At 32.8% G+C, this 101395-nt stretch overlaps 6 protein-coding genes and 1 long non-coding RNA gene across 10 annotated transcripts; 6 read left to right on the forward strand and 1 right to left on the reverse strand.

Annotated features, from left to right (window-relative positions):
* Positions 1-5264: 5264 nt before the first annotated feature.
* On the forward strand, positions 5265-9584 carry LOC126773694 (uncharacterized). Of its 2 annotated transcripts, none has more exons than XM_050494773.1 (7): positions 5265-5484; positions 6150-6294; positions 6730-6834; positions 7152-7259; positions 7459-7607; positions 8080-8257; positions 8616-9584. In XM_050494773.1, the coding sequence occupies exons 1-7, from the start codon at positions 5398-5400 to the stop codon at positions 8792-8794; spliced, it is 951 nt and encodes a 316-aa protein (XP_050350730.1). In that variant the 5' UTR covers positions 5265-5397; the 3' UTR covers positions 8795-9584. The 2 variants fall into 2 exon arrangements, with proteins under 2 accessions (XP_050350730.1, XP_050350731.1); XM_050494774.1 differs by having other exon boundaries at positions 5267-5484; positions 6153-6294.
* A 2087-nt stretch (positions 9585-11671) lies between these two features.
* On the reverse strand, positions 11672-34799 carry LOC126773684 (arf-GAP with coiled-coil, ANK repeat and PH domain-containing protein 2). Of its 2 annotated transcripts, XM_050494757.1 has the most exons (20): positions 34616-34799; positions 34399-34515; positions 33977-34150; positions 33287-33371; positions 32638-32781; positions 28350-28445; positions 26894-27153; positions 26279-26395; positions 25179-25349; positions 24717-24823; positions 20274-20362; positions 20096-20190; positions 19629-19772; positions 19085-19155; positions 18830-18961; positions 18434-18591; positions 17912-18025; positions 17557-17663; positions 16777-16925; positions 11672-16060 (listed from the first exon to the last, which is right to left on the reverse strand). In XM_050494757.1, the coding sequence occupies exons 1-20, from the start codon at positions 34666-34668 to the stop codon at positions 16038-16040; spliced, it is 2406 nt and encodes an 801-aa protein (XP_050350714.1). In that variant the 5' UTR covers positions 34669-34799; the 3' UTR covers positions 11672-16037. The 2 variants fall into 2 exon arrangements, with proteins under 2 accessions (XP_050350714.1, XP_050350716.1); XM_050494759.1 differs by lacking the exons at positions 32638-32781; positions 33287-33371; positions 33977-34150; positions 34399-34515; positions 34616-34799 and adding an exon at positions 28920-29147.
* On the forward strand, positions 20510-23852 carry LOC126773701 (uncharacterized). Its single transcript, XR_007669761.1, has 2 exons — positions 20510-20925; positions 23317-23852. It is a non-coding gene; the product is annotated as an uncharacterized LOC126773701 (long non-coding RNA).
* LOC126773687 (piggyBac transposable element-derived protein 4-like) lies at positions 21169-23852 on the forward strand. The gene is made up of 2 exons (XM_050494763.1): positions 21169-21295; positions 21685-23852. Exons 1-2 carry the CDS (start codon positions 21206-21208, stop codon positions 23227-23229), a joined length of 1635 nt encoding a protein of 544 aa, XP_050350720.1. The 5' UTR covers positions 21169-21205; the 3' UTR covers positions 23230-23852.
* Positions 34800-35293: 494 nt separating the features above from the next.
* Positions 35294-37304, forward strand: LOC126773692 (transmembrane protein 19). Its single transcript, XM_050494770.1, has 5 exons — positions 35294-35760; positions 35834-36082; positions 36160-36309; positions 36443-36763; positions 37005-37304. Exons 1-5 carry the CDS (start codon positions 35592-35594, stop codon positions 37151-37153), a joined length of 1038 nt encoding a protein of 345 aa, XP_050350727.1. The 5' UTR covers positions 35294-35591; the 3' UTR covers positions 37154-37304.
* A 1939-nt stretch (positions 37305-39243) lies between these two features.
* On the forward strand, positions 39244-51551 carry LOC126773689 (sialin). Of its 2 annotated transcripts, none has more exons than XM_050494765.1 (12): positions 39244-39508; positions 39919-40118; positions 40469-40549; positions 41224-41467; positions 41874-42088; positions 43949-44110; positions 44854-44986; positions 45551-45664; positions 46935-47065; positions 47416-47514; positions 47799-49219; positions 49260-51551. In XM_050494765.1, exons 1-11 carry the CDS (start codon positions 39415-39417, stop codon positions 47871-47873), a joined length of 1548 nt encoding a protein of 515 aa, XP_050350722.1. In that variant the 5' UTR covers positions 39244-39414; the 3' UTR covers positions 47874-49219; positions 49260-51551. The 2 variants fall into 2 exon arrangements, with proteins under 2 accessions (XP_050350722.1, XP_050350724.1); XM_050494767.1 differs by having other exon boundaries at positions 49293-51551.
* A 7628-nt stretch (positions 51552-59179) lies between these two features.
* On the forward strand, positions 59180-69423 carry LOC126773978 (protein hairy). Its single transcript, XM_050495248.1, has 4 exons — positions 59180-59379; positions 67232-67327; positions 67604-67901; positions 68120-69423. The coding sequence occupies exons 1-4, from the start codon at positions 59281-59283 to the stop codon at positions 68398-68400; spliced, it is 774 nt and encodes a 257-aa protein (XP_050351205.1). The 5' UTR covers positions 59180-59280; the 3' UTR covers positions 68401-69423.
* Positions 69424-101395: the final 31972 nt, after the last annotated feature.

Here is a 101395-nt window from a genome sequence, read left to right on the forward strand (position 1 = left end):
CATTTTGTGGTGTGCGGTCTCTCTGTGTAAAAATACATTCGAATGCCAACCAGATCGATGAACAATCTACAGTATCAGAACGACTATATATATATAAGTAAGAAACAAAAGATGATGGTTCTTGAAGAATGTGAAAAGCAATTAAAAGAAAGTATGGTTGCAGCACATTTTGAAGAAATTGCAAATTGAGGCAAAGGGTAATAAAGATTTATTATATATTTATGATATATTAAGATTTATAAAATTATTCGTAAATATGTAAATTCACAATTTCAGTACTAGTGGAGCTAAATGAAATATTGTCTTAAAAGTTCTTACTGGTAAAAATATTAGGGCTCTTCATATGCGAGTAACACTATATAGGTAACAGAAAAAAGACCTATGATAACACTAAAGATAAATAAAAATGTACTTACAAGGAAGTTTTCACATTTCGAAATTCAGATAAGCAAAAGTCTTTATTTGATGAAAAAACTAAACTCTCCTAATATCAACAAATCCTGGGCAAATTAGAGGAATATGCCTTAACAAAACCTTGTTCCATCATTGATAAATGTTGGATGTTTTATTTTCTTCACAAAAACGCGAATAACCAACGACTCAACTAATTAAATGATTCAAAATTAATTTTGAAACACGTAAAGACAACAACTGTTCAAGAGAAACGGTGATAGATACTGAGGCGTGACGTCATTCGCTCTGATTGTTGTTTCAAATAAAATGGCCGATTGCAAAATTTTATATTTTTATTTTACTAAAAATCTTATTGATCCTAATGTGTATATTAAAATTGGATCATTTTTTAGAATCCTTTTAAAATAGTTTCTTCTCTAAAATCATTTATTTTTTAATTCTTTAATACTGTCATCATGCCATATATTTAAGTAATTTATTTTAAGTCACAGACTGAGATGAGATTGATAGAGATTTGAGAATGTATTGACAATATGTTTTATGTTTGTTTAATATATAATTTAACTTTTGATCACTGTGCCAAAAGTTTTACTTGTAAGGAAAAAAATATTGTTTCCTCAACAAATATCGTATTATTTTAAAGATAATGTGGCATGTATTGTTCTATTTGATTTAGATTTAACGACACAAAATCCATTGCTTTTTTTACAGTCATATTTAATATGAAAACATTTCATAATAATAAAAAATATATATTAACGCCTTTAATAAATGATAAAAAATTGAAGCTAATTGACTGGGTTACTATTGGCATATATAATAGCTATAAAAGTAGAAATTAAATAGATTTTAAATAATATGAAATAGTGAAATTATATCATGACCGTTTTATAGCATCATAAAACTTTCGAAGAAAGTTTTTAAAACAGAATGCTTTTACACTAATTTTTTATAGTAGCTACTGACATGATATTTTATATAGATATAATTAAATATTCGAGTAAAACTATTATCGAGGGTCTATATCAACGCAATAGAACAACACAATAGTGTTTGTTTTATTTCAATCGGTTCATAAATAATAAAGTTATGTCAGTTTAAACAATCTTCACCTATGATTTTTGGTTCAAGCCCGGGCAAGCACTGAATTTTCATTTGCTTAATTTGTGATTATAATTCATCTCGTGCTATACGACGAAGAAAAACATCGCGAGGAAACATGCATGAGTCTAATTTCACTGAAATGTACACTGCCACATGTGTATTCCACTAACCCGTATTGGAGAAGCGTGGTGGAATAAAATCCAAAACCTTCTCAAAAAGGGAGAGGAGGCCTTAGCCCAGCAGTGGGACATTCACAGGCGGTTATTAAAAATCATGTCAAATATTTATTAAATATGATAAAAATACTATAAAATGACTGTTCAGTTGAATTTGCTGAAATTTTAGCTACTTAAAATGATAGTTTGTAAAATTATGATGATTGAAAGTTTATAGGAACAAAACAAAGTAAAAAAAAAATACAGTTTCAGAGATTTAGAATCTTCCAATGTAAGTTGAGCTCATATCAATCATATTAAATAGGGTTTAGCTTATGTTGGTATACGTCGGTTAACGCGTCCACGCGTAGATATATCTTTTAAGGTTGACTCACTAACCTTTTGTATGGTAATCAAAATTCTAAAATAATGCATTATTTGCAAAGTAGTTTTAGTAGTTAAGTTTTTATAATGTAATTCAAATAAAATTCAATTAAAGCCGCAACGCGAGACTTCGTCAGCACCTAAAACACCGCTGTGGATCTGTTTTATACCCATTTGTAAGTTATATCCTGTTATACCTTTCTTTAATTTCATTCTGTAAAATGAGCTGTCTGGTCTATTTATAATCTTGGAGCTCGCGTCTCCCTTCGGGTTGTTTTTAACGTGGTGGGCTTACTTAGAATTTGTGTCACAATATGCTTACAACGATATTCACATATGTTATTGTGGTCTTTTTGACTGAAAGAGACGCTCAATGTATGAACATACGAAATAAACGTAGCCTTAGAACTCCGAGTCAATAAATCCTTTCTTGGGCAAGGTATTCGTTTCCATAATACGATTATGTAGGTTAATTTGGACTTTGGGAAGTCCAAATTGTTATTCAATAAACACCTTACACTTGCTTATTGATTGTCAAAATTTTTCCACGCATCGAAATAAGCACCTCAGATCTAAGAAGAACTCAGTGGTTTTTATCCATTACATTTCATTTTTATTATTTATTTTCTAGGATTATGTTGTAAAGGCGTTACTAACTCAGAATGATAGAAGTTACAGGTCTATGCTCGTTCTTAATGTAACCAGTATGTACGTACATCACAATTTCTGCAAAAATCTTTTATGCTTTTGCGTACATACATAAAATTATCAAATATATATTGAGAAGTGCCAGTCTATAATATTTTATCTAGATGAATATTTTGGACCCATGTAATAAATTGCACGGATAGGACTCTTCTGCCTCTCCTCTTCACTATCTTATTCTTAAATATTAATATGAGGGTAACACTGTAGCTTCATAGCTGTTTCTAAAACATCTATTACTATCCCATTTAAACAATACATTCTATTTTTTCATCTTACGTTAAAAGTTCTGAATTTAAAACATTTGTAGTACAATACTTGTTACTGTTTAACAGTACCTAAGTTATTAAAACTAAACCAATGTACCTATATATTGGTTCAGAGAAAGTATTGTTCACATTCACGATTTTTTCCAATTGCTTGTGTGCGTCACTCACCGTCGCTTGACTTTGAATAACATGTTCAACCTTCAAAGTTGTTATTTTTTTAGCGCATACTATATTATGACGAGAAAAATGCTTTTTTGCATTCAGATAACGGTATGATGAACCTAAATCTCCCATGCTTTACGCTAAATATATTTTCAAATAAACAAAATATCGGTCTGGTGGGCAGCTTTCAGTTTAACTACAAAGACAACATCTATCTACTTTTTTTGATAGTATTTTTATAAGAAAGAAATCGAATTTATAAAAAAAATATTGTTAATTATGTAATGATATTGAATAAAATAAGTTAAAAATCAATATAAGTAAACATTTGTACTAAAGATGTTCATTAATATACAAAGAAACATACATTAAACATTAAAAGAAACAAAAAATGTGAATAAATCTAGGAAACTCGATCATCCATTTATAATAACAGGTAAAAATATAAATTTTTAAATATATATATATTTTTTTGTTATTGTCTATTTTATGGTCTTTATATTATTGTACATACTTTATTTTAATAAATATTTGTTTGTGTAAATATTTACTATAAATGTGAAGGTCAACTTGTACAAATCGTTTATAAACATCGTATAAATAGTAAATAAGTACATAGCAACATGTTTCTAAAAGTGGGTAGTTACAAATTTCTGATAAAAAGAATATATTTTTCGTAATTTATCTTTGTAAAAACATGAAAGGTGTGTACATATGATAGTATAACAACTATGGAGCGTAAAAAATTATAAAGTACGTTTTTTTTATTTATTTAAAGAACTTTCAGTGATCAAATTATTGATGTTGGTACAACAGGCGAACTTAATGCCGGGAGGCATTCTCTACCAGTCAATTAAAGAAATACACGAAGGCGGTACTGCGATTAAACAATAATATTCAAATAAAATAAATTACACACATATAACATAAGCTAAATACTATGAGAAATATGAGGATATGGTAATTAAATAACAAATAAACAATTAAAAAACGTAACTTAGGATCCTCGCGGACGATATCTTGAAGTACGTAACCGTAACCGTACCGTAACAGCCTGTGAATGTCCCACTGCTGGGCTAAAGGCCTCCTCTCCTCTTTTTGAGGAGAAGGTAATACTATGAGAAATATGAGGATATGGTAAAATTAAATAACAAATAAACAATTAAAAAACGTAACTTAGGATCCTCGCGGACGATATCTTGAAGTACGTAAGCTTTGATTATATTATTATACTTTCTATATCGCTTAAATGTTGTGGAGGGAACAACTTTTTTTTTTTTTAATAAAGAATTATATCAACAGTTGTATTATACTAAGATTAAAATATTACAAAAACGTTGTTATATACTTTAAAAAAAAAAAAAAAAAAATTAAGTTTTCTTGATTATAATTAATAGATAATTATAATTGTAACTATTAAAGTCATTGTAACACTTGTTTTCTTAAATTTTAATTTAGATATATGTTATATTCAAAATAGCTATATGTTTTTATTTCAATTTATATGTACCTAGCCTTAAAAAAAAAGAATAAACAACAGTAGTTTTTGGTGCGTAATATCAATGTAGGGTTACTCTTGTAGCATAAAACTATAACAATAATTTTATATGAATTTAATTTAAATATTAGTTATAGCGCATATAAAAAGAAGAAACTTGAAGTCTATTTTAAGTGTACGATTTTTTTATATTAAAAAAAAACGTACCTTTAAAATTTTACCCCCATTTCATTAACGGAAATTTTACTTCCAAGAAAATGTAAGTGTTATGTTGCATCATATAAAAATTCTTTTTTTGTATTCTTAATTCTCAGACATATTTTTTAATTGAATAACTCTACAAAAATTTGACTGATCTGATTACGTATATTATTTAGTTAAATATATTTATATTAGTAAGTTATCCTTTATATAATAATTTAAACATTAATACTCATATAGTTTAAGAAAGAGGGTTTGGTAATGCGCATTCAGTTAATATTTTTAACTTTGAGGGTAGTTTGATATTATAAGCATTCAAAGTCCTTGATGCCGCATCATTATTTAGTGTATAGATATATTTATATACTGTTGCAAGTTTTGTATATATATTGTGCATCGTGCCCTAGATTGTTCTTTTGAATTCGAGAAGCGGTAGACATTGCACGTTGAAAGAACATTATTTATTAAATAATAACTACAATTTGTAATTCGATTTTATTGTGTTATGGATTCTTTGCAATTTAATTATAATATGGATGAAGGTAAACCTATATTCACAACTGCTAGTGATAATCAAGCGACCACAACAACGGTAAGCATTTTCCATTTACTTTGAATTGATAAAAAAATTGTGCTAGCTTATTACTGGATACCTTCAGGTTGAATGAATATCGTTAATTTATTTATGTCCTATGATTCCTATGATTTTTATAAATGAAAAAGATTCAAATTATAATGTGGTTTGTTGCATTACATGTATATCTTAATTATTTTTATTTCTCGTAATTAGAGTATTATTTATTATCCATAGAGTTATACCTACATTTATTATATAATAAGGAACATTGAAAAAAAAATTTTTTTCAATATTGCTCATCGACATTTTTATCTGGGCACTTTTTGCAAGGAGTCTGTTACTTTTACTTCTTGATGCATATATGCTATCTGAGTATATACGGTTATATATATGAAGGATATTTAAATATATTTCTTTTTATTGTATTAGAACACGTCAATTATGTTATAAATTCACGTACGAAGTTGCGGGCCGTAGAAGCTTTTGAATTATAAACTTCGTCGTTCTTTATATATCTATAATCGTTTTACATATAAATTTTTACTACCAAATATAACAAATATTTATATCGCCGATGGTATGACCCGTCTGCGTCAACGAGGCACATTGTTATTCTATCACAAGACATGAATATCTAATTATAATATTCCGTAATTTGAAATTTAAAAAAAAATGAAAAGCAGGAGAGCTTCGCACCATCGGACAACAGGAGCAGCATTTGTCAAGATAGCGGATTTTCTCCGCTGGCTGCACCTTTTCAAAGCCGCGTAGGCAACGAACTGTTATCAATGATGACTCAGCAGGAGCCCAGAGCGGCTGACACGGGTAAGCTTTCAATTTTAATTTTCACCTGAGGCTTAGGCGGAAATCAGGATAACTTATAACCATACCTACTTTAATATGTTCAATTATTGTCAATGTTAAACGATTTTTTTTTATTTTAATAGTCTTTAATTGCTGGTCACTTGAAATGGAAGTCGCGATCTATTCACAAAAATATTTCAGAATGTGTAATAAATAGTATTTAAAAATAAATGCAGAATATGTAAAAATAATAATTGTAATTTACACTTGTACTTAAGCACAGATCCTGTGCAGGAACTGTCTTATGATCCCTGAAATTTAGAAAAAATAATTTTGCTGCTGGCTTCCGCGATTTAAAGCACAAACTTCTAAATATTTAATGGACAACATAGTGATTAATCTAGCAACAGGCAGAACTATTATTACTATTATATTATATATTTTTTATATTTCTAGCGCCGTCAGCCGCTGAAATAGACGATGTACTGATGAATCTTCGATTGAACGGCTCAGATTTATTGTTTGATGATGTCGATCATAATCCTCAAAATTATTATATTGGTAAGTTTAGGTATTTTAATGCTTACTCAACAATAAGTAAAGTAAGATAAATTATTGAAATGTTTACTCCAGCTTATTGTAAATGTAGAACCTTAATAAAACCATAAATATGAATTCAAAAGGGAAAAAAATGTGTACATATAACATAAGCCGTGATTGTTTTCACAAAGAGATATTGGCGCAGCTCCAACCATTTTTCAGTTATTTGATTTTCTATTTTATAAAATACTTTCTGAGCAGAGATATATTGCCTTCAACAAAATTTATGTCCGTCGTGGCTATGAATCATTTTCAGGAGTTTTATTTTCTGTTGGCAGGAGGTAGGACTGATCCGGTAGTGTCTCATCCCAATATGTGGTCAGAAGGATCTGGTCCGACGGCAAGAAACGGTGAAATGGTCGATACTTTCGACTTCTTGATTAAAAGTAATTTTCGTTTAATAGTAATATTTGTATTAATTATATTATAAATAATATTTTAATTTGTCAAGGTTTGTCTTTAATTCGCACAAATTACATTCTTTTGTTTCACTAAGAAAAAATTCGGCCAACTATTCCACATAACATATAAACATTGTCCATGTTTTAGACAATTCTGTCCAATTATCCTCTGATTTTTTTACAGGTTTGTCTTCAGCTAACAACTACGTATCTATGTTAACGCGCGAGCAATTGTCTGTGCTGCGTTCGATCCGCCCAAGTCTACTTTACGAGTTCTTGCAGGAGGTGGCCAAAGTGCGCAGCGATAAAAGGATGCGGAGAGCTCTTCCAAATGTACGTTTGTCATAGCTACTTTTTAAACTATTGTTTGTATGTAGACGGGCCGTTGGCGTGGTTGGTAGATACTTGCCTTTCACACCGAAAGTTGTGGGTTCGATTCCCACCCAGGACAGACATTTGTGTACATGAACATGTCTGTTTGTCCTGAGTCTGGGTATAATTATTTATATAAGTATGTATTTACAAAATAAAAGTAGTATATGTAGTATATCAGTCTGTCTGATTTCCATCGTACAAGCTCAGTTTAGTTTGGGATCAGATGGCAACGTGTGAATAATGTCCCAGGATATTATTGTTATTATATTCTGCATATCATTTTCACATCCGTGAATACAGGATCCATCGACTCTACTGTAATCTAATCATATTCTCGAAATATGTTTTTTGATATTGGTTCTTTTACATTTTGTACGACTCGCATTCTGAGCAATGGAAGTTATAAATATTATATTTTTTTATTATGTAGGAGTGCGCCTTCTGCAAAAACAACGGTGAGAATGAAGAGAGCTACTCGTCGCACGCGCTGAAGGACTGGCGCGGGCGCGTGCTGTGCCCGGTGCTGCGTGCATTCCGCTGTCCGCGCTGCGGCGCCACGGGCGACCGCGCCCACACCATTAAGTACTGTCCGGAGAACTCGGAGTCAGGTGCGCTCAAAAAAATTATTCTTTACAATATAAAGCCCGTACGGTTCAGTGGCTGGTGCCTACTGACTAATAGACAATATTCTCTTAATTTGTAGCAGTTGGCTGTGAATTTTGCCTTTCGGTCCACTTCTAAAGAATATCTTCACGGTACGCAGTAATTCTTCCACATATGCATCCCCATACTTGCAGTGGAGTGTAAATATACGCTCTAAAAGTCTAAGCCTATTATGTCAATTTGAGAATCAGATATTATAATGAGTTTATTAAATTTACTTCTGAATATTCCTACTAAGAATATTCGTTTACTATAGGTATAGCTTCTACTTAGCTTTGTAAGTTTTTTTTTAAATATTAACAGGTCTCGAGCGATCAGGCAGCCTGCTCTCGCGCCGTCGTATGGCGTCGTCAGGTTCACTCGTGATTGGTGCGGGCACGCGCGTGTCTGGCTGCGGCGCGCCCGCAACACCCGCACCCTCGCCATCGCCCGCTACTTCGCTCAATCATTCCTCATTATGGTCAAGCTTCGGCATGAACTAAATTTATTAAGGCAATTTAACGCTATACAAGATATTTTCACTTAGTCTCGTTTATCCTTATATTAATAAGACGCATCTATATAAGTATATTTTTGAGAACAATAGATATTCATTAATTTGAAAATCTATGATTAGAAAGTAATCTGAAATGTTTAAGTTTACTCAATGCTACATAGTAGTTGGTGTATTTCAATAAAATGTTTTAAATGTGTTATTTTGGGATACTCCAGTCTTATATTATAATCTTTCGTATGTTGAACGTCTGAGTCGTCTTCCAATTTGAGCAAATTAATGTTCATTTTACTACGTTTTTCAAGTAGAATAGTGAACAGGTGAAGCTTAGCGTTGATCACTACTGATTCTAATAATAGTATGCTGGCCATACTTTGTTTGTAATAGTCAATAAAATCAACAGGTAGATGACTCGACAGTCGACAGTTTTGTTAATTTTTCATTGGGTTATAGATTGCTTATCTTCATTCTTTTGTTTTAATTATTTAATATATAACATCATTTCATTATAAACAATTAAAATTCAATCATTGCAATCCTAAATTTTCAATGAATTTATTGTTAATGTTGATGAATAAATTATAAATCTATTAATTCATGAAAAAATGCTTATTTACCATCTTACTGTTTTAGATTTGGCAAATTGACCAAAGTACCTAATACAATTTTTTATCGACATAGTTTTACCAATGAAAAATGTTCTTTCACGTCTTTGTCTTTTCGGTGTGGGTTAATAATAATATATTTTTGGGTTTTTAAAATAAAATTTAGTGTATCGATTTCTTTGTTTTATTTATCTATATTGGTAATGCCTATAAGAACGATTAAACTTATTCTGCTCTTCTCTATTCATGTCTACATACATTGAACGTAGCATATGGTAGATTCATTAAATTACCAACATCTAGCAAACGTATGCGTTAGCGTATTGGCACATAACGACAAAACATTCTCGCTGTGAATATCTGCCGGCGTGTTTGAGGTGTCTAGCGATGTCTGCACGGCTTGTATGAATGCGTCACGTACATCGGCAATATAAATAACGATAAATTAATCGAATTAATTCGAGATTACCTTGCGATGTAAACAATGTATTATAAGGCTTACAACATATAGTTTGGTAATACTAAGGAACAGCGATCTAATGTGGATGTTGAATAATATAAATGTTAGTGTTTGATATGTATACTCAAAACTTTCGTGTAATTCTTATATGCAGTAAAAGCATCTCTTTACGACATTAAGTAAAAATCGATCGTGATTTTTATTTTCTAGTGATAAAGCAGTACCACGCCGCTCCGAAGTTGTGCTAAAACGATTGAAGCGAAATATTGAAAAAAAACAATTTGATCAATTAAAAAAAGAATGTTTATTTAACAAAAATGTAAATTAATTATTATACTATTTAGTTACATTTTGATTTGAAAAAAAGGGCTATGGTAGTGCTGAAATTGCGTGCTCCATAAAACAGGCGCACTTCAGAGGCGCGTGCCTCGGCGCTTGCTACTGTAGTCAAGTTATTCATAATGTTTGGTGACAACATTATTGATTAATGTTCTTACTGTACGAACAATTTATCGAAGAATAAATAAATGATGAAAGTATATTTCATCCACACTGAATGCGCGGTGACTAGGGCCTATGGCGGGCGCGAGTGCGAGGGCGCGCGGTGGCAACAGTGACAAGCTGCTATAGCGATTAGACATATTTCAAGTGGTGTAAACCATGCACGAGGGTTGACATTTTTATGATAGTCCGATCTTGTCCTATTAGATATCCGATCGGATAGCAAGTATATATAAAACTTACATACACTTCTAGGTTCATATTGTTCTTTTATTTCGCTCAATAATTTTCTTGTTATGTGCGATTAGTGTGGTGTGGATGATTGCTTTGCTTTTAGCTGGTTTAGATTGAGTCGCACTTATAAACACCTTACTTCATTTTACATAAAGAAAAGGTTAGCAAAAGCGCAAACGCCGGGCGACAAGACCGACCTAGTTTTATACCACCGCCAACCGCGCATTAGCTCGCTTGTTGACTAGACCCGTAGTGTGGCCATATCGCGTGGATAGGAAAATTTTTGATTTGAAAAAAAAAATTAAAAAAAAAAAAACATTTGAAAACTACGCCCATTAGTCGCTATGCCCGCCTAACAGTGATGCCAAGTCCTACAGAAAATTCCCCCTAGGACCAACTTCAAATTCCCCTTAATATCGATTAAGAACCCCTAAATTTTTATTTTTGTTGTACACTTGGTTTGAGAGGTAATTTCAAATACAAATTAAAAATACATTCAAGTAGTATAAAATAGCTATTGTATTTATGCGGGCGCATTTTACACATTTACATACATTAATTAATGACCTAATAATATTATTGATGGTAGCAATCAATTTAAACGATTTTTATATTTCATTCAGTCACCAGAAATCGAAGCCTGGGCCTCCTACGTGTTCAAGCACGATGACCGTTGAGCTGATTATTTCAATCTCAATATATTATAGTTTTTTTGATATTTCATTTATAGCCACGCTCGGAGTTTATATTTGGTTTAGTTTGTTGGTTGCGTTCGAGGCTTAATTTTAATTGTATAGTCGTACGTTTTTTAAGGAAAAAAAATCTTGAATAATGAATCCCCAAAAAATCCCTCTAAATAAATGTACCCCCTAAAAAAACCCCTGGACATCTTAATTCCTCCCAATTTGGAGGGGAAAACCCCCAAGGCATCACTGCCGCCTAAGTCACTGGGGACGCAAACGGCTGTTGCATATGTTACTTCGCGTCCGTCGTCGCAACATCCGTCAATGTGGAATTGGACACTCAATGAAGTTTAGGATTTTATTTAAAAAATTAAAGGCACCGACAAGTTTAAATAGTTTATTAAAATACAACTAAGTAATAATGTTTAATACATCAACAGCGTAACGGAGTATTCAATATTTTGCGATAGACAAGATTTTTATACACAACAAATATAAAGTTTACACACCCTAATATTCTACTTAAGTTTTAACTCTTAAATTTCGAAAGGTATCTCAAATGTACCCGACTTTCGAAAAAAAAATATGATCTAAACTTGTAATATTTTAAAAGTTAGCTTAGCTTAGTTAACCTTTTTTGAGGCCTTATAAAATGATCAGTGGCGAAGAAGTGTTATACCAAACATACTCAATAGGATTTCGTTATTTCCACGTCTCTCCTTAGCTCGCTTGGCTTCAGACTAATTTCTTCTCTTCTTTTTTAATGGACAAAATGCTTACAGCTTGTTTTTGCAAACAATATTTAATTATTGGTACTGATTTTGTTGTACACAATTTCTGAACTAATTTGACTGGACTCAAAGTATTTCTCATATGGTATTAAAAAGGACAGCAAGTAAGTAAACCTATAACATGAGTTTCTTTGAGAGGTTTCGCGCATAAAATGCGATTTCGGCGCAGTATGCACCAAATCGTATAAGAGAGGAGTAGTAGCAGTAAAGAAAGAAGTAGACAAAAGCGGCAACATTGAGATACGACTTTCGAATGTTACCAGTCTATAATATTCCAGTACCTTTTAAATTCCGACAATGGCACTTTAATTCTCAATTCATTTCAAATATCGACCTTGAATGTCAATATACTTTTAATAATAAGGTAAATATATTGACTAATTGTTTCATTTGTAATTTGAGTATAGTTTTTTTAAATGTTACCATTAATATTAATATATTAAGGTCAGGTAATATATCAAACACAGTTCGCAACATTTATGTTGTTTGTATTGTGTCAAGTTATATAATCCTAGAACTTTCTTGACCTGTCCATCAAATTGTACGATTAGAAGCAAATATTTATCAATGCATTTATAATTACTTTCACGTAATAGAAATGTTACAAGTTAAAAATACATCAGGAACCAAAGTTAAATATTTTATTGTTATTTTATTATACTAGATTTCCTAATTTGCATTACAAAAAATTAATTACATTTAATTCAGCTATTAGTTGACTTTTAGAAACCGACCATAAAACCAAATATAGTGAAATTATTCATCGTTTAGTTGTATAGTTTAGGAGTTACTACCGAGTTACTCTAGTATAACGGTTATTTCTCGCAGAAGATACATTCCGAACCGACAATAGCTTCCTTTTAAATTGCTCTTATAGAATGACCACTCAAATTTGTTTGCAAGAGCCTACTTAAATTAAATATATATCTACGAAATCATTGACATATTTTTAATGTATCAATGAAAATAATAATATTTTCAATATATCAAATAATTTATAAGCCAATTGTTTACGTATCAAACTAGAACGTTAATTTATTGTTATATTTTAAAAGTTAAAACGTCTAACGTTTGTATCCAAAATCCTATAATAATCATATAATAAGGAGCAACTTTTGTAATGCCCGTTAACGTTAATGTGTTTAACAAGAACAAGATAACATACAATTTAATATTTAGTAGTATCACGTAGCACGGAAACGCTCAGGGTCGTCATATGATTGTTCATGTACGGGTTGAGCCATTCACAATGGAACAGCATGTTATCATAATGAAAACATTTTCTGATGGTAAATGAGCAGATTTGGAGATTTTGGGGGTAAGAAAACCCTATAGGATAATTTGAAGAAGTATTTACATTACAATTGACATTGTGTGGTGTGTGTGAATTACCGCTACCGTAATTTATTACATAGAAAAACTTGTTACAATGGAGAAAATATTGGTCAATGGCCAAAAAGACCAAAGAGAAAAGTGATTTGTCGTAACTGGGATTTGCACGATGATTCATTTGGGTGTATAAGGAAATGCCGTACGTATCCTAAAAAAACCAGGTCATCTACGGAACTATGACTCAGAGATAAAAAGAGTAATTTCAGAACATGAGGTGCATGTTAAATTTATGGATAACTTCCCATCAGAATAACGAAATATGATATAGTGGAAGACACTTGAGTGTCATTATATTTCATTTCTCAGGTGAAATACACTGCGATTATGTAATTAGTTTCATCGATATATTTGTACGTTATTATGCACTCTAATATCTGTTTTCTTTATTTAAAATGTATATACATACATTTTACATAACTATTAGTTAAATCGCGGCTAGACTTATCACGCATTAGAAATAATATAAGTTGCATCAACATCACATGAAAATAATTTTCGATATTCAAGCAAAAACAGCTGTTTTAAAAATACATATTTTCGTTATATATAATAAAAACTTATGATATAACATTTAATACGAACGTATTACAATAATTCATAATAACAAAATTTCTAACATCACATAATATGTTATGGTTAACATCTAAATAGTAAATTCATCGAAAGGACCCTTTAATTATTATTCGATTTATTACTTTTTTTTGAGTACCGGTTAACGATTAGTTTATGTCAGTGACTACGTTTTTTTTTTAAAAAAAAAAAAGATATATACTTGATTGATGGTGAATGGATAAAAATTTCATTCAAGTCATTCAATGAAATGAATCTTTAAAAAAAAACCTTTTAATTGTTGGCGAACCGATAAAGATTTTCGTTCATCCAATTGATCCAACCGTACATTCATTTAAAAAAAAAACTAGAATATACTTATAATGCCCTACAGATGATTTATTATAAAACTGATATAAAACTAAGCGTAAACCGATACGGTTTTTGATTAATAAATGATGAAGAAATAAAATAGATGTTTCAAAAATACAAAATGGCATATTTTTTTTTACAATTGGCAAGTGTAGTATTGTGGCGAATGCTTTTATTTACAACAATTTAAAAAAATAAATTAAAAATAACTCGCTACTATAAAATGAGATTCAATATTTTACTTCTTTTTCGTTGTTAATTAAATTGGAATGGATTAAGGATCGACTAACGGAAGTAAACAGGAATGTTTAAACACAATTTGAATGAAATTGAGGAAAGAGGAACGCGATTTTTAAGCATATAAAAAAATCTTATAATCAAGGAGGTTCTAATAATTTTTGTAAATAAAAAAAATTAATTGCGAATCTTGGAATGCATTAAAACATTGATGAAGAAAAAAAACTTAGATATCTACAATAAGTACAGTCTCATTATAAGTAAATGTAATGGAAAAATATTAACAAAATCATGACAAACTGTCCGATAAAATGGATCCGCTAACAACAATTATTGTTTCGTATAATCACGAACACTTAATGCGATTTATTGTACTTTCATAACACTTCAAAGAGATTTTCACACGACAATTATATTATACCAATCATTATATATGTATGTATATATTGATTATTTGTTTATTATAATAATGAAAAGATTTATAAATGGCGGCTTTTCTCATGTTACCCCTTACTTTTTTAAAGAAAATTTGTAATACACATTGCAATATGATTAATTCATTTTATTTACATACAAAATCTGATTTAACAACTCCAAAGAAAGCACAAATTTATGTCAAAAATATTATTAGTAAGTAATTTTTTTTTGCTATCCGTACTGTATATGTACTTTCCGCTATTTTTAAAATCTTTTCTTTATTGGCAAGCGGTATATTTAATGGTTTAGTGTAACTGTCCCCTGCCCTTGAAGCATTCTTACAACGCTAAGATTGTATTCATATATAAACAAATCTTTGGTTTAATATATAAAAAGCACATCACATAACCACTTATATGGCATTAAATATAACTATTATTATTGTTATTTATATTTTTTCCGGAAGATATGGTGAATAAGTCTTTACATTAGGAATTTGGCAGCTATATTTTCTTCATGATATTTTTAAGCCTCGATTTCTTTAAGAGATCACTGTCATTATTTAATACCAAAAAAAATAAATTTAATATATACTTAAAGTATATTAATGAGAATTTTTTATCAAATACAATCCGTTATATAATATATTTCAAAAAATACTAAAGTAATTCGTTATTATCGTTTTCATTCATACTTTAATATACACAAATATTGATAAACATATGCCAAATTTCATAGTATAAGCAATATTGTGTCACATTACATTAAAATCGGTATGATTTTGATATTGTTACGATTTATAAGAATAATCGACTTACTGCAATGTAATTACACCACCTGTTATTTATGTATATAAAGAATTGGCTTGTTTTTGTTTAAAATTTAAAAAATAAGCCATTCGGATTGTTACAATCGTTCAAGGTGTAGTGCATCAAAGACTTCATTCAGTTCGCCACCACAGATGGAGTCGTCGTAGCTTCTTCTCTATTCGTCATTCACAATTCACTTGTTCACCTGAAATAATGACAAAATTATGTAAATTAATTGGTTTTATTCTTTTTATTTATATTTGTAAAGCAAATGAGTACATAGATCCTGATTGCCCATACACATTTGAATTGAAGTATAAGCAGTTTGTTTTTTGTTTTGTCAATATACCGCAAACCATGCAACCATGTTTGTCCATAGTCTCTGTGATCACTTTTTTACCCTTCAAACTACAACACAGCAGTAATTAATGTAAAGTATTGATGTTAGATAATAAAACAAACAACATGACATTGGTTATTAGGCAACAAAACAAACAACATTATATTGGTTGGTAGGCTGGATATACGTCGTACATGTGATACGACTGAACCTAAAGGGTCGAAAGGGTTGCCAGGAGTCGACATTCACATCGCTATGCCTGCCATATACATATGTATTATACAACTTTGTATATGTTGTATTTTTAGCAAGTAAAGCATATGCCTGGACTCTCTCCAGTCGTGTCGGAAATGCCGTCCCATTGGATTATGAGTGCACTTGTGTTTACACACACACTTTGGCACTATAATATATCTCCGAAAATTGGCTGGTGTCTCTTGAGCCGCCTTAGGCGAAAATGGCAGACACAACAATTAAACAACAATCAAAAGTCATATGTAACTCAAGGAACATAGATTAAATACACAAAGCCATAATATTTATTCGAGAACTCCGTACAAAGTAGATGAATATCGGCATACCGTCGTTATTATTGTGCTTAGCGCGCACGAGCCGCTCGGGGTGCGAGTGCGCGAGCTGCGTGTAGTCGCGGAACACCTCGTTGTACGTGTCGTCGTTGGACGACATCTCACTTTCCCGCATCTCTTCATTCAGTTTTGTCAATCTTAAACTGTTGTAATTTATTTTGTTAAACATAATTTGACGTAGATATCTTTCATATAATATATATTTTATTATTATTATGGTAATATTACAATGCGTACCGAGCGAAACTCTTCCATTGAGTAACTTATAATATATCTTGTAGGTACTGATGTATGGAGAATCATTATTTTTATATAAATAATGTTATTTATTACGACAAGGATTAAAAATGAAGTGTCATATCCATTAGAAAGTACCACATACTGTGATGCGCAAGTTGCATGTCTATCTACTAAACTACATAAATAAACTTTAATTTTAGTTCCGACTCCGATAACATCTAAATTAAAGATGAAAGTTGTTCATATATATTTACTCCTACCATTTGAATCGGCTATGAATAGTTTGATGGGTGTGCAAATAACTTTGAAGAATATGAATTTTAAAACTATAAAAAAAGTTAGCTCGGATTACGTAAAGTTTTTGGTAAATAAGTCTAACATATACACTGCTTTAACACTAACACTAACAGCCTGATAATGTCCCACTGCTGGGCTAAGGCCTCCTCTCCCTTTAAAAATGTAATCAAAAAAATAAGCAGGTTACAAAATGTAATCTGTTTCCATTAGTGGTTAGAGTGCGAGCAGCGCACGTACAGCGTGACGATGTCGGCGTTGGCGTGCGACACGGCGATGTCGAGCGGCGTGCGCCCCGCGCCGTCCGCCAGCGACTGGTCGGCGCGGTACCGCAGCAGCAGGCACACCTGTACACCACAATCGATTGTTTGTACCGTATTCAATTGAAACGGAAATTATATAAAAGCTTGTCCTTATATCAGTATATATAGCTCAGTACAAAATCACGATTTTATATTACTGACAGTAATTAATTTATTATAGTATTATTATATTAAACACTTATTATTAAATCTTATTTATTTAAACAAATTTTAAATCGACATTATTGCAATGAAATATATATTGTAATAATATAAGTACAGTAAGAATATACCTGTCCAGTATGACCGGCTTCGGTTGCGAGATGTAAAGGAGTCATGCCGTCTTCGTCTTGTGCATTAAGTTTGCTCCCATTGAGGAGTAGAAACGAGCAAGCCATCACAGAACCCTGTAATATGAAATATATCAATAGAATCATATTAATGAAATGCTTTGAATCACACAAAACCACGTAATTTAGGGTAAACGTAATTGAAAATATATATTTAATAACATTTGACTGTTTTATATATGTAAAGGTACAGCAGTAGGTGCAAGGTACAATTATATGAGTGTTATTGATAGTGTGATTTTATTTATTTATTGCATAAAATACGCTGTTATATTAATAGTAAATACAAATATAACAGTTACGCTAAACATAAGTCATTTATACAAACACCAACTAAAAACATTAAATAGGTGCCGAATGTAGATTACATTCGGCACCTATTTAATGTGCAACGTCATCAAACATATATGAAATGATGGCGATAGTAAGAGCTTTTCGGACGCATTGGTGTAGTGTTGTACTCACGCTGAGCACGGCGGCGTGCAGCGGCGTGCGCAGGCGCGCGTGCGCGTGCGCGGGGTCGGCGCCGGCCGCCAGCGCCGCGCGCATCACGCACACGTTGTGCGCCCGCGCCGCGCGCGACAGCACCGCGTCCGCCGACAGCGCCGACATGTCCTCCGCGCCTGCACTCAACGGTTACTTTGTGTTCCCATTTAAACGGTACGTCGGTGTTTTACGGGTACGAGGGGCGACGGATCTTAGATCCGATGGACGGAAGCGCATTATGTATGTTCTTATAGTACCGGTGTCTATGGCCAGAGGTGACCGCTCACCGTCTGGGGGGTCCGACCGGATTCTTCCAGAAGTAAGGTTACATGATGGAATCCTCGTGAGGGTCGGTGGGTCGGGTCCGACACATACCGATGTCGTCGTCCTCGCCCTCCGTGGAGTCGTGGTCGGAGGGCAGTGCGAGGTCCAGCGCGCGCTCGGCAGCCAGCTCCGTGCCGATGAGCAGCACGGGGCTGCCGTCGGACTTGCTCGAGCTCTCCGACACTGCAATAAAAATCTTCGTTATTAGATTGAAGTTGTTCTATTTATTTATGTAATATAAGATTATTTTATTAAGCACCATCATATCATCCTACTATCGTCCTACTTAGTAGATGGCATACTTACCACTGGTATTGCTGTTGGCATCACTTTTCTCGTCTTGTATAGTTTCGGGCACGACAGGCGGAGCGCGTACTCTATAAATTAATAATTTCAATTTTAAATACACACATTTATATTATTAGTCACTAATATAAATCGTTCAACTCACATTATTACGATTTTAGACATTGTTTACAATGACAGTGTTTACAATGATCTTTCGCAATAAAAGAAATACTAAGGAATGCATTAAAAGAAATTCTGACTAATGTCCATCCATTATTTGACAATGTATGTATGAATATACGGAAAGGTACTTTATATTCTTTAACAAATGAAACTCTCTTACTGATAGCTTTTTACCATGAGCTGTACTTTGGTTTTAATATTACTTCAATACTTTACTGGCCTAGACTCTAGATAACAATAAAATTATGTTTATCCAAAATACTAACATTTAATTATTAAAAAAATGTGGATAATATAACGTTATAATTAACTTGGAACTAAAAGCGTAATACACGGCTCATATATTGTTACTTTTCATATAAATTATAGTTAAACGCACCTCCGCCTCGCTCTCCGCACGGACCACCGCCTGCCATTTCGCAAAGGTGATTCTTGTATGGAGTCTGACATCGTCGTGTTCACTATATTTTTCACGAATTCAAGTTTCACATATTTTGCTCGAATCCATGCTTCCCGGACGGAACTGTAAACAAAACAGGTTTCATGAATGTTATACACGCAAACAAACAGACAAGCACGTCCGCACGCGTTTACTCACGCGCTGCCCACGCGCGCACACGTGTAAACCCTATTCCAATCGAATAAGTCAATTCAAGGTCAAAGTTGTTTCATTATCTTTCCTCCTCCTCTTGCAGTAGACTAACAAATATAAAATGCTGTTTTCAAAGTAGTAAAATGTAAATTAAAGATTTTAAGTACCACAAATATGCAACCCTAATTAAATTCAAATATTGGAACAGTCGAAAAATTAAATAAACAAAAGTTTTTAAATCAACTTATACTCACGTCTCGCAGTCTGGGGTGGCTCTAGTGATAGTGGTCCCTTCTGTATTGGCTTCATATATTAAATTAACAATGTTGTTGCCTAGCTCTGCCATAACCTATAAAAAAAACTTTGATATATTTTTTCATCGATATTTATAATATTAATTGTAGATATATTGTAATCAAATTGTCAACAGACCTTAATAATATCTGGTTCCCAATCGTCTAGAGTGAGTGATCTTACTTTACTAACGTGCACACCGAGTGAACGATGGATGCCTGAACATTCTAGAATAAAAACATTACATTTTAAAACAAAAACAGTCGAAAAGTTTATATTTTCTTTTATGTAACCATAATATTTAAATAAAACGTAGAATTGTAATGAATAGTCGGAATTTTAAAATGACCGTTCTATGAAATACTAAATGTATAGCTATTAACCCTTTAACCGCCTAGGTCGAATTAATCCGACAAATATTTTCGGGCCCATTTCGCCTGAGTCGTATATTTACGACCAAAATAACACTGATCGTTTTATCAGCTTTTTTATTTAATTACGCTGTATTCTATCAAAAATATGTTTACATTAGGTAAATAGTTAACTAAGTAATCGTTTACAGTTTAATACACTTTAGCCTCTTAATTAGAAGTCTTAAAAATAATGTCCAAAGTTAGAAGAATTACTAACATTATTTTTAGAAAATTGTATTGATGTGCAACGCCCATGACGACAAAATCCGACGTGAGGGACGAGACATATGCCAAGATTTACCGATACAAAAATAAAAATAAATGAAAATATTTCTCGTTATACTAACTAATTAACTTTAAATACAAATACAGCAATTGTTAATAAAACATTTTTTTACAAATATTTGTAAGTATTTCATTTAATTCCTATAGAATTAAGCAAATTTTCTTGTGAAACGTCAGTGACTGAATTGATGGTACCCGTCCCTAGCCTACATGTTCCGAAAAATACTTCGTTAGTACGCCCAGCGCCACGGTCGGATAAAGACGACCGCTTCTTACGTCATTAAGGAGTGCCGACTTCTGGAATTTTCTACCAGTGTTGTGCTTGTGGTTTTACGTTCATATGTCGATAAATGTACATGTCAGAAATTTATCATGACGACTACTGAAGAGTTAATACGAATTCTAGAAGGCGATGAAAATGAAGAATTTTTATCAGACGAAGAGTTTGACATTGATGAGGAGGTAATTATTTTTTTTATTACATACCTAGTTATATTTTAATTTATTGTGTAATATGTGATGGTTATGTCTGAATGGAAATTTTAAACTTAATTAGAGTGAGTGAGATGGCGACAGCGCGCCGTGCGATGAGAATGCGCGCGCGGCTACTCTGGAACGTTGAATCTGATTGGTTGAAGCGCGAGTCGCGTGAGTGCTCGCTGACTCGCCTGTAGATACGTACATATGTTAATTTGGTGCATGACGCCACGCTGCCACGCACCGCACTGAGTCGCACTGCTACTTTTGCTTTTATAGGCTATTCAAATTTCCTACCTTGGCAACCGATGTTTCGTGTGAGTTTTCCACTCACACAATTTATTGCTCTACAATTTATTTTTGTATTCTTTCAGATTCAAGATAACAATGTCACAACCACTAATTGGACAACGCAAATTGCTACCCCAATGTTAGAAGAATTCGACGACTTTGTTTGTGGACTGTCGCCTGCTGTCAAATTAGATGGTACCTCCACGGAATTAGATTTCTTCGAACATTTTTGTAGCAAAGGCTTGTTACAGAAAATAGCAAATTGTACGAATAAATATCATCAACACTTCGTAAGACATACTGATCTCAGAATATATTCAAGACTGCAACAATGGCACGACGTTTCTATTGAGGACCTTTACATTTTCCTTGCAGTAACAATGCTTTTCACTAGAAACAAAAGAATAACAATTGAAGAACACTGGTCTACAGAACCATTATTACATAGTATGGTGTTCCATAATACTATGTTTCGAAATAGATATTGCTCAATTTTAGGAATGCTATCTTTTTATGAGGCACCTGCAGGGATGAGTAGTGTACCGAGATTACATAAAATAAAAATGATGATTGACCACGCTCGTGAAACTTTCAAAACAACATTTATCCCGGGTAAAAAAATGTGTATTGATGAAAGTATTGTGCCTTTTAAAGGTCGCCTAAGTATAAAACAATATTTACCTAAAAAACGCAATAGATTTGGCATTAAGCTATTTGTTTTATGTGATGTCAAATCCGGTTATATCGTGGATTTTATAGTGTACTGTGGATCGGAAACAGAAGTAGAGATTGTACCAAATTTAGGGTTAACTGGATCAGTTGTGACTGAACTTTTAAAAGACTACTATTTTTGCAACCGAGAGTTGTATGCAGATAACTGGTATTCCAGTCCCCAGCTTTTTATATATTTAAAAGAAAGGGCGACTTATGCATGTGGTACCGTAAGATCAAGTAGAAAAGGGATGCCAAAATTCCAAAAACTGAAACGTGGACAAATAGCCGCTTACTCGTCTCCTCCCCTCTTAGCCTTAAAATGGCAAGATAAGAAACCGATCCTAATGTTGTCTACAATACACGATGACAAAATAATACCATCAGGCAATGTAGATTACTCAACTGGGCTACCCAAAATGAAACCACAGTGTGTAGTAGACTACACAAAAAATATGGGGTCGGTTGACCTATCTGATATGATGACTAGCACATTGGGTTGTATAAGAAAATCAAAAAAATGGCATAAAAAGCTTGGGTTTCACATATTTGACATGTTTTTACTTAATGCTTTCTACTTGCATAAACTGATAAAAAATAAACAAAATTATAGTTTAGCTGATTTCCAATTAAACGTTATCAGGCAAATAATAGAAAAATACAAACAATGTTCTTTAACTCAACAGTCAACACCGCGCGGCGTCCTTGACTCTAACCGTTTTTTACATAATAGTGTCTTAGAGCATTTTCCTGTTAGAATACTAACCGGCAAAAGTCAGCGATGTAAAATGTGCGCAGCAAAAAGAAAACGGTCTGAGACTCGTTTTATGTGCCAAAAATGCAAAGTTTATCTATGCATAGATCCATGTGCTGTTGAGTACCACAATAATTGTGGTACGATACCGATTGTTTTGTAGAATTATTCTACATTTAGAATTATTCGACTGATTATTATTAATGAAAAATCTTACCTCTGATTGTAAGACTGATTTTATTGAAATAAGTGTTATTAAAATTGTGATATTTTACATTACGTTACATTTAAGTCTATAGGTAAACTGATAATGACATGTCCAAGAGTGAAATTTTTATTTTTATGTTTATTGTTCATTAGTGTGATATAAATTGTGATTGTGATAAATATCGTTACCATTTAAGTCTATATGTAAACTGATAATGTCCAAGAGTAACTTTTTTTATTTTTATTTTTGTTGTTAATTGTTTAGTAGGCAGTGCGCGTTTCTTTAAGTACTCGTATTCGATCGTGTCAACGTTTACGTAGATTTGTGGAACATTTGTAGTTCCCGTTATTGTCACCAGGCGTTACTTAAGTTTCAGTACAAATCGAAGTTAACGTAGACACGATCGACTACGTATAAAAACTCGCACTAAAACTTAGGAGTAGGTATAAATCAATACACATAAGAACTCATTACCTGTACCTACTTACTTTTGAGAAATCAATCGTTTTTCTTCTCTGGACTGATTTTATTTTGAATAGCCTAAGTACGAATTAATAAATCGTTCAAATTTTCAAACACTTTTTGTTTTCCTGGTTTACGAAAAATGCCGAATGATTTCGTAAGGTAAGTAATACTCAAGTAGGTATCTATATCTCCACCAAGCTAAGTCGGGCGGTTAAAAGGTTAAAACGAAATATCGACATCTAAAAGTTAAGTATTGCACATCCCTCTTTTTTGTAGGTATTTATTTTTCGATTCACTGTGCCGGGCGCTGGGGGCACGCCAACAGATATGAAGTCGGGCGGTTAAAGGGTTAATAGTGTGTATATTATGTAATATTATATAATAAATAATCCGTAAATGTCCCACTCCTGGCTAAACGCCAATGCTTCTTAAAGAAGGTTTATAGTATATTTTACTACTCCACGTGTATATGTTATATATACATATACATAAAATATTATATTATCCAAGAAATGCAACCGTCTCGAACCAATTCAGCAATAGTTATGTCACGACTTATTTCTTTACGGCTGAGCGTGAAAATGCATGAAAATTCTGTGTTGCTTGTCCGGGTTTGAACTCGCAATTCGGTTAAATATGACAAATTCTAACCACGAGGTCTTTTAGGACATGTAAAATGAATCATATTGAAACAAGTCAAGGAAGCATAACATCAAGGGACATAACATCTTAGTTCCCAAGGTTGGTGGCGCATTGGTGATGTAAGCGATGGTTAACGTTTCTTACAATACCAATGTCTATGGGCGTTGGTGACCACTTACCATCAGGTGGCCCATATGCTCGTTCGCCTTCCTATTCTTTAAAAAAAGCACTCATCCTTCCCTGCTGTATCAACTCAATTATTTTGAATTGAATTAATTTTGAGCAACTAAGATAAGTATATAATAAAAATTCTATAATATATATATATTACAAACCTATACATAAAGTTATTCCGAGATTAATACTGGCCCAGCGCGGGTTGGGACTGCCGCAGTCGCAACAGTAATTATTACCAGGTATACTAAGCAATTGTTCCCATATCCTGAAAAAAAAAAACAAGAAATTTATACATGAAATAAACAGCGACAATTGAATACTATATGGCAAAAAAGACAACAGAAAATATAAGCCTTTAAGAAATGGTTCATTACCACGGCTGTTTAAAAAATCAACCTGAATGTAATTGTAACTTTTAATAGGGCACAAACATACTATCAAGCTTCTTGTTATTATCTGTTCCAATTAATCAATACTACTATATATTTTAATTTAATTTTAAGCACAATAAAAAACGAAAATAATATTAAATTTCCATATTATGATAGTTTTTAGATAACAGACTAGGGCTGACGTTTGTGTTGCCGTTTAGACAAATTCTGCTAGGTAGTTTTCTGGACCTGATCTTCTTCATGGCGGGCGTGGTGGTGCGGTGGTCTGGTACCAGCACCATCTGCGAGTCGGGGTTGTCGCGGCTCTGCCCCTGCTGGATGGCGGAGCGGATGCCGTTCTGCAGCGCCGAGATCCATGACGTGAGCATCTCCTCCGAGTCCGCTTGGAGCATGTGGCTTCTGCAATGGTCACGTTACTTGAATGGGTTTCGACCACACTTCGACACTTTCGTTCCCGACCCTGTCTGCTTTGGCATACAGATATTGTCGTAGCGACTACCGACGCCAACTTAAATATATAAGTAAAACTTTAAAAGTGTTTACAAAAGAACGTTCATGTTTTATAACTGCTATTTAATTTTGAGAAAAGTTCAATTTGTTTGAACGCGAAGCCCCGAAGTTTTAGAAATCCAATTAAAAAAATATTATAAAAACATAGTATAGGCTACATTACGCCACGCTACGAGCCCACAGAGACGGAGTACTTTCCTGTAAGAAGAAACTCGAAACTGACCGCAGAAAACGGTCGTGTAATGTCAGAAAGTGATATGCGACATTGACCGTAACTATCATAAAATTTTAAAAATACGCAAAACAAAATAGTACATCACCATAAGTCAAAATTTCACGTGTGAGTAGTGAAGTTTACTGATGGTAGGCCTTTGTGCAAGCTCGTCTGGGTAGGTACACCCACTCATCAGATATTCTACCGCGAAACATCAGTTCTTGATATTGTTGTGTTCCAGTTTGAAGGGTGAGTGAGCCAGTGTAATTACAGGCACAAGGGACATAAAATCTTAGTTCCCCAGGTTGGTGGCGCATTGGCTATGTAAGCGATGGTTGACATTTCTTAGAATGCCAATGTGTAAGGGCGTTGGTGACCACTTACCATCAGGTGGCCCATATGCTCATCCGCCTTCCTATTCTATAAAAAAAAAGTGAGTTCTTACAGAATATTACTGCTGTAACGTTTAATGCGGGCGAAACCGAACCGAGCTGCATTTAATAGTTTTAGAAACATGATATTAAGTCATATTTAGTCTAGATAAAAGCTATAATAGACACGACATTTGTGTTTCATTATAATCTAAAATCAATAATAGGTTTACTTGGAAGGCGACAGAACTTCGAAACAGAACCGTCTCTCGCCGTCGAGCACCGGCTTCACCGTACAAAGTCTCAGGTCCTCCTCCATCACCGTCACGTTAAGTTCGCCCGACCGTTTCCTGAATAAAAACGATCACATTTGTATATTTCAAAGCGGGACACAGATTTTGGAAATATTTCTTCTATATTCTTTTATGTTTTCAACAATTAATGAATGATCGTCATAATACTACAACCAAATCTAATAAAATAAACCCATAGATTTGAAAAGAATTAGAGAAAGATAATCAGTATCAAAGTTGACACTTTTTTTAAGTAGAGACATTTTAAACACGACGTCTTTTCGCAAATTTCAAGTGGAAGAATTTAACGTGAAAATTGCCGAACTTATTCTTCAAACCTTCCTGTAATTATTTTAGTTTCAGTGTATTCTTTACAGATCCATTTCAATTAACTTGACTACATATTTAAATAATTTAATATATTTTTTAAATAATTGCAATTACACGAAAACAAATACGCGCATATTATGATAATTTCGAAGACCCTGACAGTCGTTCACGTCCCACTTAACCAGCCTTCAGGCTCTAGCGTGACGACCGACTGTAGGCACTCACCTGTATACGAGGCGATTATCGTACAAATAAAACCATCGTCGATTCCACGTTTTGAACGCATTCGAAGTCCTCTTAAACAGATAACCCTGCATCCTTGGTAAGTTTTTCAAAGATGGCGTACTTAAAAGTCCATCCTTGCTATCCCGTTCAGTGGGAACTGATTTACAACTCGGCAATACTGTGTCTTTGCTATTAACTATTGTGTGTCGATTTTCCATCTCCTTGTCTAGTATTTTCGTATCGTTACGCATTGTTGCAACCTGCAATGCGTCAATTAGTCAATGGTTGGCATAAAATTGCTTGAATTCAATTGATTAATACTTTCTTGATCATTCCATGATATGATGTTTAGGATTAGTAATTAATAATAAACAAATATGTGTCTTATTTTAATTGGACTCATTTGTCTTGTATTGGACGTAATTATTACACTTATCATGCAACGGTATAGCTCAGTGAGTTTTCGTGTTTGTACTCAATATAATACTTTTACAAAAACATTTTTACCGCCCGTTATACATATCTCATCCTTCACGGAATTCGTTATTCATATTTTAGATAATTTTTTGTTGTTTTATAAGCAGTAAATGTATCGAAATAATTATAATAAACTTTAAAACCAAATTGTTTTTGAGATAAGAATAATTTTTTAATAAAAAATACAAATAGTGTATATTATGTTATTAATTATTCTAATTATTTTTATTTCCAGTTTTGAAATATAATAAATAATATAATTAAAACAATGTATTCTCATGTTAAAACTAAATTAAACAATTATCTAACACTTGTATGACGCCATTGTAATGACTACTTCCCTTGCTCGTCACGCACTGACACGCTATATATGTCCATCAGGACCTTATTGCGTGACTTTTTATAATCCACAAGCGTATTTAAAACTTTAATTATAATATTAAGTAATATATTACTTTAACTTTCACTCATGACTTTATTATTACCGCATTTTATACATTTTCGAGTATATACGAATAGGCAAAGTTTTATAAAATATATAACAAAACCGCAATTATAAAACCTATATTTATTTACTTTTAATGAAGCGGTTACAAAAAATAATAAAACAATATTCGCTTAGATGCCATAAACACAACCCACTTCTCATTTAAAAACATTTATATCCGGTTTTCGTCATTGCAATCGAAAAGAGGCATGTTTAGTTGTTAAGAATATAAATCAAGTTTTATACAGTTAATGCGAGCATATTTCTCTATTCGTGGAACTAACTAACCTTTCGGGAATTATACCTATTATGGATTTAATACATTATTTAAAGTTAACCCGCGATTATACCATTCATATAATTTTAATCGATTAATCATCTATTGATATATAATCTTCGAAATATATATAGCTCGATAGTTTAAAAATAATATTTTTTTTAACAATAATAGATTACACAAACAATAATAAAAATACGATATCAATGTCTTACCTCGTCAGCTGTTAGCTTAAGAAAAGGTTCCAAGTCTTCAGAGAGATCAGCACCTTGGTGGTGGTAGGTGCAACACGCTTGCAAATACGACAGGAACTGAAATACATAAAGATTATCGACAACATTCATCGATATGTGTAGCTAATGTAATCACTCTTTATCGATATTAAAGTCGTAAGACGTATTTTTAGTTATGATCCATTAGTTGGTAGAAACGAAACGTTTTATTTATAGGTAAAGTACTAATTTATTCATAATTAATAAATATATTAAAACCTTATTCTTTCAAAAAATATATAAATATATTCAATATCCAATGACTTCAAAATTAATAAAAATATATTTATGAAAACTTCGTATATCTCTTACACTGTGTTAGGAAACGATAAACTTATATGAGAAAAATAGTCGTTAATATTTCATTCTGAAAGGAAAATTATACATAAGGCTATTAAGAAGAAATTGATTTGATAGTGTTTCTTGCGTCTCTTTGAGTAGTTTATTTATTAATGCTTTGATATTACGTACAAAAGTTATGTATAAAAAATATTCAACCGATGACGCACTTACTATTATTTCGGATCGCACATCACAAGCTTAGATTCGACGTTTAAACGCAACAAAAAAAAACACAAATAATTACTTATATTCACTGTAATAATGTATATACTTATTTATTTATCAAAACAAATTAATCCACGTGAAATAAACATTAGAACAAACTATCGCCACAAGACGCCGTAATCTGATTGCTCGGTACATTAGTCACTTGGGCACAACCTTGCAAGTTGCGATCGACGAAATCTATTAAGCAGTGATTCGTGTGAGGACTATCAGTGACTAATTGAAGATTACTCGATAAGGTATCTTTAATCGAGTTCATAGACAATATTTTATTTTGAAGTACACTTGTTCTAACAGAAATAAAAAAAAGTAATGAAAAACGAATGGTGTTTTGATATGTATTTTTTTCTATGCTCTAAAGAATAAGAGCTCTAAAATTCAGTTCATGACCCAATGGTAACCTGCATGTGTCGGATAAGCATATGTCAAAGTATTGTATCCAATATCCGCCAACCCACATTGAAGCAGCGTAGTGGATACGTTCCACATCTTCCCTTTAAAAGGAGAGAAGGCCTTAGTCCAATGGTGAGATTGAATTGGTGAGGTTTACAGGCTGTTACTTTAGTGGTGATGGTGCCAATTGATGGTACGTTATTCATGAGTTATTCTTTTATCTTATTCGTGTTGCGGCTTGATAGTTGAGCATGCTAGTATATTAGCAGGCTGAGGGGACTAAACATCTTATTTCCCATTGTTGGTGGCGTACTGACAATAAAAATATAAGTTCACTTTCAGTGTTAACATTTACGGTTGATGGCGGCCACTTACCATGGCGGTGGCGAATTTACTAATTTTATCCGTGAAACGAGGTAGGGTCGTTTTATTTTAAATTCTAGTGTAATTAATGGCACCTATGTAACACTAACGTCTTAACTACTAAACCGATGATCATGAAATTTTGCATACACGTACAAAAAATGATATAGAGTACCTAACAAGCGGGGGAATAAGCGGGCGGAAACTAGTTTTAACATAAAACATTAAACATTATAAATGTAAATATTATTATTTATACACACACAATACAAGTTGTATGAACATAGAACTATTAGTATTTTTTGTAATAATTTATCCGTGTCATAATTAACCAGATAAAGTACCAGCAATTTTATAATTCTTACAGTGTTTCTATTGTTAGTTTAATCGTGACAAAAACGTGGTAACCGTATTCTTAACTATATGATTTTCTAAAACGTCATATTAATTTAGTTATTACTTAATAAGACGTAAGAAAAAAAGATTTGTCCGATTATTCTAGTAAAGTACGTCCGTGAATTCCTCGTGGTCTAAAGCAAGGATTTGCTAAGTTTTAAGCCCAAAGTGGTAACAATAATTGAAAAAAAAAAAAAACGATTTCGTAACTTTCCCATAAACTTTATGTGCAAGAAGTAAGACATATTTAATTACTATGCTGCATATGATAGTATTATAACATAAATTAAAATTCTTAACCTCATTGCTTTATATTTACTAGTTCTTTATATAATATTTATATATTATATAATATATATAAAGTCTGTATATATATAAAGTCTGCTGTAGAAAAGTCTAATTTTTTTGTATTTAGATTAAATATTTTTTGTTTTATAACAAATTGTTTAAAAATTACCATCATTAAAATAAATACGTAAGACACGAGCCAAAATAACCATCTCAAAAGTATAACGTATTTTTTGTAGTAGGTGATTAATAATCTCATATAAAAGGAAGTTATAATTTACTTAAGTAAAAAAACTGTTGACGTCTTAATGTATTAATAAAATTTCCCTTTTTCTACGACGTGTGCCTTATCGTGTACGCTTATATTCCGTATGCTGTGCACTGCTTTGTGTACAAACTTTATTTTGTTTACTGGTGGTAAGGCTTTGTGCAAGCTCGTCTGGGTAGGTACCATCACTCATCAGATATTCTACTGCAAAACAGCAATACTTGATATTGTTGTGTTCCGGTTTGAAGGGTGAGTGAGCCAGTGTAATTACAGGCACAAGGGACATAAAATCTTAGTTCCCAAGGTTGGTGGCGCATTGGCTATAAGCGATGGTTGACATTTCTTACAATGCCAATGTCTAAGGGCGTTTGGTGACCACTTACCATCAGGTGGCACATATGCTCGTCCACTTTCCTATTCTATAAAAAAAAAACAGACTATTTACTATCGTAATTGCTTTAAAGATATATGTGTCTCGAATATCTTTCGAATTTAATTATAATGTTGCAATAATTCTTAAAGAGTAACTTAGTTATTAGATGTAACAGCCTTGTGAATTCTTTGTTCGTTTTTTGTTCTTTTCATGAGTATTTAGAATTATGATTACCAAGATCTATGTTGATTGCGAAGTCGCCTAAGGACCAATTCCACTAATCTATAATGCTTGACTTGCAGTTGCCAACCGCAACTGGATTACCGTGTTAATAGACTAGGAAAACGTTTAAACGGCAACGATTACGTTTCGATTCGATTACGATAACGTGACGATATCCTTCAATATTTGACTTAATAGTTATTACTTGTTTAATCCATTCGAAAAGAACAAAAATATATAATGAAAACATTACCGAGCAAATAACTTAAATAAGAAACAATTTTGAATTTAAAACAAATGTGTTAAAAAATAATAATAATCGATACGACCGTAGTTATTTACCAAGTGAGATAGTCGAGTAGCCAATTACATTCATTGTTGTGCCACTGAGTCACGCGTTTCCGTCTAAATTATACAGACTTTGATTTACGTAACATGCACCTGTATCATATATTTATAATTTATATCTTTTATTTACCGAGTATAGTATTAAATAGAATAAATAAACCATTTGTAACCGGATGATCCACTTTTAAAATAAAAATTCGCATAAAATAAATCATTTCATGTGCGCAAAGGATATATGAGTGTATTTTATCGCATATACTGTAAATAACAAACTGTATGCTATAATATATATAACTGTATCGATATTAAAAACGAATATTTCATATAGTTTAATATTTATATTAATTTAATATAAAACCTTTATTAAATTTATATATTAAATGGTTCAAGTTACGTTAATACGTTATTAGCGCTAATGTTAATCGTGTTAGTTTATTCGATTATACAAGTTAAAAACAGTCGTAGTTTAATTCGCAAGACATCGTTTGTTAACTATTACAAATTAATTAAACAGGTTTTTTCATAGATACCGTATGTACGGTAAAACTGTGATGAACATTGTTTTTAAAGTCATTTCTTGTAGAATTAGTATTGATATTTTAAAAAAAATCACAACTATTACAACAACAGATGTTAGTTTTGTATGTATTTAAAATAATGAATATTTTTTAATGGTATAAAATGTAAGAATATACGTCATTGTATTTATTCGTGCGGCATATATGTATAGTAATATTTATAATACATTAAGTCCACGTTTCTCATTTTTATTTAAAGTTATAGCACGAAAAATATATTTTTAATTATGTGTTCTTATATTGATTGGTATGCAAAAATGCCTTATATCCTAATGATTTAGAACATCCAATGAAAAACCTGAACACTTAAAAGATCTTTCTCTCTTGTCTGTATATTGTATATGCAACCGTTTTACTCTAACAGACAAATTCTGAATTTGCAGTTTAATTAAAATAATATATATTAAGTACTATAAATGTATTAAAAAAACTCACAGTGGCTAGTATTTCATGTCTCTTCCGAGCCTGCAACATAGTAATCTTCTGCACATGATCTAAGGCTGTATGACGAAAGCAAGAGCGAGTTGCCAGTAAGAGATTCACCACTTCCTCCACATCACTTGGTTTATGTCGAGACACCTGTTTTGTATGGTATCAGGATTTATATAATTAAGAACAAAATTTCAATAAAAAAGATAATAGTTTAGACATTAAAAAAAAAAAGGTTTACAATTAGAGAATTACATACAAAAAAAATTTTAATTATAATAATAGTATGTCTTTTAGTGCAGTAGAAAAATAATGAACCTTGAAAATGCATATTTTTCTATAATCTTAGTGTTTTTATTTACGTCAAATAAATTTATAACTAACAATTTTCAGTGTTACAAACATTGCTTAGCAACAAATTAATTAAACACTGATTTCTCCCTTTCTATCATTATTGATTTGACTTTTGAAAGAAGACAAGACATTGTTTGCTCCACAAAATTGATTGATAATTGATGTAAGGCTATTCGAAATGTCAATATAACAAATTAATCTCGAAGCTTTTTATTACATATAAGTTGAACATATTACATTAAATGTACATGAAAAGATTAAATTTATTAAGAATGTAATAAATAAGTTAATAATAAATTACCTGTGAATTTCTATTTAAAGCTAAATCCAGATCATTTGAGATTTTATCAAAGTGATGTTTACTTTCCTTAACACCCTTAATATCACTGAAAAGGAAGAACAACATTACATAGGTATCTGTGGAGTGTGTGTGTGGTTATAATCAGTGACGGGAATAAGTCAGTCTATTGAAATTTATTTTATATGATTATTGATATACTCATTAAATAAGTATCATAAAAAATGTTGAATAACTCTATTTCTAATTTATTTCTTTGCTTTATTATTACTATCAATAAAATATTATAAATCAATTTAATATTATAATTATTTTATTTATATTTCTCATAGATTTTCTCAATAAGTTTATATATATTTATTGATGTATATTATTATTTTAAATGTATCATCTTTGTTTTAACATGAAACATATTAAAATAAACATGTCTATGATATTCTAAGATACTGTTCAACTTTATTACTTAGTCAATGAACTTTAATATAAACATGCACTGTCTAGAGCTTGGGAAGTCTAAATATAACAGTCAATCTCTGGCTAAATTTTATGGTTTTTCAAATCATTGATAAATATTGTTAATACATTTATGTTTGTCTACTTGACATATCTTACAACTACCAATTATTTTATCTAAGACATATAGTCATTTAAGTTTTTTATTATATTGATAAAAAATATAAAATAAATACATACACTTTAATGAAAGCACTAAGATTCTTGAGTATGGTTCGCGATGCCTGATCCAGTAATATTGAATGAAACTTGGTCATCTCTTGTAGAGCATGTATCATGCGGTTGAGGGCTGCTTGGACTGTTGCATCCTCTGAGAAGGTGCTTGTGAGGTCCCATAGTGCGTTTGTAAATGTGCTTTTTAAATGGTAATAAAAAATCAAATATTTGTTAAGAAAGTGATTATCCTCACCTAATTTTACTATATACTATACTAAATGTTCTGAATTGTTCGATGTTAACATTTTAATATATTTAAAATAATGAATACTATTATTTTAGCATTGAACACGCATTTTGAAATTGTATTTGTTTGTATCAAATATTTAAAATCAAGTCAAACTTAGTATCAGAATAAAAACAATAACAATACTTATAAAGCTTACCTTCTCTGACTCATATATGTTTTGCCTGTTTCAATCATAACAGAACAAATCTTTAGAACTTTATCGAGCTTTTGTTCCAATGCCTCGATACTAGCCTCTTCGGTTTCCAGCTGTTCCCTACAGTCATATAATATAAAAAGCAATTTTTCAATTAATAAACATAACACGTACTAAATTTCACTTTCTATCACTGCGAAACTTTCATTGCTTTTCTTACCTAAATTTTGGGGAGTCTCTGAGACATTCATCAAAATCTATAAGAGGCTTCATTTTTCAAGTTACAACAAAAGTTTTGTACGAACAACAGAGGTTAGAGACAATAATTCATTGTCTACACTATGTATTAATCTTATTGGTACTGATAAATCTTGAGAAATCCTCTTAATACGAACAAAACTACACTAACCAAACCACAGACAAAATACTGTGATAAAAATTAATAACATCAAAATGACAACTAAACAGACTAAAAATAAAACATTGCAGTAAGTATGTTTGAATTGATATGAGTGATTTGTGACAAACGGTTATTCTTAAAATAAATTCATTCTAACATAACTTCTATTTAAAATAATTGGTTGTAGTTATTTGTTTATTTCTAGTATCTCTTTATGATAGACTAAAAATGCTTAAGTAGTTGTACTTTTAATCGTTTTACTTTTATGTACTCTTATGTATTGTTGAAGCATGTTGTAGAAATATATTTTGGTTCTGTATTAATTTAAAAAATATCAAACTGTAAGTATAAATCCAAATCAACTATACACCATCGTGTTAACAGTGCTTCAATAATTGTAAATGCACTGGGCCAACGTGTACTACAGGCTTAATGTTTACATTACAGCTCATGCTGCTCAGCATGCTCAGCTGTTAGATGTCAAAGATTAATTGTCATCAAATTTAAAACTTAATAATATATTTTTTGTGTTTTTAATAATTTATAATGAACTAAGGTGAACTATTGATTAAATGAAATTGATAACAGAATAGTTTACTAGAATTTTTATTTTAAATAATGTAAAAAGTAAATAAGTTTTATATTTGTATTTAAGATTTCGAAATATTTACATTTACGCCCTTACCGTGTCACGATAAAAAATAATTGTGATGTCTAGCATAAGCATTGCTGCGGCAGCTTTGCTTCACGTATTACAAATTAACTGATTTTTGGAAAATAAGTGCAATTTGACAAAATGTCTGACCAAACTGAGGAAAAATCAGTCATCAACGAGAAGATGATTTTAAAAAACAATCATATCTTAACCGTTGTCCTTATCACCCTTGCTATACCGTTATCAATGTCAATGTGGATTATAAATCTTCTTTATTCGAAATTAATACTAAATACTGAGGGACTTGATGGCAAGTTTTGCTTTAACAATGATATTTTCATAAATAATATACATATTTTTAATTGGTAAAATTATTATTTCAGAACCCATAGTAATATCACCAGCAAGATGGTTAGCTTCTTGCTTAATACCTATTCCTATAGCAGTGTCAGGTTACAGAAAGAAAAGTGTGAATATGAGTGGAGCTCTGTTGGGTTCAGTAGTAGCATTTGTATTGATTTTAGCCAATTATTGTTTTTTGGCAGACTTGCTAATATTTTTCTTATCATCATCCAAAGTAACACATTTTAGACCCCACATAAAACGAAAGTTTGAAGAAGATTTTAAAGAAGGTGCTTATGAATTCGTTTAGTAACATTATCTGTTGTTTTGGAAAACTCATAGAGACTATAGAATACATTTTTTTCAGGTGGTCAAAGAAATTGGATTCAAGTACTATGCAATGGTGGCATGGCTACTCAACTAGGGCTTCTTTATTTGTTAGATGTTGGTGCATCCGAAAGACCAATTAATTTTGTAAACGACTACAGAGCTTCTTGGCTCAGTATTGGTGTACTTGGTAAATTATAGCCTTAACATGAACCTATATTCATACTATACATATACTATTTTATATTTAGAAAAAATATATGAAACATATGCACGTAAAAAATTAATAAATTAAAAATGTAATTGTATTTTTTATATTGTAGGTGCTTTTGCCTGCTGCAATGGTGATACTTGGGCTTCAGAATTAGGAACAGTTTTAAGTATATCTGATCCAGTTTTAATTACAACATGGAAGAAAGTACCTAAAGGCACTAATGGAGGAGTAACTCTTATTGGAACAATTATCAGTACCGTTGGAGGGCTTGTGATTGGATTATCTCACTATTTAACTATGTTATATTTTGCAGACAGAGATTTATTGATGTATGCACCTCCACAGTGGCCTATTATTTTATATGGAGGACTGGCAGGTTTTCTAGGCAGTTTAATAGATTCTATTCTGGGTGCAACATTACAATTTTCGGGTAAATAATATTTTATTATGAGAACACTATTTATTCTCGATATTTTGATACTGTCTACAAGTTTTAACACTTAAATATTAACTGGATAACACAGTATGAAAACATTTATTGTCAAAAAAATACAATAAGTATGAAATGAGTTAACATTAGTAACTTAGGGGACTTCAATTTGAATATATTTATCAACATTTTTATTTTCTTCACCTCTTATTACAACTAATAATTATATATATGGTTACAGGTATAGATAATAATGGAAAAATCGTTTCACACTCAAGTTTAACAGTAAAACATATAAGTGGAAGAAACATACTAGACAATCACAGTGTAAATTTATTGTCAACAATAATAATAGGCTTATTGATGCCAACTATAGTTAAAAATTTATAGTTATTATCAAGTGTAAACTTTATATTTACTTAATTTAAATATTGATAATTGTCTTATACAAAATTAAATGTACCTATGACCTTTAAAGTTATTGAAATTTTTTTATCTTTATCTCAACTTGTTTAAAAGTTCGAAGTACTTATAATGAAATAAATAATATTCAAGTAAAATATATTTTATAACCTAACCTATATAATAACCTAGAGAAATTGTACATGGAAAGATTTTGTTTAAAAAATACTGAGTAATTCCTTTTTAATAGTATGTTACAGTTGGTGACACTACATATTATAAATCAAGGTTAATTAACAAGATAATCGATATCAAATGGTTAAGAGGGCAATTCAATATTGGTTAATTATTATTGAAAGTGTACATTACGTATTAATAAAATTATTAAATACTAGCTGCCCCTCCCGACTTTGTACTGGTAGCATTTTTAATTAATAAGATATAAACATTCGCCGATCTTTTTGCCTATACAGTACAGTCCATAATATGTATGTGTACATTACGGGACATATAATAATATATTTGTTTAAAGCATAGTACAATACGCCGTGCGTATATTTTCATGCGCTTATTTATTATTATATTCTTCGGTAAACCGTAGACTAAAGTCTACGGCTTCTATGTATGAGTGGTAGCAGACCCTTTGAAAAAGTTGGCCCTTTATTTGTTTTTTTTTTATTGTAATACTATATCATATATGCTAATGTACCACCTGTAGTTATATTGTCTCATTCGCCCTTCAAACCGACACTCAACAATACTGCCCTACCAAGTAAACATGGGACATGCAAATGAACACTTAAGTCTGCGCGCCTTCTTTTTGGAAACTGTCGGCCACCTCCATATTATTTTTCTTGAGCGAGAATTTTAATTTTGCCATAACTTCTAAGATATTAATTGAAATTTTGTATATATTTATACATAATTTTCGTGTTTTTATATACGTATATTATATTATATATATTTAAAACAAATATGTTCCAAGGGCATCCCGGCTACTCAATTTTTTAATAAACCTTTATAAATAATTAAAAAAATATTGAAATTACAAACGTATTTTTCGTTTACAAATAATAAAATGTGTAGGTAAATAAAAATAATAGACTAAGCGTAGTATTGTTAGCTCCCGATAGCCTTAGTTCGCTAACACCGCGGCATTTTTTTTACTTTTTGCCTTATTTTACCAGTCCTGAATTCTAAAGTCCGATTCGAATAATTTAAAGAGGAATTTACATGTACATAATCAACCTTTATTCTGAAACTATTTCATTGCATAATCATTAATCTTGATGACATGAATTTTATCATCGTTCGATTCTATCCGTGTTTTTGTTGACTAATTTAAAAAAAAAAAAAAACAAATTATATGAGTTAACTAGTGTAGTTAGATCCATCAGCCTTGCGGACTTTTTTGTAGGGTGTGTGTATGTACCAGAAACATTTAGTGCATGATTTTAGGTATAGTCAATAGTTTTCGCAGAGCACACTAAATAATAATAAATAAATAATAACTTATAGGAAAAAAAATTATACCTCGGGTCACATTATAGCAATTTTTGCAAGCGTCTCTAATTTTTTTGTTAATAAAATATAGCCTAGGTCTACGTTATTAGTTGATAATGAAGCTTTCTGATGATTAAAGATATTTTAAAATCGGGTTTGTAGTGTTTGTGTTTATTCATTACAAACAAATATACAAAAATCAAACTTTATCTCTTTATAATATTAGTATAGATTAACCGTAGAGAATCTGTCTACGAGATTAACACAGATCACAGATAGTCAGATACCTACAGAGAAAATATCTAATCTGCCTAAGATTTAGACTTATAGATATAACGAATATTATTATTTATATTTAAATTAGAAAATAATGTTCATTAAAATAAGTAATCCTAATTATTTTGGGGATGAAAACCTCCATTCGTATTCGAAATTTGTGTTTTACAAATTAAAATCTATTCATGAGGTTTTGTAAATTGTTTATTTTTTTATATCTGTAATTTTGACAGCATACGTAACTTGATATGACATTGACATTGATATCTCGCAATTGTACTGTTGTGAATTATTTGACAATTCGAAAATTATGTTTTCTTTGTTTATGTACATATTCAGCTAAAACCCTATTTATGAGTCACTCGTATGATCTCTTACTGAATAGTAAATAAGTAAGTTTAAAGATATAAAGTTAATTGAGAAAGTATAGTTATATTATCGTTTTGAAATCGGGGAATGGTCCTTTAATCATGCCATCGCCAGTTGAAGAAAGTTCAATGATAAATGCTGATATAGAAAATGATGTCACGAGTAGCCACAGGAATCTAGTTGAAACAGAAACAGGTAAATATAACAATTAACAGTAACATATTAGCTCCTCAGTGATCATATACTATCTCTTTAGAGCATAACATAAAACCTCATTATTATATGGATCATTATTATTCATGAGTCTAAGAATGACATACTTTTAAATTAAAGTACTTGATGTTGAAAACAAATAACTATAATTTATTTATAATGCATATTTTATTTCATGAGTTTGCTTAGCAGTTAAATAGGCTTCTGAAACCCAAAAAATATTCTTATGGAAGTTCTATAATAAAATACATGCAGAATTCCTAGTAACAATGGCACTACAGACTTATAAGAATATATAAATGTCAACGGTCATGGTTCAAAAAAAAATTAAGCTCTAATAAATATCAAAGCATAAGAATTGACACTAATAGGTATTTACATTTTTTATACAGTTGAGGAAACAAGAGGATGGATAAAAAGTCGAACAGTTTTGGGTATAATGGGATTTCTCGGTTTTGCCAATGTGTATGCAATGCGAGTAAACCTGTCTGTTGCCATAGTAGCCATGATCAACTCAACTACACCTTTACCATCCAATGATTCACTGGATGTTTGTCCATCATCTCCACCCAGTAATAGCTCTATTCCACCTGTAAGTTTTTTGTATTATATTTAATTTGGCAATTAACATATATTTTGTCTAAACTTATTTAGAACTGTACACTCCATTCTTGTAAATCCTAAAGTTGTCTGGCAGAGATTGCTCACTATAGCTCAATAAGGCCGCTTTTAACCATTTATTATATTTTTGCTTATAACTGTATTTTATTTTTACTCTTTTGGTGTATAGTAAAGTATTCTATTCTGTTAAATAATTTTATAAATAGCAGCTGCAGCTCTAAAGTCAAAGTTTCATAATTTTAATATCTTAAGGTATCAATAATATTAAATATTTCTTGTATATGTTTATAAAACACATAGCCTAAAGATTGTTTCTTTCAGAGACCTGGTGACTTTAATTGGACAGCTGAACAACAAAGCATCATATTAGGATCTTTCTTTTATGGATATGTTTTAACCCAGGTAAATAAGTTCCATTTTATTATTTTTTGTTTTTTTTTTGTTCTGATATAGCAAACTGTTAGGAATTTTAATAGGAAATAGTAGAGTTAGATAAAAAATAAAATTAGTTCCTAATAAAAGAAAAAAACCCTGAAAAATCCTTCCTATCTCAAATAGGCTTTTACAAGTATTTTTGAATTGTCATTTTAAAATGTAAAGCTACTGCATGGAATGTAGATTTTATTGAGAAGAACTGGAAAGGAATTGAGTAATTATTCTTAACCTACATTTTAAATACAGTTACATTATTTCCTGTCTGAAAGTCAACAAGTACTCACAGGTTTTTTTATTATTTAGATAATCTTGTTTCAAGTAATATGCCTTATTTATTATATTATTTTTTTTTTAAATGCCTTGCAAATACCTTGCCCTAGGGAGGATTTATTAACTTTGTGGGAGTCAGAAACTTAGCATTATATCAAGATAAGCTTAGCTTATCTTTATTTCTCATGTTTTACAGTGATTATCATCGGTTCTATCAAAATTATCAATGTTTTTGTGAATATATGTGTTATTATTGTAAATATATTGTACTATATTCCATTGTTAAAAACATCTGAAAGGGATACTCCCTATTAATCTAGCTCAAAGATTGCAGATAGATAATGTTCTTTAAAATTTTTTTTTCTCCATAGATACCTGGAGGAAGAATAGCTGAATTATTTGGTGGCAAACTGGTATATGGAGTTGGAGTACTGTTAACAGCTATTTTTACAATATTAAGCCCAATAGCGGCTTTTGTAGATTTCAAGTTTTTCATTGTCGTTCGAGTTCTAGAGGGATTAGGAGAAGGTGTTACATATCCAGCTATGCACGCAATGTTGGCAAGATGGATCCCACCCCTGGAGAGATCTAAATTTGCTGCATATGTATATGCTGGTAAGTAATCAATTGTATTGTTATTCAATTTATTATTCAATGAAATTATAAAATGTACTCATAACAATTATTGTAATATATGATAAGCACATTGCATCAAGCAATTCATTGTTTAAGTACTCATAAAGTTATGATAGTTTCTTATTTAATTTAATAACTTGATATCTATTCTTTACATAATATTCTTTTTATGCAATTCATTAAGTGATAGTATAAACTATGACTGTTGAAATTTTTGTGAGGAAAAAACATTAATAAATCACATAAGATTATAAAAACAATACAAAATTATTACGAGTACCCATAGTGAAAAACTTGATAGTTCCTTACTTTATTACAGTTGTAAAAACACACACAGGCTGTAGACAGAATTATAATATTATATATCCTAGAACTTTGTTTTCAGGATCCAACATAGGCACTGTTATATCGTTACCTATCTCGGGGTGGTTATGTACTCTCGACTTTGCTGGCGGATGGCCGCTTTGCTTCTACTTATTCGGTGGTCTTGGAATCTTGTGGTTTATTGCCTGGATGTTTTTAGTCTACGATACTCCTCAGAAACATCCCAGAATATGTCCTAAGGAAATAGAATTCATAACACAGTCTATAGGGGCACAGGTAAGTCTAATTTACAAATATGAATTAGTTAGAAATTAGTGTGTATTTAGATATATTTTTTTTAATGTAAAGAGATAAAAAAAAATAAAAAATATCGTGATGGTGATGATAAAATCCTCCTTACTGTGTTTACTCGCCCGTGTCTCGGAGAACAAATAAAGCCATTGGTCCCGTGTCTATTCAGTAATGCCGTTTTACCAAAGTCAGTTAGGAAAATTATCATTATCGTATAAAATAATTGAAATTACAATTTAATTTCAATGATGTGTTAAAATAGTGATAATAATATATTAAACGGACAAAAATAACGAAGCTGGGGGGGGGTATTTGTTTAATGTACGCATGTTACGTATTATTATGTACGCAATTACTGTAACTTCACTGGTGGTAGGGCTTTGTGCAAGCTCGTCTGGGTAGGTACCACCCACTCATCAGATATTCTACCGCAAAACAGCAATACTGGACATTGTTGTGTTCCGGTTTGAAGGGTGAGTGAGCCAGTGTAATTACAGGCACAAGGGACATAAAATCTTAGTTCCCAAGGTTGGTGGCGCATTGGATATGTAAGCGATGGTTGACATTTCTTACAATGCCAATGTCTAAGAGCGTTGGTGACCACTTACCATCAGGTGGCCCATATGCTCGTCCGCCTTCCTATTCTATATATAAAAAAAAAAAACTACGTCACAGTAAATTTATTCGCTCCACGGCAACGCAATGTTACGTAGGTAATATGATACGCAGTTGTTTTGCATTATCATTAATGTGGGACGGTATGATTCACGTTATGTATTCGTAAAAAGTATTTACGATCATTCGAAATTTTACGACGCGTTTGTATAACATATTTATTGAGTTTTTTTTTTTTTTTACTGTTTTTTTCTTGGATAATAGCATCGCTTGCCAGGCGATTCTGGAGCATTAATGTGTTTCAATAAGGTTGTCTTTTATAGTACTCGTTTATTATTATTAATTAATTCTTCCAGTATTAAACCAATAGTTTTCCTTGTTACATATTCAGTATTTCACTTAATATACATTTTTGCAGTGGGTATTACGTCTGTCCAGTAACTTACGTAACAACTTAAAGTTTAACATGTTAGATATCAAAATCAATTGTATATAATTGGGACAGTCTCGATTGAGATAATGAATAGTATATATAAATTTATAAACTACTTCATATTTTTAGTATTTAATAAGAATTAAGATAAAATATGGATATGACATGCCGGTTGGCGTGGTTGATGGATGCTTGCCTTTAACGCCGAAGGTTGTGGGTTCTATTCCCACCTAGGAAAGATATTTGTGTGCATGAACATGTTTGTTTGTCTGGAAGTAATTATCTATATAAGTATGTATTTACAAAAGATAAATTGTATATGTAGTATATCGGTTGTCTGGTTTCCATGTACAAGCTTTATACAAGCTTAATTTGGGATCAGATGGCCGTGTGTCAAAAATGCCCAGGTTATTATTATTATTATTATTATGAAGGATAAAGGTAGTACAAACCTTATAAGTATCATATGAAAGTATTTAAAAAAATGAGAAAACTAACCGACTTTAAATTGAATATGATTTCAACTAATTAATTGAAAAGTGAAAAATATATATTCTCAACTTCATTCATTTTGAAGTCGCTGCCAAGTAAAACACAATAATTACTATAAAATAGTATTAAACTCTTGCGATTATTAATAACGAAATAGTAAGCATTTCTTTATTAATAATATGTCATGTTAGTATGAATGATAAAGATTGTTTATAAGTAGTAAGTAATATTTTTTTCGTTGCAACAAGTTATATTAGTTGAAACTGTTAATTTTATTTAAAAAAAATATATAATATGAATTGTAGGAGGAAGAGCAAGCTTTGTCGATACCATGGTGTAAGTTCCTCACTTGCTTGCCGCTGTGGGCGATCCTCATCGCGCAGTGCGGTCAGTCTTGGCTCTTCTACACGCAACTCACAGAACTTCCCACGTACATGAATAATATTCTACACTTCGATATCGTTTCCGTAAGTATAATATACATATATTTACATTATTAAATTATTAGTATTGGCTATTTGTAAATAAGCTATACGTCTTATATTGTCTGTCAAGGAACATTTGGATGGAAAATCAAATGTAATTGTTAGTTTTTCTCACGATATTTTCTCTTCGATATTCAATTAACATCTACATATTGTATAGATTCGAATCTCAAGGACAGTACGTATTAAAATTGCATATTATTTTTATATACATATTTATATATTATTATAAAACAGCAGTACTTGGTATTGTTGTGTTCCGGTTTGAAGGGTGAGCGAGCCAGTGTAATTACAGGCACAAGGGACATAACATCTTAGTTCCCAAGGTTGGTGTTCCCAAGCGATGGTTAACATTTCTTACAATGCCGATGTCTATGGGCGTTGGTGACCACTCAGGTGGCCCATATGCTCGTCCTCCTTCCTATTCTATATAAAAAAATCGATAGTTTATACTTAATTTATTTAGAAAATATAACTACATACTTGGATAAGTAAAATTTCAGCCCATAGTTTCTTGTATGAGCCTAATTGTGTAAATTGTATTCTGATTTGATGTTCTTTAAATATAATATTTATAAAAGTAACAAAATCTAGATAGAGGTCGGTTACATACAGTGCTGTTTATCAAAACTGTTCTTTTAATCTTATCTTTTAAAGAAAATATAATTAATCATAGTTACAATTCAATGAACGAACTTGATTATATAATTTCATATGTACGCTAGAATGCAAGGCTTTCTGCGTTGCCGTACCTGACGGCGTGGGTGGCGGGCATCTTGATCAGTATATTCGCGGACTGGCTCCTCGTGAAGGGATGGATCTCGAGGCTCAACAGCATGAAGCTTTGGAACACCGTCGGTAATGCGATGTTGTTTTATTTTTTACTAATCGATTAGTTGAGAATGTTCTTGTAATGTGTTTTTATATTTTAAAATGGGAAATTACAATTTGCAAAAGACCAATTACTTACTGGAAGCAGGCAAAAGTACTGTATCGACTATTTTTCATCAAATGTTTGGAGTGGCCTATAAAATTTAAATCAATTTAAAAATGTGTAAATTTATCAAGATAGTTTAATTTGTCTTAATGATTTACTAAGGTTTTATTTTTAAATCGAAGGGTTCTACTCCCAATAACGAAAAGAGCACTCTAAATGAGTATTTTTTGAAGATATTTCAATGTTCCTTGTAGTTTCATCATTAATTTGGTGGCTTAGATTAATCCTGTATATTTCTATCTTATACTTGATATATTTCTATCGACGTATCCTGTATGTGTCTCATGCCGCTTGTGTCGGTAGAAACTAGTAAAGGAACTTGGTCAAACGCATTTATCAATGGACCGGGTGAGCTTGTGAACCATGCGGTTAATGGAGGGAAGCTAGACCACCGACCATAGTAATTGACCGATGTCCCCCCCCAGCGTCGTTCGTGCCGGCGCTGGGCCTGCTGGGCATCGCGTGGGCGGGCTGCGACCGCGTGGCCGTCATGGTGCTGCTCAGCGTCACCTCGGCCTTCGGCGGCGCCACCTACGCCGGTTACTGCTTTATTATTATTAACGATATACACGAGTGACGAGCAGTCGCTCCTCGCACATCGACCGGGCATGTCAATGAAAAATATTTTTCAATGTTATTTTTAGCTTTAAATAAATTAATTGTGCATTATGTACAAAATATCGCGTGACTGGAAAAATAAAGATAGCTAATGTCGGCCCTGATTACATGTAGTGTCGTCTAATGTATTCTTCTATCTGCTGTTAGCTATAACAACAATGTGCTATTGCATAAAAACACGCACCTATTATGGTTCACGTGTTTAGTTTTTTTTTTTTTGTATAAATATAAATGAGCGTCCTTGAACTAGGAGCTTGATAAAATTTACTTGTCTATGTTCAAGCCAGTGTGGTACCACCATCTCTTTAATTCGTCTAGCGTTTAAAATAAATATTTTATTATTTAGTGATCTAGTTTAAAGGATGAGTTACGGTATACAAGCACATGGGAGGTGACGCCTTTTTTTTTCTTTATTTGATTTTGGGACTTTTGTCCTACACAGGCATGTCAGTCCCATTGTCTCTTCTGTATTTTGTAACATCACTTTTTATTTATTGCTATTAGATAAAATTCCAAGAGCATCCTAACAGATTCTGATAAAGGATCTGATAGAATGCTCTGAACTAATCCAACATCGAACAAACATATTTTTAAATTATTTAATAGTAACTTCCTCTGATTCTGTGTCATGATACATTCCATCAACAAGTGATGTAGATCTTCAATACGTCCACATCTATCACAATTAAGAGAATCAATATCAGTGTAATTACAGGCACAAGGGACGTAAAATCATAGTTCCCGAGGTTGGTGGCGTATTGGCTATGTAAGCGATGGTTGACATTTCTTACAATGTTAATGTCTAATGACCATGAAAATGTTTGGTGACCACTTATCATTAGGTGGCCTATACGCTCGTCCGCCTTCTTATTTTATAAAAAAAAAAAAAAAATTTCATAAGGAAACCAAAGCTTTTTGATGGGATATGCCCAAATCTCAGACGGTGAGCTGTAATAATATATAACCTCTTTATTTTATATCTGTTAAACCAAGGTATGTGAGGAGGCTCACTTTGAATTGACGGTGACGTCTTAGATAGCATGACTGACGGTGCATAAACTGTGGTGGTGAACGCCTTATATTTATTCCAGTGCCATTCTCTATGGGCAGAGGAGACCAGAGTTGAAGACCTCCGGTTCTCGTTTAATAAGATGATCTTTGGATGACGTTAAATATAATGTATTATTTTAGGTAACCAAATGAATCACATCGACCTGTCGCCGCAGTTCGCCGGCACGATGTACGGCATCACCAACGCCGCCAGCAACATCTGCGGGTTCATGGCGCCGTACGTCATCGGACTCATTATAAGCGATACGCAGGTATTCATTTCAACGAATCATTTCGTTTTGTTTTAATTGTTGCGTAAGCTTATTTATATATAATAATTCCCGTCCTGCCGTCCCATCGGATTTTGAAAGTGGGAATAGAGAGCGCACCTGTGTGTGCGCACACACTTGTGCACTATAATATGTCCTGCGCAGATGGCTGTCTACCATTATATTGGCCGCTTTGGCCGAAATCGGTCCGGAAGACTTACTACTTTATTATTATATAATAATCAGGTAATTTCCCGGCTTCGCACGGTTAGATAAGAAGAGAAATGTATTTTGGATATATTTCATATTATTTATTACGATTAAATTATTAAACTTTTTTTATTTAATTTTAGCAAACACTCGGACAGTGGCGGGAGGTGTTCTACTTAGCGGCCGCGATAGATCTCGGAGCCAACCTCTTTTATCTTTTCTTCGCCAGCACGGATGAACAAGTAATTATATTCTATTTATTTTTTTTGAAAAAAAAAACTACACATAAATCGATTTAATGTATTTAAACACAAATATATTTACCTTAAATATAATAATTCCGGTTGGATTTGTGAGTGAGCCAGTGTAATTACAGGTATAAGGGATCTTAGTTCCCAAAGTTGATGAAGCATTGGCGAGGTAAGGGTTGGTTAATATTTCTTATAGTGCCAGCGTCTATAGGCAGTGGTGACCACTTAGCTTACATATTTCAATAAAAAAATATACTAATAACAAGTCGTTTTAGGACTGGTCGCGGGCGGACGAGGACGATATGACGGTGTCGGCGCCGGTTGAGAGCCTCATGTTCCCCGAGTCGTAGTACGGCGATACCGCGCTGTGACGTCACGGCCGCGCCCCACCCGCCCCCACCACCCCGCTACACGTGAACACCGCACACAAAGACACTGGCTGGACTGTATACGAAGGACTGACTATTGGCTGATGCTAGGTTACCGAATTGACGCTCGGCAATGTGCATGATAATAAATTGAATATATTACTATAACATAAGATTTGTTAAAAAAAACCATTGTATAATTTACTTCAAAATTGGTTCTTATATGCCTTTGTTTTTTTTAAGGTGTCTTAAATCAATAGACATTTGAGAAGTTATAAATTTTTTTATAAAAAAAATGATTCACATACGTAACAAATGTACTTTTGGAGTCATTTAAAATGAAAAAGATAAATTTATTATAATGCTAATAAAATAAATATCATAGATAGATGTTTGACTTTAGTCGAATATAAGATAATTAATATTTTTTTAACGTATTATAATAATATTTAAATAATGAAAAGTATAAAATTTATTCGAGATCTACAAATATGTATTGAGATGTAATAATTATATGATAATTTAATTTCAGAACAAAAGTAGCATTTTATGATATAAATTGTGTACATTGTTTAATTTTGTATAAAATCATAGTCACGGCCAAGTCACCTGTCATATGCGTTCTAATTTCGGTATTTTTAAATAAATAAATAAATATATATATATATATATATATATATATATATATATATATATTTTTAAATAATATTAAGGTGCTTTTAGATCAGGTACAGCCAAACTGTCAACGGCCAAAGATTTGAATTTTAATACAATAAAATATTTTTAAAGTATTAATTTAAATAGGATATAATACTTTAAGTATGTGTGTATCGCCGAACAAGCTTCGTTTCTTTATGTATTCTAGCAATTAATAGCTTATTTGTTTTTTGATTAACTGATGTTAACATTGTTTACCAAATCATATAATAATTTAACTCTAGTATAGACTATTCCAACAACAAGAGGAGTAAAGACAAATCAACAACAAACCACAAGAGGAGTAAAGACAAATCAACAACAAACCGCAAGAGGAATAAAGACAAATCAACAACAAACCACAAGAGGAGTAAAGACAAATCGTCAACAAACCACAAGAGGAGTAAAGACAAATCAACAACAAACCACAAGAGGAGTAAAGACAAATCGTCAACAAACCACAAGAGGAGTAAAGACAAATCAACAACAAACCACAAGAGGAGTAAAGACAAATCGTCAACAAACCACAAGAGGGATAAAGACAAATTAACAACAAACCACAAGAGGAGTAAAGACAAATTAACAACAAACCACAAGAGGAGTAAAGACAAATTGTCAACAAACCACTTGTGGTTTGTTGAGTAAAGACAAATCAACAACAAACCACAAGAGGAGTAAAGACAAATCAATAACAAACCACAAGAGGAGTAAAGACAAATCAACAACAAACCACAAGAGGAGTAAAGACAAATCAACTTTGATATCAAATTGACGCGATCTCGTTCATTGTCGAGATCTTAAATAATCTATGAATATGATATGGATTCAAAAAATTGCATTTTCAATATCCTCGAAGTTATAATCGGTACTATGGAATTTAAAGTGATTATAATTGGTTAAGTGGAATTGTGTGGTATTATATATAAAGGTAAGTTAATCAAGAACTGTTTATAGTGCATTATACAGCAGAGCTATTAGCGAACCGAATCGTATATGTAAATCCAAGGTTTGTTTATCTTTACTCCTTCTTCGATTGGAACAGTGTATACTTATTTATATTTCTGTTAATTAACTTTTTAATTGTTTTTCTAAGAACTGCGTGTATTCTATAATAACTTACTTCGTTTATCTTCGGAAAATGTAGACAATCTACTTAAGGTGATACGATGATTTGAAATGCGTGAAAATTTTATAAATACAGTCAAATTAATGTAATTTATCGACGTCTTATATCACAATCGTGACCTGAGACGTGTTTCGACATTTTTCTTACAGAATACCTCTAAAGTAATAACTACACTCAATATTAACATTGTGCTGTGAGAACATTTAAGCGTGAACGTGGATTTTAATTATTTTAAATTATATAATGATTAATTTATTAATTGTTAATTAAAAAATATAAACATAATAATGGTTCGAGAGTTTTTCGATATGATTTTATTATTAACACATACGAAATCCATCTTAATATTATAAATGCGAAAGTACTCGATCATCATGAAATTTTACATACATGTTGTCAGGGGTCCGGAAAAGGACATAGACCTTAGACCTCAAACCTCCTCTCCTCACAAGCGGGTGAAATCGCGGCCGGAAACTACTAAGTTTATAAACTGTTTTGTTCTTATTCATGAGCTTACTTAGCACATTTGAATTGATATATATTTCCTAAGCTATTTCAAAGAAATTTATTTATCTTAAAATGCTAGTGGTATTTTAGTTAAATTTTTTTTTTAAAACAATTCAATACACTTTTGATTAATAGGATTAATTTATCGATTTCTTAGTTTTATCAAACCAAGTGTGATTTATTTTTCTGTAATATTTTTATTCCTGTTATATATATTTAAAAATATTTTACAATATTTACAAATATTGTCTGTGATCATGGTTCTGCATGCTTTAACATTTCAGCTGTTAGCATAACTAAACTTAAACATTGTATAATTGTAGCGCAATTTTTATAAGATATGTTTTATTACGAGAGCTGAATGACAACGTAACTTTTTATTGCTTACATCGTATTCATTATAAGCTCATTTATCTTTTATACTTTTTTAATTGATTCATGACATAATTGTTATAAACCATGTATCAATTGGATTGTTTTTATTAAAGATACTGTATTACAATGTGAGATTTGATGTAAATCTTTTAGATTAAAAAAATAAAAATATCGTGATTAAATATATCTCTATTAAAAATGAGTTAAACTCATACATACTCATACACCTTCAAGTGTTGCTTATGGGATGTCGATGTTAAATAAATGATGTCAGAAACAGAGGCTTTATGAATATAGTTTAGGGGGCGAGGTAAAAATGTTGTGTCTCCTTCTTTCGAATGTCAAATTAATGATGAGAAAAAGAGATAAATCAGTGTTGTCGCTCGCTAAACAACGTCTGTATGGTCTGTAAGGTCATTAATGTCCAGTCGTAAAAGAATTGAACAATTTTTATCGCCTCGGTCCAAGGGACAATGAAATACGATTAATGTGCTATCATTCCATTAATTAAAATATTTGTTAAGTTATAGAGGAATCGAGAATAAACAGTATTCATATATGATGACATTTCATACATATATGATAATTGTATAATTTTTATACATGAAATGTCTTATTCGATTTTTTTAGTTCACAGCATTTGAATTTTTGTTTGTACGAATGTAATGTCAATCGCAACAATCTATCTTTGCGTACACAATAAATAAATGTTTTTATTATAATAATATAATTATTTTTTATAAAAAATCATTTTTTTCGAATCTCATCAACTTTTGTGTTGAGTTTGCATAACAGTTCTTTTTTGTATTAAGCTGCTGTGATTACATTTATTAAAAAAAAATACAAAATTAAAAATGTAAATAATATCATGAAAAATGTATCAATATAGTAAAATTAAGTATACTTATAAGTAATGTATTTTTGTAGAATCGATTCAAATATAAATATTACACAATTATTGTAATTTCATTCTCACCTGCCCATATTATAAATTCAGTTGCGTCGCCAGTGGAGTTTAATAATGGTATGTTAGTTTTTTGTGGCTCCTAACATCTCGCCTCGCTTTGAGAAAATTATAGATTGCGTGTTTCAAATAAGGGCTTGAACGAATTTCGAGCGCATCTTTACACTATCGCCGTGGCGTCGACCGTGGCGCGAGGTAATTACATAGTGTGAACGACCGCGGTAATACTAATATTTGTTTTCGACCCCGAGTAAACGTTTTTTCTCGCATGAAACATTCATCACGTAACGAGGTACACCCTAAAATTATATCAGGTGATGTTTAAGTAATTCGGGCGAAATCTGCAGGTGCCACGTACTGTAAGTTGCAGGCGATAAATAGAAGTTTAAGTTCCCTGAATTTTGTAATGCATTTTTTTAACGTTGCTACATAACGACAGGCAGGCTATGTTATGTAGAAACATATGACGCAGTAAGAGAAAACAAAATTATATTTTTGTGACACACACAGAGTTACTGGTATATTCTGATACTACATTTTTATAACGTTTCAAACATTTATTATAAATGCATCCAAACGCATTATAAAAATATGGAGGAGTGTACCTAATTTAGAAAGAAACATTTAAAAAGAAATTTTATGGAACTCAACGCCCATGAAAGCAACAATAGATTCCATTATATGTCAATTTGGAATTATGGTCAAGCATTTTTTTTATCATATAGTGTTCAAAGGATTTTGTATTATTTTGTTTCGACAAAAATAGGCTTAGGTTTCTTTCTAGCGAGACGAGTAGTAGTGACATTGCAAAAGAGCAGTAGTAGAGGCATTGGAAAAGATTTTTTTTTCGTTTCTACTAAAGGTGAGATGACAGGTCTTTTTTTTATATTTGCCGAGAAGGCTAATGACTACTCCACCTTATGGTAAGTGGTAGTAAAGTCCAAACGCGACGACGGCCAGTACAGTCTGGAAGAATGTTCTGCACTAGCCGCCCCCGCCTTGCCGGCCCGCAAGATGCCTCTTCACGCCTCGTTTGAAGGAACCCGGGTTATAAGAGGAGGGGAACACGTGAGCTGGTAAAGAATTATATTTTTTGGAAGTGCGACAATAAAAGGATTCATATATATGTAAAGAACAGTGCGTCTGTTCAGCCTTAAAATGTGCCTTCTGACACACCGAGTATCAAAAAATAAAATCTTTAAATGATTTAATCTGTCTAATGGCCAAAATTTCTCGTCAATTGAAAGGTAATGCTATGAAAGTATAAAGACTGTCGAAAGCCATTCCTAGTTTTAAAATTGTATATGTTTGCCTGAGTCATCTTGGCTCTTAACTCTAGCTACTAGATATTGAGTGTAAAAATAACACGATACCTCGATATTACTAATCATAATCACATAATTTAACATTTATCACATCATATTATTTTTTTATTTTTTCGTATATTGGTTGGTCTTATAGTAGAGCTCCGGCTTAATATCAATAATAAATTATAACGTAAGAGATATATTCATTAGGCGAAACAAAATATATTTGTGTCTAAGAATTTTATAATTAGTTATTTTATAATAAATCATTTTTTAGCGTTCAGTGTGCCTAATTTCATTGAAATTATGCCACATGTGTATTCTACCAACCCGCATAGGAGCAGCGTGGTGGAATAAGCTCCAAACCTTCTCCTCAAAAAGGTAGAGGAGGCCTTAGCCCAGCAATGGGACATTAACAGGCTGTTGCTGTACATTAAGTCACCTTAGTTAGGCATTACAATAAAACATCGTCATAGTATAAATATAATAGATATACGTGATAACTGAATAAATATAAGCAAGTTAGTGGCAATAATGTCGTAAGTCGAACTTGCAAAGGAAGACACATAGATGATTAGTTACAGCGCCAGACGGCTGTTAATTGTAATGACGGTGTAATTGACGTAGTCATTCCGCAGTATAGAGTTGGCATTTTAAAATAAACGTTTAGTGCATAATATTTTCTTAACATAAAACTTTTATTTTATGCGAAACGTTTTTAACTTTCATTTCAGTATTTTAAACCTTTATGGGACGTCGTAAAAACACTTACTAATAAGTTAAACTTAACAAAGGTTGTTATTGACGAACCCTTGCATTTCACCATTAACAATGTATAAAGCTGGAATCAGCGCGTGTTGGCAAATATTTTGAGACGAATTGTCCTTTTGTCGATTTGCTTTCAACCCGTAAATTTTACTGCAAAATTTAAAGTTGAAATTTTAGCTGTGAAAAAGTTTATGAGCCGCCAAACACTCCTAACAAAGCTTAACGATCGGGCTGTTTATGACTGTATTTAACAGCATCTTACAATCTACACGTCCGTTGCGTCCTTTAACTATTGTTCTATTATAACGTTGCACAAAAAAAAATAACGGTTATATTTTGGTCAAGAGACATTGATAGCTTCGTTTGTATAAAATTATTTGTTATTGATCTGTCGGCAAATACTTTGTTACGTTTTATGAGTTTATACAAATTAATAATGTTGATAACATTTATCTACAAAACATGTTGTTTTCTTATGAAATAAAACTTTTCCTTACTTAAATCTAGAAATTATTCATATGACTATATTTTTAATTAGATCACGTATATATAAATTTCAATCAAAAAAGAACAAGATTCGAAAATACACGGAAAATACAAGAATTTTTACATTTATAACTATATATACTTACTTATAAAGAAGAAACATTTTATATTTTTATAATTATGATAACGTTTCTTACGATTACTCTCAGAAAAATTGAATCAATTACGTTGTCGAATATTAAGCTTATTTAATTATTTATAAAACAAAAAAATATTAATTCTATATTCAGAGAAATTTGTAAATTTATTATGTTATATGTAGGTGTACCAGTAGTATAGTTTATATAAATAAATTTATTATCAGTTGAGTAGAAAGTGTAACAAACAAATAAACAAACTCATTTTTGCATTTATAATATTACTTAGGATGCCTTCTTTAGAAAGTCTTTTGATTGGGAATATATAGATAGATTAGTCGAGATGGCCCAGTGGTAAGAACGCGTGAATCTTAACCGATGAACGTGGGTTCAAACCCGGACAAGCACCTCTGAATTTACATGTGCTTAATTTCTATTTATAATTCATCTCGTGCTTTTCGGTGAAGGAAAACATCGTGAGGAAACCTGCATGTGTCTAATTTCATCGAAATTCTGCCACATGTGTATTCTACCAACCCGCACTGGAGCAGCGTGGTGGAATAAGCTCCAAACCTTGCAGTGGGACATTTACAGGCTGTTACTGTAGATAGATTTGGACTGTGTGGTTCTCCATTTTTATACTATTATATATTTAGGTCAAGAAATAATAACTATCTCATATCAACTGATTTATTTATTTATTGAACAACACAAACAACCAAATAACAATAAAATTATGGCGCTGCAAAAAACCACGAAAGTTTGAGTGCCTTTCCATCGACAGACTACGTACGTCTAAACTACAATTATAGTATACATTACAATTTTATCTCTATTTGTCTCTATATAAGAAATTAAATAAAAATAGGTCGTTATAATTTAATGATAAAAGTAGTTTAAAAATGTACAGGGCTAAAACAATGATAAGTAAATGTTATCGAACAATATTTCAAATGCTAATATTACAATACATAGTTTCGGGTTTTTCCCGTTTGTTCAAATTAATATTTAATAGAACAGAGTAAATGGATACAATAAAAAATAACGGACTTTTTTTTCGTTTTTAACATTGATCCCGTTTTACCGCTACGACTGACTTGAACAATAAAATTGCTCCATTTTAAATGTTTGACTATTCATAATTTATATAGAGCAGATTGTAAAAAATCTTTTGAATGCTTAAAACAAGACACTTTTTTAATCTATTTTTTGACTGATGTTTTTATATTTGACTGAGTTTTATTTAGAAACACATTGTACATGTTATTATTAAAGACCTACTAAAGATTTACTGGTGGTAGGGCTTTGTGCAAGCTCGTCTGGGTAGGTACCACCCACTCATCAGATATTCTACCGCAAAACAGCAATACTTGTTGTGTTCCGGTTTGGAGGGTGAGTGAGCCAGTGTAATTACAGGCACAAGGGACATAAAATCTTAGTCCCCAAGGTTGGTGGCGCATTGGCTATAAGCGATGGTTGACATTTCTTACAATGCCAATGTCTAAGGGCGTTTGGTGACCACTTACCATCAGGTGGCCCATATGCTCGTCCACCTTCCTATTCTATAAAAAAAAAAAAGACCAAAAAATATCGAATGAAAATAAAAATTAAATTTGAATTTGATAATTATTTTATTTAAATGCTTATGTGATAATTTATATGTTTATGTTTATGAGTTCATCACCATTTTAAACGAATTATTTATTATAATTGATGGTTTTTGCTTAAACTTGAAAAAAAATATACATACACCCGTTTTCAGATTTTCGAAAGCTTAGGAAGTAAGGCATAATTATTTAATATTCATATAAATATATGCAAATATTTTTTTCATTTTAATATTGCAATAAAAATGTTATAAATCAAAGTCTTTAATTAATAATATTAAAATTATAATCGAATTTAATATTTTCTTGAAGATTCAGTAATAACATTTTTGTATTTTTACTAGTTAGTATAGGATATAGATATACAAGTATCATCTTTATGTTATAAATGTATCTGTTTCACAACATTCCCGTTTTATTGTAATTTATTCAGTACAATTGTCGTTGCGGTGTTTCAAAAGTATTTTTTTCTTGACATGTCTCGGCGTCAGGTCTGAAGCTAATGACTGTCTTCGTTACATTGTATTCGACGACAAGCGCTTCGCTTCGGTTCGTAGCACTACCTACCTCTCACATTGACTGTTTATTTATCTCCAATTTATTCAGTTACAGTGGTTGTGTGGTATTTCATAGAATTTTAAAATAAACCCTTTTGTGTCTCAGTCTTTTATTGCCACCGAGACCAAAACGATTTGACGTATACAATGACAGGGGTAACTCTATTCTGATTTAGTAAAAATATACCGCGAAGCCCACAAAATAACACATTATATTAGTTACGGTGGAGAAAGCTTTCTAAGAAGGTTTTTTTTGTTTAAGTAATTATTAGTATGAGAAGGAACACTATTAGTTTTGCTGCATTGTACATATATAACGCCTTAATCATATAAGTACTATATTTTCTATGATATCATTAAATTAATTTATTGCACATTTCACCAGCACAATGGCTGAACTATGCAATTTTCTCCTATTGTTTACTATCATCTTTTTTAATATTTAAAACAGAGCCTAGGAAATCCAATTAAATATAAAATATAGGTTGTGGTTATTTTTTACAGTTAATGTCTATGAAAATATTAATTACGGCTGTAATAGTCAATTACACATTGGTGCAATAGCTTACACATTGGTAGTGACAGTATCTGTTTGAAGTTGAAAAAAATGCTTATAATATCATAATTTTTAGAACGTAGAAGAGACTGAAAATTATCGGATTTACAAAACATATACTTTACATATTTACTACTATACATAAATATATTTTATAGTATTTATATATATTCATTGTAATCTTTATAAAGATGTGGTATAATAATATTTTATATACCCCTGACTGACTTATTACGATATCTCCGATACTATTAAGTTCGATCGACTTGAAATTTAGTAAAGGTAGTCCATCGTTTCGCAATGTAGACGCTCACTAAGAACGGATTTTGCGCAAATCCTATGTAAAATAAAATTTTCATCATCTGAAATCTGCAATATAAGTTTTAAATTTTTTAAATTTAGTGAAATTTTAAAAATTAAGAGGGAGGACTTTACTTTGCATGAATTTTACTTGAACAAAAGACTAGGGGGAGCTAGTATAATTATATATGACAAAATTCATATAAACTTTCACGAAGTTTTAAAGTTTTCTTTAAAATAGTTATATATTCTCGATACTATTTTCAAAGCATATTTATGTACAGTAGTACCTGTAGTGGGCAAAACAACTAACAGAATACTGTACTTCGAATACGACCTTTTTGTAGAATGCCATAAACAAGTTTAAAATGGAGCACCGTTTCAAAATTCATTTACTTAAAAACAAAATACAATGATTATAAGGAAAAAAACATTTGGACCGTTAAATTGTAACATTTTTTATAATACAACGGTGGTTAATTTTCTAAGAATTTTTTACAGTTGTTTTAAGTTTGTGACATTATGAATTTTAAAACATTCAAACCATTGATCAATGCGGCATACAATAAGCACGAGGCAAATAATAACATTTCGCAAATTTTTTCTTTAATTTATTCTTACTAATTTATTTATTTATCAACTTACATTAAGTATCATATTGAAACAAATGATATAATATATACAGTAAAACCAGCTTGATGACATTTTTCCTTTTGTTGTAATGAACGGTCAGCAGATAAATAAGTAATTAAAAACTTTGTTTTTATTTTTTTACGTATGCGTTTAATATTATTAATTAATATATTTTAAAGTTTATCAATGATGAATTCTTCAACTCAGCCGATTTAATAGAGAAAATAATCTAAAATAGCGTCGCTTATTATTCTGTATAGCTGACACCCTATTGCTTATCTGTTTTATTTCGAATTTCGTCACTGTGTGTATTACACTACTACACACGCAATAACGTTTCTAGCTGTTTTATCTGTACCTGTATATAAAAAAGTCGAGATGGCCCAGTGGTAAGAACGCGTGAATCTTAACCGATGAACGTGACCTCCACCTCTGAATTTTCATGTGCTTAATTTCTGTTTATAATTTATCTCGTGCTTTTCGGTGAAGGAAAACATCGTGAGGAATCCTGCATGTGTCTAATTTCATCGAAATTCTGCCACATGTGTATTCCGCCAACCTGCATTGGAGCAGCGTGGTGGAATAAGCTCCAAACCTTCTCGCCAAAAAGGGAGAGGAGGCCTTAGCCCAGCAGTGGGACATTAACAGGCTGTTACTGGTTACTGGTATATAAAATATATATTATAATCGTACAGTTCGTGTATGGAATTATATATTACTAAAAAAATATCCGGATAAATGGTCAACTTAAGAAATATGATGGTCCTTCTCTGGCATGTAATGGGCTGTGTTCTGATTCTGAACAACGTTTGCATATTATTATGCAAAGCGTCTGTCTAGAGAGCAGACTTTGAACTTTGAAGTTCGCCGCGCGGGCAAGGAGCAAACTACTAAGGGGCAAACAAAGCTAGAGTCTGCGGTGGCGTCAAGTGATGTCAGCATTTGAGTATATTTAAATTAGGCGTCTTACACAGGCGCTGCTTTTTTGTTTTTATAACTGTGTTTGAGTTTGGTAAATTTATTAACAATATTTTAAAATATTTTGTAAATGTAAATGCCACTTTCATATTTTATAATTATTTAGATATTATGTAAATATGTTAATATATAAGAAAATATTATGAGCTTTTTTATAGATAAATATTTATTTTTTAAACAATCATGACATATGTCCCTTGTCGTGCTCAAACAACCTAACCGGGCACGCGACTGCAACACGCAGGTCGTACGCGTGCCCTCGCCGATAGCTGCCGACTCGCGCCAGTCGTGCAGCGTGCCAGTCGTGCGACGGCTAGCGCGAGCGATACACGCGTCGCAAGACGATATGCTGTGACAGTTCACACGATACGCGTGTTTAGTGATTGTTCGTAATGGTGACGGGCATCGGCAGCCCCCAGCAAGGGGTGTCCAACGTGGCTATGAGCCCTACTGGAATGCATGAGCAGAAGAAAACTGGAGATAATAGACGAGTAAGTGTTTCTTTTTATTTATTGATATTATTTTTAATATACTGTAATTTTGAATACTATGTTATTCGTAAGTCTGGTATTTTTTTATGTAAAGCTATTCTATTTTTTGATTCGATGTATATAAACCCCTAAAACTAAATGGTGATGTTCGTTGTATGTCACGAAGAAATTATTTTTATTCTTATACTTACAAATTATTATAACTTTTCATGGATTCGTTTATGGCGATATGAAAGAGTTCAACGCGTAAATTCAATAACATTTACGTACTTTAAACCCGAAAGTGTATCGTGTTAAATTTTAATATTTTTGACTTTATTTGATTCTTAATTTTTCTTTTCTTCATATATTATTTTCTATTTTCTTTACGTAGGTACTATTTTCTAAATCAAAGAACAATACAATATATCTTTACTGCTAACATCTACAAATTATAGTATAAGAAATTGTTTTATAAATATGTACTAATTTGTATAATATAGTACTAGTGTATGAAAAATACCATTACAAACTGTAATAAACATTCTCAAGACTACACTAAAATGTACAAACAATTTATATCTTGAAAACATGGTAATAGAACCATTTAACCATCATGCAAACATGCAACAAATACTCAGCAATTTTTTTATAAATGTAAACCATTTAAAGGTATTTAGTTAAAACTACAGTTAAATTGTTAAAAGGAAAATGATCTTTTAATTAGCCAAGAAATGAGTTATTAAAATTATTTTACAAAATCACCAATGAAACTGTCTAAACAAATTTTGTACGTATTTGCTACGTATGTATTTAATTTCATACAGCATTATTTATTTTACGTTTATGTCCACACGCTTCTGTTTAGCAAGTCGATGTAAACTGCGCAAAGCGAAACGTCACGATTGCCGAAGAATTATTCCACGACTCCTTTAAACCTTCTTGTTTAAGTAAAATACAAAACATCTATTGTTTGTATTTCGAATATTATCTGTTATGACATTATTAAATTATAGTGATTTGTGACAATATCAAATCGGTTGGCTTCTGTTTGCAAATCTACGTAAATAGCAAAAAGCGAAGACTCACGTTTATCGCGTGTTGTCTTTATCTGTGGCTTAAAATAAATTATACTTTTTTTTCCACTGTTAATACATAGACAATAATGACAATACATAGTTAATCAAGAGATGTAGAACTCGATTGTGAAATGTCCGAATGTGATAATAAAGACACAGTCAATTTCATTTCCTGATATTTTTTTATAATTGTTACTTGTTTTTTCATTTTGCCATGCAATTTTGCATCCAGTCTCAAATTTAAAAAAATGTGTGCTATGAGGATTATTTATCTGTAAGTAGAATTATAGTTAAGTCAGTTTAGGTATCAAAGAGTAAAGTCATAGTAAGAAATTACGCAGGCGCTGAGTCAAAGTAAGTGGGCGGCATGGGCTTCCGTGGGCTAATTATCGTGGGAACGTGTCCCACGCAACACACTCGATGATATTCGTTCGCGTCTCATCAGACTACATATATTCCTATATTTTAAATGCAACTGCTTACAATGATGAATGATATAAAGACGATGCGTGACTGTCCATTGTCAATACTGTAACCGATTTGCTTCTTTTATTATGTATTCTCGATAGAAGGTTCAAAGTAAAAAATATATATTACAACTGCTTTAATGATTAAATATTTAAAAAGGTTAATTATCTTCAATATAAATGAGAAAAATAATATTTATTACAAACGATTTTACTTAAATCGCTACATTTCACTTGAGTTAAATGATATAATCAAATCTACATAATATAGGTTATTAGAGATGCAATTACAAGACGGTACTTCACTAATAAATCAAGAACGCTACATTAAGTACTATACCTGTACAATATATGGTATTATAACAATCGGACGGCGACGAGGGTCGTAAACAAGACGCGTGTAGGAAGCTATTAGAGTAGGCGAACGATCTATCATCGTGCGATAAATATCATCTCAGCAAGATTAGACGGCGGGCGATGCGGCCGCTGCGCCTACGCGCCACTCTCCTGCGCCGCCTACAACGAACAAATGGCCACAGATTAAATTAAACGTTATCACTCACAATGCTTGTGATCGCATCACATTTGTTTAGAATATAATTTATATTTATTTGTATATCATTTGAATTTTTGATTTCAATATCAATTTATCATATGATGTCAAAATAATCACTCATCATATGTTACATCTTGTGTTGAGTTATATGTATATTGGCCTATTATAAATATTTTTACATGCCTAGTAGTTTAATGATGATATACTGAATTTTTTTAAACGCCAATGTATTTATTGTCACATCCATGTGTAGCGCATTGCAAGCGCGTGCCGGAAGCGGCGTCCGCTCCCACGCCTTGGCACGCGTCGGACCATCGCATGCCAGCGGCCAGCGCCGACTCACCCGCGCGTCCTGCCAACTAATGCGGTACATAGCTATTGCGTTCCGACGATGATATTTCGGGCCTTAGACGTTTATTAGTGCAATGTAATGGATGTGGTTTGGGGATTAGCTCAAGCTATTTAAGATAAGAAATGCACTACAATTTATATATATAAATTAGGTGTAATGTTCTACTTTGATAATAAATTTGAATAATATATATATATATTTAGTATTATAAACTATCAATTACTTATTTAAAATCCTTTAACCGATATTTGTTTTGATACAAAATATATTAAATATTACTTCGTTCCATACGACGTATCTCGATAATCTTTCGCTTATATAAATAATATACTTCTTACTGATATTTTATAAAACTATAGCTTAAGAAAAAGAAAAATGCCCGATATCATAGGGTATAATATAAACGGAAAATGTGTCACAGCGTCATAGGAGAGCACGCCCGCTAGACGCACGTGTGTCAGCGACGGGTGACGCGGCCGGCGCCTCGAACTAATTCCGTGCCGTTGGCGCGTTACGTAAACCCTACATTACTGTCTGAGACTGTTTCTTAACAGACGGACAACGTAAATATTCCTTGCACAGGTTTACGCTATTTTAATACGACTCATAAACATTAATATTATGTCGACAGTACAAACTCAATTCAGCCAAGCTTAATTACGGAATTGATAGCAAATTAATAAGAGGTAATTATTTTTAAAAAAAAAAATATGTAGTAATAATAAAATAAAATTCTCTTTTTGACAAAATAATCGTAATATTATATTTTGCAATACTAAAATTATTAAATATGGTACACTTAAAAGTCACTTACATTATGTGCCTGCTTGCTCTCCTGTTTACTATTTATTAAAACAAGTACGTCACTCCTACGCGAGAACGTGCAAGGAAGTAGATAACAAAGGCGATACTTGATAGTGCGGGCGTGTACTGCCTTACCGCCGTATCGGGCGAGAGGCGCGAGCGCCACGTGCCGCCTCCACATCCCGCAATTTGAAAAACAGGGCTGGCACTTGTCAATTAATGATAAATCTATAGTAATTATTTAACTAAATTTAAGATCAAGATAAAATATGCTTAATGCTTTTTGTTATAGGTTCAGTGTCAATATTGTAAAAATGTTATCGATGTTTTCGTATTAGTTATTTTAAAAACGAAAAATGCAAAATAATATAGATATTCGTTATTATTTTGCTTCATAAGTGTTTTCCGAGTGAACTCAACAGTTTTTCCTTGTTTATTTAACGTGTCAGATAATTATTTTCCTGAACCTATTTTATACAGAAATGTATTATTATAAAGAGCCTAACGCGAGACGGCTATAAACACGCGGCAGAAAAACCAATATAAGTGCGCTTGTAGATACACTGGCCTCCAAAAAAATCGACCCACCTACATTTTTTGTAAAAAAGCTATCGTATGGTTTAAAACTACCACATATTTATATTTTTAAGATTGATAATGAAAAAATGCAATTGTAGGATTGTACAAAAACAGAAATAGTGCGCAAAAAATAGGTTTTTAGGTAAATATGTGACAAAACACGAAAACACAAAATTTTACGCAATTTTATTTTTTTGTGTACAAAACGATTATGCCGTTTGTTTTTAAATTTGGGTGCCTAAATCTTACTTTAATAGGGAGTGTTTCCTCCTCTTGACCTAATCACTGCCTGCATACGCCTATTAAGTGACCTGATTAGCTTTTTAATGTCTTCCTGTGGGGTCCGTTGCCATTCTTCAGTTAGGGCAGCTTCCAGTTGATTCAGGGTTTCTGGAATTGGATTTCGTGCTCGAACCGTACGTTTTAGCTGGTCCCAGAGGTGCTCTATCGGGTTTAAGTCCGGACTATTGGCTGGCCACTGCATAACTGGAATTTCGACTTCCCTGAGATAGTCTTTAACAATTCTAGCGACGTGAGGTCGTGCGTTGTCGTGCATAAGTTGGAAATTATCCCCAATATATCCAGCGTAAGGCATCACATGAGGCTCCAGAATGTCCGTTGTAAGTTTCAGCATTAACAGCACGATTACGGAAAAAAACCAGCTCTGTGCGTCCCGTCAAAGAAATACCTCCCCAAAACATTGTAGAGCCTCCACCAAATCGGACTGTTTCTCGAATGCAACACTGAGAGTAGCGTTCTTCTGGCCTTCGCATGACGTTACGTCGTCCATCAGAGCCTACTAGAGACATTCGGCTTTCATCACTGAACAATACTGTCTCCCATTGGTCCAGTGTCCAATCGACGTGCTGCCTAGCAAATTGTAGTCTTGCTTGTCGATGGGATGCTGTGAGTTTTGGTCCTGTTGCTGGCTTGTGAGGGGTTAAGTTTTGCTCTCGAAGTCTTCTTCTTACAGTATTTTCACTCACAGACACTCCACGACTTTCTCGGAGTCTACCTTGAACGTCAACAGCCGAAAGATGTCGGTTTCTTAAAGACGTCAAACCAATAAAACGGTCATCGGTCGGGTTCGTGACACGCCCCCTGCCAGATCCTGGTCTCCGGCGATACTCCCCAGTCTCCAAGTAGCGTTTGTACACTCTTCGCATCGCTGAACGACTTAATTTTAGTGTTCTAGCCACATTTCGCTGACTTAACCCCTCATGAATAAGAGCTACGACTTGAGCAGCTTCTGCTTCAGTAGTATCCATTTTTTATGTTTAAACTTATTAAAATTATTGTTTCAACAAAGTTTCATACACTTAATCAATAATAAACATCGAACCGAGATGATTCCGCGTTAAGAACTGGAAATAAACTAACCATGCACTTTGTGCACAAAGTAACGTTTTCTTATCAATACTTTAAAAATATTCCAAATATCCTCAATAACACTTACAACTCCTCCAAATCAATATCAAGTGGGTAATAAAATGTTAAACGTATGTCCCATAAGTAAAACAATCCACCTAGGTCGTCGCATAGTTAAGATAACAACTTTGTAAGTAAAAAAATACGGGTGGGTCGATTTTTTTGGCGGCCAGTGTACAATAGTGACGTATTCAAATGTGGCAACTATAAACACATGCTATTTCTAAAAGCTGTCCGTCATTCGACTCCTTTATTTGTTCTTTACAAACACGAGTTAGAACAAGGCACCCCGTTTTGCTAATCCTTATTGTATTCAAAATTGCATTGTCCTGTCAACTCCATATACAAACATGACTTAAGGCAAGATAAGAAGAGCTAGCACTTGCATACCGACATCACATTCGCTCTATACTGAGGATAGATAAAAATAACTAGAATAACTTCATAGACTTTTAGGTCTTTACGCAAACTCAAAAAGTTAATACATTACAACCAATACAAACATCAGAAAAGAGGTGCCCCGAGTCGTTGAATGGATTGCCGTCGCTTCACGATATTTTAATGTATGTATCTGTAATGTCATTTTGTTTTTTCTTAAAAAAAAAAAGGAATTTTGGATAATATAATAATTATACTGGTGGTAGAGCTTTGTGCAAGCTCGTCTGGGTAGGTACCACCCACTCATCAGATATTCTACCGCAAAACAGCAGTACTTGTTATTGTTGTGTTCCGGTTTGAAGGATGAGTGAGCCAGTGTAATTACAGGCACTAGGGACATAAAATCTTAGTTCCCAAGGTTGGTGGCGCATTGGCTATGTAAGCGATGGTTGAAATTTCTTACAATGCCAATGTCTAAGGGCGTTTGGTGACCACTTACCATCAGGTGGCCCATATGCTCGTCCGCCTTCCTATTTTATAAAAAAAAAAAAAAATAATATTCTACCGCAAAACAGCAGTACTTGTTATTGTTGTGTTCCGGTTTGAAGGTTGAGTGAGCCAGTGTAATTACAGGCACAAGGGACATAAAATCTTAGTTCCCAAGGTTGGTGGCGCATTGGCTATATAAGCGATGGTTGACATTTCTTACAATACCAATGTCTAAGGGCGTTTGGTGACCACTTACCATCAGGTGGCCTTCCTATTCTATAAAAAAAAAAAAATAATAATATAGAATGCTCATTCTATGTACATTGCACCCATTATGGCTATACGTCAGAGTAATCTATTTTAAATTAGTTTGTTAAGTGTTAGTGTTAAATTAATTAATTTGAATTTTATTTAATTAAAATAGATAATGATTACTAGTATATGATACAAAATGTTAATTATTCTTGCTTAAAACCTGCCAATTTTGTTTATGTTAAAATTAATTGTGGTTTTGTTTTATTTGTATAAATATGTACTTATTTATTTGAATACATGACCGTTGAATAAATACGAGTAGGTATTACTTGGCAGTATTAAGATAAACGCACATTTCATTTAAATTGCTCATTGAAGTATCAACTGATAACAAACCTGACATTAATAAAACGTGATCGTCCGCGCATCGGAGGTCGGCTACCAATGTTATCTGCAACTCTGTCTTCTTATAAAACGTCATTTGCTATAATCGATATGGCTGTGAAAAACTACATAATCTCGATTTGAGTATCAAAAATAGTTGTATAAAATAATTCTGTTTCGTATTTTATTTTTTGCTTGTAATGTTGTAATTTACATTTACATTATTTGATTATAGGTATACTGTTCAATCAGTAATTGCAAAGTTAACGATTCAATAACCCTTTGGGATAATCAACATGCTCACTATAATCACACTTCGAGTAAATACTCGTTACAGTCAGTTGATCATTTATATTGCCTTAATATGTAGAGGGAAGGCTTGGTAGCTAGTCATATAAACGCCTACCGTATTTCTGATTGTCATTTTTTACCCTTCACATTATTATATTAGGTGGTATTGATTTAGGGCGAAAAACGAAAAAGAAGTATACTGAAAACTATGTTGTCATTGAAACTATGAACTCATATAAGCGTGTGCTAAAAAGGTTGATAATCTTAAACACACAATCACGATGACGAGTTGATAGGTCTTTATATTATCAATCGTCATTATAATGTACACAAAGATGACAGGTGGAATATCAAAGCCTTGTACACTCAGCGCATACGAACACGAAGATAGTCAAACATGAGTCACGTGTCGCGCGTGACCCGGCGTCACGTCCGCGCCAATCACGGCCTTCACCTTGAGTTGCGCACGCGCTTATTATTCTAGATTAATGGACGCTTTTGTCACGCGTTTTTCTTTAACTTTACTGCTGAGTTACACTGATAATGGCTTATGGCTAAATTTTGGTGGTTTTCTTTTTAACACAAAAATATATATCTACTATTTAAATTTTAAAATAAAATTGAATAATACACAATAATATAGAAATAGATAATAGCCAGCGGTTATTTAGTGAAATATAAAAAAATGAACACCAGCTTACACCTAGTATAGAGATGTTCCTTTAACCTTTAAGAAATGTACTTTTATGATTAATTTTTTGTAATAAATTTATCTCCAGATGCATCATGCTAATATTTATCATTGTTGCAGAGTAATAAACCTATAATGGAGAAGCGACGTCGGGCGCGCATCAACAACTGCTTAAACGAACTGAAAGCACTTACCCTTGACGCGATGAAAAAAGATGTAAGTATTTTTTATAATTATCATATAAATATATCGATATGAGAGTAACGAATCGTAAAATACATTATAATATACAATATTATTAAAAAAACCGTTGTTACATTATTTTATATCAAAACTAAATGACTATTTTAAGTTTGAATCGGTGTTTACTGATCTGTGGAACAGTATAAGATTTGCTTAATTATATTGTTATAATTTTTTTGTTTAGTCTCCTAGGTTAATTCTATTAATCAAATATATTGCACTATTGTAAAAAAAATGTCATTGTTTCAGCCGGCTCGCCATTCTAAACTAGAAAAGGCGGACATATTAGAAATGACAGTAAAATATTTGGAGGGTCTTCGTTCTGAAGGTGCTGGTTCACCGGATAGATTTAAGGCAGGCTATAGACACTGCTTATCCGAAGTCGCTAAATTTCCTGGTTTAGATTCGGGATTGAAAAAACGCCTTGTACGACATCTCGAAGGATGTGTGGCTACTTCCGGTACTAGACCATTTGCGGCGCCGACGCCCCCGTCGGATACAGAGGATGCAGTTGTTCCTCCTCAACATTCTACTATATTTATTTCGGGTAAGCATATTTTATTGAAATTAATTGAAACTTAAATCTCGACTATGATGTAAATAGAGAGCAAGAGCACATTTAATTAAGTATATTATTGTTACTGTTTGTAGAATATGATAAATTATAAATTATTAATATTGACTCTAATTTATTTTCATTTCCAACGTTGATAAAAGAGATAATATTTTAAAAAAATACAAGTTTCATTAATGCTTCATTTACAGCTGGTCCTGGTTCTGGAGTTCGACTTGTACCAACGAGATTATCAAACGGGGACATTGCTCTCGTTTTGCCAGCTGGAGTAAGTGCGAGTACAATTGGTGCCGTTCCAACACTCGTACCTCTTTCCCCTCGCGATGCTTCTTCATCGTCATCAGAACCTAGATGTTACTCCCCAGCCAGCTCCGGCTGGGGAACACCTCCTCCCCCATCAGAGGAACCAGCTCCCCTCGCCTTGGTCACTAGACGACAACCCCAAGAGGATAAACCCTGGCGACCTTGGTGACACTCCATTCCCGGTTTATTTATAATCTGTGATATTTGTTTGTAATTATATGATACAGATTATGTATGAGTGATAGATTATACAAGTTCCTATATATATATTTTAGAGATTATATCTAGTTTTACATTGTTCGCTTGGTCAGTACTTGTTCTGTGTTATAACACTAGGTTTTATTAAGCGTTGGTTAAATTAATAAGCCATTTAACTAACAAATAATTCTAGTTATAGTCTTCCTTGTATATTATACTAGATTAAGAACAATTGTAAATTTTAAATGACATCTAAGGCAGTATTTCATAAAAGGGACGATTGTCCAATATAACTAACAGAATTAAATATATTTTTTAATTTCATTTTAGCAGTTAGTGCCATTTAAATGCATAATACATAATTGTTTTGTACGATATTACTAGGGTTTATTATTTCTATTCATAAAAATGTTTGTACTGTAGAAAATATAATTCTTTTAAACCTTTGATTGAATAATACAATATTATGTGTTATCTGTGTTTAATTATTAATGAAATAATTTAATTTAAAATGATAGAATTCTTTGTGCCTTATACAGCAAAATCGGATAGTCTTCCAACTTATATTAAGCATGTGTGATGCGTGTTATATGTATATATGGAACGTTAGATACGAATAAATGAATAATATAACACTTATAATTTCATTAAATAAACAAATATTTCGTTACCAAACTTATGATAATAATGTCTTCCATTTTAGTTACCGATTCAGACAGTTGTACAAATCAATTCACATGACTTTTAAGGACAATATCTGACAATAATCTTGAAATTGTAATTTGCAAATATTTATACGTAAATATAATATTATGTTTTGAATGTAGTTTCCTATAATTAATAATAAGTTTTTTAATATGTAAATAAGATTTCTGTGTAAAAACTAAGTTATAGACAAAAATGTTAATGTGAAGTGATATTATTTAAACTTAAGATAATTTACCTAAAAGACATATGCCATTTTATGTACAAATAAATATCAAAACAATTACAACGACTTTTATTTAAATTCAGTAAAAATGCAAAAGCAATGCAAATATCAAGTTAATAAGCAAACTGCTTCCAAAAGATGTAGAGAAGAGAATACGACAAATAAAATTGATCTATATAAACTCATTTTATTCATTAAAAAATCTTCGTAAATTTGAGTGTCAGGTTACCGTATTTATTCTTAATTAAAAATCAACTTAACTTTATTCCCAAATTATAATGATAATTAAATTTAATACATGAATACATACAACTGATTTCGATAACATGTCTACGTTAAAAATAAAAAGCATGAGTAACAAATAATTACAATTTATCGACATAAAATACTGACAAAACCAAGCGGGCAGTTGGGGTGGTCGGACTAATTCGTCAACAGACGTTAAATTATATCTGTTTGTTTGCACTGTCCCGACACTAATAGCAGGCTATCGAAAAATTATTGCGGGAACAGCAATTTACGGAGCAGCAACTACAGCTCTGGTAGAGTTATTATTTTCATGCAAACGTGCCACACAGGTAGCATTCCAAATTAATAGCCCTTAAACCTTTATTTGGATACGAAAATCATTCCATATAATCAAATGTTTGAACATCCTGTAACCTACCTGCCTGAATTCATTAAGGGAGTAGTAAATAGTAACAGATATAGAAATAATTCTACTCGTATAGAGTTACGTGGGGCTACATCGACATGAGTACTTTTTATAGACCAGAAACTGACGATTCACCGAGATTTAGATTCACTAAGATTTCACCCATTTTCACATGAATTACACTATTTATTTTGAGTCAGTTAATTCAAGATGTATATCTGAGGATTCGGATCTACCTGTAAAAATGAAAAATCATTTTATATTTTCTTAGTCTAGGAGATATTCTAACCTAATGATTCGTTTATCGTTTATATTCAGTCCGTATTTTAAAGTTTTGTTTGATAGAGATTTATTGAATTCTTAATAAATTTAGCACATGAACGACAAAATTTCAATAAAATCACAATTGCATACATACGGAATGCTTGCTTTCGGATAATAATACGCATATTACGTGTCCATTAAAATTCATGAGAATCATGTAATGAATACAGAATCGCTCTATAACGATCAGTGTCATAATTGAAATGTTATTTTTTTATATTTTTTTGGAACATCTGTCGAACCACCCAAGTGGACGCTAAATGCACCTCGCCGAAGTCTACCGTTTTTATGAGCAATTTTAAAATTCGTAATTTGTTATAATAGCGTATAATTTGAACGTATTAATTGTTCGAAATATCTGACACAATTGATCTCTTCTCGGTTGATGTTGCGAGCGGGACCAAGATAAGACTTTTTGTATTTGGTCAGAAATAACTTGGTAAGAAATCTGTACCTACCATGACTTTATTACCTATCATTCAAAAGGGAATGCATGTAGGCATCAAGTTGTATATAAATTGAAGTTGTCAAGCGAATCGGCGGCCCTCATGCGGCTCTGACTGACGGCTCCTCGTTACCGAAAGGTCGTTGCTTGCTCGATGTCATTCTTTTTTTTCTCTTTTGTTCGTATCGGTGATGGAGGCCAATTAATCAGTGTTATGACGCGTGACAAGACGTAATGAGCGCTCAGATTGGTCTTTCATGCAGGGAATACGAACTGTCCATAATGACACTAAGTTTCAAAGTTGTTCATTTCAACCACATTGTAACTACACAGTTGCAAGCTTAATGTAATGCTGAACATAAAATTGCAGTTCTCAATAATATAAATTACCAATGTTATACCAATGCAAAATTATACCAACATATGGACTTTTGTTACTTTGATTGGGATTTTTAACAATTATTATCTATTATTCTAAGTAAAACAAAAATGAATTGACGGTCTGTAAATGTTACAGTGCTCTCTCTTCTTGAGAAGACGGTTTAACGCTTATGCCACCACGCTGCTCCAATGCGGGTTAATAGACACATATTATGTAACAGTCATCTGAGACATGCAGGTTTTCTCACGATGATTGCCTTAACCGCTGAGCAAGAAATGAATTATAAACGCAAATTGATCACATCAAAACTCAGAGGCGCTTACGTGGATTTAAACCTATAATTTTTGTGTAAGATTCACCTCATATGTAGTATATATATCAAGAAATGTGGAAGTTTAAATAATTCAAAGTTGAACTTTATTTATACCGGTGGTCCGAATGTCAAATTTGAAGTTTTTTGTTTTAGACCTCCTGTAATCTGTTAGAAGTATTCTATCTTGGTGGTCATTGTAGCCGACCATCAAAGTTTATTGTTCGACCACCTGAGATGAATTGTTCGTGGCCCTCTATTAACGATATTAAGACTTAAATCCTTTTATGTGGGCGTCGAAATCGTACTTACTTAGATAAGATTAAGCTTCTTAGCTCATTATTATAATTTTATCCAAATGTTGTAACAAAACAATTTTTATCAGTATTGTCTTCTATTTATATATATTTGTATTAACTCTTTATCTTTGGTTATTATATCATCTGAGTTTTAACGTTTGCCTCAAAAATACAAAGGAACGTAAATTTGCAAAATGTTTTAACGGATTACGAAAAGTCGAATTCTGTTTTCTAAAAGTAACAAGATATTTAGGTACGTACCAAACCAACATTTTATTCGTGGAAAAAACACGAGACGAATAGAGTTGATCCATCAAACCGAATATAGTGTGCCGCCAAGGTTGTTTACATGGTGATCACGTGTCAACTTAGAAAAGAAAAAAGTAAAAACAACACAGACGATTCACCACCCACGGTGGCACTGTCTGAGTCGCACGTGCGGCATTTGACGTGCCTCATCTCGGGTTGCTCGGTCTTACACTGATTTTTTATCACCATACGTGCAAGAAAGGCAGTACCTACCCGTTTCTTTTATAAATATCCGAACTCACGCAAGATAATAAATGCAAATTATCTTTAAGGCTTACAAGTATAAACTACAACCAATTAGAACATTTAAGCAGTAATTTATATTACATTTTTACGACAAAATTCCATTAAAACTAATATGCAAGATATTTGTTACTCCCGGAGATTCATTAACGATTTTATCTCTATTCTGCAAAGCGTAGGCAGTTAAGTTCAAGTCCGATTCATTCCAAACATGCCTTTAATATGTCCGCTGTCGATACAAAGAAAGAATCGATCCTTTAGAGCGTGCATTAATCGTGCCAATTACAGTTGCGTTCCGCCGTTGGAAGGTAAGCTATCCCTTCAAATTAATTGAATTGATTAACCAATTCAATTTAACGCAATTCAGTTTCTATTCGCATTTTTTATGAGACAAGTTGTTAGGTAGCGAGAAGTACTTAACTCCGATCACATACTAGTAATATTTATGATGTATTTGTTGTTAATGAAAAAAATGATATTACAACCTTGCATTTGTAAGCTTTTTATTTTGTTCTTCTTTAGATTCTCTTCTTTACATTGTTATTTTCAGTAAGGCGTCGTTCATTGAATTTCGTATTTTTACATTTCAGAGTTATCGGTGTGATCGCGTTAATGTAGCCTGTGTAGAGGCCATTACTTAGGGCGACGCCTCCGTACAGAATGGCAGCGACATTTCGATGCTTAATTACCGAGCTGTTAATGCGCGCCTTAAAATAAAATGGCCAGACGGAATTTTATCGAGCGGCGGAGACTCCTCGACAAGGTTTGCCACCACGCTGCCTCTTAAACTACGCGTCATTATTTTTTTACCTAATTTAATTTTTCCAACCGTTCAGCTTGGAATTGTTGCTGGAATCCGGTGATTAAAATTCGAATAAAACTCGAAACATTCGAAAAATGTTTAAATAATATTATATATTGAAATTAACTTGGCTACCGAGAACGTATGTTTTAAAAATATTTTTCATACTAATAATCGAGACTCGTAGAAGTACCAAAATAAAACAACAACGTACTATTATTATTAATTATTGAAAAAGAGTTAACTGTTTAACTACTGAGCTTATTGCCGGACACCGGTTCTGTCGCTAGAATCTACATTCCGAACCGGCGATTAAATAAAATTCAATCCTGTAAAATAACAATTTGAAAGTGCCCTTATAAGCCTACTTGAATTAAGAAATATTTGATTTGATTTAATTTGATGTGTTTAACACTGATATGATTTTATCTATATGTAAAAAGACATATTTATCTAGATTTAAATTAATTTACTATGTAATTGGTTTACAGTTTTTTTTTTCTAACGATAAGGTATTACTGGCAGGTACGTGTATAATCAGCCTCTTATATAATAAAACTAATTTATATTATACATATTGAAAAATAAGGCATGATCAATTCTTGTGCCATTCATGATGCATAGCTATGTATAAAATAGTTTTGTCAGAAGATAGACGACTATACACGTCGAATGGTCAAAGGTGAAACTCGTGTAATTTTCATAATTCATTACACATGTGTCATTTCCTTTTCTACATTATAATAATCTATCAAAGTACATCCTTTAATATATTATATATACTTGATAGCCTCTTAGTCTAGTAAATAACGTACAAGTCCGCAGAAGTCCCAAAATCCTAAGTCCAAACCCCGGATTGAGTCAACAAAAATTATTATGTATTAACAGGCCGTTATTAACCATGAACAGAAATTTAATTTATATATTTTTGTGGTACATAAAACTCTACAACTATACAATACAAACAAACGAAGAAGCATTGGCGCTGTAAGTGTCGCCGGGGTTCTCTGTGCCACAGGAACCCCCCCTAGGAATGGAGGCTTGCATACGCCGGCCAACCGGCGACGCGTCACGGTGATATGTGCTACTGATCTCAAGACTCCCCAAAGAAACGGATGTTGGTGGTTATTTACATTTTACAAACACTTTTTATTTTCTTTATTTTTTCAAACAATATATAACAAAAAAAAAAAACAAAAAATACAATAACTTAAGCGATGGAATTGCATGACTGATTTAGATACATTGGTACCTCCTACACGTTATGATGTTGTTCAATCGATAATAAAATATTTCAAGCACGCGTTACTCTTTACGAAAGTTATTGATCACTCTCTCCGTATCGTAAGTCGTATTATCGCTACATATGACTCAATCTTGGATTTGGAACAACTGCTGAAAAACTTCAATCGGCCTTAATATCGTATGCAACACTGCACATGCGTTGGTCGAGAAAGGACAACTTCGTCACGAAACAGATTTTATAAGCAGCATTACCCAGTTTTATGACTTCTGCTTGCATTAATCAAGTCCACTGTGTTTTTCTTATTTCAACAATACAAATAAAAACATGAAAATATACAAACAGAGTTTACAAGCGACCTTAATGTTTTCGCGTGCGGAACTGCGCGTGCGGTCGAGAGGACGCGCCCGTCACGATACAAACAACTGAAATAATAATAGACGAAGCTTTACAGAAACACAATTGGCGCTCGTTTCGATTTAGTCTATTTCTTTGATGAAGATAGTTCGATATTAAAATAGAAATAGGTTTATCATTTCATAGACGTATTCAATTATTTACTCGTGCGTTCCGACTTACGTAAAAAAATACTTGATTTATCTTAAGCTATTGTTAAGTTTTTTTCTGAAAATCAACCGATCAAATTGTGTATAATCTTCCTGATAATGTATAATCAAATCAAAATATTTTCATTTGAATTGATATATTCTCATATATTATTCACTAAGTATACAAATATATCATTTAGCCTTCGAATTCAATAACAGAACTTAGTTTTGTACCAGTGTCTAGACGATTTGAGACTTAAATCACCTTATATGGTTGGTTCATTAGACATGTACACCATTCGAGACGTAGACGTGTTGCTGTATAATCGTTTTTGGTAATTGGAAACTCGCCGCATATTTGAAATGATTGTAAAGCAATTTTCATTTTATAATTAGTTTATAGCTTAAATGTTTTATTTTAAATCCCGTCCCAAAAAATGTATTATTCAGTTGGAATAGATCATTCCTTGCTGATTAAAGGAAAAATACTATATATTAATATATTAATTAGATTAAAAAACTTCATGGTGAAATATATAGGTACATATTACTACAACATTTTCATTACCTTTATTACAATAGTCATAATTATATTATTTACAAACTTATGAATTAAATTTCGGTTTTATAAAATGATAATAATGTTATTTTAGTTCAAATTAATTATGCATACTTTTGAAAGTAATTAAAAATATCTTACACTTATAAAATACATTAAATCTGTTCCAGTACACACAATTAATCTTAAAGATAACGTGCGCGTAAAAGTCATTTGCACTTTTTAAAAGATGGACATGGTCTATTGAAAAACCTCGAGATTCAGATAGCAAGGTATCGTAGGTGCTATTTAGCTCTCCAGGCATCGACTTCGTGACTTACCGCTCGCAATAAGAAATAAAACGCCCACGCCGCTTTAAAAATGTTAAAATAAATAAAATGCACACGTCCAGGCTTATCTTGCGCTTGCGCATAGCGAGGACAGGGTAGGGCGCACGTGCAGTGCAACCTGTTTTTATTTTGTTTTTGTAACATAGGGCTAGATTATGTAGATACATTAAGGCTTTAAATAAGGTCTATTTCATATCAATAGATTTAAGAATAATTATGATGAGTGGAAGTTTTATTTATACGTTACTTATCAAATTATTCTTTTTATTTAGAAATTACAGGACATTACGAAAAGAAATACGATTTGAGCTTGCCCATAAATTGTAACGGCTATTATAATATATATTTTATTTCAATTATTTTATCCGTGCAGTGACGGAGAAAGAATACATTTCACTGCCCCTCTCTTTCCCATGGGTGTCGTAAGAGGCGACTAAGGGATATCTGAGCGACCATCTGCTCATCTGGTGGTAGGATGCTAACATCTGCCTGGCTTGTTACCACCGTACGCATGGTGAAAAACTCGTGAAGTGGCTTGCAGCCGCGTTTCGAGGTCAGCCAGCGTACAGCCAGTGCCCGAGCGAGTATTGCCGCGATGGGTGTTGGTCCAGTGGAGACGGCTGTTGAACCAATGCCGGGGGAAACTGTATTGACCTGCTGGACAGGGAGACCTGAAGAAACGGCTGTTCCGCTGGCCGCCCGTGGCATAGTACAGGGGCCCGAGCGTGCCTAACCAGCTCGCGAGGCTGCCCCACCAGGCCACGCATAATCTCGGGGTGGACCGACGTGCCGGTTGGTGACCGGAAGGTGGGGTCCCGGCGGCCACTTCCGGGGGGGTTCGGGGGCCCTTCCGTCCGGCGGATCAGTATATTTTCCCTTTTGGCAACCATTTGGGAAAACACGCCTCCATACTTTGCCCATCCCTATCGTGGCAATACGTCGCTCGCTTCACGTCTCTTTTCCTTGTTTTTCCAAATGGTAGCGCAATTAAGAAATAACGGTCGTTCAGCGGTGCACACCCCCACCATACCCACGCTGTTTGAGGTCGAGTTCTCTAACATCCGAGGACTCCACGCTAACCTCAACGCTGTCCACCACCATCTCGAGACAGCACGGCCAACAATGCTGTTTCTCACGGAGACGCAAATACTCCGCCCTGCCGACACCAGCTACCTTAACTATCCCGGCTACATGCTAGAAGAATCTTTTAAAGCGAAAGCCGGAGTATGCTTGTTCGTCAGGGTGGATGTTTGTTGTCACCGATTGCGCTGCTTGGAGGACCCCTCCTTCTCCATGTTGGTGGTACGTGTGGACCTGGTTCGTCAGAGTCGAGTCTACGTGTGCCTCTACAGATCCCACAATGGTGACTTGGGGACAAGCCGATTATTTGACCATCTTAGTCGGGTGGCAGATGCTGCGCAAGAGCAGTTTCCTAACGCGGAATTGGTGTTTTTGGGGGATTTTAATGCTCACCATGAATCATGGTTGAAATCCCTCAAAACTGACCATGCTGGAAGAACTGCTCATGCTTTTGCTCTCACACACGACTTGACCCAACTGGTTGATCAGCCCACCAGGATCCCAGACATTGATGGGCAAGCGCCTTCTCTACTGGATCTTCTGCTGACTTCTCACCCGGTGGAATATCAGGTTGTGGTTCAAGCTCCACTTGGTTCTTCGGATCACGGCCTTATATCCACCAAAATGCCACAGGCCAAGCTGCCGCCTTCAGCGGTATGCAAACGTCGCGTTTGGCACCATAAGTCGGCAGATTAAGGGGCATCTAACATTGACTCACTGAAAGCAAACTACAATAAAAATTCCAAGTCCTGTAGGAAGGCATACACGAGAGCGGATGCACAGCGCATTGTACAGATTGGTCATGACCTTATTTTGCATCCTAGGGCTCCCGTAGCTTCTGGCGTCTGACCAAGTCTGTGCAAAACAATTTCTGCCAACCTTCGCTGCCACCGCTCAGAAATCCGGACGGATCGCTAGCTCACAGTCCGCAGGAGAAAGCCGACCTCCTGGCTAAACTCTTTGCCGACAACTCTGTGATCGATGATTGTAGTGCGCAGCCACCAACAATACCTTCATGTGGCCACACGATGCCTGACATCAAAATCAGGCAACGTGTTGTGCGTGCGGAGCTGCAATCACTTGATGTACGGAAAGCTAGCGGTCCCGATGGAATACCAGCCATAGTGCTGAAGAAGTGCGCAGCGGAGCTGTCTCCTGTGTTAACGCGCCTGTTCCAACTTTCTCTCTCTTCGGGAAGTGTGCCGGAGGCTTGGAGAAGAGCTAATGTGCAAGCGGTTCCCAAAAAAGGGGATCGGTCTGACCCGGCAAATTATCGGCCAATAGCTATCACCTCAGTACTTTGTAAGGTGATGGAACGGATTTTAAACAACCAACTGATCCATTACCTAGAAGATCACTCTTTAATTAATGATCGTCAATACGGGTTTCGACCAAAACGGTCCACAGGTGATCTTCTAGCGTACGTAACACACCTCTGGGGTGAAGCTATCGACAAGCATGGAGAATCGTTGGCTGTCAGCCTCGATATCTCCAAGGCTTTCGACAGGGTCTGGCACAGAAGTCTTCTCTCCAAGCTACCGGCATATGGTCTGCCTGCTCAGCTATGCACTTGGATTGCCAGCTTCCTACACAAGCGTAGCCTTCGTGTTTTAGTAGATGGTTGCGCTTCACAATTCTATGTAGTGAATGCTGGGGTCCTCCAGGGATCTGTGCTATCTCTCACACTCTTTCTTTTGCATATCAATGATATGCTCTCCCTTGGGAACATACATTGCTATGCAGATGATAGTACAGTGCATGGTGGATACCACGGACACGCAGTGGCTGGGCGGGCGGAAACTGAGGACAGGCGGGAGAATCTTGTCATTGAACTCGATAGGACGTTAGAGCTCATTGCCAAATGGGGTTCTGATAATCTTGTTGAGTTTAATGCCAAGAAAACACAGGTATAGCGCATACCTGCGCACACACAGCGAAAAAGTCACCATTTTACCTTCATCCCTCCCTCTGTGGCATACCGCTGATGATACAAAGCAAAATCGCCATGCTGGGGATGGACGTTCGCTGCGACCTTAGTCCAAGGGATTACATCGAGGCTATTATAAAAACAGCTTCACGAAAACTCGGAGTTCTGAACAAGGTGCGGCGTTTTTTCACGCCACAACAACTGTGCCTGTTATACAAAACACAGGTACGGTCTTGCGTTGAATATTGCTCGCACCTTTGGGATGGCACCGCTAAGTACCTACTGGAGGCCTTGGACCGGTTGCAGCGACGTGCAGTACGCATTATTGGCGACGTAAAGGTCACAAACACCCTTGAACCTTTACAATTGCGTCGCGAGATAGCAGCACTGAGCGCTTTCTATCGACTGTATCACGGCGAGTGCTCTGAGGAATTATTCTCTCTAATTCCTGCTTCCCCCTTCCTTCTTAAGTCCACGCGAGCTGGTTCTCGATGTCACCGCCTAGCTGTGACATCAATTCCATCGCGCACAAAGAAATTTGGCAACTCCTTTCTTTGTCGCACTACCAAAAAATGGAATTCCTTACCAGCTCACGTGTTCCCCTCCTCTTACAACCCGGGTTCCTTCAAACGAGGCGTGAAGAGGCATCTTGCGGGCCGGCAAGGCGGTGACGGCTAGTACAGAACATTCTTCCCGACTGTACTGGCCGTCGTCGCGTTTGGACTCTACTACCACTTACCATTAGGTGGAGTAGAGTCATTTGCCATCCCGGACATATAAAAAAAAAAAAACCATTCGTACGTCGATGGTAATACCATACCTTAATCGTACGTAATCCTACGTCGATAGTTTTTTTTAAACTTTAATTACTGAAAAAAAGATAATATGCTCAGCTATTATTATAGATTATCAGGATCATAAAAATATAGTTGAGAGTATAGGTGAAAATTTTAATAAATTGTTTTTTAAGTATATTTATATACTCGTCTTAGTGTGCACGTAGCCTTCGTGGCGTGTGCCCGAGGCAGGTGCTCGCGACCGGTCCACACTACGGCAATATGGCACACGTACGTGTAGCCCTAACGAGCTACCATCATCCTCCGCGTACTCTATTGTTCTACATGAAATCATAATTCCACGAGAACCTATAAATACCTTAAAGCCTTATCTTCTACCAGCCCGCCAGTAAGTATTTTAATGGTACAACATAATTTGCCTAAGAAAGTAAATAGTAATACAAGTAAAAGCTTCTTAAACACCGCTTAAAATTCATAAGTATTTATTTATATAAAGTAAAGAAAGACCGACTAATTACATATGTAGCCAAATGGATTGTGAGAGACTTTTAATAAGATATAAGCCGCTTTGCTTATAAGTTTTTAGGGAGTGAATACTTAAACAATGCTTTGTTTTCTACTTACCGAGGTCAAATCAATGATGACAAAAAGAGAAAACTCAACCAACTCAACCCGCTTGTCAACGTTCATAAGTATAGCCTTTTCTAATTAAATATGATGTTGTTTACATAAAGCTTCATTGTTAAAATTGTTTTATGTAAAATTTTAAAGTATAATACTAATATTTAAAAAAAAATCGTACACTTTATTACAACTAGACACGAAACTGGTTACAGCAAAATTGTCTTTAGAAATCAATTTACTCATAAAGTAAATATTAGATAAGTATTTCTTTAAAAATGTCATTAAATATATTGTTGTAAAGTTTACCAATTTTTAACTGACGCGTTATTTATGTTAGAAACAGGAAAAGCTTTTCAAGAGACCCGATGCATGTGTTTCGTCACTGTCATGCGAATTTATTCACGGTCGGCTAGCGACGGTAACTGCATCCTGCAATCGCAATAATGTATGGTGACTTGCATTTCATATTTTACAATTCACAATTATTCAATATTTCATATTATTCAATATTATTAATATGATAAATTTTCACAATTTAAAAACATTAAGTTTCGAAAATATGTTATAATTTTCTGATATAAAATTATTATTCTTTTTTTAATTTAAAGTAAGGAAAAAGTCAATTAAATTTATAGTTAACATCATACAAACGTCCCTGTAGTGATTAAAGCCAAATTTAGATTAGATTTAGCGTAAATTACTACAGTATTACTACTACACTACCTAATAAGTATTAAATCTTTTAATATGTTAAATTTCATGTTCCATTCTCTACAAAACCCAAGCCAACTGCCCAAGATATATTTTAGTGTCATGTACATATACATAGACGGCTCGGAAGTGTAGTACTATCAACTTCCTAAATTCAGGCTTACTATAAAAAAATCATTTTAAAGAAATTGGATAGCCACTAGACCAACGTAGCAGACCTATTAAGTATTCAATCTTTTAATACTTATTAGGCACATGCGGTAACTGTAAGCTTGTTTTTTAAATTTTGTTGTAAATATGTTTAGTTTCCATTAGTAGTATATTATTACAAAATAAAATAATTATCTTATAATTTGAATGTAATGTGTAATATGTTTTTAAATTATAATGTATTAATATCAAACGGAAATATATTTTTAATAATATTTTTATAATAACCAAACCAAGACGTGCATTTATTATACATATATCACTTATAAAAATTGTCATTTCCAATTATCTCTTCAGTAACAATACTTTAAGAAAATATTTCTTTATATTGTTTTGGTGGTGATTTATATTAATGCGCTTTTACCTGGAATTTCTTGTAACAGGATTATAAAGAAAAATGAAAAATGTTTGATGTTTCCGCCATCTTCACAATTGCGGCGTATTTTTAACGATTATTAACGTCATGATAAAAACCCTCATTAAAAATAAATGTGGCATAAAGTGTGCACTAAGACGCTTGCCGAAGACACTTCAATCTCAATCCGGTTTCGACGAATCGTCGACCTCTGTAGTTTTTTTATTCGCGAAACTGTCTTATTTACGTTAATTAAGTGAAGTATAAGTTCGTGACTAGTTGTGTGGGAGAGTCTGTAATATCGAACAGAAACGTGACGCCCGCTTCTGCTGTTGTCCTGTCAGTCATTCGATCATATTACTCGTATTCTTGTATGCAGCGCGTACATGATCCAGTGTCTGCTATTTATAATTTAAAAAATCTCATCGTGACTTTATAACTCAATTGTCAATTACAATAACGTAACTTGTCGCAAAAATATCATTAAATTTTCGTGTGTTTTATTTTTCAATTTCGTCGTAACAATAGTATTCAATTCGATATTGAGTTTTTTATTCAATTATATAATCCACACTAAATGCTGATAATAATAGATTATGTATATATGTTGTTTCCATATGTTTATTAGCGGTTTTTTTTGTTTTGAATTGTCCTATAAATGCGATATAAGCCGAGATGACCCATTGGTAAGTTCGCGTGAATCTTAACCGATGATCGTGGGTTCAAACCCGGGCAATCACCACTTTTCATGTGATTTGTTTCATCTTCATTTCGTGATTATAATTCATCTCGTGCTTGATGGTGAAGGAAAAGATTGTGAGGTGTGTCTAATTTCACTGAAATTCTGCCAAATCTGTATTCCACCGACCCGCATTGAAGCAGCGTGATGGAATAAGTTCCAAAACCTTCTCCTCAAAAAGGGAGAGGAGGCCTTAGGCCAGCAGTGGGACATTCACAGGCTGTTACTGTTACTGGACAAATGCGATATTAATGATGTTTTTTATTTAAGATTATAACTCTGGTGGGCTGGCCGATGTGTTGAGGAAATAGTAGATGCTTTACGAGCTTGTTCATCATACTTACAGCATGTTTTCACAAGGTCGCATAGAAATTATTCACACTAGCAACCGTAAAAATTGCTGAAGCTACAGTGTCGTAGCTGGCACCCATTTTTCACATATTCTACCAACACAAAGTAATTCTTAGAATTAATGTGTTCCGGTTTGAAAGGTGAGTGAGCCAGTGTAATTACAGGTACAAGGAACATAACATCTTAGTTGCCAAGGTTGGTGGCGCATTGGTGATGTAAGGGATGGTTGACATTTCTTACAATGCCAATGTCTATGAGCGTTGGTGAACACTTGCCATCAGGTGGCCCATATGCTCGTCCACCTTCCTATTCTATAAATAAAATAAAATAAATAAAATAGTGTATACAGGCACAAGGGTCATAACATATTAGCTCCTCAGGACGATAGCGCATTGGCAATGTAAGTAATGTTAATGTGTCTGACAGTACCAATGTCTATGGGCGGTGGTGGTACTTAAAAAATGTGTCCTGAGAGCATCAGAATATTGAACCTTATTTTAAGTATTACTATCATTATAAAAATATAGTAATACTCAAAACAAGGTAAAAATGCATTTAAAACAATTAACGAAATGATCATCTCTTTAAACAAAAATCTTATTAATGATAATGATACATATCTACAATGTTTTCCATTATTTATTGCATACATTTGTAATTAAATAAAATACTCGTAAATCTCAAGTTTTTTTATAGACGATCAAAGTCATTGTTTTTTTAAATAATTCTGGTATCCAAATTTCCCGCAGGTAAATGATAATATGACCACTTTTGGAACTTATATTTTCGTATGAAATTGTTCTGTACTTTGTTATAATGGGAACGTAGATCTGTACGCGGCAATATGTGACTTATGGGCGCCGTACACGTTCTTTATTACAGTTATTATATGCCTGAGGCCCACACGAATTATAGAATAACAGGTTCGAGAAACGAATACCTTTTTTATCCACTCCATTTCACCTTAAGGGTAAGTAGCTCTCAACCATTGTTCGGTTTCGCATGTACCAATTACCTATCATATTAAACTGCTACATAGAACTAATGTCAGATAAAATGTTTTCAGTAAATAATTATAATCAGGGCCGCGAGCGAAAATAACGATCGTAGCAAGAGTTCTGACGTTTTATAGTTTATATCTTTTGTTTATGGCTGTACTCATTTTATTTTCCTATATTATGAGCTGGAGTAAATTACTTTAATATATTTAGAAGGTTTAGCATTCAATATAAATTAAAGTTTAAATGGTTTGTAGCTCTATCAATAACAATACATAAATAGCAAAATAGATATGTATCACGTATTATATATTATATTATACTAACACATAATGAAAATTTTGGATCGTAGCATGTCGTATACATGGTCGTAAAGACAAAATAAAAAAAAATGTTTAAGCGAAAGAAACACAAGTAGGAGATATAAATACATTTTTAAAAATAAATAAATAATAAAAAAAACTACGAAATAAAACAGCAAGCCCACGACTTGCTACGCCGAATTAAAATGCAACAACGCACGATTTAAATCACGATTAATTTATGTTAAATTTCATGTTCCATTCTCTACAAAACCCAAACCAACTGCCCAAGATATATTTTAGTGTACATTCACATGTGTACTGTATAACCTCACTCTCAAAGTCCGATAGGACAGCTATCCGACGGAACAGGACCGCAGCGAGATTAGAGCGTTTTGATTTTCGCAGTTCAGAAGTGTAACGCTACCAACTTCCTAAATTCAGGGTTACGATAAAAAAAATCATTTAAGGATTGGATTATAGTCTAAGCTAGCGACTAGACCAACGTAGCAGATTTCAGTAGCTTATAATCACAACACATAGAACACATGGATTCTCGTTTATATGCAGACTTAACTCTATTAATCTGTCAATAGCTGTACCTAGGTAATGTAGTAGGCATCATCGCGCTCGGTTGGTACTCCGTATACAACTCGATGTAGCGCGAAGACAACCGTGGCACTTGCAGTGAGCGTGACTGAGAGCGCAACGTCATTCCATTTGGACACGCATGTCTTGTTTCGCCTTGCCAGGGCAAATTAATATTGTTATGTAGGAAAATGAATAATTTTTTTTTTTCTAGAAATTTATATACGATACATTTAACTTAATAATATAAATAAATTTAGTACGTGCCACATGTATGTAGATCACATTTGAACATATTCGAAGTCATGAGTCTTTATAATTATATTGATACATATTAACATAACTACGTAGATTTCTTTATTTTATTTAATCTATGTTCTTAAAGATGTAATCCTTACAAACCGATAACTATAACCGATTAAGCTAAAATTTAGCAGAATGATGTGTGGAACTTGCCTAAAATTTAGTTACGACATATGACCCAGTCATACAGGCGAAGACAGTGAAGTTAAATAAAGGATTGTCATAAAAAATGCTATACGTAAGTATTATTACTTTAATGTTAGTAAGTAATGCAATACTTATGATCTAATTAGTTCTTTTATAATTTAAAAACTCTTATGCTGTCTTTCGTATGTGAATTTATCATACAAAAAGAAACATAATTCCTTAATCATATACGGAACTGTAATGAATAAAAATGCATCTGTACATATCGCAAGTCACTATATGTAACAAGGGCCTTCATCATTACAAGATAATTGCAGCAAGATACAATCACAAGTTGAAAGTTTTTGTGTTAAAATAAGGTCGGAAAATTGCAAACAGCCGATCAACAAAAATTTAATTAAATGTTATTTATTTGTGTATCTTTAGCTATCGTGGAACGTAATTGATTTTATATTAATTTTTACGTAAGAAAATATTAAACAAAAATGTATATATAAGTGATTGATAGTTTTTATGTTACTTTGTAAACTTTATATTCTTAAATAAAAACACTTATACGTGAGCAGATGACGAGCAGGTTTTTTTGTATTTTTACTAACGATGATAAACATAAAAAAATGTAACATCTATATCAGAATTGTTCGAATCCAAGTTAAGTAGATCGCGTTTTCGCACTACTTCTCTGCTTTATTTTCGAGGTGGGCAAAATGTTATACTCGTAAGGTTAAAACTGTGTGTTCTCTGTATGAAACAGCTTGTTTTACACGACTCACACGACGAGGAGACAACCTTTTTATACCTCTTTGGTAGCAGGTGAATATCTAGGTGAACAATCGTCACGTTTTACCTGTCTTTGGTTACTGATACAGCGTGTGACGTCTGAACGAAGTCTGTTGGCAATTGGTGTTGAATACCAATTACTAAATGTGTTAAACAGTTTAATTTCGTTGTTTCTTTAAAATAAATCTTTACCATTTTAAATGTTTCAAAACCCGTCAATAAAACTTATTTGGCGTTATAGTCAAACAAATTTCAGTATCAGCGCGGAGTTAGGTAGTTGGAAGTGTTAAAGTAAATTTAGATTGGTGGTCGCAGAAATCGGTCAGGAGATGACACACTGATTATTACAAAATAAGATCAAATTTTATATTAATTGAGCTTTCCTAATTTATTAGAGATGCAATCTGATGATGAGGTGTAGATAATGAAACAGCAATGTTCTAATCGTAGAAATTCTCTTTGACGTCTATTTTTAGGTTTAAAGATCTTTATTCCCATAAAAGACACAACGTTACTTACATGGAAAAAATAAATTAAAATAAAGCTAAATGATCGTAAGCTATTACAGGTTATTTAATTATTTAAAATAATCGGCTTACACGATTTTTATATATGAATCCGTAGTTTTAATCGATTGAAATAAATGTTAACCAACCAATAGATCAATTTTGAATCTGCGTCCATAAACGAAATAGTATTGTCACACAATTACTAAAGTACAAATATCTCAACACCAACTATTAATAATAAGTTTTTTAGCTTATTATTTGGAATCATTCGTTGTTTTCTATTCACTACAGGAATGCAGATAAGTAAATGGGTCCCTTGATGTGGACCCCTTCTCCTATTAGCAACACTTAGATCGTCTAAGACGTTTATACCTCAGATATATTATCATAATGTATTATACATATGTATAAATAACAATTATATGTATATGTATTTAACGTGCCGCCAACAAAGGGATCGAGATGTTAATATCGCTTGTACCTGTAATTGGCGGTAGAATAATTAGCGAGTAGGTGGCACTTAGTCAGACGGGCCTGCACAAAGCCCTACCACCGCTAGAGATTACAACATAAATATTGCTATAGAGATATTATACAAATAATTCATAATAAAAATATGGACCCTTTTACATATTATTCCTCATAAAACTGGAGTCATTTTATAACATATTGCAATTTTGATACAGCACGAGGATTTTTAATACATATACTTTTCTAACTCGGTAAGGTTAATCTAACAATAAAACATATCAATCAATATTGCTTGACATCTTTCATGTTATGTTTACCATCGTAATGCTTCTAGTTTATTTGTACACGAAGCGTGACTGAAGACTTCTCACGCACACGCACCGAACTGCCACACGTGCGATGGTCTTTGTGCATCTGACCAATTTATAGAGAGCTGTCTCTTGGAAAATCTAAAGGGTCACCACACACAGCGTTTGAACGCATACGTGGTTTCGCTCTTAAATCGGTTTTGTGAAGATTTCGCCCACGATTGCCGCTGTAATTTAACGCGAGATGTTTACGTAGGCTTAAGAAAAAAAAATACGTCAAAAGTTTAATTCTTTCACAGCCACAATCTGCAACTTAAAATAACTATTATATAATTTGCAAGGTAATTGTGTTAGTGGCTTTTATTACTAATTTTTTTATTATATTAAGTAGGTAGTTATACTGGTAAGTGGCCCACCTTATTTTTTTATTTTCCTTATAATAATATATTTATTTATTTATATAGGTACATAAACAGAATACAATCAGGACACACATTAAAATTACGAACTTATACAATTTTAAGCTAAATTTATTCCTAAACACGTGTACACGGCATGCTCATTAAAATAATATTAATACAGTCAGCCATCAACCTTGGAATCTCTTGTGCCTGAAGTTACACTGGCACACTCAAACTGGAACAACAACACCAAGTATTGCAGCTTGGCGGTAGAATATTGACTGGGTGGTGGTGGATAATCAGGCACAAAGAACTACAAATAAGTAAGTATTAAACAAATTTCGACAGTGGATAGATAAATACAATTATAATTTGTTATTTTTAGCACAATAAAAATAATAATAAAATAACTATAATCGATACACAAAAACCAAATTCATTAATTACTTTAAGACATGCGTACTAGCGCTACATATACTACAAATTGTATAAACTTAACTATAAAATCCTCCTTGATAGCTAACTTCATGAAAGTAGACCGTGAAACCTCAATACTATCTACGCTCACATTTCTAGTGTACCAACTTGTACATGACTTATAGATGTAGATATGCATCCAGTTCATTGTAAATCGGCTGTGTCGGTGTAAAGAGGCGGCATCTAATTCCCGGCTGAGCGAGCGCGTCACGACTCATCTGCGCCCGCGCCGCGGTAGGCGAGGCGCACACGACTCTGCATAAATTACCTCACGCTCCAAAACAGGATTGCAAAACATGAAAAAATACGATGAAATCGAATGCACTGGTGAAGGACGTGTCTGGATCGATTCTGACTTCAGTATCGTCCAAAAGATACGACCCGAATAATATACAACATTATGCTACATAAATATTGCCTATATTGGTATACTGTCCTATTATATCTATAATATGTAAATAATTAATTAATTCTAATTTTCGTATTTAACAAGAGCAATTATTTTCATAATCGTACTATTCGTAAGTTCATGATTGAAAAGAAAAACTAACAAATAAGTACAAACATGAATTTATTTTTTTGATGTAGTCAAATTATATAATTGAAGTAAACTTGGAAATAGGACTATAATCATATTTTTTTCATTTTTAACTTTTAGAAGTGGAACCTTCGGAGATCAGAGTACAAAATTTTTGTTTGACGTTCTCTATGTAACAATATCGTCCAAATCATGATAACTGAATGTTAAAGCGTGAAAGTCAAAAAAATAAAAAAGATTTAGAAAAAGTATCGAATATATAATTAGATCATTTTTGATACAAAATTCAACGTGGGTTACGTTTTGCGCATCACATACATACCTACTTACCTAAGAGATGTCATTGTAAGAAAATTTTCATTTCGGAGACATCACAAGCAAATGACAAATGTAATCATGATATTACTTCTTAAATTTTTTTAGCTATCCAAATATTATAATTTAATTCCTTGATTTGAAAGAAGGATAACCCTTGGCTTTAACTTATAGCCTAAAAGTAAAATAGGGCTTTAATAAAATAAAATAAAATGTTAACTTTTACTCGACTACGACAATATAGAGAATGTTGTAAAAGTTGTACAACATAGTAGGTACTTCAGTTTATACTTACTTTATTTATAATATGTAAAAATATAATCATACAAGTAAGTCCAGTGTAAAAAATTACTATAGTAATAGTGCGTAGGATGTGTATCATGAAGGCACTGTACATTAAGAGCCACGCAGATATTAATCGATATCTTTTTTGTAGTCTGAAAGAACCATTTCTATTAAAGAGCGAATTATAAATCACTTACAGATTATCTTCTTTTGAATTAATGTGTAGAATACGTTTCCATCGTTCGATATTTACAAAGTCTATAGACAAATGTCAAGATTGTCTTGACTAATGTCTGTGCTAGTCCTAACATTAGTATCATCCCACGGTTGGAAGCGGCGCGCGACCGCAACGACCTCTACGACTGCGCGACGTTTTCTGTGTAAGTGTGTAGACATACAGAAGGTAAATATTTTTGCATTTAAATAAATATCACTTATTTTAGAGCCCTAGGAATATATTATGTATATTATAAACAATAATAGTAGAACCTTTTTTAACCAATCCAATAAATGAAATTATGATAAAAATGTTGTAAATTATTTGTTGCATTTGTGTTGCACGTGCTAATGTATGCAGGTTTAATTTGAAATAATATTGAATTTTATCCTTCTAGATGAAAGATCAAATAAAAAATAATAATTGTATGTAATATGTACCATTGTGCATATAGTTACCTTAAAAATAATAATAGAAATATTATTTTAAAAAATGAACAATCATTTTGTGGTTTTAAAATCAACTGCCATGCATCGGAATTCAAATCAAGTCATAAGTCACTACACTGTAAAGCTCTATCGCGAGTGTGCTGCGCAGGCGCATGGGCGCGGGCGGCGCGTGCCTGGGAACCGGCGGCGCGCGCGCGTTCTCACGGCCCGCCTGACCCGCCCCTCTCGTCCCGCGCCGCGCTCTCACCTCTAAGCAACCGACTGTGATTTATAGACTCGCTGAATTCCGGCTCAATTAGCTTGGATTAGTCGAACGGTGATAGTGAAGTTTATGTTTTAGAAAGGCTGTTTTCATGCTTGTAGTTGGTTGAGAAAAAATATTTATTAGTTCCTTTCTCAATATTTATAAAAAGAAAAGTCATTTTATTGATAACACTGCCTTAACAACCGTTTCCCATATCAGGTTTTTTCTTCATTTAGGACACATTAACATAAATTATAAGTTAACATATAATCCTTGTAGAAGTTTTTTTAGCATTATTGTATATGAAGAAAATATTTTAAAACAAGTAGTGGGATAAATTTAATTGCAAGAAAATAATCAAGTCGCATCGTGACACTAGATTTTATCTGGGCGAAGTATGTACATATGTGGGACACGAATACGCAGTAGACGTGACTTCCTATGTGTTCAAAGTACTAGAGTTATGTATTTATTTAATTTTTCCCAGAAACAATAAGACGAAGTGCTATTATCTTTAATAAAAGTTATTGCACGATTACACCGAGGCGTGTCAACTGCAAACGGAACAAAGGCATAATTTGGAATAAGAAACGAATATTTGCTACGTTTGATCACGTATTTTCTTCATCCCCGGCGGCTCCGGCCTTATTTTAATTTTAATATAATTTTAAATATGCTTTGGTATGTTTTCCTTCATGTTGGCATTACCCTAGTACATTCAAATATAATTAAAAATTATCTTACAATGAATAAATAAATTTAAAAAGGTCAAAATGTAAAATAATAACCTGAGTGAATCTACGGTAAGTTTAATCTCGTTGCAAAGCGCAGGATCTATGCGACACACTAAGATGCAATCAGTTTGTTTTACGACACGCCTCACGAGCCTTATGATTATAACACAAAACACCAACACATTGTATATCAGTTCGAGTAACTTTATACCGAATCCTTTGCATTCCATTGATGTTAAGCTTACAATTCACTTTCACTTCTCTACGTTTTGTATTCCTTGCGTAAATGCGATAACTAAAAAACTAATTTTACAAAAATATGTTTAAAAACCTGATACGACTTGCACATTTTATTTTATTATTATATTAATAAAAAGCAATCTAAGATTATTATTTAAAAATATTTCGAAATTAACTTGAACATTAATCTATAATAATTTTATGAATAACCAGTTACGTAAGCAATCGGAATTATGTATCTACCTACCTGAGATAAGTGTATGTGAAAAAACGTTAATGATGAATGAGCCGTGACTTTTTTTTTGTATTATAGGTTGGGCAAATGGGCCACCTGATGTAAGTTGCCACCACCATAGACATTGGTGCCGTTAAAAATATTTATTCGCCTCCAACCTAGGTAACGAAGTTGTTATGTTCCTTGAGCCCGTAGTTACTCTTGCTCCTTCCTTTACAACCGGAACACAACGGTACTAAATATTCTTGTTTAGCGGTAGGATGTATGATGGGTGGATGGTACCTACCTAGACGGCCTTGCACAAACCACCAAGAAAATTAAGTTTTAAATTAGTTTTAATAATAACCACAATACAAAATTTTTAGAAACATTTAGTTTTTAATAAAGGTTGATATCTTAGTTAGCCAACATTATCTGCTTTGCATATTGTATAAGGCTCGTGCTGGGTTAAAAGATAAACAAAACAACATCAGTTCAAATTAAGCGAGATAACTCCGCAAAAACACGCTACCTGAGCTAACCTTCCTTCGGGTCCTTATTGTGAGGACAACACTTTGTGTGCTTCTAACCAAAATTACGAAAACAGAACCTCAGAAGCGAATGAGACAGACCTATATCGATCACCGAATGAAAAAAAGAAAGAGAAAAAATCCTTTCTTTCCTAAACTAAGGGTTATGTCAAAAGCGGTCGGTAGCCAGAACAAGTTATTTAAATTTGGTGGTCGCCAGGACGCTACGCCTACGTGCCCCGCGAACGAGTCACCGGACCGCCGACTCAATCGCAAACTTTTTTTAAAAATCGGTATCATTATTGCACCCGAGAATTGAAATTAAAATGCCTTCGTATATCATGCGAATATTATACAATACGATATCGTGCTAATGTATGCGTGTGACCAATAAAGCAATCATCGGGATGGTCTGGCCAATTACGGCGTTGGCGGCTTATTGGCTGAGATCGGATTTTTATATTTAATTGATAATAACTCGCGGTCGCAGCTCTTGTGGCGCACGCTGCGGTGGCTCACAACGTTTATGCAAAAGAGATGCTAATTCAATTTGCGCTCGAGATAACTTCGTGAACATCTACAGAACGTTCGTTTCGAAATAAAGGTAAACTATCGATAATAAAATATTCCGACGCGGTATAAGAGCCTTAATTGAAATGGACACAATATTATTCGATCCGAAAAATGCCGTCTCGGTCCATTTCAAAGCTGCCTTTGGTTGCAGCAATTTGTTTTTGATTGTCTGCGGATGAATTAGTGTCGGCGTTGTGAGACACGCTGTGCATACTAATGCGCGTAATAATAAAAATAAAGTCAGAATGTGCTAGGCGCAATTACGAATGCGTAATTATTGAAAATACAAAAATGTATCTATCTTATAAATAAGTTAAACATAAGAAAAAGTAGAATCTTCGCACTAATTATATCAATTTAATAAATTTATGAATATTTTTTTAAAAGACGTGTAATGTCCCTAACACTTTTTTGTCCATAATTTAATATTAGGTAACTACGTATGGTTAAAAAATAATCGTGCTTAAATTTTAAAACAAAATAAAGCTAGTACAATTTAAAGTTTACTATTTAATATTAATCAATACAGAAAAGCGCCCATTAAACTAAATAACAATACTTGTATCATGTGCACGATAAAACAGCGCAATTTACTCGTTGGCTATCGATGTTATTTAATGCGGCGCGGTCGCATTCGAATGAGAGGTGAAAAAATAAGCGCCCGGAGTGCATTTTCGAAAATCGATTAAGGGAGACATGATTGAAGAGGCACGTTTTTGTACGATCGGTACTTGGCCGGGTAACGCTTTAACTTATAATGTTAGCATACGAAGTCATAAAGCAATCTGACGGTGAATAATTACATTACCTCGGTTACCTCCCATTGTACTCCATAACGCCGTAATTATTTCCATTCATATGAACTGTCAACTGACGTATAACATACGGACATATTTTTGTACTACAATGGAGTACGGCATCAACGTACCGTAAAATTATGGATGCGAATAATTCCGCATTAAATATATGAATAATTGCGAATTTTGGTCAGATAATAATAAATTGGCATCGACTTTTCGTTTTAATTAATGACATTTATAATATTATGTTTATATATTTGTACATTGATGTATACCCCATTTCAATCGAAGAAGGAATAAAGATAAACAAACTTTAAATTTACATACTCCATGTGATATGCCAATAGCTCTACTGTATTATGCACTACAAACAGTTCTTGAATAATTTAACTTTATTTATGTCACCATTATTCCACCTAACTATTTATAACTTTCTAATTAAAGTATAATTTAACTTCTAAAGTTCCGAAAACAATTTTCTCGAATAAGAATATCATAGATTATTTAAGATCTTGACAATTATTATTATTAATTATCTTGACCAATGTTATCGCGTCAATTATATGATAAAGTTGTTTATTTGTCTTTACTCCTTTTGTGGTTTGAAAAGGCTTCAGATGTTACAGATATAAAACTTATATCGTGATTTCTAATAAATAATTTCATTCTTGCCAGTAAAAATAATTTACGTACTAAAAATATATAAAGTAAAAATAGTTAGTAGATGAACTATGAGAGCACAGTAACGTGTCCTCGGCTGGAGAAGAAAGTATAAATATGTATACTACCCAATACTAATATCGCTAAGCCCATTCAATAATAATAACATCAACCACTTAATTTTTAAAATCAAATAAATGTGCGAGTAATTTTAAATATTGGATACAATTTTTAACATTAAGTATATTAATCAATTGCATGTAGAGACAATATTCGTGGCATAATTGTGATAAATTCAACTACTGTACTCAAGAATATTTACGAATCACATTGTTGGAATTCTATTGACTTATTCAGAAGGAAATCCGGTTCGATGACATCATCAATCATTTGTAATTTGCAATATATTCAGCACGCACACTCATTCGTTGCGTTTTAATTACGAAATCAATAATCGAATTGTAAAAGAAATTTTTATCGATTGTCCTTAGATACTGCGTCGCTATCAGATGCGTGCATCGCATTTTACATTTTAACAATAAATAACACATGGACATAATGATGGTGGATACAATTTAATTTATGTTTTTTAATCCAAACTAATAAATAAGGAGTTTTTTTATTGTTTAACTGGAGTAGCTGCACTTCGCTGGTTTACTCGCTTTAAATTTAGATTATTGACCTGACAACCGAAAATTTCAGGTTCTTGTATTGAATAAATATTTGATCTTTGTATAATATTATTTTCTTTTATTAAGATATTTGGAACCTTTTGATTAAGATCTTGGGAACACATTCTGATTGATTTTTGGATGTTGCATGTAATAATTGACGTGTTCAAGTTCAATTAAATAAAAGGTAACATTTTTCTTATCTTGCAATTTGAATATCATAATAATAATTTCGAAACTGCCGTCTCTCGGGATCCAAGCTAATTAAAGTAGAGAATCTGGTGTACCTGAATAAGTACAGTTTCAAATAAAGCCTTTCTCTTATATATTTAGGAATTAAATAAATTTTTAAATTAATCGCAGGTCAGAAAGTAATATTTTAACTAAATCTTCAAACAGTTATCAGTATATATTTAAGCAAAATAATGAAATCAACTTACACATATTGTTGAGAATAAGGATTAAAACAAAATCATTCTAAAGTCATAAGAACTTTCAATTAAAATTTTTTTTTTTTTGCCTTTGAAAATTAACTACCTACTGAAAATTAGAGGTCTGGTCGTACTTTGACTCTTATGATAAGTTCAACTTAAAAGTAAAAAAATATACATATATATTTTTTTTCTTTTAATATAAACATCGTTTCTGTTAATTGTTTATTAGCTCTTCGTGACCTGAACGTGACTCGAACTCCTGATCTGACAATGAAACGTGAAAGTTATGGTTTTGTACTGGTATTATTGATATATAAATATGATGTCTTATAATATTATAAATTAATTCATTTTTCGATCACCTACGATCAAAAGTAAAAATTAATGCAAAACATGTAAAGTGAGCTATTTCTTTAAAAACTAGTTACCCCTCACGACTTCGCCCGCCTGTTACGGATGCGATGTTTAGGGACTTTATTATTTAAATGCGGATGGCATTTAAATAATAAAGCGTAACAAACAAACTGTCTTTCGCATTTATAATATTAGTTAGGATAACATCATAGTAATATTTGTTTTATATTAAAAACAAATGATTAGATAAACATAGCGAAATACGACATCACTAACGACATAATCATTACCTTTAACATCGTATGCCCCATAACATGTTTCACTCCTCATTTTCGAAGCAAAGTAACTGTTCCGCGACTATTACACTGCAGTTGTCGCATGACAAAAAGGCGACCGTTGACCGGTTGCCTCTCGGTCATTAAAAACACATCAGCGTCCGATAAATTATTTTATTAAATGTCGATTCACACCTTTGCCTCGACTTGAGCGTGTCTAATCGAACGGAGCCTTGAACAAGTTATAGACTGGTTAGTTTGTCATTGTTATTGTTAGAATTTCGATGTTTGGAAAATAGAGAAAAAAACGGTCGTCGTAGCGGCGAAGCGGTAGGTGTCTTTTTATGGCATCTGTTTGAGATATGCCGCGGCGATTATTATTTATTTGTAATTCTAATTGACGCCAGCTTTTATGGTGTGGTTGATTTTTAAAATTCTTACGAAGTCGATAATTTTGCTAAGGTACCTTAGAAGCGAGCTAAAATCGCTTTTAATTACCAGCTATAAGTTATATATATAATATATATAATAAAAATAACACATTATTTTTCATATCGATTACTAACTTAAATTGCCGTGTAGAATTTCTAGCATGCTTAAAATTTAATATAACACATTAAAAGAATATAAGAGTAATAAATTAACAATTTAAATTTTTTTTTAAATTGTACGATGTTTCTAGTTTCAATACCTAAAATAAAATAGTGTACTTAAAGAGCCCGAGAGCTAAGGTTTAAAGCAGGTAAATAGTGTACAAACGCTTACTACCATAATGCAAGAGCCTATACAAAGGCACATTGAGCTGTCGACGTAAATCTCACGATCGTCAAGGTTGTTACCACGGTGGTCTTCATCCTGTCAGTTCATTTCAATAAAACCCAGACATAAGTACTTGAATAAAGTATTTATACACATTAACAGGTTGTATATGTAACTATTAAGCATATATGTTTATGTAGTATCACAAAAAATGTTTTTAATTACTTAATTATTTTTGACCAGATGCGATTTAGTGCTAGTAGCATGCAAGTAGTATTGTTTATTAAAAGAATATGGTTGTTACTTTAGCTGGCACGTTTATTACATTATGCTATATAAGAAAGGTAAAAGACGCATAAACGACTATTCTTAAAAGAAAAATTGAACATGTTGGTTATGAGCATGCTACTTAAAGCATTGTTTTGTTCGTAAGTAAGGTAAAAAATGTGACTCTTCGTATTCCTAATATTCTTAAAATAGGAATAAAGAGCAATATCCAACACCCCCATACTACATGAGGAACAGAAAATCAAATACGGTCGTCCCCATCATAAGTGCGACAACGAGAAAGCTACAATTTTACGTTAGCGTATCTCATGCAGTTTTTGCAATATGCATGAAAACCTTCATATATATTGCAACGATGACAGTGAAGAAACTAATAGACTGGGCGCAAACGGTGACTATCAAGGCCATTCTGTACTACAAACAAATGGCAATCCATAATTGAGATCGGGTCATCTCAATCTTACTTTTTTATATTTACCGGGAAGGCAAATGACTCTACTCCACTTGATGGTAAGTGGTGTTAGAGTCCATACGCTACGACGGCCAGTACAGTCGGAAAGAACGATCTGTACTAGGTCCCGCCATGTCGGCCAGCAAGATGCGTCTTCACGCCTCGTTTGAAGGAACCCAAGTTATAAGAGGAGAAGAACACGTGAGCTGGTAAACAATTATATTTTGTGGCGACAAAGAAAATAGTTGCCTAATTTCTTCGTGCGCTATGGAAATGATGTCACAGACTGGCTGGCCATAACCTAGACTTACCTAGGAATCCAGACGTCTCTTCAAGTTCGGCAAATGACACCCCTTTATGGTAGATAATTGGCAAAAGGCATTTTGTATCAATATAATAAAAAATGAAATAGTGAATATAAAACAAGCAACCAGAGAAGACAGACGCCAGTTGCCAATAACATGTTACAAAGGTAGTCTCATCAATTATTCTAAAATTTAAATTGTGATGCTGCCTGGAAAGAAACTATTCGTCAATCCAAACGATAAAAAAAAATACATAAAGAAACATTGTAGTTCTTCTTCATTCACTATAATTTAACATCTAAAGTTTCGATAAAAATTCACCGACATTCAAAACAGCGTTTCCAAGTCTTTACTCCTTTTGAGGTTGGAATAAGCTATACTTATACAGACAGTTTTATATATAAATATATATATATATATATATATATATATATATATATATATATATATCTTATGTAAACACTATCTAAGAGCATCAAATGGGAAGGCTAATTAGTAATTCATTCAAAACAAGAGTTTTGAAGCAAAAGCTCATAACATTCAAGATTTATACTTATTGGTAATATTTTATGTCGAAATACATCAATCTCGAGGTACTCAGAACGTAATCACACAACTAAGTTAATTTAGTTAATTCGTAATTTGTTAAGAACTCATTCCGTTGAATAGAAAGCATTAATTAAAGTAGTAATTACATAATTATATAATATTTACGATGAGTGTTGCGTCGAAGATGTATTTAATCATAAGAAGTCTTCGCTTCTCTCTGTAATTAATGTTATGGCCATAATTAGTATTGGGCATAGTGATGAATGTTTGATTTTTCTTAATAAATATACTATAATAAAGTTACGTTGTCCCAGTGCTGGGAGACCTCCTCTTGTTTTGAGGAGAAGATAATTCAGATAATTCCACCTCGCTATTCCGATCATTTATTAATAAGTAGCAGACTTTCATCCGACATATGTTTTCTCACGATATTTTCTTTCACTATCGAATACAAATACTGGTGAAATATAAACACAAATGAAACACTTTAAAATTCAGCGTTGCTTCTCCGAATTTGAACCCACTGCTATACCTATCCCAACGACTGGGTCATCTCGGTTCATAATATATTAATTATGTATGTAAAAATCATCTGTACCATGATTTTTTATTAACATGGTTTGATGTAATAACAACAAACACTTGTGAATTTGACATACGGATATCCAAATTTGTTTAGTCATTTCAGCGATTTTTAAATCATAATTAAAAAGATTTTGCAGAATACAACAATAAATACCCAATTGAAATAGAAGCGGTACAGTGAAAACTAATTAAAAAATACATTAAATTTCACCAAAGCCTTTTTTATTCATTCAAGCAGACGAAAACGATAGCTTGGAGTAATAAATATCTACAGACCACATCCATTTAACAAAGAGCTTTTAAGTTTCTTTTTATTTAACTAATATTTTATAATAAAACGTTTTGTGAAAATAATAATTTAAATAACACAGGTCTGGGAAATTAATTTTTTCAAAAGTTTTTTTTTAAAATAAGTTATTATTTCTTATAAATGTTCTAAAAGTAATATAAAACAGTAGTCATATGATATATACCACGTGAAATCAAGATGGTATACCTTTTTGATTAAAAATGTATGGAGCAAACATTTGATAATGAAAATCATTTAAGAATTGTTTACTAAGTTTTATTATGTCTGTAGCTATTAAATTAAATAACAATAGTACATTTAACCAGAACACTTGATAATAACGTTGTTTTTTTTTTAAAACCTACGTTTTGTAGATTTTCTTTTATGAGATTTTGCTTCATCTCTATACAACATCCAACAATAGTCTGCCATCATAGTAACATAACAACGACCTGTATACCTTCTTTCCATATCTTTAACATCTTGATGGAACCGCTCACCATGTTCCGCACTGTAGTCGCCCAGATTTTTAGGGAAATAATCAATGTGTGATTTCAAAAAAAGAATTTTTAAACTTATGATACAGCCTAAGTTTTTGTAGGCATGTAACATATCTTGGACAATATATCAGGATCTTTTGTATTATAAAAACTTGGAAAAGACATTTTTAAAGCCATTCCAAAAAAAAATTTCTAGGGTTGTCATGAAGTTTTCAAATTCTGCATTCTTAATAAATTTTCTGATATCAGGTCCCGTAAATATTCCCTCTTTCAACTTAGCATTAGATAAACTAGGAAAACAAGAGCAAAGATACTTAAAAGTATTTCCATCTTGTGACAATGCTTTCACAAACTGTTTCATCAAACCAAGTTTAATATGAAGTTGTGGAAGCAGCACTTTATCGGGGTCTATCAAATTCGGGTTAATGACATTTTTTACCCCGAGTTCTAATTTTGTTCTAATTTGCCAGTCCGATTTTTCTCAATGTAATTGTCTTGCTCTGCTATCCCATTCACAAATATAACAAGGGAATTTTATATAACCTGCTGCTGCCCAAGAAGCATGCAAATGATTTCAAGTCACCGCAAATTAACCATTTGTGTTCGGTTTATTTTTTCAAAACACTTAAAGTTTTCGTACGTTTCTTTAAGATACACTGAATGAGCTACTGGTATTAGTGTAAATGTCGTGTGAGCATCTTATAAATTATTTTCTTTTAGACGAGATCCGAGACGTTCAGCACCATCATTTGGTAACCCATGATCCCGTATTAATCACTCAGTTCTTGCTTAAAGGGCGAGGCTCAATTGTAGGGTTAAAATTTTACCACTACTTGGAAGATCTCTTTGTTCTGAATTTTTGAATAAGAGCACTTCGAAGTTCTAGGTAAAGAAATAGGTACTGGTATGGGTAATTCGGGTCCATGGGGCATTTGTGTGGCTGTGAACATGTGGCTTTGTTAAAGACGAAACATCGGGATAAGCTGTATCGGCGCGGTTTTTAAAATTATATTATGTCACATTGGTCAAGCAAAAATAATATTTGTTCAACTTAAGTGCAAAAAAATATAATAAAATAAAGTTAATATTTGCAACATATAGGTTAACACCAACACGATTAACCTGCATTTATTAAAAACTTTTTCATCGCAGACCTGTGTAATTAGTATAATTACTTCCTCGTGTATTAAAATAGAAACTTCGTGTTCTCAAATATTATAACATAGGCATATACATTAAATGAACTGATATAATTGACAATTTTTGAAGAAAAATCAAGACCATTAGCTGAAATTATGAGCAATATTTAAAATATTTAACCGAAGCTTAGTTGAAATTTATTTTAAACATTCAAAAAATATTAGTTCTTTCTGATTGTTTCTAAGTATACTTTAAATAATTTATAAAGGTGTTTTTCGTAGGCTTTTATCTATGACACAGTTCATATCGCGTCGGTCCGGGCGTTAGATCGCGATACGGTCTGTGGTGCGCGGACGCCGAGACAGATTCGATTTGTACATTCTTTGGTAGCGCTAACAATTTACTGAGAATAGCCAGTTCCATTTAGTATATTTTCAACTCTGTAGTTTTAATATTTAATATATAATTTTAATCATGGAGAAGAAATTCATTATTTTACAATTATAATAAATATTAAATTTAAAGACCATTATTACGTGTACATTTTATTCATTTTACCGTCGGTTAGAGCTTAATGCAGGCTCTTATTATATCTGGATAGATAATGGAACAAAACTAGATTCTCACCAGTTAACAAGCGTAATGCAATTGCTTGATATGCATTTCACATTATAATGTATGACTTATATATGAGACATGAGATATGCTTTTTACGTACCGATATCCATATAAATATATGTTATTACCGTAAGATATTACTCCATTGCTTTATTGCTATCAGATGATTAGATAGGTTTTATTACATTACTTAGTACCTACCCATTTCAATTTACGATTATATTTAATCAATATTATAAATAATTTTGGTATCACTTCAGCTTCATGTTTTATTTTTAATATTAAATAATTAATGTTATTTGTAATAATTATTAACTACTAGCTTCCACTCGCGATTTCACCCACTTGTGAGGGTGGGGTCAGGTGTTAAGTAGCCTGTGTGTAAGGGTATATATCAAGCTGTCTCTATTTCAAATTTCATCCAAATTCGTCCTGCCGTTTTTACGTACATCCAAATATACAAACATTCACGTTAAAAATATTAGTATGGTA

Source organism: Nymphalis io, chromosome 15 (genome assembly GCF_905147045.1).
Source record: "Nymphalis io chromosome 15, ilAglIoxx1.1, whole genome shotgun sequence".
Taxonomy (NCBI): domain Eukaryota; kingdom Metazoa; phylum Arthropoda; class Insecta; order Lepidoptera; family Nymphalidae; genus Nymphalis; species Nymphalis io.

What these genes read in the sequence shown, in the direction of transcription:
- LOC126773692 (XM_050494770.1), top strand. Translation starts at nt 35,592, where the DNA reads ATGTCTGACCAAACTGAGGAAAAATCAGTCATCAACGAGAAGATGATT. An exon ending in AAATACTGAGGGACTTGATG is followed by an intron (nt 35,761 to 35,833) that starts GCAAGTTTTGCT and finishes TTATTATTTCAG; the next exon opens with AACCCATAGTAATATCACCA. An exon ending in TGAAGAAGATTTTAAAGAAG is followed by an intron (nt 36,083 to 36,159) that starts GTGCTTATGAAT and finishes CATTTTTTTCAG; the next exon opens with GTGGTCAAAGAAATTGGATT.
- LOC126773684 (XM_050494757.1), bottom strand. Translation starts at nt 34,668, where the DNA reads ATGAAGCCTCTTATAGATTTTGATGAATGTCTCAGAGACTCCCCAAAA. An exon ending in TTAAGCTAACAGCTGACGAG is followed by an intron (nt 27,154 to 28,349) that starts GTAAGACATTGA and finishes GACGCATTGCAG; the next exon opens with GTTGCAACAATGCGTAACGA. An exon ending in GTGCGGAGAGCGAGGCGGAG is followed by an intron (nt 19,156 to 19,628) that starts GTGCGTTTAACT and finishes ATTAATTTATAG; the next exon opens with AGTACGCGCTCCGCCTGTCG.
- LOC126773687 (XM_050494763.1), top strand. Translation starts at nt 21,206, where the DNA reads ATGACGACTACTGAAGAGTTAATACGAATTCTAGAAGGCGATGAAAAT. An exon ending in AGTTTGACATTGATGAGGAG is followed by an intron (nt 21,296 to 21,684) that starts GTAATTATTTTT and finishes GTATTCTTTCAG; the next exon opens with ATTCAAGATAACAATGTCAC.
- LOC126773978 (XM_050495248.1), top strand. Translation starts at nt 59,281, where the DNA reads ATGGTGACGGGCATCGGCAGCCCCCAGCAAGGGGTGTCCAACGTGGCT. An exon ending in AAACTGGAGATAATAGACGA is followed by an intron (nt 59,380 to 67,231) that starts GTAAGTGTTTCT and finishes TCATTGTTGCAG; the next exon opens with AGTAATAAACCTATAATGGA. An exon ending in TTCTACTATATTTATTTCGG is followed by an intron (nt 67,902 to 68,119) that starts GTAAGCATATTT and finishes CTTCATTTACAG; the next exon opens with CTGGTCCTGGTTCTGGAGTT.
- LOC126773689 (XM_050494765.1), top strand. Translation starts at nt 39,415, where the DNA reads ATGCCATCGCCAGTTGAAGAAAGTTCAATGATAAATGCTGATATAGAA. An exon ending in ATGGATATGTTTTAACCCAG is followed by an intron (nt 40,550 to 41,223) that starts GTAAATAAGTTC and finishes TTTTCTCCATAG; the next exon opens with ATACCTGGAGGAAGAATAGC. An exon ending in TCGCCAGCACGGATGAACAA is followed by an intron (nt 47,515 to 47,798) that starts GTAATTATATTC and finishes AAGTCGTTTTAG; the next exon opens with GACTGGTCGCGGGCGGACGA.
- LOC126773694 (XM_050494773.1), top strand. Translation starts at nt 5,398, where the DNA reads ATGGATTCTTTGCAATTTAATTATAATATGGATGAAGGTAAACCTATA. An exon ending in ATCAAGCGACCACAACAACG is followed by an intron (nt 5,485 to 6,149) that starts GTAAGCATTTTC and finishes AAAAATGAAAAG; the next exon opens with CAGGAGAGCTTCGCACCATC. An exon ending in TGCGGAGAGCTCTTCCAAAT is followed by an intron (nt 7,608 to 8,079) that starts GTACGTTTGTCA and finishes TTTATTATGTAG; the next exon opens with GAGTGCGCCTTCTGCAAAAA.